Source organism: Tachysurus vachellii, chromosome 9 (assembly GCF_030014155.1).
Source record: "Tachysurus vachellii isolate PV-2020 chromosome 9, HZAU_Pvac_v1, whole genome shotgun sequence".
Taxonomy (NCBI): domain Eukaryota; kingdom Metazoa; phylum Chordata; class Actinopteri; order Siluriformes; family Bagridae; genus Tachysurus; species Tachysurus vachellii.
In genome coordinates, this window is record NC_083468.1 from 10874615 (window position 1) to 11018793 (window position 144179).

Consider the following 144179-nt stretch of genomic DNA (forward strand, 5'->3'; position numbering starts at 1 on the left):
CAATAGGGACATAAGGGTGTGAGTTTACAGAAACTAGAGAATCCAGCTCCACTCTTATGAAAGAGACTGCTTTCCTAATAAGCTTGTTGAGTCTTTTGGCATCAGCTGTCTTCACTCTGAAATCCCAACACACTACAGGGAAGATGATCATGCTGGCTACCACTGAGTGGGAGAACGTCTGGAGCATGGTTTTGCAGACATTAAAGGACCCAAGTCTCCTGAGGAAGAACAGGTGACCCTGACCTTTCATATACAGCATGCTGAAAATGTCAAAAACCTGTATGAAATGTTTTTCTTTTGAACAGAGAGTTAATGTTGAGTATATAGGGAATACTACATGAACAGCTGCCACACAAGTTTGGATAAATTTGCATATAACTGCATGGTTTGGAGTGTGCTATTCTGTTCATATCACTGTGACCTGCTCAGGACTACAATGTTTCATTTAATGAGCAGTTTTTTTTTTTTTTTTTTTTTTTATAAAAAAGGTCAAGAAGGTGCAGGAGGTTAGGTATTTGGGGCCACAAGGATGGGGAGTGTGGACATTAGAGAGACAGATCAGGTTGGCTGTTCTGGGGAAAAGGTCAGAAAGGCTAGATTGAGATGGTTTTGACATGTACAGAGGAGGGAGATGGTTATATTGGTAGAAGGATGTTGGAGATGGAGCTGCCAGGTAAGAGGTCAAGAGGTAGGCCAAAGAGGAGATATACGGATGTGTTGGAAGAGGACATGAAGGTAACTGGTGTGAGAGTAGAGGATACCGAGGCTAGTTAGGTGGAAACCGATGATTTGCTGTCACGACTCCTAACAGGAAAAGCCGAAATTAGATATAATGTTCCAGCAATATGTAGTGCAAATGCACCTACTGCACAAACTGAAGAAAGATAATTATAAAAAATAACCACAGCATGGCTGAATTCTTGAATCAGAAGGTGTTTATATTTAAAAGCACTAGACTTACATAGTCATATGCCCTATAATTTGTTACTCATAACATACTATTTTCATTAGTATGAAAAGATTACCTGGATTAATAAATTATGTTCATCTCTATCAACTAAAAACGGAATTACTAAATTACTAAACTAAAAACATACTGGAATTGATTATCCTGCATGTGTCACAATAAAGTCTGTAAATAATAAATCAATAAATGATATGATTTTAGGAAATAATAAAAACCATACTTATGCTATATTTTTAGATGATCAAATATACTGCAGTTTCACCAGAAGTGAGATGACAAGAATCAGGAGACTAAGAACCAGAGTACTGTGAAAGACAATGCTAAGACAAGGTAAAAAGCATAAAAAAAACAATAGCAAAGGCAAATGAATTGTGACCAGTAAAAAACAGATACATGTATGAAAGCAAAATCAAACTGAATTAATATTTCAATTATTACATTGTATATCATCATCACTAATACAATAATATATAATGCAGTCAGACAAAAATGCTAATGTACTTAAATTTAACTGAACATTTTTAAAATTAATATATATAAAAATAAATAAATAACACATAGCTCAAAAAATTAAAGGGAACACATACTAGATCTGAATGAACGAAATAGTCTTAAATACTTTGTTCTTTACATAGTTGAATGTGCTGACAACAAAATCACACAAAAATTATCAATGAAAATCAAATTTATTAACCCATGGAGGTCTGTATTTGGAGTGGCACTCAAAATTGAAGTGGAAAAACACACTACAGGCTGATCCAACTTTGATGTAATGTCCTTAAAACAAGATGATGAGGTGGCGGATGGTCTCCTGAAGGATCTCCTCCCAGACCTGGACTAAAGCATCCGCCAACTCCTGGACAGTCTGTGGTGCAACGTGGCTTTGGTGTATGTAGCGAGACATGATGTCCCAGATGTGCTCAATTGGATTCAGGTCTGGGGAACGGGCGGGCCAGTCCATAGCATCAATGCCTTCGTCTTGCAGGAACTGCTGACACACTCCAGCCACATGAGGTCTAGCATTGTCTTGCATTAGGAGCAACCCAGGGCCACCCGCACCGGCATATGGTCTCACAAGGGGTCTCAGGATCTCATCTTGGTACCTAATGGCAGTCAGGCTACCTCTGGCGAGCACGTGGAGGGCTGTGCGGCCCTCCAAAGAAATGCCACCCCACATCATTACTGATTCACTTCCAAACCGTCATGCTGGAGGATGTTGCAGGCACCAGAACGTTCTCCACGGCATCTCCAGACTCTGTCACGTCTGTCACATGTGCTCAGTGTGAACCTGCTTTCATCTGTGAAGAGCACAGGGTGCCATTGGCTAATTTGGCAATCTTGGTGTTCTCTGGCAAATGCCAAACGTGCTGCCCAGTGTTGGGCTGTAAGCACAACCCCCACTTGTGGATGTCAGGCCCTCATACCACCCTCATGGAGTCTGTTTCTGACCGTTTGAGCAGACACATGCACATTTGTGGCCTGCTGGAGGTAATTTTGCAGGGCTCTGGCAGTGCTCCTCCTGTTCCTCCTTGCACAAAGGCAGAGGTACCGGTCCTGCTGCTGAGTTGTTGCCCTCCTACGGCCTCCTCCACGTCTCCTGATGTACTGGCCTGTCTCCTGGTAGTGCCTCTATGCTCTGGACACTACGCTGACAGACATAGCAAACCTTCTTGCCAAAGCTTTGATGTGCCATCCTGGATGAGCTGCACTACCTGAGCCACTTGTGTGGGTTGTAGACTCCGTCTCATGCAACCACTAGAGTGAAAGCACCGCCAGCATTCAAAAGTGACAAAACGTCAGGCAGAAAGCATAGGAACTGAGAAGTGGTCTGTGGTCACCACCTGCAGAACCACTCCTTTATTGGGGGTGTCTTGATAATTGCCTATAATTTCCACCTGTTGTCTATTTGCACAACAGCATGTGAAATTGATTTTCAATCAGTGTTGCTTCCTAAGTGGGCAGTTTGTTTTCACATATGTGTGATTGACTTGAAGTTACATTGTGTTGTTTAAGTGTTCCCTTAATTTTTTTGAGCAGTGTATATAATAACTATTATTATTGTTGTTGTTGTTGTTGTTATTATCTCTATTTTCAAGTGGATTCACCAATCTGGTTTGTTTGACTGACAGGGGCCAGAATAAAAGTAATAATATTTTCGAATACATTACAATATTTAGAAAATAAATTTGCAAGATTTAAAGTTAGAATACTTCAAAATAAAATCATAATTAAATTAAAGCTCATAGTATTATGACAGTATTGCACATAAAAGAGCAATAAAAAGAACTACTTTTACAAATAAATAAATAAATCCTCAGTACAACTTCCCTTAATGTGCAACAACATACCATTACCTTCGTTTTATTTTTATTTTTGTATATATTAGCTTAGTGTATATGTCTTATTCTCTCTTTTTATATAGACACACACAGACACACACACACAACCAGGGATTATTAGTGTTTCTGTTTCTGAAAATATACTTCATCATCTGGCAATCAGCACGGTATTGTTAAAACTTTGAAATGAATGTGAAATAAACAGAGTGACTGTAGGCATCATCTGTAGGCCATGCATGGTTTTCCCTTGTGAAGCGCGAGCCAACTCCACACTCTACACGGCTCCCAACACGTGCGTTTGAGGTAGCCACGCCCCCCAGCCTTCGTATTCACGTGTATACACGCACATTCGTTTCTCATTGGCAGAAGCCACTCTACCTGGAGAGTAGCACGGGGAAAATGTCTATGCAACGATGCTCGCTGCTATGTCTCTATATGATACAGAAGATGATCATCTTGATTATCTGATACCAGCACAGTAATTAAGCTTGCACTAAATAACACTAGCCAACGTGCGTCATCACACACTCAAACACGTGGTACTGCTTAATGAGCACACACACACGGTTGTCTGTAACTGCGTGCTAGATATCATTAATTCTTCTGAGAGCTGTCAGCTGTCTCGCGCCTGTCCCTTTCCTCCACTCCACGTGCCCTGTTACGCAGCAATATCCTTGCGTCACTCACGTCGGAGATTGCTGCATGGTTATTGGCCGCTCAGGATGTCACTCAGCAACAGAGCTGTCCAACATTCAGCTGAAACGAACGGCTGCGTTAACGGGAATGTAAGTTCAGCACAGGCGCGCGCGCAACAAACCAGGATGAAACACCGCGCAAAGCACAAGAAGACACAAGAACAGCGCGAGCGCAAGGTAATTGGGGACCCTGAATTATTATTATATATAATATTAATATATAATAATAATTATTATGTCATTTGTAATATTCGATTATTTATTTATTTATTTATTTAAATATGTGTTGCAGGTCCTGGTGTTTTGTGTCTCTAGTTGATTAAATCTATATATTTTTTGGAACAGGGTATATGGATATGTCACTGTGTGAATCTGTCCCTTTCAGGCCAAGCTGTAGTATTACATAAGCAGAGAAGTGGATTCAGTCATTGTTCAGCCAGCTTGAATGATGATGATGATGCATGGGCTAATACAAACCTGCAGAATGAAGTGAAGAAGTGATAAACGAATAATTATCTTCAGGACTAAGTAAGTTTATATATAACTCCGATGGAACCCCCATCTTACATTAGTAATGTTTCGGTGCTTAAACGATGCACTGATGCTTCCTAGATTACTGGCAAGGCAAATGGAACATGGTTTAAGTTCATCGTTATGCAATAAAATCTATCAAAGTAGATAATATTATACATAATAATCAGTTCTGTATTGTTTATTTATTGACATATTGACACCAAACTGAGATATTTACCAAACTGTTTAAAAATACTCTACATTTTCCAGCATCTTGTTTTCCAGCTAATTAAATCTAATAACAAAGGCAAAATATAAGTGCACACAATATGTCTGTGATGCACTGAACCATTCCTTCTGTAACAATAATGAAATGATTTGGAGAATGAAAGAGAAGGTTATGGTGGGAATCTTGTGGCATGTATAATGTCCATACATTGTAAACCATGTGTACTTCAGTTTCCTATTCAGTGTCTGAGGAAAAAAGTCTCCTTTTTCCAATGGCCAAATGTCTTGGGCTAGTTTCAGATCTTTAGAGTGGTTTTGGAAATAAAACCTGGCAACCCTGGATTATAGTCTTGGCACTTCTGTATGTGCCTTAAACAAAGTTATGTCACTCAAGTGGCTGGACAGTATATTAGATGACTAATGTTATCCTGGAGCAATTAAATAGATTACTTGCATGCTTTGTATTATGCATGACTTTTAAGTAATCATGTGATTGGTAGTTGTAGAAGAGAGGTGGAGAAGGGCAGAGAGTCGCTTAGTTTGACTGAAGGTTCCTGTATTTAATTACGTGTGTAGAAGCTGAGCTCACTTTCCTTTTTATAAGTTTCTTCCCACATTTTCTTTGTTGTTTGTCAGTTTCCTCCCTATCCTGTTTTCTCCTGTCTAAAAAAGGCTTGAACATTCTGTATTGAAACCAGCCAGTTGCATCTCATTCTATTGCTCATGCTGCACCATGGGGCAGTGTAACACACTATGAGGAAAGTGCAATTCGACCTATTTGATGTTTATGAGTTCAGAGACATCCAACACTGATTGGTTGGTGTCATTGTGACTGACAAGGGAGTCTCCTACAGGAAGAGCATAGACAATTTTGCTCTAGGATTATCAAGACTCGCAGTCTCGAGGCAATAGGGCGAATGAGATTCTTTTGTGCCATTCAGGAGCGTCTGCCACTTAATCTTATAGATTTTAGGACGACTCACCTGATGATCATATTACTAACCTGTTTCGAGGTTATTTTCGATAGCAAAATTCTAAATCTTCTTAGATTACAGACGTCGTCCTTTCTGTTTTCAGTACCCACAATGCCCCAGGACATGAGTTGTGTGGGGAGGTGTGCTGCCCTTCCTGGCAGTAAAAATGCTAAGGACAAAAGCAACATTTCTTCTCTGATGTCCAGAAAAAACGTTCACACACAGCAGATGATGAATGGAAGACACTCCCGCTGCAGTTCTGAGAAAGACTCAGGTTACTCAGGTGAGACAAACTTGATATACATATATTTTTGAAATATCATACTAGTTGATTTTTGGGAGCCGTGTGGAGTGTGGTGAGGGCTCACGCTTCACAAGGGAAAACCATGCACGGCCTACAGATGATGTCTACAGTCACTAGTTGAAATTCAATGAGAAACAGGCTATGATCTAAAATATGAAATGTATTTAAAATGACTATACACCAGAATTAAGGATAGATTTGACTAGATAGACTTGATAGGAACAAAAGTAGTGGGCACTCAGTGGTTAAATTATTGTTAAACTGTGACTAAGACCAAAATATATTCTAGAAAAAATCAATCAGGAATTGGTTATGAATGTATCACACAACCAAACAATGGAGAACAATTTAAATGCAGTAGCTGGGTTGGTTATTGGTAGCCAACCAATAGGCAATGAGTAACTCTGAGATTTCCGGAGTGATCCACATCTTAGTTAGAGAAGCTGTTTAAATGACAGCTATAGTACAGACACAAATCTGTCCTTTATGGTAATGTAGTGAGAAAAATGTTAGAATTAGGGAAAACTTGCAATTTGCAAGTTTGCCACTTGCAATTATATTTGGAGACTCAGTAAACATGTGGGAAAAGGTTCCTTGGGCAAATGTGACCTAAATTAACCTCAGCACAAAGCACAACATTTGGTGGAAACCCAACTTTTCCTGTTACCTTAATAATACAATTCCTACAGCAAAGCTAAGTGGTGGTAGTACCATGTTGTGCAAATGCTTTTGATCAGTAGGAACTGAGAAACTGTTCAGGGATTTTAAACAAAGATGGTTGGTGTCAAATACAGTCATCATCACCTGGCAATCTTAGAAGAAAGCCTGTTCCTTTCTGCGAGAGACTTCAGACTTGGGCAGAGAGTCAACTTCTAACAGAACAATGTTAAAAATTCTGTTTGAAATCAAATTGTAAATATCCCAAAATAGTTCAATTGAGTCAAGATGCTGAAAATTTCCTGTGCTTTAATTATTATTAACTCTTGACTCTTATTTATACATCTATGAAAGTTTCCTGGAGCATATATGGGTGTTGAATTAATGGGGTCTACATGCTATCATCTATCATCCTTTTTAAATTGCCTGTACTCTACTTTTGAATATGTATGTGCACTTTTCAAGCAGCAGTTTTTATGTAATTTGTATTATTATATTTCTTTAGTTCATTGCTTCTATTATGTTGTTCCTGTCAGAGCAGAAAAATCCATCAAGGACATTTTTCTATGCACTGAATTTGTGTTTGAGATCAAAAGATGAATATGAGATGATAGATAAGAACTTCAGATTTCATTTCTAGATATTTAAATCCAGAGGTATTAAAAAATTTGGAACATGGCACCTTTTGTTTGAACCCACCCATTTTTCAGAAATATTGGAACCTGAGACTGAAAAATAACTAGCATAAAGACCACAAAGCTGTCTATTGGAGAAAAGCCAGCCATTTTGAAACTGAGAAAAGAGAAAGCTGGGAAAATGAATCAGCCATTGCAGAAACATTGAGCATAGCCAGTACAATTTGAAACATCCTGAAAAAGAAAGAAACCACTGTTGTACTATAAAGTAGTTTTTTCACTAACAGCCTTAACAGGGTTAGGGGTGACGGTAGCCCAATATAGCCTAGTCCTTTTAAGTTATTAATTTTGGGTTCTTTTTCTGTCTTTTGTTTGTTTTAGTATGTTTTATTATTAAGGACTCTCTGCAATTGCATTAAAATCTTTGGTTTTGTGACGAGAGGTACTCCTTGAAAATCGAATGCGGTGAGACTCCAGACATCACATAAATGGGTTCATGAATTTTCTATCATTCAGAAGAACTAAAGAAGAACTTTAAATGAAAAAATATTGTTCACCACAAGCATGTCTCGACCCACAACATTGACAATTTCAGAATGAGTTGGGTGACTGAAAGCATTTAAAGACATAATACTTGTCATTATTTCCTCTACAGATGCTGGATCTGACTATCAGCAAACAGATGTAGATGATCAACACGGTACTGTGACTGAGCTGAAGGGCTGTAAACCTCAGAGTACGGGAGATCAGCGGAAGCACATCCTGGTATCGGGACAAGCAGAGTTCACTCCAATGTTTATCATAAAAAATGTAGTTTTAAAACAGGTGAGGTCAATGGAAAGGATCAATCTAGACAGGAAAGTGTTAGTGATAAGTTTTCACTTATCATAAAGCTAAACTAAGCTTATGAGAAATAGTTTTGCGAGTTATAATGTTCTCTGTTTTCTGTGTTTATTTGTCTGAAGTCGGGACAAACAGGACAGGATCAGGTTCTCCAGTCTTTGTGGGGATCGGAGAACACTAATGCTCAAAGTAATCTTCTTTTGCTGCAGCAGCCTAGTATCACTGTCTCTCCAATTCATGTTCTTACACCACAAATACGAAGAGCTGAGAGCAAGAACAAAAAGAGCAAAAATGCCCACCTCCCCATCCTCAACTCATATCCCAAAATTGCTCCCAATCTGAACAAAAAGAAAACAGAGAAACCCCTAGCCAGCAGGGAGGGCAGTTCAGAGGAGCACAGCCTGAGTAAGAGAGTGTGCACTGAGGAAACTAAAGAGGAAGTATCTGTATCTACACAAGTGTCTGAAAAGCATCCAAACAAGCAGCCTGAGAGCCACATCCAATCTGACTCTTATTCTTTCTTACTTCCAAGCAGTGATTTAGAACAGACGAGTTCATGCTTCCCACCTCCAGAACTAAAAATCACAGGAACACCAGCCTCCATGAGCTGGTCCTCTGTTTCCAGTTCAAAGACTTCCTCATCGTCCTTTTCAGCTTCTTGTTCTGAACCTGCTGCACTTTTGCTCCCCACCAGTAAGATGAACCTTTCAGGAGGCTTGGTCCCAGACTCTACCATTGGCTTGACTCGGCACCGCCGCTTCCTCAACACAGTGGAGATATTGAGCCAGTCAGGGTTGCTGGACATTACACTAAGAACACAGGAGCTGCTCCGCCAGAGTGCTACCACAGAGCAAAACATTGCTCAGCTTAGTCAACATACACATCTGCTATGCCAGGCTATCCACGCAGGTTCCAACATGCCTGCTTTAGAGCAAATACACAGAATTATGGTTGAGTCAGGTTGCTATCCAAATCTCAGGAGCTTGCTTTTTATGGCCAGTGATGGAGCGTTTGAGGCTGACAGCGGTTCCAGAATCAATGCCTATAGACATGAGTTTAATGGACAGCAAGGAGTTGCACCTCCCTCCCCCTTTCTCACCACTGAGCCAGTCAGGGATTTTATATCAGCAAATCAGCAGGACTCAACATTTGGCATTGATTGGTCGATGGCCCATGGGAAGCACCAGCTTCACAAACAGGTTCATATACCTCCAGACAGCTCAAATCGTGAGGCGGCTGCTGTAGAAACGTATACAGAGTAATACTCTGAGTGACCGAAATAAATACAGTAATTCAAAAACACACAAATCCATTGACCTCCACATCCTTCAAGTCAGTGAGTACTGGCCTTCACTGTGGAGAAATACTTTAGGTGGCACGTTTCAGACATGGATTCATTTATGAACTAAACCACTTCATGATAAGGCCAGTTTTTGTGTTTTAACAATTTATGGTATCTCAGGGTTGCTAAAAACTGAACACTTTCAACAGGTCTGTAACTATGTAGCTAGCAGTTAATATTTTGTTAGTGAGTGACTGCTTTTTAGCATTTTGCTAGATGTGTCAGGTCTACACATTATGATCAGCCACAAACAAGTAGCATTATTACAGGCACATGGCAGACAGAAAAGAAATAAATAAGGACTTGGTTTGTATTGTACGGAAGCGTATTGCATTCACTTGAGGAAAAAAAATCTACTGTTTTTCTGAATTAACGAGTTAATTATCTCAGAATTATGAGAGAATTTTTCATGAATAAAAAGTTTTTTGCTCTGTTTTTCTGAATTAACAACTTAATGTGGATTGCATGGAAGTAAACATGTCCCGCCTTTCAAGTTTAATCCGGTTTTATTTTACTTTGGGTTTGAGACATTGGGAGATCAAATAATTAGGAAGCCCTTTTTAAACAGGGTGAAACTGTCCATTCTGAGTCCTTTCTGCATCTTCTCAACCGTGTATATTTTAGTTACTGGAGACTTTCTTGTCAGTTTAAACCAGTTTGCCATTATCTCTTATTATCAGTGTTTTTCTACTTACACAGGTACTGCTTGCTGGGTGTTTTTGGGCATCATTCTGCATATATTTATATCTAGTGACATGTTTGGGGATTTTTAATAGATTGGTCAGTGAGCATAAATTACAGTGGACTCAAAATTCGTTGTTGGAGTATGGGCTTATTTGTTTGATAGCTTGTTTGATATATTGTTGAATTTGTTCAAATATAATAGAAAAACTACAAGAGAAAAAACTGCACTGTCTTTGGTATGTCTCTTTCATCAGAAAAATCCATTATATTATGTGAAATACTGTATAGTTTCTGCTTTTGGCATTCATAGTACTTTAGTCATTGCACTGTGGTCTACCATCACTATTACATGTGACTACAAATAGGTTTCGTGCCTGTTGGTGCTACATGACATCCTGTACAGTAAGTACTGATAAATGTCTCTTCATAAATGGATGTTAGAGTAACAATAAAAACTTTTTTGTAATAGATCTAAGTTTGATATTTTCTATGCTGTCTATTTTACTTTTGTTTTATGTCTTGTTCTGTGCTATAAACTGATAATTATCTAATAATTAATGTTAAGGAGTAATGACTTGCTGTGTATCTAAATGTTAAATAATGATTCTTCTTTCTAAACTGTTCATTTCTTCAGTCGTGAGTCATGTAATAATTATATATGTATAATTATAAATGTCTTTGATTTATAAATGTTATAAATTATATGAAGTACTATTTTTTTAACTAAAATATCAAACAGACACAAAGGTCTACTTGATTGAAAAATAAAAAAGCAGTTCTTGGTGGATCCATAACACCCTCTGAGAGCAGTATTTGTCTCTGTTTTAGACCATTTTAGGCTTGTGTCTGTTTTAGTGGTGGTTAAGCAGAATTTAATACAGATATTTTAAATAAATATAGAAAACATTTGTCATTCCCAGCTAATATACTCAACGTTACTGATCAAGTGAGTGCTTACAATCATCTTATCATTACACTCTAGATAATATAAACACTTATAAATAGGATTAATACACTAGAACCTGCTATAATGTTCACACTTACAGCTTAAAGCAAATGTGCAATTTGTATTTAGCACAATAAAAAAGTTATCTAAGAGTACCACAAGACCACAGAAGTACAAATATCATCAGCATGTAGTTTCAATGGCTTTATTAATTATTTTTATGACAAATTTGAAAATGCTTACAATTTTTTTAAAACTAGCAGTTATCAAACCACTGGATCTAGACCATTATCAGTTGTCAAACTGTAAACTTTAAACACACTTTTTTTCACTAAGAGTCTAGAATTGTTTGTAGCCCAGCAACTGAGCAGCTCATATGTCCACAGGAATCACATGTACATTGTCTTTAACTATTACATGATCACAAGAATACTTAATAACAACCCCACTCCTTTTTTTAACTGTGTCACTCAGTCGTACTTAATGCTGCTGGAGATGGCTCCGTGTGGACTTCCTGGAGACCCATTGGACTGCCATGGTTAGAATCACTTGGAGACTATGACTGACTTTGAACTGCTGTTTTTAGTGGTTGGTTTTGCTCTTGGTTACCTATCATTGAACAAATTGATGATGATCTATGAAATTATGCTGACCTATAAGTTGCTCAACAGTTTTTGTTTCCCCAACTCTATTGACTATATACAGCTGTAGAAATTTATATTCTCACTCTCTGGTGTCACCCAAATGAGGATGGCTTCCCTTTTGAATCTGGTTTCTCTCAAGATTTCTTCCTTATATCATCTCAGGAAGTTTTTCTTTGCCACCATTGCCTCATTCTTGCTCACTGGGGATGAATATAAAAGTAATTTTCAATTTTGTCAGTTTTATTTGATAAATAATTTACTTTGGAGAATCGGGAATGGAGAATGTCCATTGTCCAAAAGCACCATACAAATAAAATTGGAATTTAAATAAATATATACTTTCTCAGTCTTAGTGGGGGGATGTCGATAAATAAAATTGGAATTTCAATAAATATATACTTTCTCAGACTTAGTGGGGGGATGTCGATTCCCAACTCCACCTTGTGTATGTGGAGTTTGCATGTTCTCCCCGTGCCTCAGGAGTTTCCTCCCCTGGTACAAAGACATGCATGGTAGGTTGATTGGCATCTCTGGAAAATTGTCCGTAGGGTGTGATTGCGTGAGTGAATGAGAGTGTGTGTGTGTTGGCACTCTGTCCAGGGTGTATCCTGCCTTGATGCCCGATGACGCCTGAGGTAGTTAGGATAAGCGGTAGAAAATGAGTGAGTGAGAGTGAGTGAGTCTTATTGCAACTTTTGGTACTCCCGAGACAGGTACTTTTTTCTGATTTAGCTCTTCACTGATCAGTATCAGTTTGTATTTATTAACAGTGATTTCTCTAAGTGCATAAAAGTAAAGTTTGGTGGTAACAGAGCTCTACTCTGGTGTGCTTCCTCCTCTTCACTTCCACCTCTTCTTTTGCCTTTGTGATTTTATGCAAAAAATATGTATTCAAGCATTTGGATTCCACAAATGAACAGGGTTATGTGTTCAGAAATGTAGAACCTTTTTTCTTATGTCTAGAACTTTCTGCAACATTCCTCTTTATCATGTCAATGAAGGCAGAAAACGGCATGACAATAGGATGCAAGGACCAATTTTCACAAATTTAAATCTAGGCTGCTAAGGAATATGATTTCAGAAAGTAAAAACCTGAAAAATATATCAGTAAATGTTTTTTTTATTGTTTTTAGTTAATTCTGTAATAATAATAATAACTGTAACGGTAATAATTCTGATTATTGTGAATATTAAAATATTTATTAGCAAAGTTCTGAATGTGAAACACTGCAAACAATGCACTGTTTTGTGGAGACCTCTAGTGGCTAATGTAAAGTACAATTTAGATGTTACAAAAAGAAACAAACATGTACAATGTCCTGATAACCAAATGACCTTTATTACATCTCTTACAAGAGAGATAAGCTTACATTTAAATACACTTTGTGGGGTCTGTCACGCCATCTCTACTGTTTTTCTGGCACCTTTGGGTTGCGTAGATTGCCGATGACTTCAGAAAGCATGCGGTTGCATAGAGCTGCATACGGATTCAGAATTATAGCCTGCTGTTTAGCAAACATGCTACCCAATGCTGCTGCCCGCTCAAAGTCGGCCCTGGCATCATCATCCCTGTGTGCCAGTCTGAATAATAGGCCGCGCTGTACAAGAGCCTGGCAGGCTGTGCGGCCTCTGCCCTTACTCAGTACAATGGCATGTTCCAAGTCCTCAATTGCACCTTAAAACGGTCATACAAATGTATACAGGTTAGACAAACTTGGATGAGTATGACAAAAGTACATATATAATAAGCTATCTATTTATCTATCTATCTATCTATCTATCTATCTATATCTCTCTCTCTCATATATATATATATAGATAGATAGATAGATAGATAGATAGAGAGAGAGAGAGAGAGAGCGAGAGAGAGCGAGAGAGAGCCAGTTAAGAAAATGATATTTAAATGCATACAACAAAATCTATGAAAGCTAATTATTGATGGGAGGTAGTTAAACTAGGAGTAAATTAGATAGATAGATAGATTTAAATATATATATGGAATTTAAATCCATGTGGAAGTGTAAATCATATTTGTAAGTTAGTATTTTGAGTTATTTATTACTTTTATTTAGAATAATATTACTAGGAATAAAATTTACTCCTAGTTTAGCTACCTCCCAACTCTTATTTGCTTTTAATAGTCAATAGGACATCCACTGATAAGTTCTTTGTTCAAACCTGCTGGTAGGTCATACATTGACATTCTGATTAAGGAAATTTAGAAAAGTGTAATGTTTGACTTTTTTTGACAAAAACAGTTTGAAAGATTGTTCAGCTAAAAAGATGCAACCTACTTTCAGTGTCTCCCAGTAGACGTTTGACCTGGGCACGGTTGTTGTAGGCTGAGGCTCTCTTTGGAAGTATCTGGATGGCCTGATCAAAATGAATCAAGGCTGTCTTCAAATCTCCAGACTCAGCAGCAGAAACTCCCCTTATCTCCAGATTCTTCACCTTCTCTAGCAGATTAGGGTCAAAGAAAGAGTCTGGAGAGAGAAAATCAGTCATATATACAATTAACCAGAGAGATTGAAAAAAAAATTACTCAAAGAAAATATTGAATACTGTTTATCCATGCATTCAGTACAGAATACTGTTGGTAAATGCTACAAATAAGCACATACCATCATCTGTAAGCTCTTTCTCCTCATTTAAACCAGGAATGTCTCCAAATGGGGCTGTAGGATTGAAGATCGACCAAAGAACTGCTTTATCATGTTCTGAAGCCATTGTATAAGTGCATAGATTGAAGGGAACTCATACAGTTCAAAGAAATGTAGTTTTAAAGTACTCTATGCCATTTCATATGCAGGAGAGGAGTGTTCTTTTCCAAATGCTTTCCAGACCTCCACTGTAGCCAATCAGAGCAGGGGGTGGAGGCAGGACTTTGAAATCATGCACATCTGTATTTAATTAACTGGAGAGTACAGTATTAGAAGCCTATATGTTTTTAAAGTATTTATTCATTTGGCTTGCATGAGATAGAACATGCAAGCTTTAATCAAATATTGCAGAATTATATGATAAACGTCACATTTCAAATATGAAACAACAATTAAACCCAAAAATTAATTACAATGTGAGACTCTCTCTCTCTCTCTCTCTCTCTCTCTCTCTCTCTCTCTCGTTAAGAGCAAAAAGAATGTGTCTGTTATGTGTCATTTGCTACTGCATACCACTATGTGGCGCAAAAATCATAAGGTGGAACTTGAGCGCTCAAAGGTCCTTTTGTGAGTGGCAGTTTGAGATAAAGAGGTTATTTACTTTAATGTCAGAAAATGCCTCCTGTAAGCTTCCAGCAAACTCTGATGTTCCACAAAAGTTTTTTTTTGAGGAAAAGAAATCCCTAATGATACTGGGATTTACTTTAACCATGAACTGTAGGTTCATTTGACAGCTTAATAAGAACTATAAAGATATAAGAACACTATGACATCAATGTAAAGTGTAAGGTTTACCTGAAGTGATTTCCAATTCCCCGGCTAAAGCATGAGAACCAGCACCATTGCAATAGAAAACAGTTGTTGGCTACTGCAAATACAGACACTTGCTGTAGCTCTGATCAGTTATTCTAATCAGCTTGAGTAAAAGCATTAAATGAGTTATGTATTTTATTAAATTTGCAATTTTTTCAAACTTTTCTGGCTCATCTTTGTATTTCTTTCTGAATTCCAGTCTTGCCTTCCTATTCTTACTGCTGAAAATTTGTTTGCATCTGAATGGTAGATTGTGATAACTATATCCCAATGTGTTCAGTATCTGTTCACTAAACCAGTGGTTACTTTTCTTTTTAAAGTCATTCCAAATTTACATGTCTATGCAAAACAGTTGTGCAAATCCTCTGATTGATTTCATTATTTTCTCAGCTTCAAAATGGCTATAGGGTCTTCATGTTGGTTTATCCTGTTTAGCAACAAATCAAGGCTGCGTCACAAAGGTTCTAGGGTTTGCAGTCATCAGCTCTTGGTGTATAGTCTCTAATTGAACCCAACTGTCAATTTGGCTAATTAGTTGATTGAATAAGTTTTCCTCAAATTGCCAGTTTGTGTGGGAAATCTTTTTTCTTTTAAACAATGAAATCATTATTTAAAACTCTATTTTATGTCTGAAGATCTGAAGAAACAATTAAGGTAAACATGAACAAATTGAATACTATATGTTTTACATGCCACTGTATGTTTAGTACAAAATAAACCCCCATGCTCAGCTTCCAAATACACTAATAAAGACAAATGAACGGAAAACTGGAATCACCTCCCTTTGCTCCAATGAGGTCCCAGATATCTGCATATTATTCAGGTAGTGTATTACCATATATTTGCATTGCAAAACATATTAAATTCAATTACTTATTTAAAGTAGGCCAGTGCCTTTCCATTACTATGCCAGACTGTCAGCAATCTTTCTAGGTCACACTTGAAACTCATATGACAGCTTATTAGGAATACTTACCTTGTATGCACACTCATTAATCAGAGAACTGTACTGGGTATTTTGAGCACATGGGTTGAGAGTAGTAGGCCAACCAAACATACATATACAGCTCACACAGTCCTGTGATGATTGCTAGAATTCCTAGAGGATGAAACAAATTACACATATGAAAAAAGAAATCTTTTGCTAATCAAGAAACAGTTGACAACAAGGGCCCTCTAATTATATTGTATCAGATTTATTTAGTTTTTGTGATAGTAGTTCAGAAAAGTTCAGAAAACACTATCACACTTATGCATTTATGAGTGCTTTGCGTCAAAATCAAAATGTATTCTTATAAGAGGTATTTCAAAATAATGCCCCTATGATTTTTTAAGTAATTCTGATTAATTCCAAATAGATATCAGACTGTTTAGTTTAAGATGAATGACTGCTGAAGCTATGGTCTGCAGAGAGCTTATAAATAGTGTACTCATTCAAACCACTTCATGGACGATGTCATTGCCACAACCCTCCATTTGGCCCTCTCCCACTTGGACAACAAAGACACATACAAATGCTGTTCATAGACTTCAGTTCAGCATTCAACATAATCATCCCTCAGCACCTGATAGACAAGCTGAGCCTGAACATCTCTCTCTGCAACTAGATCCTGGACTTCCTGACTGGGAAACTTATGCTGGCTCATGACTGTGTAGTAATGCACAGCTCATATCACATCATCAAGTTTGCCGATGACATGACCAGTGTGGGTCTTATCAGCAAGAACAATTAGTCAGCATACAGAGAGGAGGTGCAACAGCTAACTGCTGGTAAAGATCCAAAAACCTGTCTCTGAACGTTGATAAAACTAAAGAGATGGTTGTTTACTTCAGGAGAGCACAGAGTGACCACTCTCCACTAAAAATGTACAGATTCTCTGTGGAGATTGTCAAAAGCAATCAATGTTTGTGATCATCTGGTGGAGCTCTTCATCTGGTCACTTAACACCAGCTCCAACACCAAATCTTTGTTTTGTGAAGGTGGATGATGGCACATCTCCCTTCATCCATCCTGACCACATTTTACAGAGTGACCTTCAAGAGCATCATGAGCAGCTGCATCATTATCGTCTCGAATCGCAAGACCCTTTTGAGGATAGCTGAGATCATCGACAAATTACACCACATGCTGGTACTCCATAAGTGGATATATGTTTATTAGAACCCTCTATGTACAGATTTCAATTTTATGTATTGTCCTGTAGTGTTTTGTTTGTCTGTTTGCACTAGGTTGCACACGATGCACTTTATGAGGCTAGGACTGATAACTGACTGACTTTCATTCCTCTTCTTTCCAGAGCAGATCTCCACATTTCCAGGTGCTTTCCTCCTGTTTTTTGTTAACTCGGGCCTTGACTAAGCCAGTATGGAATTCCCACTTATGATTTGCATGTTTAGCATGTTTTAAACCTAATGTCCTTCCAGATGCATCACTCTATTTATCCAGGCTTGGGACTTACACAGAAGTCAGTGGCTTGAAACCCTTGTGGCTATATTGTCTTTATTAGTGACATCCTTGGTTGTATTCCAAGACACTTGAGACCCAAGTACACACTCAACTGACCAGGATTCTACAGCATGAACTTTAGGTCAAGGTCAAAAAGTGTGCATTTCACGGGACATCTCATTCCTGGGATATATTATTATCCATCACCATTCTCCTTGAGGCAAACCAAAAAAGCTAGAATGGACTGATTCTGTGCAAGCTGCCTTTGAATGGCTGAAACACAGCTTCATTCCAATTCCTGATTCAAGTCTCCCATTCATCATGGAATTCGATGCCTTCAGAATAGCAGCTGTCCCAGCAACAGGGGAACCACAGTTAACCTTTTCCATGAGGTCTTGGATTCTTACAGAAGAAAAGGCCATCTCCAGTATTTTGAGGACTGGAGGGATACAGCAAGAAAGATCCTGGGTCAATGCCTTCAACATACTGCACCTCTTCCTTACAGCAGACTTCCCGATTTCACCCCGAACATCCAGTGACGAGACCCAGGGAACAACCTGGAATAACACCATTTTTTTTTGGAATAACACCATTATTTTTGTCCCATTAAACTCTGTGAATTGATTCTATTGATTCTACCTCTGTCCTCATTACAAATAGCTAGATTTAGATATAGATATGTAGATACATACAGTATATATACAAGTAACAAGTAGAAGATATTTGTGTTCAATTTTCAGAGAAAAAAAAGACTATAAATGCAATCTACAGACAGAGACAGACAGACAGACAGACAGACAGACAGAAGAAAGATAGATAGATAGATAGATAACTATTCAAAAAAGCAGCTCATAAATTACTGTAGCACAGGACTATTAGAGTGCAATTCTGTAAAGGAGTAACTAAGCATATCTCATGCTGAATCATTCTGAATTATGTAAGGAAATTTGAGGGTAATGATATTTGGGGAAACACCATTTGTCACAGTTAAAATGGCTTTAGTTGAAATAACACACTCATTATTCAAACTTACTTGAAATGTTCAAAAAATTTAAATATGCAAATAGACACCAGCTTTAATAGGCGATCCTGTAGTATACAAGGGATCATGCCGGGACCAAAAAAATTGCTAGAAACTTTTTAAAAAGGATGAATCACCTTCAGTGCAACATATTATTTTGCCTTGGGCCTGTCATAGTTTTGTAATATTTTTTAGCCAATTTTATAAATAGTCATTTGATTATTGCAAACATTTGCAAAAAAATCATGTTGAATTATATTACTATTATATTATATTATTATATACTAGAAATATATTTTTAACATATTTTTAAAGATATCTCTATGCAGAGGGAGCACAAACAATGTCAAACACCCATTTCATAAAAAAATATTTTAAATGTTTGCATACAAGGTTAAACGTTAAAGACTGGAAAAAATATCAGCATGCTTCCTGATACGGATATTGCTATTTCATTATGTTTTCTTTCTAAAGTAAATTTTCATGATGAAATGACTGCCATAATGCAGTAACAAAATAGAATGAAAAACATCATTATTTAATTCCATTATTTAACCATTGAGGTCATACTACTAGTTTGTAGCATGATGCAGGAGAACCTATTAGGAAATAATTTAATAAATAATATTAAAATGCAAAGCACCTTGGAGTCAGAAAAGCATGTAATAGAAAGGAAAACCGTGGATCTTTTAATCTGAAGAAAACCTTCCTGTGAAGCATGTAACAAAATGGCTTAAAGACAGCAAAAAAGTTTAAGTATTGGAGAGGTCATCATGAAACCCTGACCTGAATGCCGAAGGAGATTTGTGAAGTTAACTGAAAAGGCATGTCTATGCAGGGAGGCCCAGAAACCTGGCTCAGATGCACCACTTCTGCCACCAAATAATAAAAAAGTATATGTAAAATTTTGACCTGCTCAAAATGGTAAATCTGTCTTCTAGATGTTATTTTGAAATGACCTCTTATAGAAATAAATACCCTAATTTGATTTAACAAATGAATAGATGGAAACCTGAAAAAATAAGATTCAATTTCTTTAGCTTATTTGTATGTGGTTTTGATTGTGCATCCTTATCATACCATACAAAGCATTTAAGTGCACCCTGTATGTATACATTTTGAAAAGGGCACACATGTTGGGGTGGGGTGGAGGGTTTCTATAGCCTCTATGGCCACGTTCACACTGCAGGTAAAAGTGGCCCAAATCCGATTTGGGCCACTTTTGGCCCTTGTGGCCAAACTTTTGGCACTTGTGGCCGCAGTGTGAACAGCCAAGGCGGATTTGATGTGACTTTTACGTCAATCTACATCGACATTCGTCACAATTATGCGCCGGCGAAACCCTTTTTTTTTTTTTTTTTTGCGCTGGCGAAAACGTGACACAAACGTGACTGGTAACGTGTGTGCTAAGAGTGTAATATAAAGTGCTTACGTGAACCAGCTCATAATGATTGCATTGAATACATCACATTATAGCATTACATATGTTTGCTTGCAACAGATGATACAATACTTCCTCCATAACCTCGGCAACTTTTTAGCACAACGGCGTGCTGCGTGTGACGTCATTGTTATTGTTCATTTGCGCATGCGGGTCAGTTTGAAACAGCAAACAGTTCACACTGGTATCTGATATAGGCCACATTTTAAAAGGTAATGTGAACAGACAAACAAAAAAATCAGATCTGAGCAAAATATCCGAATTGAGCATTAAGACTTGCAGTGTGAACGCGGCCTAAGACTTGCAGTGTGAACGTGGCCTATGTTGGCCAAGCCCAGTAGCGAATGTATGGCTGGATACAGAAGGGGGAACAAATGTCAGCTTCAGGCTTGGAATTGGCTGGAACAAGTTGGCTTCTCAAGCCAAACCCAAGCATGAGGCTACAAGACAACCTTTCAAGTCAAGCCCAAGCCTAAGGCAGAAGAATCCAAATCCAAGACAAGTCCAAGCAGACATATGTATGTGTCAGTATAATAAACTGTTAGACTATGAAGTTAAAAATAATTGAGCCATGATTTATAAAATTTAGCAGAATGATTTATTAGCAAATATAACTTATGGTGATTAAATAGATCATCAAAATTATTTTTATTTTCTCTGCACCAAAAAAGCTACATTTATTTGATTCTTGAGAGATAATTGAATGTCTAAAAAAAAAAAAAAAAAAAGAAAGAGTGGATAATATTAAAGCGTGATAGTCTCCTCTAAATGAAGAATGTAAACTATAAATTAGACCTTTATAAATGTAAAATGTATACACAAAGATTCTATATCTCTGTAAAGCTGATGTGACAAGGTCCATTGTTAAACGTGCCAAACAAGTAAAATTTAATGGAATTGAAGAAAAAGCGGAAAAAGTGAGCAGTGTCTGTAGGCTAGACCATTTGCAGTAGCAAATTAGACCCAATTGCAGGATTCCAGTACATACACCATTTTATTTACGAAACGAGAAACAAAACAAAACTTACCTTTAACACAAAATCAAAACCTAAACATGACTATGACATGGAATCCCTGGGTTATAAACAAAACTTAAACTGGACATGGCAACATCTTATGGCTCACACATAACTCCGTTAACAGCTATGAACAACAATGACTCATGAAAACAAAGAGAACAAGACAGACATATATAAGGCAACCAATCAAGGTAAACAAAGAACAGGTGAGGTGGCAAGAACATGGGACAGGAAAGGGCGTAAACAATCCGCCCACATAGAAACAATAGGGTGGGCGATGAGGAAACACCTACTACCCCCCCCTGGCAAGGAACTGTCCAAGCTCCTGATAGTACTATTTTTCTTTGACCTTACTGTACCTTACATCAAATTAGATAAGAATAAGATATTTTTCTGCTTATTTACACTCTTCAGAAATAAAATAGTATAAATTATTAAGATGTCTTCAGAATGATAAAGAAATGTCTAAAATTGCATAATTGTTAAATATTCACCGCCATCTTTCTTTTGGTAAGTGAGTAACCCAGTGCAGTCAGCCAATTTAGGGTAAAATAAATGTTCCAAGAGGTCAATGAGCCAAATCACAAATAAATGGCTTGGGGAAAAGGTTTTTGTTTTAGAATGGCTGGTTATGTGTATGCCAACTCAAGTTGTTCAAGTTTAGCTGATTACTGATCACAGTCACCTGGACTCAGTAAACTGCAAACTACACAGTATATCATCACTGTTTCATGCCTGTAATTACCAAGCCTTTCATTCTGTCAGCATCTACCTTCTACCTGGTTTATGATCTTGTTTTTCATTCCAAGATTATAGTCTTTCCTTATTTTTTTGTTTTGTTTTGTTTACTGGCCTGACCCTAGCACTGCTTATGATTTTGCCTGAAGGACTGGTTTGTTGTCTTACCCTGCACTTATCTGTCATCATGGTGCCTGGGCTGGGGGTGTTGGTGGTGTTGGTGGTGTTGGTTGTGCACATTGCTGCAGCCATTTTTATAAATTAATAAATGAGATTTATTATAATTAATTATAAATAACTATTATTATAAATAAATAAATATAACAGTATAAAATATATTTAAATTAGATTTATTGAACAGAGATTTAATTAAACACAGATTCATATTCAAATATAAAAGGAAATCATGAATCTTTTCATAGGCAATAATTACGATTTCATGACTAATGGCAGTTGAAAGGTGTAGCATTGCATAAAATACTGTTTGCATTTACTATTATCCATCATCAAGCAGGGAAATAAAATAAATGATTTGAAATATTTGAATTTGAATGTAATAGCATTTTACTTTTTAATCATGAAAAAAGGTTTCATGGAAAAAGTTTTTTCCTTTAGTGTATCAGTGCTATTCTAGCAGTATAGTGGTCATAATCCTAGTTTTATATTTTAACTTCTCAGCCTTTATCGGTTTGTATAATAGATGTAACAGATAATGATTACAAGACCAAACACTTTTTTTTCTTAAGGTTTTATTTAGGGCCAGGTATTTTTTTTTACTCCTCCTGTTTACTGTCTCAGAAAAACATTACCTTGCAGTGTGATTTAGGTGTCCCAACCCCATCACAAATCCCATATTTTAGTGTCCATCCTACAGTTTTTAGGCCTAATTTAAATGACCCACTTGAACTGCTACAAATATGTCTTCGGGATTGTTTAGATTTAGTTTAGTGTTTATTTCCTATATTAGATTTTCAGTGGGTTAAAAGTTTACAAATCCTTTATTAGTATTTGTTTTAATTGTCGTTTAATTAATTGACTCATAAATCATTTGGGGTAGCCTTCCAAAAACTTCTTACAAAATTCAGACATGCTTTTACATCCATTTTGTTACTTAGAGGTATGCTTAGCATTTTTGTCATGCTGGAAGACCCAGTTGTGACCGACTTTTAACTTTGTGGCTGATGTCTTGAGGTTGTGATATTATATGTAGTATTTGTAGGTATTCCTCCTTCTTTATAAGGACATCTGTTTTCTGAAGTTCATCAGTTCCATGCTCTTCCAGCAAACCAAACAACATGCTTTTTCTAGCCCCATGCTTGACAGTTGGGATGTTGCTCCTTTGATTAAAAGCCTCACTTTGTAACCTCCATACATGCACTGGTCAGTGTGGCCAATAGTACTTACAGAAGCAACCTGACCTATTCTCCTTCAATAATCTCTCTTACTGTCAAATGGAATAAATAATTCCTGAAAGGACTCCCCTGCTGCTGGACACTAATATATACTAATATGTCATACAGGGTGTGTCTCTGTTCTGACAGGACAGCTCATATGGTAGGGGTAATGAGCTGCATGCATGTTGTTTGTTAATGCAGAGGTTCTCTTCAACACCCACTGATTTCCACCTTCTTAGAAAGCACAGTATGCAGGGGATATAAAAATCTACATACTCCTGTTGAAATGGCAGCTTTTTGTGTTGTAAAAAAAGTAAACCAAGATCTTGTCCAGTGAAGAACAAATAGCTAACAAAAATGGATGTGTAAGGTTGCACAACTTACAGTAATAGGACATGTGACTGTACTTAAAATAATCCAAACACATGCAATTACCTGTCATCAGTGAATTTACTGTGATTCAACCCAAATAAAATTCTGTAGGATTTGCCTCTGATTGCTGAAGCCATGTTCTGCAAAAAAGCTTACAAAGCATCTACATGATCTTCTTGTTGTAAGGTATCTCACAGGGGATACAAAGAACTTCAAGAACATTTGATTGTCATGGTGTCATTGTCACCAGTGGTCCTCATTCTCCCATGCTCCCAAAAGCTTGGGAAGTTGAGGATCTCTCCCCCTTTCTGCTGGTGAAATGGTCTTTCTCTTTCTCTCTCTCTCTTTTGCTCCCAAATGCTCTGATCCATGCAAATGTAGGTGGCCCCTCAATCTCTCTCTGCTCAAGTTCATCCAAGTTCTGTTCTGTTTCTTTTTCTTACTGTCAGTTGTAGAAAGCTGTGAGTAGTTGCGAACAAAAATAAAAAATAAGGAAATAAAAAGCCATGAGAGACAAAGTACACCAAGAGGAAATCTAATGTACACACGCAATGGGTAAAAACACAAAATACTAGAAAAAAACAATATGGTTCAAAAATCCAGGTAACATACAACATAGTCCTCCAAAACATACTGCAAACCTGGGAAAAATCCAATTTGTGCTCTTTTAGTCTATGTATTTAATCTGTTGTATTGTGCATGCTTGATTGATCTATTTATAGAATACCTTCTAGTCTTTCTATTGTATGTTCAAGTTTACACACACTTAGGAGATCATATAGGATACATACATTTTCTGCCTTTATAGAACTTTTAAGAATACCAAATTTCTTGTATGATTGCAAGTACGAACAATTTATAAATAAATCCATCCATATCCAGCTTGATAAATGAGGCCTAATGAATGAAAGTTATTGGATAGCTGTCAGTATATCAAACTATTCCTCAATTGCATTCTTTCATAGTTAGTTGCACAAGCATTTTGCTATAGGTTCTATGCATTTCCCTCTAATGTACTGCACACAACTACATAGACTGCAACTTGAAGCAATGATACAATCTAAAACTACATTAACTGATTATATGATGTAATCTATGATTACTCTGATTTTCCTTGATGTTAAGTCCATGGCCAATTTTATATAATTTTATGCAGTTTATCTCTTTAATGAGGGCCTGTTTTAATCATGAAGGTATACAATAAGACCACAACTTATCTGCGCATGGACAAATTTGGAACAGCACCCTTGGCTTATGGCAGTCATTAATGAAACATTTTTAAACACCCAATATCCCAGTAAGCAACCTGTAATTTGTGATGTCAGTGGGGGCATTAGAGCGGGGATTATCTATTTCAAGTCATGGAAAAAACTGTTGAGGATACTGGGTTGTCTGCCCAAACAAGAGCATGTGCTAACACCACTTCTCCAACATCCTCTTTACAAAACAAATTTAGTTAATCGATTTCAGTCATTAATGCACATTGCTTTCATATATATTTTTCCCCATTTATTCCCAGAAAAATATCCTATTATGAATGATAAATAGAGGCTAAAATGTAGGTTTATTTGTTGAAACACTAACCATACAGTAGGAACAATTTTAAGATTTAATGACTATCTTCTAGAATTTCTAAGTTGAAACATACATAGTACTCATTGGGCAATCAACTGATTTCATACCACAGCTTATTTTATTACTATTATTCAAAACATTTTGAGTTGAAGAGCTTCAGTTAATGTTCGTATTACATATCAGAATAGGATAGAATTTGACCACACTGACTTTGACATTGCTGTTGGTGCCAGGCAGGCTGGTTTGTGTATTTAAGAAAATGCTGATGTCCTGGGATTTCCATGCATAACAGTTTCCAGTGAATGGCAGTTCCCTGGGCATAAACTGAACGTTGATGATAGAGATGAGAGGAAAATTTCAAGATAAATTTCAGTGAAATCAGAGTCAGAAGAACCTGAACCTGAACTGGTTCTAAATTCAACTGAAATTCAGTTATTGAAAATTTATGTAAAATATTAATGAAAAAATCCAAGCTGTCAAAAATGTAGGTTAAAATCTTCAGTTGAAAAAATTAAAGCAGTTTAAATATTCATTCAGTTGCTGTGTAGTAATGGAAGAGAAAAATGAGCGATTCAGAGCAAACACCTGGGTTACTTGGAAAGAACAAGTGAGCCAACCTGTAATCAAACTCAATCGTAGCCACTCACTCACTAAGGGGGGCTTCATTTCTTAGTCACATTTTATGCTATTGCATGGTCTGTAAATGTCAGTGTTACTTATTTAAGCAGTCACTGTTCTGTTTTCTTTGTAATAGGCTCTTGTAAACTCTAAGCTTTGATAATTATCATGTTGGCATCGCTAGTTACAAGGCCATGCAACTCTTTGAAAACCAAGTTACAGCTCTATAAGCAAGCAACATTCTATTCACAGTGGTTTCTGAGAACATTATCAAGTACATTTGCTGTTATTTCTTTTTTTTTTTAGGACAAATAACATATCTACTGATTTTTAAAGCCAGGTAGTCAACAATTCAGCAATTCTTACAGATTTTTGCATTTACTGAACTGTCATGGCAGGTAGTGGCATGGCTACACTTAACTTCCTTAACGAAGAAAATTAAATTGCTAAAAAGATATTCCAACTCCAAGCCTTTCAGTCCAGGCAGTAGCAGTGTAATAGATGTAGTAAAAATTGAGTGAAGTACACAATATATTCCCAGAGAAACTAAAAGTTAAGGACAGATGTTCTTCATCAGCTGTGCAAGTTTCTGCAAGTAGTTTTGAGGCTGTAGAAAACAAGAGATATTTAAAATAGTTGATAGTGTAACAGCTACAATAGTAACACAGATTATGAAAACATTCGTACCCCTGCAGTTTTTCACAGATATCAGCTATGGGATTTCCTGGGATTTTCACATACAGCAGTCTCTAGAGTCTAATTTTAATGTTCACTGGATGTTTTCATTTTGTGCAGCATTCTCTGTAAACTCTTTAGACTGTTATGCATGAAAATCCCTGCAGATCAGTAGTGAAATATACAAACCAGCCCATGACAACGTAAGCATGCCATGATCAAAGAGATACCCCACATTTTCTGGTCAGTGTAATATTTCTATTGCCTTTTTATAGAATAGGCTGTACAGTACTTTCACAGTCAGTATAACTTTCCCCTGTGGGGAAGACCACTGTGCTTGGCAATGACTTACTGTGAAACTGCATAAAATATTCGGCAGACTAATTGCTGATTAATCAATGCTGTTATTAAGCTCCAAAGCAATAGTTTCAGTGTTCTGAACCATCCCACTATCAGTCATATGACTTTAGAACCAACATTGGATTCTCCTGGTATTTTCAAAGAATTTTTATTTTGGGTTCCTGCAGTTATTGAAATAATAAATTCAGAATAAGTTGCTTATTACAAACAGGTCTAAGTTATGTGGATAAACATCACAATATAGTTTGGATGTATGTATGTATTTTAATTACATGGATATTTTCAACAATTAATAGAATCTCATTACTGATAAATGAGGTATTACTGTGTTGTTCTTAAATCTAATGTAATGTACCGAGCACAATACACACACATGCACAATCAACAGTATGGGCTGCACTTACTTACACCACATACAAACTCTTCCAATATACATCCATGTATACAGCACCACAAATATCAAACTGTTTACATACTATTTTACACACTGTTTTATGCTCTTTGCACATGATATCTTGCACATTTCAGTCGATTGCTGTTTTGCCCAATAAATTACTATACCCCATTCCAGTATTTCTGCACATGTACTATAGAAGATTCAGCATGTACACTGGTTGGCGCTGCTTTTGTGTATTGTCTTTTGTGTACACAGATTCACTTTATGTGGCTAGGAGTAACGTACTTATGTCCTTAGCTCTGTCTTTTTTAAAAACAACACACAGACAGAAACTCTAAAGTGATATATAATAACTCATTCATTGAGTTACTGCAAGTCCATATAAGTGCATCTACATCACATTACTCCAGCTTCTTTGTTTTCAAGAAGCGCTCTGTGTATGTTTGTGTCGATTGTCTGTCCTGTCTGTCTAGTTCAGGGAAAAAAGAATATTTTGAAGCACAAGAGAGAAAAAGTATGATGTTGCAGAGCAAGCATTTTAAAAGGAGCATGCATCCATGCCCCTGTTATGTTACAGAGGATGACATGCACTTTCTTTACATTGTTCGTTTGGTAGAGGAACATGCCTGGTCAGTTCTCGAGGGAGCCAGTTGAGTGCATTGTGAGAGGTTTCCTCCGCACAAGCAGCGATCCCGTTTGGCTGGATTTTGCAGGCAGGCATTTGTCCATGGTGGTTCAGGTCCCGTGTCCACTGAGGCAAGTTGAGTTGAGTTGAGTTCGCTTGACCCAAGATCTCTGCCAGGCGGGCTAAGAAGGAATCCTGACGCTCGAATTTTAGGGGTCCTAGGAAAAGCTTTCCCTACTTCCTGCCCTGCCACCTTTGGCATTTCAGGGAGCAGTGGGGTCTGTGCCTGCTCCTTTTTCTTGCAGAGATCTGTACACTGGGTCAGCACCTAAAAGTGTGCTATTTCAGGGTGCCAGGGAGATCAGCACAAGGCTAACACCACTTTCAGACAACCATGCAGCATAGGAACTTCTCAGCGTGGGAACTCAGGTTCGCTTTTAGGGGCAAAGCTTACCAGTTTTGTGTTCTTCCTTTTGGCCTAGCCCTTTCACCATGCACATCCTTGTACTGAATTACCTGGATGAGATGCTTTGCTTGCCCATATGAGGTCTCTAGGCCTTAGTTTGAACCCAGAAAAGTGTGTGCTCCACACTTTTTTCACTCCACCAAGCTTCAGGGATATCTATCTCCCACACGGGTGGCTTAAATTTTGTCAGCAGTGAAAGCTATTTGGCTAGGCTAATTCCTCTCTGTCGCTGAGACCCAGAGTGTGCTCAGCCTCATGGCAGCAGCAGCCAGTGTTATCCCTTTGGGTCTGCTTCACATGAGGCCATTCCAGCTCTGGCTCAGGGGTGCAGGCTTTCAGCCCCACAACCATCCCCTCAGGTTCCAAAGGGTTACCCACCATGGGCTGCCATGAGTTAGTGCACACAGACAGCACTGTGGTGATTTCCTATATCAACCATGAGAACGGTCTGCGTTCGTGCCCCTTGTTCAGGTTGGTACAGCAGATTTTGCTCTCGGCAGAGACCAGGTTTCTTTCGCTGAGAGTGATTTTCCTCCCAGGGCAAGTAAATGGGGATGCAGACTTCCTGTGATGGCAGGTACTGAGGCTCGGGGAGTGCTGTCTACACCTCCTGGTGGTGGAGCGCATTTGGCAGATTTTTGGCCAGGCGGAAGTTGATCTGTTCACCTCTGAGGAGTCGACCAACTGTCCACTGAGGCTGCATCTGTACACACTCCATGGGAGGTTCACTTAAGAAAGGATCTCAAAATTACAATGGAAGATGTGGAAGTGTGGAATGGACCCAGATGTGGAAGTTCTGGGTCTGGACCTACAGGGAGACCAGTTTCTAGAGGCAGGCCTCTCACCTGTATGCTCTGAAGTGGAGGCTTTTTTGCCTCTGGTGCGATTAATGCTGTCAGGATCCAGTCCACTGTCTGGCTGGTACAGTGCTGGAGTTTTGCCTTTCTTGGGGCCTGTCCCCATCTACTTTAAATGTGTATGTGGTCACCATTGCTGTGAATCATGAACCTGTCCTCCATTGCTGCGAACCACAAACCTGTCCAGCCTCTGGTCCAGTGGTCTTCACTATTTTTCTCATGTGAGCCACACTGATAGGACAAAGTCAATAGGAGAGCCACTTTCACCGCAAAGTATGCCAAGTTATTCAGTGTTAGCTTATCTGCTTAAATACAATGTACAATATTGCGATACAATAATTACTTAAAAATCATTCTTTATTATGCATTATTTATTACCTCTTTTGGCACTGTCACATTGCTTAGTTGCTGTTCATTTTGTGCGCTGGATTTTTGGATAAGAAATCGATCCATTTTTTAGTCCGTGTGTACAGTAAACACAAGTTTTTAACTAGCATGAAGCACAAACTAGCTTCTGGCAGGCTGCCAAAAACTGGCTATTGCGCAGAACGCAGTGAGTCAGTGACGAGTCAAATAATATATATACTCACTCACTCACTCACTCACTCACTCACTCATTTTCTACCGCTTATCTGAACTATCTCGGGTCACGGGGAACCTGTGCCTATCTCAGGCATCATCGGGCATCAAGGCAGGATACACCCTGGACGGAGTGCCAACCCATCGCAGGGCACACACACACTCATTCACTCACGCAATCACACACTACGGACAATTTTCCAGAGATGCCAATCAACCTACCATGCATGTCTTTGGACCGGGGGAGGAAACCGGAGTACCCGGAGGAAACCCCCGAGGCACGGGGAGAACATGCAAACTCCAAACACAAGGCAGAGGCGTACCCCCAACCCTGGAGGTGTGAGGCGAACGTGCTAACCACTAAGCCACCGTGCCCCCATAATATATATATATATATATAAATATATATATATATATATATATATATATATATATATATATAAATATATATTATTATTTGTAATAGAGCACATTCGTTTTTCTATGCTTCCCTGATTGTTTTTAATGTTATTTAGATGAAAAATAAATTTTAACTACATGATCATATCATCGTATTATTTATTGCCATGCGAGCCACATATTAAAGCTTGGCGAGCCGCAGGAGGCTTTCGAGCCACGCAATGAGTAACATTGCTCTGGTCTCTCACTTTCTGTGAAGTGCCAGGTGGCTGAGTCCTTCCTGCAGACCCTGCCTTCCTTCCTGCAGACCGTCCTGGAGGGGCTGCTGAACCCTTTTGAGCCCATGGAGTCAGCCTCTGAGAAATTTCTGTCCCTGATGGTGGCTCTGCTAGCCTTGGCCTTCCTCAAAAGAGTGAGAGATTTGCAGGTCCGTTGGTCACCTCTCCCTGCCTAGAACTGGCCCCTGCATGTCCAAGGCTATCCTGCACCCCAGGGTGGGATCTGTCCCCAAGGTGACCAGGATGGCCGGTTGTGCTGTGCCCTACTGCAAGGCCATTGATATTCTTTTACCAGACCGCTCATGCTCTCTCATTGGAAATGTCATTGACTGGTGCATGGTGGCATGGGTAGTGATGTGCCCATATCATCAGCCCTGATGCAGCATCACTTGCCGCACCCCAGGTGTCCACTTGCTTTTCTTTCAGACAAGTAGAAGCTGGAGTAATGTAACTTAGATGTCCTTATATGGACTTGCTGGCACATAATCACTTGGTCACATGTCCTTTCTGAGCCATAATATTGGTGTGTGTGCACAAAGAGCTTCAGACACAATTTCCTCAAAGAAGCGTTCCTATAGCCTCAGCCCTGATGCAGAGTCTCGTTCCCTTCTCAGGGAATCGGGTTACATACCTAAACTGGTGTAGTTATTACAAAAATAGTTAGAAGTAAACAAAAAATTTATATGATATTGATACCAACAAATTTCAACTGAGAAACAATCATTTGGGGAATGAAAACCTGTACCTGTAATGTGAGCAGTCACAAGGCCTAATGCAAAAAGGTGTGCACATTTTTGACGTAATTTCTATTTTCCTCCTCAATTGGATTTGCTATATCATGTTAAAAAAACAAGAAAATATCTGGTATGATTTTCATGGTTTCTTTTTTTTTACATCTCAAAATCTTTTTAATTTACAATTTAAACAGTGGTGTGTCCACTTTTTATAAACAATGTATATTCAATGGCATAGTGTAGCAGCAGTGCGATGGTCAAGCATAACAAGTAATGTGATGATTCTTATCTGTGTGTTAATAGACTAAGTTTACTCAAGTTTTCAAGTGTGATTCCCAGCACTGCCCCCACCAGAATTTGTCCCCCCCACTTTCTGGTTTTCTGGACTTGGGTCTGGCTGCGGTGTGTGCTCGGCCCTTCTGCTTGGCTGTGGACATCGCTCTGCCGTTCTGCTTGGCTGTGGATGTCGCTCTGCCCTATTGCTGGCCTGTGGACGTCGCTCGGCCCTATTCAAGTCAAGTCAAGTCACATTTATTGTCACATCACCACAGCACATGTGCCTTGGTGAGTGAAATTCTTGGGAGCGAACTCCAGAAATTGCAGAACAGTTTACATACAGTAATTAAAACAAAATTAAGAACAGTTACATATGGGTGAAAAATGTGCATGTATAAGTTCATTCATTCATTCATTTTCTACCGCTTATCCGAACTACCTCGGGTCACGGGGAGCCTGTGCCTATAAGCAGAGAGAGCAGTCTGTGGGACGGGTGGCTGGAGACACTGATGATCCTCCTGGCTTTTCTTATACACCGCCTGGTATAGATATCCTGGAGGGAGGGAAGCTCACCTCCAACAATGTGGCTGGCAGTTCGCATGACCCTTTTCAGAGTTTTACGGTTGCCAGCGGTGCTGTTTCCAAACCGTGATGCAGCCTGTCAGGATGCTCTCTATAGTGCAGGTGTAGAATGTTCTGAGGATGCTGGGGCTCATTCCAAACTTCCTCAGCCATCTCCGGAAGAAGATGTGTTGATGTGCCTTCTTCAGCACTGCGTTGGTGTGTATAGACCAGGTGAGATCCTCACTAATGTTAACACCCAGAAACTTGAAGCTGCTCACCCGCTCCACACGTGTCTTGTCGATGGTGATGGGTTTGTGTTCTCTGCTCTGTCTCCTGAAATCCACCACCAGCTCCTTGGTCTTGTCAATGTTGAGTGTGAGGTGGTTCTCCTGGCACCATTTAGTCAGGGTGCTCACCTCTTCTCTGTAGGCCGTCTCATCGTTGTCGGTGATCAGGCCTATCACCATTGTATCGTCAATGAATTTGACGATGACGTTGGAGCTGTGTGTAGCTGTACAGTCGTGTGTGTACAGGGAGTACAGGAGTGGGTTGAAGACACAGCCCTGAGGAGCACCAGTGTTGAGGATCAGTGGGGATGAAGTATTACTGCCCATTCTTACCACTTGACTTCTGCCTGTCAGGAAGTCCAGCATCCAGTTGCACAGAGAACTGTTTAGTCCCAGAGTCTGGAGCTTCGCAACAAGTGTGGCAGGCACTATGGTGTTAAATGCTGAGATGTAGTCCACAAACAGCATTCTCACATAGGTGTTCTTATTTTCCAGGTGGGAGAGAGCAGTGTGTAGGGTGAAAGCGATAGCATCGTCTGTGGAATGGTTACTGCGGTATGCAAACTGTAGTGGATCTAGTGAGGCAGGCAGCACAGAGCAGATGTAATCTCTGATGAGTCTCTCAAAACACTTGCTGAAGATGGGTGTGAGAGCTACTGGCCTCCAGTCATTTAGGCATGTGATTCTGTTTTTCTTGGGTAGCATGATGGAACCACAGACAGACAGAAATGTCTGTGAAAACACCAGCTAGTTGGGATGTACATGCTCGGCGCACACGGCCTGGGATGCCATCAGGACCCGCAACCTTGCGGATGTTTACCCGTCGGAAGGATCGAGAATGGTCGACACAGAAGCATAAGAAATTCCAGATCAGGGGAGCAGAAGGATTTAATAGAGTGTAGGTTCCTTTCATCACACCATGAGTTGTTGATAAAGAAACAAATGCCCCCACCTTTGCTTTTCCCCGTGTGCTCTTTCGCCCTGTCCGAGCAGTACACGGAGAACCCCGTGAGCTCGATGGCTGAGTCTGGAACCTCTGTAGACATCCAGGATTCTGTGAGGCAAATAATGCAGCAGCCTCTTGTTTCTCGTTGGTATGAGATACGTGCCCGCAGTTCACAGAGTTTGTTGTCCAGTGACTGAAAATTAGCCAGCAAAATGGTTGGGAGAGGAGGTCGGAGGGGACAACGTCTGAGTCTGACAAGGACGCCGGCTCTCTTCCCTCTTTTCTGGCAGCGTTTCCTCGATCGCATCCGTGCGGCCCAGACAAAGGGCTCTGATGCGTTGTTTGTAAACAAATCGCCAGCGTTCAAGAACTCAAAGTCCGGTTTGCGTTTCGCAACGGAGGAACCTATATTTAGAATCGTGTGTCGTAAACAGTTAGGCAAACAACATCCAACACACAGAACAGCAGAACAACTAGTAAAATAAACGAAAAACTGCAAAGTTTCCTCTGAGCTTGCAACACGGCTGCCATGCTCGGCGGCACCTTTTGAGTTATTGCTCGCCTGTGGACATTGCTTTGCCCTTCTGCTCGGCTGTGGACGTCGCTCGGCCATTCAGCTTGGCTGTGGAGGCCGCTTGGCCTTTCTGCATGGCTGTGGATGTCGCTCTGCCCTTCTGCTCACCTGTGGACATCACTCGGCCCTCTCAGGCTGCACCACCGTGTGCCTTGCAATCCCCCACCTGCCCCTCCGTGTGCCTTGCTCCATCCACCTGCCTTTACGTGTGCCTTGCTCTCCCCACCTGCCTCACCATGTTCCTCGCTCCACCTCCTTCATCGGGATCGTGGTTCCCTCGGATATGGTTTGATACGGGATTGGCACATTGGGAGCCACGCTTTGAGGGTGGGGTACTGTCAGGATCCAGCCCCGGTTTTGGCCACGTGCTTTTGTTTATGTTATGTGTTCACGTGTCTGCCCCGCCCTTGTTTCTTCCTCCCCGCCTCTGCACACCTATTCCTGATGTGTTAATTGTCTTGTGTATTTAACCGTGCCACTTTGCTTATTGTTTTGTGTCTTTTATTTAATAAACCTGTTTATTGTACGCTATCCTGCATTTGGGTCTCCTGCATTTGCAAGTGGGTCTTAAGCTGTGCGTGAAGCAGGAGCAGCACTTCCAGGCACAAGTCCAAGCTCAGGTTGAGGACCAATGGGCTGTTCAAATACTGCTGCTATTGTCAAGGGAAGCCCAGTTTGAACCCCATCAGCTTCCAGTTGCTAACATTCTGGTGTACCCAGACCTAAATCGAGCTATATACCAACCCCTGAACACCACAGTCACCCTTTTGCTCACTGGCACACTAACCTATTTGCATTTATATAAAAGCTTCAATCCAAAACTGTCAAAAGATAGCAGAGGAGCATACAGCTGAGAATGTTATTGATCTGCTTATGTGGGAGCAGTTCATTGCCTGACTACCCAAGAGGACAGTTGATTGAACGTTTTGGTATCCTGGCATAGGCATGCCCCACTCTTCTCCCCCCACTTCTTGTTCCCAGTCTTATTTTGTGTGCACAAACACCCACATGCACACACATGTTTCTATGATAGTTTGCTAATAGATCTTGGACACAATTTGGTGCTCTTGTCGATCTCTACAGATGATCTGTGGATATTCAGAGTGGTCGCTCCTGAAGTCAACAATCATCTCTTTAGTTTTATATATATATATATATATATATTTTCTCCTATTATATATTAAAGAAACAGGGGGGCACGGTGGCTTAGTGGTTAGCACGTTTGCCTCACACCTACAGGGTTGTGGGTTCAATTCCCGCCTCCGCCTTGTGTGTGTGGAGTTTGCATGTTCTCCCCGTGCCTCGGGGGTTTCCTCCAGGTACTCCGGTTTCCTTCCCCGGTCCAAAGACATGCATGGTATGTTGATTGGCATCTCTGGAAAATTGTCCGTAGTGTGTGATTGCGTGAGTGAATGAGAGTGTGTGTGCGCCCTGCGATGGGTTGGCACTCCATCCAGGGTGTATTCTGCCTTGATGCCCGATGACGCCTGAGACAGACACAGGCTCCCCGTGACCCAAGGTAGTTCGGATAAGCGGTAGAAGTTGAATGAATGAATATTAAAGAAACACTTTTTTTGAACAGTGCATTGATCATTCAATAATGCTTGCACTAAAGTCACTGACAATCACCAATATATATTTTGCAGAATATTTATTTTTTATTTCATTAACAACAACCTCAATTCCGAAACTAAACTCTGAAACCGAACTGAAATTCTGCATCAGAGATGACAACAGTTAACCTCACTGCAGCTGAAAACAATTCAGGCACCTAAGCAGAGACTAAAACCAGTGCTTTGTAGTTAGTGTTTATTTATTAGTCGCCTACAATAATTACCAAGTAGTTAATGGCCTTCTTGGTAACACTGCTGCAATGCTTGAGTTTAATTTGGCTATTTGCTTAAGTCTGTGTTTGTGTATATTGAATAGCTCTATGCTTTATTACTTTTAGTCAGCAGGAAATAAATTGTTTTCCCCAATTACATCACAGGATAATTAAAGATAATTACCTGCAATCCAGATGGTAGGAAATGTCAGAACGCTGCATGCACTTCCAGTTTCAGCGATGTCACTTCCAGTTTGTTGGCCATCTTGGAGGTAGCACTTCCACGGTACCTGACATTAAAAGCTTTTTCTGTGCTATTTAAGCACGCCGCCTACAATCTACTGTATACCTTGACAGATGGTCTTTTCAGTTTTCCTAGCGCTCAATGTCAATGTTAAGCACAGTTCACATCTCATATCTAGAATAGAATCATTTGAAAGCAGGGAGTGGCATAAATCCTCAGCTCTGGCTATCACCCACAAGCTAGTAGGATGACAAAGACTGCAGATACCTCCAGTCAATAGATTTTAAACAGGACCCACTGTCTGAAAGCAAACAAGCCAGGGAGTTCCAGAACCTCACAATAAACAAATTAATGATTCAGATACCTCTTCCTTTCCAAATTACTTGCTGGTTTCATAACCCACTTTGTCATGTATTTTGCAACTAATGATCTATAGCAGCATAATTAATTTAGAACTCTACAGCAGCATGCTTGCCAGTTTAAAGGCATTGAATCCAATTGGGCAAAACTACAAACTGCAGCAAGATAATGGCCAAAAAACACTGCCAATACAACAAATGATTCCATTAAGTTTTAATAAGGGAAGATTTTAGGTTGACCAAATTTTAGACTAACCCAACATAGCATGTATTTCACCCCCTGATCAGGAAACCGAAGGGAGAAATGCCCTAAAACTGAAAGAAACTGCAGAACAAGTCTGGAAAAAGTGGAATGTATAGTCAAAATAAAAGTAAAAGTACAAGAAAAGTTCAGAGTAGTACAAATGTTTCCAGTGAATCAGAACATTTAGGACAAAACTCCTTCATCTGCTGAGAAACCAGAGAGTTTTTTTATTGCCTGTATTTAAACAAACAAATATTCAAAATGCCTGATGAGTTAGGTCCATCATTCCATTTGAGGTTTTTAATTGTGGATAAGCTCATTCTCCTCATTATGTTTACTTATTTTATTGCTTACATAAAACAACTGTACACAGCAACGTCATTATTGAAATGTCTAGCACTGTAGAATTATCTTAACACTGAAAACCAGAAAACCTGATTTTGATGGTTTTTTTTACGGTACCCAACAAAATGGCCACTGGTATAGGTCTCACTCGCTCTAAAAATACAAAAATTACCTTGAAATGTACCATTCTTTAAAAAATGGTACATTTCAAGGTAATTTTTGTATTTTTAGCTATGCCTACAAATAGTATACTTCAGCCAGGGGGGCAGGTCTCATGCAAATGTGCAGTTATTAACATGTATTGTTTATTGCTATCTATCTACACATACCAAAATTCAGTATGGCCTAAAACATGGCCAATGAGGACTATACTCAAATTATCTCTCTTTCATGTTCACCAGATTACTGATTACACACACCTGGACTCAATCATCTTCACAGCACTGTCTCACAGTATATAATGACTCTGAACAGACACATGCAGTACAAAGTATATGCTCTGTGTCTCTTTCTAGCGTTTTCACTCACTGATTGTTTCTCTGGTTTTTACCTTGTTTTGCTATTCAAATGTTTGACCTTGTCTGTCCCTGTTTATGCTGTTTGCTCATTGCATGACCTTGCTTGCTGTTTGACCATGTTTTTGGATTACATTTTTTTACATTTCCCAACACAATGTCAAAGATGTCATCTATACTAACAAACTGTAATAACTAATAAAATATGTGCATATAAAAAAAAAAAAATCAGGGATAAAATGTTAATAATCAGGGATAAAATGCTTCTTAAAGGTGCATATGTGAATAGTTCCAAATACTGCACTGATGTCCACTAGTACTGATTTTTTTTTAGCATAAAAAAAACAGAAAAATGTGTTAGATATGTATTATATAGATACAGTTGTATGCAAATGTTTAGGAACCCCTGACAATTTCCAAGACTTTCATTTATAAATATTTGTGTGTTTGGATCAGCAGTTTCATTTTGATCTATCAAATAACTGAAGGACACAGTAATATTTCAGTAGTGAAATGAGGTTTATTGGATTAACAGAAAATGCGCAATATGCATCAAAACAAAATTAGACAGGTGCATAAATTTGGGCACCCTTGCCATTTTGTTGATTTGAATACCTGTAACTACTTACCACTGATTAATTGGAACACACAATTGGTTTGATGAGCTCATTAAGCCTTGAACTTCATAGACAGGCACATCCAATCATGAGAAAAGGTATTTAAGGTGGCCAATGGCAAGTTGTTCTCTTTGACGCTCCTCTGAAGAGTGGCAACATGGAGGAATCAAATCAACTCTTAAATGACTTAAAAAAAAAAAGATTGTTCAACATTAAGGTTTAGGGGAGGGCTACAAAAAGTTATCGCAAAGATATAAGCTGTCAGTGTCCACTGTGAGGAACATAGTGAGGAAATGGAAGACCACAGGCACAGTTATTGTTAAGGCCAGAAGTGGCAGGCCACGTAAAATATTGGAGAGGCAAAGGCGAAGGATGGTGAGAACGGTCAAAAACAGCCCACAGACCACCTCCAAAGACCTACAACATCAGCTTGCTGCAGATGGTGTCACTGTGCATCATTCAACAATTCAGCACACTTTGCACAAGGTGAAGCTGTACGAGAGAGTGATGCAAAAGAAGCCTTTTCTGCATACACACCACAAACGGAGTCGCTTGAGGTATGCAAACGCATTCAATCATCTTGTGGGGTGATTTGAAGCGGGCTGTCCATGCTCGGCAACCATCAAACCTAACTGAACTGGAGATGTTTTGTAAGGAGGAATGGTCCAAAATACATTCAACCAGAATCCAGACACTCATTACAGGCTATAGGAAGTGTCTAGAGGCTGTTATTTCTGCTAAAGGAGGTTCTACTAAATGTTGATGTCATTTTTCTGTGGGGGTGCCCAAATGTATGCACCTGTTATGACTGTGTCCTTCATTTATTTGATAGATCAAAATGAATTGCTGATCCAAACACCCAAATATTTATAAATGAAAATCATGGAAATTGTCCGGGGTACCTAAACTTTTGCATACGACTGTACATATACTAAAATAAAAAAACGTATAGCCCAAACTGCTGGACTTCAGAATTTATAATAATGAATCTAATAATTTATAACAAATCTAGAATTTTAATAAGTAGTATACTTAGCTTAATAGTTTAAATAGCACACACAATTAAAGCTTGTAAATTAGGCTGCTTTACAGAAACAGACACGTCTAAAACATGACCGAAAATTGGTCGCAGCCTAAGAAATGGTTTAGTGTTTATTCTATCTGTGATCTATCAGTTATGACGTAATAAAGTACTTTTTAAGAGCACGATTGGCTGCTACATCCCTACAAACTGTCCTCTCTGTAGAGGGCGTGGTCTCATTTGGATCCCCGGCCTACTTTATTACGTCACCAGATTCGGTTCTCAGTCAGCTCGCGCTGTCCGCTACATCAGTTCAGGTGATCGAGTTTCATTTGAATCACACGACCCCGCTTTTTTTTTTTTACTTTGTAAAACCTTCTAGGTGAAAGCGCACGACTCGGTTTTTGTGCTGACATTCGCGAACAACCTCAGAATAATCTCATAATCCCCGTTTGCACACACAAGGGTGAAAACTGGGAACATTAGAACTTCACGCGGATCCTACTATTGAGTAAGAAAGACAAGAGACAAAAAAGGCCTGTTTCTGTGGCGGAAAACAGGGACCTGGGGTTCAGAGGCACTGACGCACCTAAAGCGCATTGTTAAACCGGACTGTATCCGTACTGGCACGGTGGAAAGAGAGGAAAAGCAAAGTGTCAGTTGTGTAGCCGGATCTCTTGAGCTAACAGTAACGACCATCCGCAGTTTTTATTCTGTATCACCATTTGACTTGACAAGTCCGCGATCCAGGATCAGCCTACATCTGTTTTAGATCACAGGGGCTTTGTGTCGGGTCGAGCGCATAAGAACAAGTCGTACCGGAGTCTCTGCAAAGGCGCTTCAAAGTGTATGGGGCTGAACTTATTATTCTGAAGTGCTCGCGCGTTTCTACAGGATTTTCGGTTCACGGCTTGCACCATGGCAAAGCAAGCCAGTTCATGGATACTCTTAGTGGTTCTTATGAACACACCAGGTACGTACCGTTGCGCTCTAGGGGTCAGAATGTGTTAATAAAAGAAATCAATACCGACTTTTATTTTGCGCGTAACGCAATATGACAGGGTCACTTACACCCAGCTCCCATTATGCATGTTTGGCATGAACCCGAGTAGGAGGATACTACAAAATGAAATGTAAAATTTAAGAGACAGTCTGAACGCAAGCACCCTGGTTTGGCATTCAGTGCAGGAGGAAGATGGCGACAGGGATGCGATGCGATGCGGCAAGACTCCATAAAATGTTCCAGCCAGTTAAGAGATAGTCATCTTAAGAAAGAAGGATAAAGATCACTAATACGAAGTTAACCATTTAAAAGATTTCGCTAGATGTCTTTCCTATGATGAATTCTTCCATGTTCGTGTATTCTATCATTTATCATTTAAAGCAATTACTTTTTTCAGAGTAATTCAACAGAACACTATATACTGTACATATATATTAAACACGATTTTCAAGCCATTCGTTGTTCACACACTTTTCTTTAGATAGTTAGTGTTCTACATTAAACTGTCTCTGACACTTTTATTTTAAGGATTTTCCTAGAAGGAAAAACTAAAAAAAAAACTCAGTAGGGTGTTCAACAAAACTAATTTTCCAAATTAACTTGCGTTATAAAAAAAAGTCTCCAAACTTATGTTTTATTATTATTATTATTATTATTATTATTATTATTATTATTATTATTATTATTATAGATAGTCTGTGTAAAGTGTTTTTGTGACCGATTAAGGTGCCAAATGACATTCATTAAACCTACTAATATAACATGTCATCAGGCTTGAATCTTATCTTCTCAATAGCCTCTGTTGGCCTTGCTTCATGTGAAAATGAGAAAACAGCACATAAAACACTGAATGTAACTCTGAAGGTGTAGAATTTGAAAGAGATGAAGATGTACATGCCGTTGTCCAGCTGTCATTTTCCTCTGAGACTTAAACAACAAACCCATTTTTCTCAATAAAGCCACAGTTAAATAAACTACTATTTAGAAAAACCTTCACACTGCTCTCTCTAACTGCTAGTGCTGTAAACAGAGTGAGGTCAAGAAAACTCCTTGCTCTTGAGCGAGCTTGCCTTCAGCTTCTTTGGCTTCTTTGTCAAATTCAGCTTAGATTCCCATATCATTTAACCTTGGGTAGATAATTTCTTTGTACAGACAGACCTGAAACAATGGATAGAGTATGTGTCAAACTTATTAAAGATTGCACCCAGTTTTTCTTCTCATGCAGTCATTTCCAGAGATTACTATTGAAATGAATTACATTTTACAAACCAGTCCTTATCGGCTTTTTCTGCATTGTTTCAAAATGTCTGTAATTCTTTGCTGAGCCACAGCCTTCCTTCTCCCATGATTAGTACAAGTCTTTCTCTTTACAGGCAATTTGTTTGCAAGCTGCGACTTGTGATTTCAAGCTGTAGAAATGTAAATCCACACACAGACACAGCTGGGTGAGGCTGTGAGCTTGCACAAAGAGGCAATGTCTGAGATCTGTACAGCTTGATCTCAGAATACACAAACATAGCCAATCCCCATTGTCAAATCCAGCACATTTAGGATAGTCTACAATATTAATTGTGTACAAAACATGTATTTAAATTATCAGGATGAAAATTGCCTCCTGTAATTAGCAGCTGCGGAGGCTGAGCTTTTAGGCATATATTCGTTATTTGTCTCAGAACCAGACATTTGTATCAGAGTACAGAAATTTCACAACAAAGTGTGTTCACATAAGTAACAGAGTTAGGAGTATTTTGTAGCCCAGGATTAAAGCAGACTCATGAATTATGTGAACATGCTGCATCTTGTTTTACCCATCATGGCAAGCTACAGCACATTGGGGAAATATGATTACAGGATCATTCTGTTAACTCTTTGTTAACAGATAGATTTCACACATTCCACATTAAGTTCATGGTTCAGTCTTATCAAGTTTGAACGTATTATCAGGATAATATACTTATGATTTGTTCATGTAATTAGGACTGGGGATTGCACTTGGCATGCTTGACTGTTGACAGAAGGGTAGGAGTCAGGCCAGATTATTTATGAACTAGATATGGTCTGTTTGGCAGATTTTTTTTTTTTGATTCAGTCTGTTTCCATTTATAGTTATTCTTTAAAACAGAAATACCACATGAATATATTTATAGATCCTTTCATAAACCTAACACTGTGAACGACTAATCATATAGGATAAGTAATGTAAGTTATTTTCCCTGATTTGTCACATCAGATGAAAATATCTGTAAAGCTTTTCTAGGGGTTTGCGTTATTGGCTTTCTACTCTGGCAGAAATAAAGACTGCTTTTGTTAACATTTTTTAGGTCACTATTTTTTGTCATTAAGTTATATATAAAATGTATCAGTTCAAAGATGACATTTCAAGGTTTATCTGTGTGGGAGTGATCAGGTTAATCCTCTGAGTACACTGTGGTCTGACGCCTTAAAAACAGTACAATAAATAAAAGAACACATATATTAATGCACACTGATACACCTGTTTTTAGAACAGATGAATAACCTTGCTTCATTTGAACAAAATCCTCGTTAGTTTATAAGCCCTTTCTCCGAAAAAAGGTTACAACCATTTACCTTAATTAACCTCATTACAATTTAAAGATTGAATTTTTAAAATGGAAACATTTTGGAATTCAATTTTGGAACGGATGTGGATGCAAAAATGTATGCTGATGTTTGGGTTTTGCCTAAAAGTCGTATGTGAATATTTTGTTTTGGTCCATGGTAGAGATCGGGATTAGTTGCTGGCCAAGGCAATCACATTTTCGGTCTTTTGAAGCTGTTCAGTCAGAGAGCTTGGGAAAAGAAGACAGGAGTGCTCTTTTAAATATTCACCACTTTTATAAGCCTTCTGATTGCAAAGAACAAGACTTGTTTTTACATTACATGTCATGATGAACATTATCATTGTCATTACCAGATAATAGAGTCTTCACATGCTGTTCTGGAAGGACAGGAAATTGACCGTTATAGCCACCTCTGATTGACAATTTTGTATGGTACTAATATTATATGGCATTTGTGGTAACTGCTCTTTACTCACAAACACAGGAATTTTGGAAACTTGCTGGTTTAATTAAGGCTAGGAAATTGTGAAAGTAATCATGGTCTAGGTCTTTTGAAGATTTTAATTTAGAGAGATGTAAAGGAAAAAAAATCATTCTTCGATTACTAGTTGACCACATTATTTATGTTTGAGTGGCATTTGCAGCTGTTTACATTCATCTGATGAGCAGTAGATAGCCTGAACACCTAGGCAATAGACAGATACAGGATAGGAAATGGGAAAAATTCAGGGGGCTTGTTGTGTGGCACTTGTGTTTACTCTTCTTTAGAAGCAAACATAACGATACAGTCATTCACCTTTAGGATAGTCAATGAGGTTGAGGTCAAAGATCTGGCCTATTAAAGTCAAGCTCTTTTGAAGTGCTAAGTGATATACATCCTGTTGTGACCTTTACAATAGAATCCAGACCAGCAGTGTCTGATGTGTAGGAATGTATTCAAACAAGGGTGATTGGTCACATCTTCAACATTGCCTTTGTAAAACTGATTTAAAGAGAAAGTGGCATGTGGTACAGATATTCACACAACTGGTATTTCCATTGCTTGCTTTCAGACACTTTGAAATTTTTACTGAATAAAGCCTGCTGTTGATGATGGTAGAAAGTCACTCTCATCGCATCATCTCATATTGAAATCAGTTCCCAGTGAACACTCCAATCAGAATGATCTGTGCTTACAATAGCTCTGATTATGTGTGTCTTATTCCTGTATATAATTGAAAACAGCACTTCAAAAAACAACAAGTGGAAACATCACAGAAATGATCACTAATGAGGTTGTTTCTAGAAATATATATTTGCTTTTTTTTTTTAGGATAGTTTGTAATTCCTTTTTCCCAAGGTATAAGCCACTTTCCTAATTCACATAATGTAGCAGATATATATTTCCCAATATTTTGGAAATGTGTCATCCCTGGGAAATGTGTGTCTGAGAGAGAGACAGAGAGCGCGCGCGCGAGAGTGAGAGAGAGAGAGAGAGAGAGAGAACAGAAATCTAAAGAACAGAACATACAAATCTAACGTACAATATTAATTTCCATTTCTTATTATACAGAGGTTCAATCTTAAAGAGGCTCTTCTACGTTACCCGTAATGTATCAAATCGGTTATATGTCTTTAAAGACAAAATGGTCTGTTCTTCACTAGCAGAACACTTGATGTATGCTGGATACGGCAAAGTGGATGCCTTCTTCACACAGGAATGTCTTTGAGGTCTGCCAGACCTTTCACCAAGGTGAAAGTTGAAAGTCTTTCACCAGGGTTAGGAGGATCATCTCAACCAAATTTTTAATGGAAATTATCTACATATTAGTAGCTAGGATGGCAAACAACCCAGATAATAGTCCAGAAATTATAATTTTCTAATCTAATAAAGATCTAATAGTCCAATTTATACAAAATGCAATAGCTTTTTTAATTAAAAATGGGAATTACAATTACATAATTGCAATTACAAATGGGAATCTGTCTAGCTTGGAAGTGTAATCCAAGTAAAAATTTGGCAACATGCAAATTTAACAAATGTCAGCCTCTGCTCAGATTAGACACCATACGGGCCACCTGTTTGGTGCCCAGAGTGTGAACGATGCTGCTTGTAAACTACAGACTGAAAATTAATTGCAATTAGCCACCCAGGTATTCCTCAGTATGATATTTACAACAAACAGCAGTTCACTGTTTATTCTAGATACAAATATCTTTCTACTATTCCAACCAGCCATTCTATGTTGGCTATATAAGGATTTTCTCTGGGTGAAGATGTATGTGTTACAAAGTATGATGCCTCTCGATTTAGTTTTTGAATCGATTTCCATGTCTTCTTGGCACTAATATAGGTATAATTGCTGAACAGAAACATCTGTTTTGCTCTGAAAGCTAATGAACAGATACAGGGGGAAGAGCATGAAAACTGTTGACCAGAAACAGGTGTGTTTTCGGAAGGTCATTGAGCCTGCAAATGAGTGAAAATCTGTTCTGCTCATCAGCCATATCTCAGTGAGTGTTTTCTTAACTGCAAGGGTTGCTGTAAGGAAGAGGTAATTTTTTCTCACCGTTTTTCTTGGTCTGTTTATCTGTCCTTGAGAGAAAGCCTGTGTGAAAAGGATATGTGTATTTGCTAGACATTGACACATGGCGTGGCATTTGGCAGATGTACTGTGTGTAATTCTCAGATGTGTGTTAAGTAATTATACAGACATTCAGATGGGTTGAAGGAGAGAGGGGGTGACTGACCTGTCTTTTATGATATGACTGGGTTAATTTCTTGCCGAGCTGTTAGAATGGTTTTGCTCTTGGGCAGGGAAGAACATTGAAGATTAAGGCTAAAAATATTTTAACAGAGCCAGCATGTAAAATACTTTATCATTTGATTTTTATGTTTTTCTTCTTTTGTCATGGATGTGGACATTTGGTTTAGAGGTGAACTCTTCTGTTCCTGAGAAAAAGCTGCATGAATAAACACACAGGAGCACCACACATATAGAGCACAAATAAATGATTAAGTACAAGTATACATTAAATATTCATTTCCTAAGGCTGCGGAGTGTGTAATGATGCAGAAGTAATGGACTTCGTAAGCATGAAGTAGCCCTGAAGGTGAAGTTCACCTCTTATTATGGTGCCTGTGTGCGTGAATTTGTGTGCACTTTCTTAGTGGCTGCATGACTTTACTTCTACTATGGCTTTAGTCTTAAGACCGCAGCTGCAATTTTTTGCTTTAAACTTTGAAGCCATAGAAAATCAGTGACCAAGAACCAGTATTGCTTGCCCTGTTTTAGAGTGATTTAATGATTCTTATCTTGATTCAGAGATTAGATGTTTAAGTCCTTCACCCTTAGCTCTGGCCTGTATAGACAGATCAGCTGGAATGATGTCCTGGTGTATTTAACTTAATTGCAGATATGGGCTGGACATTCATTGTTAAAATTAATTTCAGGCTTTTGTAAATAGACACAACTCATTTATTCTCTTATGATTCTATTACTTTCTTGTCTTGCCTTTCTGTTTCTTCTCTCACTTCCTGCTCTTCTGTCTCTCTCTGCACTAGGTTTGCTTAAGCCTCTGCAGCCTCTCTCTGCACTAGGTTTGCTTAAACATAATGCCTTCAGGATAATAAACCTTATGCTGTAAACCATATTAACTGAGTTTTAATGTAAGGAATTTACAATCTATTTCATATTATATTTCTGGCAGACATATAATATTTATTACCAGTACTTACAGATTAAAATTGACTTTTTAAACCTATTAAAAACAAATGGTTCACCAGTTGGCTCATTCCAGCTGTTCTTGAGCTCCCATATAAGGGAAAGGCAACCTATGGTTGGCAAGCAGTACTCAAGTCCAAAATATTTTCAGGGTAACAGCAGTTAGTTAGATAATTGGACATTAACCTTTAAGAAACTGGATCATTCCTGGCCAAAACTTGCGCATTATTTTAGACTAAACCAACATAACCACGCTTCAGAAAGAAACAGGTTTATTTATTGTAATGTTACTACATTCATATGCTTTCATTGGGTAAAACTTGCCCTGTGATCACTTAACTACATAAAAGCTTGTCAAGGGAATATAGAAAATGGATGAATATACCTGCCATTTCATTTGAAATGTGTTAATGGAGGTGGGTGGGGGTAGATGAGAGGAGATATAGATAGAGAGAGAAAGTAAGAGGTGAGTGAATAGACTGTGATCTGCTATGAGGTGCTGTTGTTATCTGGAGGCATGTGCTGTTTTATGATCATCGCAGTCTTTGAATCTACCTTTCTATTTCTGTCTCTGTATCTTTTAGAAATATACAATTGAAGCCAAATGTTTGCATAAACCTAGGCTCATTTATTCATGGGATCCTGCCACTGAACCACCAGGAAGCCGTTACATCACTTTATGCTATATTATATATATATATATATCACACTGGGTCAACTGTTTACATACACCAAACCTGCATTGAAGAAGCATGCTGCTACAGGCAGTTTAGAGACAGTTGGTTGGAAGAAACCCAAAATACAACTTTTGTATCCTCTGTAGCTGTGTGTCTCTGAACCATTGTTGAATCTTACCAAGTTTCAGAACATGGACTTGAGCTAGATCTGTTCATGCCTACACTATTTCCTCCAACAAAGCTGTAATCACAATGCAACAACAACAAACGGATTGGATTTGGACTAGCTAAGGTATTAGAATAAATATTAAAATGACACAGGTTTGGGTAAAGATACAGGGCATGGAACACGCAGGGTTGAGAGCCTGCAGTTTGGCATTGATCCTTCTGTGGCCCAGTAGAAGGGATAATGCTAAAGTAACCATTGCCATCAGCTATTGATTTTCCCATTTCAGGCTGAGTGGTTGTGCACCGCTACCTTGTAGAAGAAAAATAAAAAATTTGCCTTAATATTTTCTCAGATATTCTCTAATAGCTTTATTTCATGGGTGGACAAATGGGAGGGAAAGCTGTACAGTTGAAAATTTTCATTTGTTTATTGACGTCTTGGAGAGGAGAGAAAGAATGGAGGATGAGAAACAACGCATGAAAAATGTCTGTGTCAGTTGGATTGGTAATATGAAAGGAAATAGCTTGGGTCAGTGGGACATTTATTATTAAGTGATTAACAGAACATGAGGGTTAAGAGAGGGGTTAAGGGAGTAAATCAGCCTGTGCTAGAGGGTGTGGCTCTCATTCATCACAATAGAGCTGTGTCACAAGTAGTCTCTGTTTTATCTGTGACAAACATTTGCACTGACATTTAAAAGGCTTGTAATATGATCCAGTGGGTCATATAATCTATGGCCAGGTTGTGAGGGGTTAAAAGGGAAAAAGGGGAAACGGTTTCAAGAATACGTGGCACAAAAATAATTGCTTATGGTCTCAATTTGTTTTACCCGTTCTGTATAGAATCTATTTCTAAGTACCCACAATACACCATCCATTTGAATGAAGAGTGAAGTCAGGCATTAATCCTACACTGATAATGAATTGACTTTATCCAAGCTCTCAGACACAGTTCCTCTCCCTAAGGGGACGCCAGAGCCATAAGTACTCATTTTATCCTAGCAATCAATCTGTCTCCACCCGTCTGTCAACGATACTTAAAATACCCCTAACCTTTTATACCTAATTTTAACTATGTTCTGTTTATTGTCTTTCTAACAGTCAAATTTTTCTTGTGAACACAAAAATTTTTTTAAATCATATTTACATTGTGTTTAAAATGCTTGTAATTTAAGTACGACAACAAGATATTTTTTCTGAGCTTGTTAGCATTATAACCATAATTTCTATGTTCACTTTCTGTGTTTTTAAATATATTTCAAGCTTACACTGTTTAAAAATCTAAAGAGAACCTGAGGCAATAGGTAATTTACTGCTAAGCAGTGATCAGGAGATGAGGGTTTAAGTAGACCCCACCCTGAAGCCGTCAAACTGTACTCATTGTAGATTTCTCCTGTAATTAGTGTAGACCCCTCCTTGATTGCTAACAGCCTAAAAAGTGGTTTTGTGCCAGAAGAGCGACTCAGGAGGTTAGAATCTGGCATGGCACTGGAAGGCTTGGCATAACTATGGCATTAACCAGTAAGAGAGCTAGAAGTAGCTTAAGTACTGCTGTGTTGTTAGTGGTATGAGCCAAATCTGGTGATCCATAGACTGCCAAAGTTATATCTGGATGGTGAGATGGAGGGTAACTTAGTTGTGCAGATAAAAATCCCACACAATGTCATGTATGCTTAGCTAAAATCAATTTTGAACCATACTATGCCAACATAACCTTGACCTCCTCCTCCTACACCAATGCTAGGCTAGCAGAATAATTACATTTTCCACCCAGAAATTCTCTTTCTGAAGAAATCCTTGGCTTTCTGTTGGTGCATCCATCAGACACTCAAAGCAGAAACTCAGATCTCAGCAGACTAGGTTGGCCTGACTTGTGGATCCTGTTTTTGCCATTAGGAATCTGTGTAGTTTCTCTGTTAACAAAAAGCAAAGCTGTGTGTTTCAATGACCAAACCTTAACTAGGATTATTTAAAAAAGAAAGAAAGAAATGAGATTTATGAGCTCATAATTTTTATTCCACATCCAGACCTTTTACAAGATAATATTGAACCACTTGGCCAACCCTGTTTATGCTTGTCTTATAAACAATGACATATATGACTTAATGGAGTTTCCTTTTTAATTAATGGAAGAAACATAAAAAACAGTTGGCTTTGTGTATGTTTGTGTGTGTGTGGGGGGGGACGACGACGACTGATTTACGCATTGGCTCAGTGGGGGAGGGAGGCCAGAGTGCTTTGGGATTGCTGCAGCTCTGAATGAGCCATGTTGGAAGCGTGACATAGGTTCACTATAACAGCGTTTTTTTTTGGCATTCCTTTTCTTTTAGTTTCATTAGACTGTGGTGCATTATCAAATGCTTCCAGGTCCTAAAATCCACTGAATTATCTTTGTTGGCCAGCATTCAGATATAGCTCTCAGTTATGCCAAAATACCTCAAATGCATTTCTGCATTAAATATGGTCAATAAAAGCTCATTTGAAACAGGTATATACCTAACACTTCTTGAGTACTATTTTGTTTCAGAATATCTTGTGCATCATTTTTAGTACCTTTAGTAATTTTAGTGATTTTTAGGAATTTTCCTGTAAGTGACCTAGGCATACATAGTACATTTTTGTTTTCCATTTTTTTGTTTTTCATTTACTTGTAAATTAAATTAAATATACTTTCAAGTGTGATTTATTCTAAAGGTTGCTCAACAACTCTTCAACACATTTACACAAACCTGTAATATAAAATGTCATCTCATTTATAACCAAATAAATGCCAAGTGACAGACTTCAGAACCAGTAAAATAAATATTGCCTATTTATTTTCAAATACAATTGTGAATTCTTTAAAAGTTATGTTTAAACTACACAATTTCAGCATTTGATAACATTTAATGGTGTGCATGCGAATAAAGGGTATGTCATATGTATATTTAGTTTAAGAACACACTGAATAAACACTGAAAAATATTTATTGGTAACCCCTGTTTTAGTGAGTTAATTCCCCTGGGAGGACTGCATGGATTTTTCTTCTTCTAGCCTTTATTAATATATTATTCTGTTTTATTGTCAGAGCTATATATTTTTTCCCTTAATGCCCTTAGCTTCTGGATGGGAAGAGGTGGGATTGCGGGAAATGTTTTTTGAGTGTGTGTTTGTGTGCGAGAGTCTGTGTGTGTGTGAGAGAGAGAGAGAGAGAGAGCAATGGAAATTGTATGCACAAATGTATATATACACATGGCTGTGCCCTTGTGAGTACATTTGAGGAAGAGTATATTGTGGCTCTGCAACAGAGTAAGCTTCATTTTCCCTGCCCCACTCCCCCTGATCCTGACCCACATTTTCTCTTACATCTCTCTTGCACTATACCTCTCTCTCTCTCTCTCTCTCTTTCTTTCTCTCTCTCTCTCTCTCGCTCTCTCTCTCGCTCTTTTTTTTTTGTCAGCTTCCTTTCCCCTGTGTCTCTATCCCCTCACTCACTGCTCACACTTTCTCCATTTTTAATTGCAGCACTAAGGCCATCTGTTTGGCCAGGGTTTGTCACCATGGAGATGCTGGGAAGCTTTTCGGATTTGTAGTGCGCTGACCGGCAGGGCCAGAGGGGTCAATCATATATGGAGTGGGTGGCAGTTATAGGGGCACCAGAACTGTACCAATAAACATAGATGGACATTGTCTTCTATACATATCTTAGAAATGATGTTAATACCTGCTTGCATTAATGCAGGTCAGGCCAAATGGAACAAAGCTCAAACACAGTGGACTGTAAATTGCTTTATTCGTGATAAATATGTTTAACTGGTTAAAACTGACACATTTTGCTAAAACTTACAGTGTAATTTAAAAAGCTGCTAAATGTGACACCTTACTAGTCATTGTTGACTTGTTTATTGTTCTCAAAGGAATATGTGCTGCTTGTCAGGAAGTAGATTAATTAGGTGCCTTTTGAAAAACCGCAGAAATGGTTTGTACATTTTCAAAAATTTCTGCACTTGTTTTCAAACCCTATACTGTAATTTATTAAATTATAAGAACAAAAAGAAAAGGGAAAAGGTAAGGGTATGGTTCAAACTGATTTATTCAAGTTATCTCTATTGTCTTCATGTGCTGTTAGTTTTAAATTGCTTTGCCATTTTTTAATGAACCTTTTAGTAGCTAGTAAGATTGTTTGAAATGTTATCCTGTGTGACATGTGAGTAAGACTAATTGGCTGGACTTTCTTTATCGGTTTTCTTTGCTCAGAAACAATTTGTAATTGAATATTGATCATCTATATTCAGGATTTTACTAACTGTGGCACAATTGAGAGAGTTTGCGCCATGCAATTCTTCTGATTAGATTGATTAATGTGACTGCCAATAAAGCCTAGTACCACGTACATGATTTAGCCCTGATTTCCCAGTCTTTGACTAATTTTGGTGCTGAACGGCCATAACGGGTATACTACTCGCTTATGTAATGTTCACAATATAGCAATGCAATAAAAAACATGTAATGTGGAATAGTGAGTGAATTCAGAGATTATGAAAGTCGTAGTAGTGTAATATGCACTCAGCCTTAAACATTCCTATTACTGACACTCCACCGCTGAACAGGGAGATGGAAGACAGATTTTTGTTCTAGATGAAGGCTACTGCTCATAACCACACACTTTCTGGCCAGCGTCCACAGTGTGGCTAATGCTCAATTTTGGGAACTCAAAATGGAGACATTCAGAATGAGGGAGCCAGTGCTATGGAGGAGGATTGTTGTATAAATCATGAGTTTCTTAAGGCATACGAGCCACCTGAATGACTTCACTTGCAGTAGTTTGGATATGAGATCTTGCCATATATTCAACTCTCTTCTCTGCTTTTGCTATGTCTTCAGGTTGTCCTGATATATCCAGTGAGCTGTATTTTTGTGTTGTAATTCTCTCCCACATCTCTTTCTAAACAGCATGCTTAAGTGCAGCTTTCGACTGAACGGATTTTCATGATTGGGTTTGCCAGATTTTGTCAGTTGAGTATACAAACATCAAAATTAAGCAATTCTGGAAAAGTTTTAGTTACATTCATGTAGTACCTTTGCCATTTAATGGATGAAAACTATATGATCAAATGCCCTAAAATTTCGTGTGTCTGCTGTAGCTTATAGAATTCAATTAACACCAGGTATCTTTTTAAGTTTTATGATAATTAGGTTCTTGTTTTTCGTCATCTGTGCCGTTCCAATTCAAATGATCTCTGTGTGTATGTGTGTCTGTGTGTGTAAGTTTGCTTGGACAATCAATGTAATCTTTGTTGTAATCTTTCATATAAACTCCTCCTGGCAGAATGTCAAAGCTGGAAAATTGAGTGTTATGCTTTGCTTTATAAGATGAATGTGCACCAATATCAGTGTGAATATGACCGACAGCCATACAGAAACACACATACCCACACAAACAGATGATGGTATTTTATCTATTGGAAATACACTGATTTCACAGAAATTCACAGATTACTCTTCCTGCCTTTCAATATACCTGCTGCTTTGATCTTTATGTGTTATATTCAAGGATCTTGTACTCCATTGAGGTATTAGGAGGGCCCCCGATTATGCCATGCTCAGCATTTGCTATTTCCTGGTGCTGTGTGACAGTATGTCAACTCCAGTCTATCATGAACAAAACTGTTAAGAGCTTTTCTGCTGCCTGCATATGTTTGTTCACACTGAATATTTGAGTCATAAAAATCTGCTTTTACAAAGTTCTTTTTAGCTTCCTGTGGTATCTATCAAAGCTTCTTTTTATGCTAGTATGCTTTCAGGTAAAGATGGCTTAGTACCAGCCAGCTCTCTTTTTACTGGCTAACAAAGCAGGCACACAGCTATGCTTGTCTGAAAAATGTCGCTGCTGTCATTTTTTTTCTCATGCCATTTGATGTCCTTCAGTAATTGGGAGGTTTCTTGATTTTGGCAATGCTAAAGCAGCTGTGTGGCTGTTGGAATCAGTAAAACTATCTAGTGTGTAGACCTTGCATGTTTGACAAGACACATCCAGATGTTTCTATTTGGAGTTAGCAGCAGGAGGGAGGGTGCTTACTGCATTATGAGAACGAATTGGGATTAAGATTCTCTCTTTGTGGAATTAATTATGGAGGAGTATAAAACTGCGTTGTGGGAAGCAAGTTGAGGCATCCAATCAGACTGTTGACTGTTATTAATACTGGAACTCTCCACTGCTACCCACGTGTGGTTTTGGTTCTTGTCATAGAAGTGTGTATGTCTGTGTATGCCTGTTTGTGGATTTCTGGCCTATTTTGTCTGGAATCTGGAGTTGGGACTTACATTTTAATCACAGTACAGATGCCATATATAAGCTTTATTAGCCAGTGTTGTTTAATGCAGCTGCCACCACAAATTTTCCTGGCTATGTTTGTTAAGACTTTTCCAGAGACTTAGACACACACCCTCTCTCTTTCTTTCTGCCTCTGTCTATCTCTGTCACTCTGTCTCTTGCTGTCTGTTTCTTTGTCTCTTGCCAGGTTTGAAAACTCTTTTAGGAGCAAGATAATGATACATTAGGCCACTTGGTGCCAGATGGGAAATTGATCATTAGTGAGTAGGCATCAGGGGAAAGTTGACATCCAAAGCTGCTTTTTACACATCTAGAAAATCCATCACCGCTGAGACCCTTGTTTTGCCCTTGACAGTCTACTCATAGCATAGCAATTCATCAGATCTCACTGTGCGATGTGGGACAAACACAGCCACAATTTTTTTTATGTCCTCTTGATGAGCTACTGTTTTGGTGGCATTATCAATAAATGACTGCATTAATTAGTGCTTGTTTGTGTGTGCTACTGGTGGTCTTTAGTTTCCAAGGAACACCATTGTTCTTTTGTATAGGTGTTAAGGTAATGTACAGATTAAGTATAAAAATTAATTCTAAAGTGACCCCCCCCCCACCCCCACCCCACCCCCACCCATATTAGATTAGCTGCCATATAAAGCAATATAAAGCCATATTGGAGTAGCTGCCAATCCTATGCTCAATAACCATTATTCTGTTCTAGTTGCCAGGTGCTAAAAACACTGCCTCACATCTGGACTTTCATTGTCTGTGCTTGTTTTGTAACTTATAAAAATAAAAGATCTCTATTTTAAATGTATACCCCGATTGTGATGTAGAACAGGAGTTTACTGTTCATTGTTGGAATTATGACTAAATTTCTACTTTAGAACAAGTCTTCCAGTTTTCATTTCCACATCTCATTGTTGTGTTTATTTTGAACTACACTGTGAGGTTTGCCATCCACATCTCCACATCCACATCTGACAGGTCTATTGAAACCGAGTAATCTTAGACAAATGGTACAGGAAAGCCATTAAGTGACACATATACACATATACATATACATTCTCTGACCAATTTACTGTATAAAGAAAGTAGGACCATATGTACTACCCTCTTTTTACCCTCAGAACAGCTTCAGCTGAACAACCTGTGCCTGTATGTATTATTTTATAGTAGTTGGTCATTGTCTCCACATATGGATGAATGGTTTGAGTTCAAATGTACGTCAGTCAGATATAGTGAGTGTACCATGGTGAATCATTGCACAGTGATGTGCTCTGTGCACTCCCATTGCTGGAGGGGGTCAAGTGTTAACCCCATTATGTGCACAAGTAAGTGCATTATGCAGAACGAGCACTCAATGAGCACCTCTTTCTCTCCCTGTCTCTCTCTTTTTTCACACCAATCCTTTCCCTAACAGAAGTACAGAAATGCTTGTGCACCTTCAGCTAAAATTATATCGATTTCTCTGGAAGGTAATGTCATGTGTAAGTCCTCAGTGGAGAGTGAGATGAGAAAAGAAACCAAAATGAGAGAAAGAGAGAGACAGAGAAAGAGATGTCCCCCCCATCCGCTACATTGAAGATTTAATATTTTCATCCCTGGGAAGTAGCTGTCAGAATTCATTACTATACTTCAGTGTTCATGCCCCCTCTTACTGTCTCTTTTTTTAGGGTTGCATCATTATAGCATTTGAAGGGGGAAATGAGAAATGGGAGTGAAAGCAATGAAAACGAGTGAGACTTTTACCATCACTGGTAAAAATAAAACAAGAAAAAAGAAAGAAAAAAAACAAGTAAACAAAAATTACTTTGAGCTTTAGATTCATCTGTGAGCACTTCCCCAGTGTTTAGGTAATGTAATGTAAATGAATCCAGCCCCTCTCTTTAACCTCTTCCATTCTTTCAGTCAGAGGTGTTTCCACTCCATTTTACCCTCTTCGTACCTCTGTCCTTCTATTGTGGCTTTTCAGTGGTTAAGCTGTGCCACATGTACTTAGATCATTTCCCTGGCAGTCAAATTGAATTGGAAATCAGTTGTATGGTCACTGAAGCTAACATACCTCTCTGAGCTGCCGAATGTGACTAAATAGAAGCCTTTATTTTTCACTTATACATTACAGCACAATGAAATTCTTTCTTTGCCTATCCTATCTTTGGACCTTGGGTCAGACACCATACAGCACCCCTGGAGCAGTGAAGGTTTAGGGCCTTGCTTAAGGGTCCAACAGTGGAAACTTGAGCCCTAATCCTATAGTACATTTAACAACCCAGAGCCTTAACCACTTGAGCCAACACTGCCCCTAAATCCACCAGGCATTTAATAACATTTCTATTTAAATGAATACTTATTTGCAGCCTCACTGTGCAGCATGACTAAACTGAATGAACATGAAGTTACATGTTACATGTTTTTAGACAGGCAGTAAGTAGAACTGTGTTCTGTATCTTCTCTAAACTTCAGAATCTTTGCTGTTACAATCACCTTCACTCGTCTGTGAAAGCTTTTTACTAGATTTTGGGGCATGGCTTTGGGGATTTGTCCACAAGAGTGTTAGTGAGGTATGGCAGTACCTAGGGTGCACTCTGTATTATTATTTATTCCAAAGGTATTCAGTGGGGTTGAGGTCAGGGTTCTGTGTAAGCCACTCATTCTTCCACTTCAGCCTTGGCAAACCATGAACTTTATGAATCTTGCATTGTGCACAGGGGCATCATCACCCTGGAACATGTTTGAGCCTACTGTTTCCAATCAAGGGATATTTTAATGTGTGATATTGACCTTCACAAAAGTACACCATGTGATAGAGTGTGACATGGTGTACTTTTGTGAAGGTCAATATCACACTTTAGTTACATTTAATTTAGTCTATTTCCTTTCGACTTGCTTTTTGTATCAGTTAATGTTTCGATTTTGCTATACATAATTTGGAATTAGACTAAATAGTAGTGTCCTGTTCAGAGCAACACTTCTTGTCACAATTTTTCTTGACTAAATACATGAAAGCTTATTTAGATTTTGAAAAAATAAGATTTAAAGATGTAAAATTGTTAATCAGATGAGGTTTATATGTGCATTGAAGCCATATTCTATTTTCTCCATGGCTTCATTGGTATTGTTCTGTGTATGCATGTGCTGGGAATGAGGATGGTTAAGGTCATGTGTAGTGAAGCAGAATTGCATTGTAGAGGTAGACACTTTTACTGTGGTGCCATCTTCTACCCATGGGACTGACATGTCTTTCTCTCCTCCTTTACTTAAGTTGTTTTTCATGTACCTTCTGACTAAGCACTAGACTGATATTTTTGAGAATTTTTGATTGCTACCACAAATGATTCAGATTTGATCATCATGTACATGTATTACGATAGTTTACACAGATGTTTGGTCTTTTGACAATGTTTGCATTATTTGTTACATGACTAATTACATGCATCTTTTAATTTGAACACTGCTGTGAAGTTGTCTTTTTTTAGCCCCTTCTGCATGGTTTTGTTATCTCTAGCCTCCGTCTTTAGCAGATGACTGTGTCATGGAAGAATGAAAGCATGCCATTCTTTTGGTCTTATCTAAAATGGTTTGTCTGGAAGCACCCTGCTTTGCCCACTAATGCAGTCTCACTGATCTGATGCCATTTATCATGCAGCTGTCCTTTGTGGACCAGAAGAGTGCACCGTAGAGAATGATACCATCTGACAGCGAAAGACATGGATGCTAAACGAGTGTGGCACAAAGAGTGGGCAGAGCCCAGTACAGCCATCCAGTGCACTATACCGAGCAGAGGCAGACAGTATAGGCAGACATTTTGTTTCAAATAGCACCGACTCAGTGAGCACTGACGTGTCAGGACGGGTGAGCCATGATGTTGCAACGAGTGTGAAATTTGTGATTTGGGGGTTGGGTGGCAAAAACAAGTGAACGTGTTTAATTTTTTTTTTTTAATCTCAGGGGGTTCTTGCGGGTATGGTGTGATGATTAGAGGAAGAAATGCTTAGATGTGCAATGAAGAAAAAAAAATTAAAGAATGAAAAATATATTGAGGTGCACGACTGAAAATTTTAAATGGCTGGTTTGAGATTCTAGTATCTGACTAGTGAAACACTATTTGTGTGTTCCGTATTCCACATGAAGAAAATAGTACAAAAAAATGTCAGGAATATGTCAGGAAATATTTTGATGCAAAGAACAGCACTTTTCTAGTGTCTAAGTTTAGGATGTCAAAAAAAAACAAAACGTTGCAGGACAGATGGTTTTTTAACACACGCAGCTGGGAGTGGGCAATAAGGTTTTAAAAGTTTATTTGGACAGACAATACACATTGGAAACTACATCCATTTTAAGTGAAGAATGCACTGCAAAAAATGAGAGGTTACAATATCTTGAATCTACACAAATTTCTCTACTGTTTCTTATTAAATGATTACAATGAACAGATATTAATTTATTAAGCCTATTTCTAGACACTAGACATTGATATTTTTGAGTTTTCTTATTCTATTTGCAGTTCTATTATTTTGCAAATTGTAAGCAGTTGTAAGCAATTGCATGGTAAGATGCCTACAGGATCACAAAGCACAGCAGGTATGATTCCAAGAAAGTGTTTTCCTGTTATTCGCAAACACGTTAATTTTCATTATATACAGGTCTGCTCTGATTCCTTTTGTATACCAATTTTTGTTGCGTCGTTAGGTTTAGTCACGGACAATGGTAACTTTCCATGGGGAGTAAGATGGTTGTAGTGTATGTATGATTGAACCTCATTGTTTGGACTTAGGTATTGCATTTTTAGTGATACAAGGACAACAATGTTGGTGTAATTCTGATTGTCATTCAACAACCCTACAGTGTAGACCTGAGGTAGACACTGACAATAGTAGTAAAAGATAAGATGGTATAGTAACATTTCAGGGATTGTCTCTCTTCTTCCCCACCTACACTTTTACTCTCTTTTTCTCTCAGTCTGTCCCTGCCTGTAAGAAAAACAAAGCCTCTTCCAAATATTTTCATTTCACAATCCATCTATTCCACTATTTCTGCCCACAGGTTAAATAAAATTCTGGAATGTATACATTGGAGTCTGCTATGCAAATACTGGGCAAATCAGTAACATTTTACCATGGCTGTAGTTTGCAGGAAAGAAAATGAGACTGGATTTGCATCACCTGCTGTTCTCCCACACACCATTTAAAATGGATTGCTACCCCTTGCCATACACTGACTTAGACATATAATAAGAACCTACAGTGATTGTTGTAGTATTTCCACCCCATCCCCTGCCCCATTTCTTTGCTTTAGTAGACAATTACTGACTGGGCTCTATTTTGTTAGACTTTCAATTTTGTAGTGTTTTCCCATTACTGGCCAAACAAGCATCTCATTATTCTGCCATGTCAGATATAATATATTTAAAGAGCTTGCTGTGGCAAGGTTTATCTGGACAGCTGCCAGCCTGTGAGTGATGTAGCATAATGGATGGGCAGCATAATGAAGAGAAAGAGGAAATGAAGATCTAACATGGCATAATTCAGAAAAGGTGAGAGTCCCAAACCTTCACCATTAATCATGAATGCTAACAAAAACAGACATGGGCTTTGACATTACAAAACATTCAGGTCTTCTTTACTTACAGATACTTTCTTGGTTTTGAGCCAGGCCAGTATAGCTTTGGCAGTTGCTTAGGAAAGTGAACCTTTGTCCCGGTTTGTTGCAGATTGAAAAAGTTTTTTCTAGGATTGCCCTATATTTGACTCTAAATCAAATACAGTAAATCGCCTGTAATTTATAATTAAAATAGTAATTTCTCTATGTCATCAAAATTCAAGAATTAACAGTAAGCTTATTCCATATTCAGAACAAAGATATTGGCTATCAGCATTAGGCTATTATGTTATTGTATTGTTGCTGATTCATAATAACATTTTCATGTATTTATTTGTTTATTTATTTATTAATATGATATTATTTTAAGAACTGAAATTGCATTGCATCAAGTGGAAGCCTGAGGTTTATACTCCAAATTACGGGTCAAGGGGGGTGAATACTTTTGTAAGACAGGAGATGCCTTTTTTTGTTTCTCCTGAGCATTTGACTTGGAATAAGAGCTTTCTGATTCTCCTTATTTCTACTCTCAAGTATTCTAGTACTCATTAATCAATTGAATGATGCCCTCTTGCATCCCCACAAATTTCAGAATCCCTGGTTGGGCATAAATAATGGCAGCATGGCAGTCTCTCTAGGCCTGCTGGAGCATCATAACAAAACTTGCCATGTGAAAGAGGCCAGGGGGAGAAGTAAACACTGGGGGCAAAGGATTCTGGTCTGCGGGAACAGTGAGGCAAATAAAATGGAGCCAGTGGAAAGAATATGATGTCTGTTGATAGAGAGTGGGACTGCACTTCTGGGAAATAGCATTGCTTAGATGAAAATGATAAACAATAAGGAGGCGATGCAAAAGGCACAGATCTACAGGGAAAACAGTAGTGAATGGATAACTGTTTGATCGTTAAACACTAATTTAGCCCATGTTTGAATGTGCTTCATTCATTTTTTTTGTCAGAGATGGAAAGCTAAATAAATCAATTTCTACAGCTAAATAACATTTGTTTAGGTAGAGAGGAAGTTCTGAACCTGACATACCATTTTTTCTTAGTACTATGGGCTGCATAAGAGTTTTATGTTTAAAGATATTATCCTCTTCCTTATGGCTAGGTCAGCAAATAACAGTAAATACCTATAGCCATGTGTCAGGTACATTGAAACTGACACAATAATGTAAGAATGACATTATGTATTATGTCAAGCAATTTATAGCCCTAAAAGACAAACTAAGTATTTTAAAACTTAAAACAGGACATTCTTAAAAGGAAAATGCCAAACAAAATATCTGTTAAAAGTCAATGTAACTGAGAGGGATTTTTAACTTGTTAATGAGAGACCATTAACTTGTTAATGTTGATCACACAATTTTGGCTTTCTAACTCACTATTTTTTAGATTATGCAAAATTATATCAGATCTTTTGTGTTATTCAAAGAAGAAAATCACAGAAGTTAATGCAAGAATGTAATTTTATTGAGACAGGTTTAGGAGTAGAATGATTTAAGCATAATTCATCATCACATGCTTACTCTGAGCCTTGTTCTGGTTATTGTTCATTTCTACTAAGACAGCAAAGATGTCCAGTCAGGAAATATTAATTTTGCTCAATCACATGTACATTCACATCATTAGGCTGAATTAAGTCACCAGTCATGTGTTTGAGGTACAGCTTTTTATCTAGAGATTATACATGCTCTCTAGAGATGAAAGAGAATATTATCTAGATATTCTGGCTGGAAAAGCTTATTGTAATCTTAATTTTCTTTTATGCAATGACTGTGATATTTGATCATGTTTGCTGATTTGCTTGGTTTGTAATGCCCCATATGCCCCCAGAAATCTGTTACGCTTACAATGAAGAGGCCTAAGCAAATAAAATAAATATCAGGTTTTTGGACTTTTTGGTGGGAGGAAGAATAGAAATGATTTCTTCTTTTCTTTTTTGTCAAAACACAGGTTCAAATAAGTGGTCATGGCTGACAGAAGTCTTTAAATCACCCTGTTGTGTCATAAGATCTTTGCAAATTATTATTGCCTTCAAAACTAAATATATTGCACAAACACATAAAAGGGAGGAAAAATATAAATGTGTAAATAAACATGCAAACATGATACTTTAGGAATATAAGATGGAAAGAGATCTGAATGTTTATAAAAAGACAGAAGATAACTCGCAGTACATCACCAGCACGCTTTTGTGTGTTGGAGGGCTTAAATAAATAACAGCGTGTCCTTATCGTATGACGTTCATGCATTCACATTCTCCAATTTCGGTAGCTCTTTCCTGTCCTGTGTCTTCACGAAGTGCTATGACCAAAAGCACAAGTCCATTCTTGCCTGCTCAGCGTTACCAAAATGCACCTCTGGTCTAAACTGAAACTCACAATACTCATTCATTAATACGTTACACATGATGAATAGAGATATTGTGTGGAGAGTATTCTGTAATCATCCGGGTATGTGTTATGAGTCACAATTGAATGTGCAACTTCTGTTTCCTAGTAAGCTTACAGCATGAGAGACAAACACAAGTAGCTGTTTCTTTTAATGGGTGCTGAGCCATCTGCATGTAATAAAACAGAGCACAGTAAAAAGTAAGAAAGGAAAAAGTTAAATGCTTACAAATGCCTTTCCAATTTTCTATTCTGTAGTAACATTTGGTCACCACTGAGTTCACTCTTGTGTGTCTGGACTCTTCCCAATATAGACACAGATACTCTTACTGTATCTGTCTGTGCTTTGGCTATATTTGAGTACTATAATTTTGTTATTTTAAAATACTATAATTTTTTGGTTCTAGTTAATATACATATTATTGTTTATCTTCTATCTTCATCCTTAAAAAAATGCTTTCTTATGGTTATTGTTGCTCTGTGTTTTTACTTTGTATTGTATATGGCATGTAAGTGTGTAGAAGGTGCATTTTTTTTTTCAGTTGGTTCTCTTGAGGTTTCAACCCTCTCATATTGGTGATGTTGTGGTCTGAGCGATATGTCAAAATTACAGGGAAGGCTACTGTAGCAGAAACTCTGTGGTGATTGGTCACTCGTTTCGTGACACAGCTGTGGAGAGCGAGAGAGAGAGAGAGAGAGAGAGAGAGAGAGAGAGAGAGAGAGAGAGAGAGAGAGAGAGAGAGAGAAATGGAGATAAGATAAAGAATGAAAAGGAAAACAAAAAGGTACCACAGGCGACAGCCGTTGGTTCTCCTAGTGGAAACAATAAACTGGGGAGGGCAGTTTAGCTGGTGCTGAGGTGTATTAATTCCAGCCTGAGCTGGTTTTGCAAGATGTGATAATGTGCCTGAGTCTACAACTGTCAGTGGGTGTAAATAATGCAAACTGCAGACTCAGTGAATCAGCATAGGTCTTAAATAAAAGGCACCTCCCCTTCTTCCTTTTTGGGCCTTAGGGTCCAAGAACTCTCCTCTCTATTCTTCTGCCAAATACAGCAACACCCTTCACCATCAATAAATGTAATATCTTTTGAAAGAAAGTTGTTAAATCTCTCTTGTGCAGATTTGTAAAAGGCACACTGTAGATGTCTTGACATCTTGTGGTGGCTCATTTGTGTTCTTTCTATGTCAGTGGCTTAACATTTTAACATTTACAGACAATAACATGAAGTTTTCAAGGCAAAATTTAAAGCATGGCTCTGTATCGTCCCTCAATCATTGGCATTAGCAAGAAAATTTTATATAAAATGAAACAGTATAAAAACATACCAAAATCAGTTGACTGAATAACCTTGGATCCTAGACTCTTTGTTTCTACTTTTTTTATCAAGAAGCATGCCAGTGAAGAAATTTTCCTTCGTCCTTGGCTCAGTTTTACTCCCATGTGTTTAAAAGTTGCCCTGGATCTTCAGAGTTTTATGTGGCACTCCCAGGCTTATCCTCCCCCAATTCTTATTCCTCTCCATGTCCCCAGTTCTCTTAAGCAGCACAGAGCTACCTATTTTCTGATTCCTGTTGCTTGAATCCTGTTCAGTTTAGCCTAACCTTTAGCACTGGCTAAATAAAGAGAATGGAAAAGTACCTTTGGATTAGCAGACACGTATTATCCCTACTATTTTTTTTTTTTTTAGAGTAATAATGTGATAAAAAAAGGAAGGTAAATCATTTCTAAGCACACAGCTACAGTAAAAAAGAAAAAGAGTTAATGCTACTGTTAGCTAGGTGCTCACATATACTGGTGTTTATTTTTCTGTAGAACGCTTACAGTATGTGACTTAAAGTGTTCTCATTTTTTACTCCATGTAATAAACTCCTTCTTGTTCTGCTGCATTATGGATCAAATTTGCCTTTGCTTACATGGAAGTAGGTCAGCTTTTCCAATGCCTTTTTTTTTGTTCAGGCTCGTTTCACAGCACTCTGTATTAAATAAGACACAGTGGTGCTCATGCCAGGGTGAAACAGTTAGTGTTAGTTTGTCAGTTAGTTTGTTATCCATGTCAAGGTCACTATTCTGGCCCACCTTATTTCTCTTAGCATACACTTGTGAGCATATTGTAAGATTCTGGTTTGCATTTATTTTATTCTATATTGAAAGAACACAGGATTGTTACCCAGAATGAGGGAAATCAATAGAGTGAATTCTAAGCCTGCCATTTTCTGTGCATTTATGAGATGTGCATTTGTGTGACCATGCATTAAAATTAAATCATTCTGGCCAGTGCCCAGCACATTCCATAAATAAAACACACATTTAATCATAGCACTGATGTTGCTTACCGAGATGCTCAGAAGCAAATTTGATTTACTGCATTACAGTGTATGCACTTCCTGCTTGCCATGGCTTGTTCATTTCCTCATTCTTTTGCCATGGATGTTCTCTTCCTCTCTCACACACAAATGCATGCATAGACACTCTTTTTCACACTCATTGTCATGTTTGGGTGCAGGGCTTAATACCATTCAGAACAAATTGAAAGAGGTGTTAAAAAATGTGGCAAATGGGCTTCAAAACATACTCAAATAATCTATAAAGCACATGCTTCTCTCTCACATGTCTAAAATGTGTAAGATAGCATAAACTCTCATATTGCTTTCATTACCAAGGATTTTTTTATGTTGCTATTTGCCATGTTTGTTATATTTCATGCCCCATTCTGCTGAGCCTCTATAGATTTGCCATAGGTTCCAATCTTGTAAATTGACCTCAGATAGAATTATAAGGTTCTGTCATTATTTTTAGCCAGTTTATTGACTTGTATATTCTCTAGAATTGATTCAGTTTGCTGAATAACTAAGCAGGTCTTTGTGTGTAGCAACTATTCTGTAATTTTCATCCTTACACAACTCTTATATGCTGAATGCTCCTCACAGTACCACATGCCAAACAAACATGACATTGTGGTTCTTTAACAGTAACTCTGTAAAATTCTGTAAAAGAGTTGTATATCCTTGCATTGTTCTTTTACACTTAAATTGATTTAGTGGTGTTTTGAAATTTCCGTGGCTTCAAGTGTGAAAACTGCTGTGTTTGGGCATCCCATTGTATTTGCATACATTTGTTATACATACCTTACCTTAATGTATTTTGTTCTCTTTTTCTTGCTGTTTTATTGTTACTCTCTGAATGTTTTTGTGTGTGACTAGGTGGTGGTGGGGTGGGGGTAGGGGTGGGGTGGATGTTATGGGTCATGGAAATATCAGAAGAGCCAGAGAGTAAATTGAATCCCATGTACTGTGCAATGGACTGGACTTCAGCATTATCTTTTAACAGAAGGCGCATAGATAGATAACATAAAAATCTGAATGCATGAACAGTATCGTGGAAATTCCGGTGTCAACATTTCTGGAGGTCGCCTTATGGCTTTGCTAGTAAAATCATATGGAAATTGTGTCACTAAATGTAAATCTAGCCAAATTTAAGAGCTGTACTTTTTCTTTCCCTGTATTGAATCTTATGCAGTACCCGAAATAATCACAAAAGACTACAGTTATTTTCTTATAGTACTGTTTATATATGTAACTAACAAGCTCTGATTGCTCCAGTATTGCTCCAATTTCAATATTTTTAGCATTGGTCAGTTATGATGAAGTATGTGATTTCTGTGCGGTTTTCTGCAGCCAGTTCCACTGATTTTGTCCAAACTCACGAGCTGTCCTTAAAAATATAATCACAGTACAATAGACTCATTGATCTGCTGTTGCTACTGCCTCTAAGTGAAGTAGATGAACCACTTGCCTAGAGATTCTAGTCATTCAAGAGTGAATCATACAGAATAAAGCTGCTACAATATATTTCCAATTTAGTATATATAAAATCAAGTGTGTGATCAAGAGCAGTGTGTGTGTGTGTGCATGGGTGTGTGTTTGTAAATCAGACATACTCACACACCATGTTCTAATACATACAAGTCATGTATCAATAAATACTAATAATAGATGATATTTAATTCTGTTGCTACACTAAAATGGAGGCTTCTGACAGCATACATATTTCTGATTGGACAGCAGTCAGAACTACACATTTTTTAAACAGTTTAAACTGTTATCAATACTGACTTACAATAGTTACACCATTGTTCGGTTAAGGAGTGGCTTCTGTTGAAGTGTATTATACTTTCTAATACTTTGGGCTGGTTAGACCACATTTTATTAATTTATATTTGTACTTAATATAAACACCTGGATGTACTGACACTCTTTTGTCACTGTAGTGAACACTTTGACCTGCTAGTGCCACTGAAATATAACAACTGATATTTTTCTTTAGAATATAGCAACAGTGTCTAACCATTTTCACCTTACTTTAAACATTCTAACCAGAATACTGCACTGGGTCAAAAAGTCTGTGATCACATTAAAAAGCAAATCATGGACTTTTTTACACCTAAATCTGGACTAACTTTCTTTGAGCTTTATTTCTTTAATCTTCTTTAATCGAAGATTATGATTATGTATTAAGATTAAGATTAAGATTATGTTTGTGATAGAGTTGCTATATGGATAATTATATAGATCATTAGGTTTTACACAAAATTGTGGCGTTCGTCATACCAGCTCCATGTGCACCAAAGAAAAAGTACTAAATACTACTATGAAATTCTGAAATTAATATAAATATTTTATGCTCAGCTTTGTCGCTTAAGTTGTTGTTGATAAAATAATCTATTATAAATATTGCAAAATAGAAGCATTTCCACTAGTGGTATTAGACATTTGGATCCCACTGCACAGCTCTTGTGCATTTATAATGACTCCTCACTCACCACAAGATTGCCATCTTGAGTGTGCTTGTAGTGGCAGTAGAAAGATAGCATATTAAATTCTAGCATGCTTCTGCTATGCAAATGTCTCAAAATGAGCATTCGTTGACATGGCAAATCCTTACTGAATATACACAACACCATGGCAACATAGCATTCGTCTTGACTGTTAAAGCTGTGATAATGAGTAAATAATTATTATCTAAAGCAGTCTGCATCCCTCAAACCAACATAATGTTGTGCTTGGATGTAATATCATTAGCATCCTTAGATGTAGACATAATACAGTCTGCAAATTAGTGAAAAAACACTTTTCTACAATGGGCCAGATGTTTCATTTACCATTCACTCGTCATTGTTACTTAATCAATTGGTATTTGAACAGTTTGAAGGTGTGTGATGTAATGACTGACGTGCTGCTTCTTTTACAGCCTGTACTTAAAAAAAACTTATAATTGTAGATATGTACCAGATTAAAACAGCTATTCGCATTGTAAAGACGCTATCAGTGTTCAACTTATGCAATTTATATTCTACACTGTTTAAAGGAATATCAGTCTTTTGTATTATTTGAGACCATTACTTTAAACCTGTCAGCTTTAAATGGCAATATTAAGGATATCCTATCATATTCTAATACTTAGAGCTCAGTACTCAATATTTTTGTTTCATTTTTCATAATGAGTTATCTTACTCATTTTCAAAGTTTGAAATAAAAAAAAATTCAACGTTTGAAATAAAGCAATGGTACTACAATAGGTCTCTGTTTATGTGAAATGACTCACATCAAGTCAGACAGGTTATGCCACTGTTCTGGGTGAGAAAGTATATAGGAACTTGCAAAACAGGCTGAAGTCATTGAGATTGCACTAACGGGCAGATCAGGACATGCTCAACGTCTGGTGGAGTATCTAAAACAGCACACAGTATTGCTTGGGAACAGGAACATAAATCATTCAAACAAAGCACAAGATAAAAATAAGAAGATAAATTTACTACATTTACTGTAAACAAAGACTTAGATTAGGAGGGGGTAATGTTTTGATATCATTAAGAGGCAAAAAGGGTTGGCTTTGTATGACAATACAAATTGATTTTGTTGGTAAGACATGAGAATGTAGCTCAACAATATTCAAAAGTCTAGAAATACAATTGAGATGTCTGTTTTGGTCATGGCCCAGAAACGCTCATAGGTTCCATCAGGCATGGCATCAGGCATGGCAGAATAGTCTCACTTGTATCTCTTTATAAGACAAATTCAACAGGGGATTAAAAGAAACGTATTACATGCTGTCTTACATAAACTGTGATCCGAGTCAGATGTACTGGACCAGTATCATCTTGAGCTTTTCTGAAAACAGTGATTAAATTTGATTTTAGCTCTTGTGTGTACTGATTTTTCCCACCTTTTGGGCATTCTGTGTAACCATGCCCAAAACATTACAGCTTTTATGTGTTAAATAATAATTAAACAAACACACACATGAAAAAATCTACTGCCATATGCACTCATGCATTTTGTAAGTAACAAACTGGATACACAGTAGATAGAAGCAAACACAAGACAGACGTGTTGTAGCTTGTTTAGTAGAAAATCCTTGGGGGATGGAGCAGTTCTCTGGAAATTTCAAAGTATGTCACAATAAACTTGCTATGACAGAACAGTTGTTACACCTCTAACCTGCTCATGCTTTTATATCTATCTGAGTTTAAGAACATTTTCAGTGGTACATTTATATTATTCATGCCTATCAATTTCTCTTGTGATTTTATAGCAACATAAGCAGCACTGAAAACTATACTTGGGTTTGGATCAATAACTGCTTTGTGGAGTCCATTTGTGGCTGTTTCTAAGAATGTACCTACCTGACAGCAGTACAGTTATACATTATACAGTCTGCAAATGTATTCCTCTGTCATGTTCCCTTTGAATACCGGGATGACTTAAACAACCTCCATATTAGGGAGATTGCTGTATTAGAAATACAGTACATAGACACAGTGCAGGTTGGAGGCATTTGGTAGGTAACAGTAGGTCTGTTTTTCTTTGAAAATGTCTGCCTTTTGCTGTGAACAGAATTTATCTTGACAGGTGTATTGAAGTTTAATGTAGACATTTATCTAGCTCAGATGGAAGCCACACCTAGTGGTAGCTATCTAGTTGGCTGACTGAGAGGTGAGGCAGGTGTTGGCTCAATACTCAATAAAACTGTCTTCCTGCTTCCCTGATTTTAAAGATTTTCATCAGCTCTACCTGGGAGCTTGTCAATCCAGTCAGCTTTGTACAACCAAAAGTCAGAGGAAGTGAGGGACTGGAAGAAGGAGAGAGACTTTACTCTTGCAATGAACTAAACAGTTACAGTAATAAAAGGCAATAAAACTTCCTGTGAACTGGTAAATGCTTAGAATAAATGGCTAAAAGCATTATTTAATCATTGTTTTGGACTATGCTATTTTTATTCCCAACATATTCTTGGAGAATCTATACAGGTCAAAAAAAAATCAGACACAGGTCTTCTTGGATCACACGTTCGGAGTTAAATTAGCTTTGCAGAAAGGCGTCTAATTATTTCCCTGTTATTTGACTACATGAAGAAGAAGAAGCGGCCTTCATTTGTCACATATACATTACAGCACAGTGAAATTCTTTTCTTCACATGTCCCAGCTTAGGAAGTTGCGGTTAGAGAGCAGGTTCAGCCATTATATAGCACCCCTTGAACAGAGAGGTTTTGCTCAAGGGCCCAACACTATCAGCTTAGTCATCCTAGGGCTTGAGAAACACAAATTTTTAAATAACTTTTCATTTTAGTTTTGCCTTGTTTTTGTTTTTCATATTGACTAATCATTAAATTTATGCAAGTAATTGAAATTCAGATGTGATATCCTAGATCAATATTCCTTTTTTTGATAGAACCATAAAAAAATCTATTTTGTAACTGTAAATAATTAAAAGCTTTATAAATGAAAAATAATTTAAACTTGACAGCATAATTTGTATATGATTGTGCAGATTAAGCACATTATTTGATTTGATGCCGATTAAGCAAGGTTTATTTAGTTAGTTTTGCTATTTCTTTACATTTTGAAGCACAAGCAGGATATGAACATTTCTTCTTAAATTATGGGCATTTTACAAACATGAAACTTATTGTGTAAATGTTTTTATGAACATTTTATAAAGAAATATTTGTGTATCCACCATGATGAATGAGGCCCATTTTCTGTAATTACTTAAATTACAGTACCTGCCAAGGTAACAAGATAAATGTAGAATGCTTTGAGTTCATTAAAACAAAATCATTTGTACTTTCAGCATTATACCATTAAAAAGATTAAACAGTTAAAAGTTAAACAGTCAGTTAAACATATTTATAAAGTATTTCACCAAGGCGTTCTTCCCACAATGTTAAAAAACAAACAAACAAACAAAAAAAAAAGATGATAATTCAGAAAAAAAACAAACAGAAAAAAGTAGATATGCAGATGCTGCATATTTATTCAATGTTACTTTTCTACAATGAAAAGTAAAGAATGCTTGCTCTGTAAAGAACCTGCGTGCCTGGTTCAGGATGATTAAATTGTTTATTGTGATTTCTTTAAATGGTCAACTGTAAGTAGGAAAATATCAGCTTTGTAGAAATCTATACCAACGTAAATCTAATCCATCTTAAACACAGTTAGTGTCTGTGTTCGATGCTGCTTTGATTTTGGGTGGTAAAACATACTTAAATCCAAAAGTAGAACTTTATTTATCATTTTTACTGTGCAAATTATCCTCCAAGATATTCATTGTTTAACCTCTCAACCTCATGGAAACATGGTTATTTTTTTGGTGTCCTTGACTAGTGCCAACTTTAAACCAGCACCATTTTGCCAATTGAAAGTTTAGTGAGTGACAGTAATTTAAATCTGAGATAATAGAGCTGCTGAAGCACCATTCAACTCTTTTCCCTGCGCTCTGATCAGTAGTAAAGCTGTCTTAGTGGTTTAACTTTATACACATTTTTAATTCTGTACTGGCCCCTCTTTGTTGTTTTCATTTCTTCTGTGAGGTAGATCTGACATTGTAAAATGGCTTGCATTTAGTTAAGGCAGTGTACTCATTGTCACACTGCTTCGTGTCGCTCTCTGAACACTATGTTTGGTATATTTAAGATTTTCATCACAGTTACTGAATCCAACAAAGACATTTCACCCTTTCTTTTTCCCTTGTCATCAGCCATTCCAGCATACTATTTACAGCAAAGCGATACCTTAGGGCCTGCTGTAAGATGAAATGCTCAGGAAGTCATGACTTCTTACCACACTATTTCCAGATCTTTCATCAGGCCTATACCTGAACTCAGACATCTTTTTAGCTAGCTTTTGGATATTATACATTATTTATGAGACTGAAGTCTTGCATATGTGCAAATGCACTTTAGCATTTTAACTCATACATTTTTCACTTAATTTAAAGGCCTTGTGACTTGCATACATCTGTATCATGCTTGTTAATAAATTCAATCAGAGAAGCTCTTAAGCTGTCAGACAGCTTTGGTACACATTAAATGTATAACTTGCTGCTTTTATTCAAGTAATTTAATTGGTGTTTCTTTCAATCATTGACTCTTAGAGTGTCTTAGAGTGGTTCTGTACAGTTGGATAATGACATTGAAGTTTAGTGAGATTCACTGCAGACTGCCGTGCCAGTTGGAGTGTAAAGTTCCTGACAGAACGACATGCATTATACTGTTATTTAGACTGAGCCTTTCTCTGGCCTTTCGTGTGACTGACATTAATAGTATGCAGGCTGAATAAGATAAACTGGATGGATGGATCTGGACACAGGCACATTTATACTTTTTTTTGTCAAACCTAAATGATGAACTAAATTTGTTTATACTTTTTTATTTGTGTAGTTGGGGTTAAGGGCCTTTACAGTTGTGTGTGTGTGTGTGTGTGTGTGTGTGTGTGGGAAAGAATGAGTTGGAGTGAATGACTCACGCATTGTGGCTTTTTTGTGTGTGTGTGTGTGGTTAAGTGAATAGGAGGAGAGGTTTGGTACACAGCTGGGTAGCACAGCACATGCATTAGTGAGTGAAATGTAGTTGAGTTGTGGTGAGCATACCAAAGGTTGTGTGTGGAACCTGGATTGCTTCCCAAAACCCAGTGGCAGGATCAGTTGTGGTCATGGTTATGGAAATGGTGCAGTCTTGTTGTCTTACAGATGTGCACTAAAACATGAAGTGATTTTTTGCTTTCTTTCTCTTGCTTTCCCTCCCAGGAATCACATGATGTGTTTGCAATAAGAGTCAAAGCTTCTGGGTAGCCAATAAAATGTTTTCTCAAATCATATTTGAAGAGCCTTCCAAAATGCTAATCGGATGCATCACTTATCCCACATCTTCAACTTCACCTAAGTAGTCTTTAGTGTTCTCAATATGCTTGATATATGTTATTAAGTGTAGCAATCTGCCTTATTTAAAAAAAATGCATGACCATATGCCCTGCATAAGACATGTTCCAAACGGATACAGAGATTTTTGTTACTGTTTTGTCACTGATTTAAGAGGAGGATTTAAGCTAGGTTTCAGAGAAACTCATCAGAGCATTAGCATTCACAGTGTAATTTTTCTTTGTAAAAGTATTATTTGTTAACCTTGTTAAATATGTGTTAAATGTGTAAATAGCAACAACAGCAGAACTTTTACTTTCAGCTTGTGAAGCTGAGGGTATGTGCTAATTGAATTTTTTCTCTTACTGTTCCCATTCTAGATGCTGTGTTAATTCTCACATGAATGTTAGTAATTTGCATTTGTGTGAGGCTTTACATTATGAATGCATCTTTGACACACACTTACACACTGTGACATCACAGCAGCCGCTCTGCTTTCTGTCTTCACTACAATTAGCCATGCTCTTTGATGAAAGAGGACAACTTTTATATGTTCCTCTCCCATTACTCTACAGAGGCCTCCTCTAATAGAAGGAGTGAGAGATTTTAAATGGCTCTAAAAGGATTTTTGGGGATGGGTAGTTTTGTTTTGTCCTCAGCTGCTGTAAAGTTGTATAATGGGTGAAGTAGTAAGACTACTGCACACAAAGCTTTCAGATTTGATTTTACAAGCTAGCTTGCAGAGATTGGTTTGCTTTGCTGAAAGAAAAAATTAACTACATTGTTTTTGTTTCTTCAGGTTTGTTCTTAACAATACTGTCAATTTCAACAAAGCTTTAAATGTTACTGCACAAAATTCCATCATCCAGATGCACTGATGATTTCAAATTAAATATAATCTCCTTGGATTTACTACTTTGTTTGGTATTCTTATTTGTAGTGAGTCTGCATTTTCTCATGTTGACGCAGTTTTAGATGACTACTTCAAAAAAAAAACCTTGTCTGGAATTTTGACTGTGGAAGCAGATGGGTCAAATTTGTTATGCTTGACCATTCCTCATGCTTTGCAGGCTTTTCTGAGCTGAGGCTACAGCCTGCAGTATACTGAGGACTCCACCTCTCCAGCACACACACACACACACACACACACACACATACACACACATACACACACACACATTAAGCCACATGTTTTAAATTATCACTCGACAAAATGCAGCAAAGAGATCTAAAACATTCACACTGCATTATAATATGTGATTTTACTTAAAAGTAGGAGAATATACCAAGCCTAATTTGCCCCATACATCCGCAACTGGAACATACACACTGTTTTCAATGCTTTTGTAAACGGGCTTAGTGCTGTGTTTTACAGTTTCTCTGGGTCTCATTAATAAGAGACGTGGTCATACAGTGAAGAGAACAGATGTCCATATGTGTATATGCATCATCAGTCAAGCAATTTTCAGTATCAACAACCTTATAATTACTGTCCTTGTATCTTGAATCTGTGTCACTCAAACACAACAGCACACACACACACACACACACACACACACACATACACACACACAAACACACAAATCTGTTAAGCCATGTCTTGTCATCTTCCCTTGGGGCACTGGCTGTCCTAGGCTAGTAATCCATCAGTTACCATTAACCATTAAGTCTCATCACTAATTAATTATATATTGATGAGCTACTTTGTGAATTAAGACAACAATGAGTTATTACAGGCTGGAGACGGAGCTGGATCATTGAAAAACGATTTATTCTATTTACAAATGCCTAGAAATGATTTTCTATAGTAAGGCACATGGTAACTGACATCATGATGAGATTTTACAGCCTCCTTTAATTATTCAAATTCAGGGAGTCAATTATGCTTGGGATTAGTAGTAAAAATACAGTTTGTAGTCATGAAAGACCATTTGTAAGCTTTGTAAGATAAACTATCGCTGTTCCCAGTAATAATAATAACCCCACCTTACACAAACACACTGACTGTTTGTACACACACACACACACACACACACACACACACCACACACCTCACACAAACAAACAAACAATTTATATGAGGGCCTTTCACTGGTCTAATATTTAATGGTGCATTAATTAATAAATCAGTCGACATTCACTTAAAACTTCACCATAGTAACCAAAAGGACCATTTGGGTCCTTTTATTTATTTTAGTTTTTTTTGTTTTCTCATTATCACCAGCCAAATGTCCCCACTATTCTTGTCCCTCTGTCTGCACTTACTCCCAAACACATAAACATACACACATAAACATCTATCTTGCCCTATTCAATAGGGCCCACAGCTGTTGTATTTATGTGTTTTAATTATTTAGTAGAATATTGGGTCAGATGAGCACATGTTTATGCATGCATGTGTTTGTAATACCAGTAGACACAGCAGTCTTTTGCCCTTGTCTCCTCTCTCATCATCTCCTCATGTAAATTTTCTCTTTCCTGTTCCTTTTGCAAATAACTAGTTTCTGTTTCCGAGTGTAATCATTAACCACACATGATAGGTGGCATATTATCTAGTATCAGCGATGAGGTCAGTGGCTAATGGGGCAGGTGGTGACTGACTCGTGTTTGCTTTTCTTCTCAGTGCAACCGAAACCATGACAGTGCCCTTGTTTTTTTTTTTTTTTGTGTGTGTGTGTGTGTGTGTGTGTGTGTGTGTGTGCGCGTTTTTGATGTGCTTGGTTTATTGTTGTTATGCACTGTTGACCTCCCATTGCTTTATTTTGGGCCAGAAACTGGCAGGTTTCTCCTTTAACAAAGGTCACATATGGAGAAAAGTTATGCCATTGAAAAACACAAAAAAGGTTTGCTTCCCTTAACCCTTTCTCTGCCTGCTTTTTTCATGCTTAACAGTTGAAAAGAAAACCTCTTAAATGAAGCATGTGTGATATAAACTCTAAAATATTTGCTTTGTTAGGCAAGAAAAATAGTCACTGTTTATGTTTAAGTCATGGAGGTATGATGAGGAGATATGTTAGGCTGCGTGAAACATCCCATTGCCAGTATTCAAAATGCTTCTTAGTCATACAGAGGCTTAGTTCAGGGCTTGCAAAAGTTTTTGAACAAAGTATGGTAAATGTAGATTATGAATTTTCTATGAGCCCAAGCCAAACAAAAAGCTCCTTTTGCTAGTAATCACTCAGTCTACATTTATGGCAATTTTATTTTACTCTCTTAACTCTTCTTTCTTCAAAATGTATTAAATAGTGAGGGGATCACTTGTGCACAACCTTTACTTTACATCCCACATGTTATGGATAGGATCTAGATCTGGTTCTGCCTGGGCTATTTCAAAACATTGATCAGTGTAGTTTTTTGACAGTGAGATCCCATATCTCCTTTGTAAGCTCTTTGTGGATCATAGCTTTTGCAGTCAGTTATGAAGAAGATGTATAGAAAATCCTACATAAACAGACAATATTTATTTGAGGTTACGTACTTTATCAACTTTATTGATGACAGGTGCATGATAATTACTTTTGGACATAGGCTCAAAAGATAATTAAGACGGTGATATGCTAATTTTGCACATTTACATGACCAGGTTTCTTCTTTTGATTTTGTTTTTTCCTAAAATGTTTCTATTTGTATTTGGTTGGTTGCTGTATCATATTAAAGGTGGAAAAAAGATGGTTATTTTGTACGTCACAAAACTTGCGAATTTAACAGGGGTGTGTAGATTTTATAGCCACAATATATTTTGAGGATCTGTAATAAGCAAGCTAGTGCTCTTGTAACATGCATAAGTCTCAGGTAAGCAGATGGCAGGTAGACTGATAAGATGGTACTAATGGTAAATAACGAAGCATATAAGGAAAGCAGTGATACTTGCCATCTGTTACATCTCTATCCACTAAATAAATATTTGTGGAAGGGGAAGCAGCACATACAGGTCAGCCTGTAAAACAGAAAATAGGAAGTGCAACAGAGAACAGAGCTAGTCTTGAAAACCCATAAAATATTCTTCTAAATATGTGGGATGTGCTTTGTGTATAAGTGATAAGAATCAGATTTTGCAGTTGAAAAAACAGAAAAAGCTTATTTTTTTGCACACCATTTTTTACTGATGTTCACTGTGGTATTAAACTGAAATCAAACAGGAGTTAGTAGTGTAGACAGCAAAACACAAGGCTCGAAATCCCACAATGCAAAGCAGATATACAAAACCATTACACTAAATAGCAGCAGAGACCTGGCTCGGCTAGTTGGTACTAGATGAAGACACAATGGCATTGACAGTGGTATTAGCATGAAAGCTATGCATGAGTGTTCAGAGCAGTAGAGGAGAGACAAACTAAAAGACTAAAGCACCACTGCATCACTCTATTTAGATGTATAAATCAAATAAACCAAGTCACCACTTAAAGCATTAAGGTTACTATACAGAACACAAATCTTGGATGCTTCTGAAGTTCATATAATAATTCTAAACCTTAACATGCAAATCATTCAGATTGATTTTTTTCATGTTGAAACCTGTGTATGTCACAGAAGCAAGAGTAAAGTATTGCTTGTTTTCTTCATTGACTGTGTCTGTGCCCTCACTGTCTTATGCTACTCTAAAAATGTTTGTTAAAACTTGATACTTCTATTCAAACAATATATTCTTGACATATGGTGGAGAGAATAAATGGCAGTTTAACATATCTCTCTGGAACATGACTTGAAAATTGACTTTTCACCAAGTTTTTTTTTTAGCCAACCAGAATCAATTTCATGGAGCTCACAGATTTGCCAGATTGAGACAACTCTTTTTGACCTAATTTTTAGCAACAGAGGCATATTTGAAATTATAAATTGGCTTGCTGGTACAGATATGGGGGAAACCATTACCATTACACGTTTTTAAGGTTGTGATCCCTGCTGTCTACTTAAATGTGCTACATGACTTTTTGACCCTTACTTGTATTAGGAAGTTAGTAAGCAACGAGTAAAGTCCTTTCTCTTTTGTCTCTTGCTGTCTTCCCAATTAGTCACCAAAGTCATTATCAAATTGCACATCCATGCTTGCACAATAAAATGGCTTAATATACTGTATGCTTCAGGAACTATGCTGTTCATCCTAAATAAGCAGAATGTAGTAAATGGCTGGATGCCCTTTTATTTAAAAAATATCCTGTGTTGAAATAATAGTTTGTATACATGTAAATTGTTAGGGATCCAGAAAAAATCTTAAAGAGACAGAGGCAGATAACAGGAAATGAAATAAAGTACCAGATTTTTGCTTATCTCATTTTACTAACTCTGTTAATATCTATTGAGAATTTTGATGCCTCATTTACCAGTTAAGATGATAACGTTACAATAATGAAAATTGGGGCGCCGACATGGCCCAATAAAAAAATATTTACCCTATCATCCAGAGATAATAAGTTTGAATCCTGAACACGACACAACCATACGTAGCTGGAAGACCAACAGAACGAAATGGCACGGCTCTTCCCTTTATCAATACAGCAACACTAATCAATCATGGGCATCTGTGAGCTCATGTATGAAGAAGAGGCCAAATTGCATTTTCCTCTGAGTGTGTTACGCCTCCTCCCCTGATATTTCATGAGCAGCTGTTTGAAAAGCTGTGGTCAGCTGACTTCACATGTCTCAGGGGAAGAACATGATAACCTTCACTATCCCTGGATGATGTGTAATGGGTATAGAGGAATGATAGGTGGGAACTGGACATGACTATATTAGGTAGGACAATATGATAATCAAAAGCAGGTATTTGTTGATTTTAATGAGTTAATTAAAAAAATTCCTTTTTTTTTTTTTTTTTTTTTTTTTTACAAATTTATATCATTGATTGCATTTTTAACCATTTTGGAATTCATTTTCCTTTCTGGAGTGTACAAAATTTACATTGAGAAACCTACCAAAGTTTATCAACGTAGGCTTGCATGTTCATTTTTGGATCTTGGTATGTTTTATTTTCTCTGGTCAAATAAGCTGCACAAAGAAAGGTTATTTATCAGTTGTAGAAGGATAATATTGCTTGACAATATTGCGTGATTGCAAGGACAGCAGCTTTTATGAAGAGAACTACTTGCAGTTGATTCTGATGACTGTTATAATGCTAGACATTAAGTTGTTGGTACTTGCATGATGCTTAAGGTTCAATCTGATGCAGCTTTGTACGTAGTCTAACATGTGCTGGGTGAGGCCATATGGACAAATGGAACAGCAAATGTTGCTCATTGTAGAGTAGGCGAAGTAAATGGGGACCATGACAGAACAGCCTTCTTAGGATTGTGTGCAGAATTTCATTTAGTGATCAGGGAGATGATATTGTGATGAACACTATTAAGGCCATAGACTAATAGTGGTGCAAAAAAGCAGCATGTACAGTTGCATTCACCAATTAATATATTTGTGAATGATTAGGCTATGGTTTCCTAATGAGTACTCCAGTGGAAAAAATCTCTAATATCTTTTTCTCTTTATTTGCTTTCCTACTGCGCACCGCATCTCCAGTGTGCACACTGTAATTACAGTCTCTTTCCTTCTGTTTTGCAAGGGCCTTATCCACCCCTAAATGAGCCTCTGGAGGCCCTGGTTTACATAGACTGGGGGGTCTGTAGATGTGTAATTATACCTTCTCTGGAACCTTGTATGCCAGGGCTGCTGTTGATTTGCTGCATTGCGCATGGAGACTGAAGCAGGAAGGCAGTGTAGGAGTAAATCTGTCTGTTTTCCCCTTTCTGGCATTGTTTCAGTGCCTCACTCTCATGGGATATTGCGAATAGACATTACATCTTTCTGCCACAGAGCTGACATTGACAGTTGAGTTATATTAGATATTGTAAAGCATGCATTTCTCTTGATGTTTTCTTGTATATTGAATGCAAGTTGTATTGGGCAAAAATGCTGGCTGAGTTAGACATGGACACAGGTGTTCCTCTGGATGGGTGATTTAGGATCAACAGCAATGTCAGACATTGTTAATCTGTTAGTCTTTCCTGTGTACTCCCACTTGACAGGAGACTTGAACATATCTCAGTTGCACAAGGATATAGAAATGTAGGAAGGTCTAATTTTTTCAATAATCAAAGGTCAACATTCTTTTAAATGCCACTTCAAACCTAATTGCAAACCTGCTTAATAACAGCAACCAGCTTTTGGGAATAATAGAAATAATAGCAATGCTTTCACATGAAATGCCTTTGGGTTTTTCCTTTACTGAAAATGTCCTGCTTTGCGTCACTCAAAGCTATAGCCTCCCAACTGAATTTATGATTAAAGTTCCATACCACAGGTTACAGTGTAAAACAAATGTCACCTACAATGAATTTGGTAGAATTTAGATATAGAACAATGGCAAACCAAATTGTCATTCTACTCATGCCATGTTGTTACAATGTGCTGCTAATTTGTTCCTAAATTGCTTCATTCTTGGCACAAATGAAAAAGAGCTTCTTTTTTAATTGCTTCAGTGGTAGGACATGGTGGCTGTTCTTCTACAATCCCTTTAGTTTTTGCTTCTGTTGCCACTTTTTCAATCCTCTTCCTCAAAATGCATTGTTGTCAGAAGAGAGTCCAGACTTTTAGACGTTATGTATAATGTATTTGCTTGTTCACACACATACTCTGTATATACTTTTTTCAGAAATCTTACTACAGCTTGTTCTGGTTTATTGTGTCATCAGTATTTGCACTACACTACAGGTAGTAATTACAGTTTTGGCATTCTCAGTTATTTTAATTATTACTTATTTTGAGTTTTCGCTAAATTGTAACCAGCACATGCTTTCTCTTACTCTGTAGTAATATAAATGTCAAAGCTCAACATAACCATGTTTTTTTTTTTAAAGATGGAAATGTATGCATATTTAATTAGACAAAGTCTCTTTTACACAAATGTGTGTAACATTGTTGTGTGTTCCAATTCAATAAATATTTAAAAAGAATTTATGTTTTAAATTTAAAAACAACCATATTTTCTTTAGAATAATGGAGGCAGAAACATTACAGAAGTACACTCTATTGAAAAAACAGTAGCACTCACCACGTTTCTCCAGGATTAGTTGAGTAGGTCTCAGTCTTACTTCCTTTGTGGTTTTTGTTTTTCATTTAAATAAATATTTATTCATGTGGGAACACATATTCCAATGAAATGCTTTGGGATATTCGTGCTGCATGAAAAGCAAGTTTCACTCTTGCCAGGAAAGACCTATACCATGAATTCAGATTAATTCACAGTCAGTTTTTGTAGATTTCCAACTGAATAACACTCTTCCCACTGGTGACTACAACTAAAAGCTTTTAACATGTTGCTAGAGGGTGAAACTAGAGTTTCTCTAAAGGTTTGTTCCTCAGCCAATTTCTTTTCTTTGCAGAAAATGGTTTATAGTAGCCTTATATTAAGTTGAGTTTAAACAGATGTCTTAAGAGGGTTCTTGTATGAATTATATTGTATTAAAGTATGAATATCTCTGTATCTTATGTATATTATGGCAGTTAGATTGTTATTTAAGAGAGAGTGTGTGTGTGTGTGTTTGTGTGTATGCACACATGTGTTTTGGGATGATTCCGTTCAGGAAGCACTTATACAGCATCTGAAGGCATAATGAACTCCATAAGAGATGAAGCTCACCTGGGCCTCTTAACCCAAATCTCTTATACAAGGAAGCAAGAGCTCACTGGAGACACATCTGTCCACTGCCACACATTCTTACACACAAACACACACATACACACACACACACACACACACACACACACACACACACACACACACACACACAAAGGCCAAGACAGTATGTATGTGTATGTGTGTGTATGTGTGAGTGTTTGACACCAAGGAGAATAGCACAGTAACCCTGCATCACCCTTCATCACGCTTCGCTTGTGTTGCTTTTAGTTTGTCTCTTGTGTGAGTGGAAAAAGCACTACTGTTGTACTTACTGCAGGGGTGGGGAATTCATTTTTATAAGGGGCCACATGAGAAACCTGAGCTGTGCTGGAGGGCCAAAACAACAATAACTTGAACTTAATTCTGCTAAATATAAATTTTCTACTATTGCAAAATAACAAAATGTAATATTTTGATTAGCTAGTATTCAGACGAATAAAGATAATTGAATAAAGAATAAAGATTCTGTTAATATTTATTTTAATATATGTACTTATGGTAAATAAAACAGAAAAATACACCTAAAGAAGCAATAAACACCAAACAATAAACTTGTAGCTGTTTAGCTACGCATGTACAGCCTTACATTAATTAAAAAACAGGCACGATTTTCAAAATAAAAGCAACATAGGTGTATTGCGCCCACATCAAAAATTATTTTTTATTTATGTTCTAATTTATGATTGACCTCGTGGGGCGGAGAGAGATGCCTAAATTGCCGGATGAGGCCCGTGGGCCATAAAAAGCCCAGGTCTGGTGAAAGTAAAAAAGGTTGCTTTCTAGTGTGATCCCACCATAAAAATTGAGGAGAAACAAGTAGTGAGGAAAGAGTGGCCAATGATAAAAAAAAAAAAAAAAGTTTTTCAGTAAGATGCACAAGCATAAAATCTCTGCATTAATGCACAAAAGTGTTAGTGTTTCCATGCAAATAAAAAAACATGTAGAAGCAAGCAGGCCGACAAACCTGACACCAGTTATACCAGTATTGTGGAAGGTACCCCATGCAATTAATTCAAATTAAGCAATTAAATATAATATACTAATATAGAACCTGAAATAAATCTGTCTTTGCGCTATTATATTGAAATGACCTCTTAAGGAGAATTAAGAAGATACCCTAACTTTGCTCATGACTGTAATGTACAGTATATTGTAATTGATGTGACAGAAAATAATAGAAGACATTTTTTAAGTACCTTTAAGTTGTGTGGATATTTGGCAAGTGTATAGTTTCACATGAGACATTTGGATATTCCAGTTACAATCACTTTAAACAGGACAAAAAGAAATTCTGAAGTTGAATGAATGAATGTATTGCTTTTTTTTGTATTCTCATATGCTAAACATAATCTTGCAAATATACATATCACTTGCCTAATATTGTGTAGGTGCCCTGTGTACCACCAAAACAACTCTGACCCATTCACTCCTCCTTTCACTCCTCAAGATCTCTGAAAATGTGCTGTGGTACCTTGCATCAAGATGTTAGCAGCAGATCCTTTCAGCCTTGTCTTGTGAGACAGTCTGACTAGTTTGCAGCTATGTAGTCCTCTGTGCAGTAATTAATGCACTGTGTGTCCTGACACCTTTCTTTCATAACCAGCATTAATTTTTTCAGCAGTTTGTGCTACAGTAGTTCTTCTGTGGGAACAGACCAGATGGGCTAGCTTTCACTCCCCAAGCATATCAAGGAGGCTTGAGCACCCATGACTCTGTTGCTGGTTCATCAATTGTTCTTCCTTGAATCACTTTTGTTAGGTACTAACCACTGCACACCAGGAACACCCCACAATACCTGCCATTTTTGAAGATGCTGTGACCCTGCCATCTAACCATACCAATTTGTCCCTTGTTGCTCAGAACACTTGCTCATTTCATCAAGATCTGACTGTTCACTTGCTTCAATGGTGGCCCAAAGGTTGAGGCTCTTGGTTATGAATTAGAAGGTGAGGGGTTTAAGCCCCTCTCTCTCAAGCTGACACTATTGAGCAAGCTCCTTAACCCTCTCTGTTCCAGGGTACTCTTATCATAGCTGACCCTGCACTCTCACCCTAACTTCTGAAAAAGCTAGGATATGCAAAGAAAAGATTGTACAGTGTATATGGGACACATAAAATATTCTTCTTTTTTTAATATATCCCATTCCATGGAACATGGTGTTGTAATGTGATAATTGATGTTATTCCTTATGTCAGTGATTTTAATGATATGGCTGATCTGTGTATATCACATTATTATTATAAAAAGTAATCAAAGCACATGTTAGAGTGACTCCTGTTTAAAATACAGTAGCTTTCGGTTTTATATAGTGTGATGCACATGTTTTGGGTGAGCACACTTACACAGGAGTGAGCAAAGTTTTGTTTAATAGGTATTTTGTGCTGCCACAAGACAGTTTAGAAGTGGAGTAATTAAAGTTGGTGAACTTTGGGGGGTTTGCTCAGAATTTCTGCGTTAAGGGCTTTTTACAGGGGTGCTGGGTGGGCTGCCTCCAAGCCTTCCTCATCAGGAAGACAATAATTGCGTAGTCCCAGCGGTCTTACTCGTAAAAATACCTCTATTAAAATATTGATAGAGTGTAGCCACCACTGGAAGAGGCTTTGTAACCACCTACAGTAAGAAAGGAAGTGTTTGGATGCAAAGCAGGAAGTATTTGTTTGCAAAACATATGGAAACTCCACTTACTGGAGTTTATTTTCCAACTACTGAATTGCACCGACAAGGTTAGTTCAGGTATTTTTTTGCTACAGTATATGCTAAGGACAACTGAGTTTTCAAATGATGATAGATCAGAATTTTGTTTAAAATCCAATTTTGTTACCTAGATCATTTAGAATATGGCACCTTTAGTGGCAGATCACCTGATTTTTAGGTGATATAAAAAAGCATAAGAAACAGTTTTAAGGTTTAAAAGTCTTGGTTTGCATATATCATGTTTGCAGTAATTCCAAGAAGCAACATTTTGACCTCACCAAACTGTTAGATTTTTTAGGCTTGTACCATAGCTTCTTTCAGTTTCAGGGTTCTCCCTTCAGTCTCCTCTTCAGGAGGCGAAATATTAGCTCAAGGACTGATTGATTTGGCCAACCTAAAACCTTCAACTTTTTTCCCCAGTTAAGTTTTTTTTTGTTTTACTCTTTCAGGTCAGTGTCTTTTTTCATGATGAAGTTCCTCCCAATTAGATTGGATGCATTTCTCTGTGAATTCATTCTGCTGTTCATGAGTTACATCATATATAATGATTGGCTGATCAATTTCAAAAGCCGCCATTAAAGCCCAAACCATGTCACCATGTCCATTTTTTGCATCCTGTGATCTTATATGTTTTGGATCACAAGCAGATTTCTTCTTTTCCCAAACGTTGCACTTTCCATGACTTTGTTGTAGGCTAGTCCTGGTTCCAGAGCTTTGGCTTGTGGCTCATCTCTCTATTTATTTGCAAATTCTAATTTGGACTTTAGATTCTAACTGCTGATAAATAGATTGCATTTTGTATGGACTCTACATTTCTGCTCTCTTCTATGAAGGGTTGATTGTGATAACTTCACCCCTGGCCTGTGGTGGTTGTCGGTCACAGAGTTTAGTTTTTGGGTTCTTCACAGCTTTTATCATTACTGTTGTTTTTCTTGGTTGAACTGCTCGATGTCTGTTAGATAGACAAAGAGTTTCTTTCTTGTCGCAACTTCTAAATGACATTCAGAACTATTTCTTAGCAGTCAGTCTAAGATGTAACAACAATGTTCCAGTTGTTTTTATCACACGTATAATAAGTGAGAATAAGATGTTTTACATAACATAGTAGATTAAATTCTTATCTAGAATTTCATATTAACCTTTTGAGCTCTAGTCTATTTGTCTTCAGTGTATATGCAATTAAGCTGTTTTTCTAATTGGATGTTAAAATTATTTTGGATAATATTGTTTTATTATAATTAACGATTAATTACATGATTGTCTTCTTTTACAGTGGGGAATGGGCAGTCTGTGCAGATGGACCCAGAAATATCTGGCTTTGTGGGTTCAACAGTGGAGCTGAGCTGCCGATTCATCAACAGCAAGCCCCCAGTGAAGATCTCACAGGTCACTTGGCAGAAGTCCTTCAATGGTACCAAGCAGAATGTGGCCATCGCCAACCCGGCTCTAGGTGTCTCTGTGCTGCCTGCTTTTAAAGACCGTGTTACCTTCAAGCACATGGCCATGCCACAGGCAAATCCTTCACTTGAGGACACCACGATTGTTCTCAGCAACCTGCGCCTTTCAGATGAGGCTGCCTACATCTGCGAGTATACCACCTTCCCAGCAGGAAACAGGGAAAATATGGTCAATCTCACTGTCTATGGTAATGCATACGCAACTCTGGCTCTTATTGCAAGAACGTATACTTTTTGATTTATATGTATGTGAGCATATAATTAATTATTGAAATGAATTACTTAAAATATACAATATATTCAACATTATACAATTAGCCCAATAATTTTTCGCACCTTGGGTAAAAATAGTAAAGATTAAAGAAAATTTTCTTAAAGAAAATAAAATACCTAAACAAACCATAGGTTACATTTATTAGCATTCAGAACATAGTGGCCTCCACATAAAAGTCATTTGTATCATTGATTTTTTTTTTTTAGTTTTTTAGCACAAATTTAATATTTGTTAATGTGTATTTTTTTTTTTTTGTAACTAAACTACTACAGAAGACATCAAAAAGGTATCAGACATCAGTCATAAAGATGCCTAATATTTATTCTCTGTACTATATATATTCTACAATTAATCATTTGTTATTAATTTACAATGTACTTTATTATATAACTGCTGTAAATGTTATAAATGCATGGATGGGATATACTATGCAGGAAGTATTATTTGCATTTGTCTCTTATTGTATAAATAGATATGTTTATGATTCAGAGGTTCTTGACTGATCTCAATGCTTCTATGTAATGTGTGCAAAAGTATGTTGTGCCTGACGTGGGACTGTATTGTATAAGAAGAAGCCATGGACTAAGTTATGTTTCTTCCAGTCAGCTTGTACATTTTGCATAATTTCACACACACACACACACACACACACACACACACACACACACACACACAATTTAATTAAAAACACATAACAAAAAACTTAAATAACAAGAGATAAATAAAGAGAGGGGAGAGAGTAAACATCTGAAAGAAAAAGTAATTAGAAGTGAAATGCTTGTGTTTTTTTTTTTTTTTATCAAGCTTTATCACAGGTAAACTTTTGTGTAGTACTTCCCCTTTGCCAGCATTGTTTTTCCGTTACAACCTAATTTGAGGAAATAGCCTATAAAATTGCCAGAGCCCTACCTTACCTTGTTTTGATATCTTTGCATGTATGGTTGTATGCACATGCAAAGAAGGGGTTAGATGGCCTTCATGCACCTCTTGCAGTTAGAAGGAATGAAATGGAAACAGCTTCTAGTGCAAACTCATTTTGATCTATTTAATTGGATTAGATTATTGTGTGTGTTTTGATACCCTAGTACCACCTTCATCTCCTTTGAACTTAGAAATGTTAGGAACTGGATTTGTTTGGAATTGAGCAAATATAGCTTTTATAAAGATGATATAAAAATGGTTCTAAAATCTTTATGGTGTATGCAAATTGAACTTTACACAATCACAAATTTTTATGTTTTTTTTTTTACCTAGCACGTCCCATGACACATATGATGCTTACAACTCCAATCATCATCGCACGGGCCCAGAAGCACGTGATGACCGTTGCCACATGTCTGTCAGCAAATGGAAAGCCACCTAGTGTTATTAAGTGGGATACCAAGCTAAAGGGCAAAGCATCATTCCAGGAGACACGCAACCCCAATGGCACAGTCACCATACGCAGCAACTATGAGATTGTGCCAAGTCGTGAGAGTCACCGCCAGAAACTCACATGCATTGTCACTTACAATTCTGAGCACTTCAGCGATAGCGTCATCCTCAATGTTCAGTGTAAGACAAACACCCTTTAAAAACCTCTTCACAAGACAAATAAATTGTATATAAACTATATTTGTCCAAAGTATGGGGACTGGTTTGAAGTCATGTTTTTCATGTTTTTTTAAGTAATTTTTTTTCTACCCCAAACATACATCAGAGGTATGCATGAGATATTTCAAGAGGAAGGAAGTTTAATGACATGGCTTGTCCAGAGTGTGTTTAAGGAATACTGGAAGGGAAGGGAAGACCTTTCTGTTTATGAAGCTGTTTAAGAGAATAGCCATAGTGTATAGTACTGTCACATTCCTCAGTATATACACTGAAATAGTATATAAGTGCAGTATTTATACACAGTGGGGTACATTTGATACCACTAATGAAAATGCTTCTGTTTTTCTTTATTTTTCAATTTAAAAAGTTTTTTCTTTGAGGACAACATCTTCCTAATAAATACACAATTGTCAGACTGTATATGACTGTAGAAAGGATATTATTTATAATAACACTCTCTGATGTTTCTAAAAATTTATAATCACACCCTCCAGTTTCACCCAAATGAGGATGGGTTCCCTTTTGAGTCTGGTTCCTCTCAAGGTTTCTTCCTAGGCACAGTCACCTGTCACCTCAAATGCGCAAAAGCACATTTAAATATAAGTCTAATGTTAATCTTGAACTTTTGTCTAATATTAATCTTCACCTTTTTTTAAATATATTTCTTAAGTTCTGTAAAGCTGCTTTGTGATGATTTTTTCATTACAAATTATATTAGCAACAACCTGACAAAAGAAGAATCTTAAAAAATAAAAATAATCATTTATGTCCCTTTGTTGCTTTAATAACATGTCACACTGGTTGACTCCACAGGTCCTTTTTTGTATAGTGATTGTTCTTTCATAAGTAACTATCTTAAAGTAGTTCAAATTAAAGTAAAAAAGGGAATGAATAAAGTTTAATCGAAATTTATTTATTTATTTATTTTTTTTAACAGATGAACCTGAGGTAAAGATTGAAGGTTTTGATGGGAATTGGTACTTGAACCGTCAGGACGTTAAACTCACCTGTGAAGCAGATGCAAATCCAGCTGTCACTAGCTACCATTGGAAATCGTGAGTCTAAATCACCTTAATTTCTCACATTGCCAGGTGGTTAGGACTGCTTGGTCTTGCCTAAAATAACGATTGCATTTTCTCTCTCTTCATGTATTTCTGTATTTACACATAGATATACAGTATATGCATACAGATACATTGTTCTTTTGTACATAAAAAAGACAGTAAGCCTTTTATGCAAGTAGTGAGTATGTGAGTGAGAGAAAGAAAAAATAGTGTTGTTGAATCAGCATTCAAGTCCTGATGAATCAGCATGACAGTTTGTAGTACATTTTTTATTGTGCACACGTATTTTGCCTTAGATGTTATCATGGCTGCTTTGAATAACGAATGAGCTATGTAAATATACCCTCTTGTTGCTGATTTATGCATAATGCAAATATTAAAGTTCAGTGTTTGCTAAGCACAGCAGCTGGCTTGTGAGGCAGTATTCTGTTACATTAGGGAGATGAGAGGGTTGAGAGCTTGAGTTAGATGGACACAGAAAGGGAGTAGAGATGTGGACTGGTGGGGATAAAATACAGAGACAGAGATGACAGAAAGAATAAGGAAAATATAGGTGGGATATAGGGTTGAGTAGAAAGGAACTGTAACGAAAGATAAAGATGAAAGAGAGGGAGATTTTAATAGGAAGAGAGACAGCACCGTGGTACTGATTGATTGGAGAGGACAGCCACTGTAGCAATGTACAGCCCACACCAAATGTGTTGTGAAGCTTCCCTGGAGCTGCTTTATGGAGGTCAACTGTGGTTTGCTGTGAGGCATGTACACATATGTGCATACATGTAAAAACATGCATGTACAACCACTGCACACATTCTCAGGGTAACATATGGACATACTTATGCCTAAATAATTGATGAGGAAGATAATAATAATATATCTTGTTTTAAGCAATGTGTAATTCTATCCTGGACCAAAATGATGAAGGTTGCAGTGCCAGTTCCTGGTATCTGGTGTCCAGAATAATTTTGTCTTGGCAGCTAGTGTAGCTCATGCTCTGCCCAAATCTCATTGTGTTTATTAAATGAAAGTGATTAATAATTACAAAGTGCACAGTAGAAGCACTGCAGATATTCAATAATTTGTCCAGAGCCTAAAGTTCTCTCATCAGCTTTACCACTTCACAGCTTGGAGTGAATGCTAGCATTTAAAATGGGAAGACTGTTTGGCATCTGGGAGGATCTTGGTTTAAAAAAAAAACCTTAAGGAAGATGTTTTTATTATATGTTTTAGGAATCATAGGGTCATCTGGTATTCTTCAGTATATCTAGATCAAAGACATGCACGTTTTTTAAATTATTAATGACCAAATGGAGGCAGCCAATTTATTTATTTTTTTTTTTTATTTTTTATTTTTTTTTTAAGTTTTTGTAATGTTGTGTGAATTAGAAAGTTTAACATAGTGTTTTTCTCCACTACCAAGTAATTAAAATTGTTTGACAAGTTTGTTGGTTAACAGATGATAGATGAAATAGACTAGATGAAACTAATTTTGTAGCAATTGATCTACAAAGAATAACTATGTGAATTATGTCAAGTATACCTGTATGACAAGTAGGGGTAGAAAAGGAAATTAGGAGGTGTATGTTCTTCATTGTCCTGGCAAGTTTATGTACCTGAGACTACTGAAAGAGTCAAAGTAACAGCAGACCCAAAGAAAATAATCTAAACATATCCACAATTTGAGTACAGACAATGTGATGCATTGAAAACCTGTAAAAAATGCAATATAAAAGCTGTGTAAGAGTTTTTGTGTTCACTAGGTAAGATGAAGGCAAACCTATTCATAGTATCTAATTAAGGTGCAAATGTTTGGGATATATGCAAAGTGAAACCAGCTCAGCCTGACATCCTATGCTGCTCAGGTTGGATCATGTAGGAAGGAAGCAATATTTTAGTGGATTTGTGTGTTTGGTGGGTTTCTAGTATTTAATCTAGGTTTCTAGTATTCTAATTAACCTGAAAGAAATTTCACTCCTGTGTGTCTTTTGACCGACAGATTGAACGGATCCCTGCCCAAAAATGTGGAAATCAGAAACAACACTCTATTCTTCAGGGGGCCTGTGACAAGTGACTTCTCTGGCACATACATATGTGATGCCACCAACAGCATCGGCACTCGGACTGGCCTAGTAGAGGTCAATGTGACAGGTATGTTGATGCTGCTAAGAACCTGTATGGATGTGGTGATTGGGGTGGAGGGTGGAGGCTGATTTACCATCAGCAAGGTGGAGGGCTGATAGTGAATTAAGTGAATACGTAGTGAGCACCTGCAAACACAGATGTGAAAGGCAGAATTAAGTGTTCATATAACATCACATTTCAATTCAATCAATTCAAGTCAATTCTTGTTGCCCTTGCTGTTAAAATATTTTTCTCTTAGAGCTTAAAAAAAATTAAAAAGAACATAGAACAATGCTAGGTTAATTTCTCTGCCTCTTTTTTATCCAAATGCTATTGGGAATCTTCAGTAAATTACCAAATTATTATTATATTATATTGTATAATTAAAGGTACTGCTTTCACTCTGTGCTGCCTCCAGATGTGCTTATCTTTATTTATTATTTTTTTGCTTTTTAGAGCATATAGACATAAAGGCATGCTGAGGATTTCTCAGTTGCTTTTCTCTTTCTCTCTGCATGACTTTTGGTATTGGGATGTTTTCTCTATGCATGCATTGTCAAGTTTTATCCTTGAATCTTGCTTGCCATGTGAAAGTGATGGCTACAATGTTTTACTTGCATTGCAAATGAGTGTATGCAGGCTTTCTGTCTTTCTTGTCATTCTATTCAAGGCCTTAGCATTGGGATATGTGATATTATCTGTTACACTGGCTATTTCTTATGCTTTGCTCTTTCAAAATGTTCATAGTATTAATGAAGTTTTGAAAAATTGTCAGTGACAAAATGGAAACTGCATATCTGAAAATGCTAAGTGCATTGAGTAGATTTGCTCAGCAAGAGGTGATGTTTGGCTGTTAATTTATCCTACATACAGCTGATGAATTAAGCAAATAGCTTTCATGGCTAATACTTTATGGCTTTAAAAGTTCCCAAGAGTAAGCCTGCATGAGAGATTGTGTCCTGAGAGAATGTGAGTAGTCAGATTTTAAATATTGACTAGTACCCGGAATGTGAAAAGACATTTTGGTATGGATTGTCTCAAAGATACACCCTCATAAAGGTAAGTCATTTTTTCTTTAGCTCTATGTCATCCTAGTTATCCAAACAGGGCAAATTTATTATTTTTTTTCTTACCAGCCTCGATTTGACAGTATCATGGGTCAATCCACTTAGTTTGCATCTGTCTAATATACTGCCTGTTTTTGCCAATATTTTACACACCATGGATCATTCCACTGAGAGGTCACTGAGTTTTATGTCTTCATCAGTAAGATTCTGAGGTAAAAGCGGAGTCACAGATGTGTTTCTAACCATTCATATGTATATGTACCATTCATATAAACACATGCATGGTTTCAATTATATACAGCATATGCCCAAAAATGTGTGGACACCTGACCATCACATCCATATGTCCTTTTGAACATCTTATTTAGTCTTCTCTTTGGTTTCTACTAGATTTTGGAGCATGGATGTGGTGATTTCTGCAAGCCTATTAGTGAGGTTGGGAACTAATGTTGCACTAATCTTTGAGGTCTGGCATGCAGTGATTCAGTTCCTCCCTAGCATGACATAGCCTATACAATCTAACTTCCAATTTTCCAGCCTATAGCCATATAGTGTACATTTTAAAAATTTCAAAAAGTATTGTTTTTTCTTTTGGCTGCTCCCTGTTCGGGGTCGCCACAGTGGATCAAGCGGTCCTCATATTAGATTTGGCACAGGTTTTACACCAGATGCCCTTCCTGACGCAACGCTCCCATTTTATCCGGGCTTGGGACTGGTTAAAAGAAAGTTAACGAACCCAGGGCCAGGTATTACTGTTTGATAGTTCATCTTAAACCCAGACGTCTAATCTCAGTTCTGACAACAGGATGATATAATGTATGAGTAGTATAGTACATGCTAGCTATATTACAGTAGATTCTAACAGGATTAAAAGTAACGCCTCACTCCACCTCAAAAAAATGCCCCTTTGAATTTTCACACATCTGATTATTCTTGACTTAAAAAGTCTTCAAAGTCTTTAAATATCCCAAAGATGTCATAGAATATAGGGCACAGAGAAGATTCTTTATGCCTTTTATTTATTTTATTTTCAATTTAGCTGCTGCAGTTCTGCCTAATCGAATATGATAAGTCAAGAGATTTTTGGTTTTAGACCAGCAGCATTCTGGTACTGGGATGGAAAATGGAAATAGGTTAATCACTTACTCCAGAACTAACACCAGTTTCTTTATTGAGGAAAAAGACAAAACATTCTTTTTAAATGCTTCTTCAGCCTAAAAGCCAGAAAAATAGTTTCTATACATAGTATATATAGTATAGTACTTATAGTGATCTGTGTATTAATTAGTCCCCTAATAAATATACCAGATTAACTAAATATTAATGTCTTGAGAAAGCAGTGTTGCTCATTGACAGTAGCATCTGTGGGATATATTCTTTCTTTAATCGTTTTATGCTTTGTTAGAAATATGTTCTTCAGTAAAACAAGAGTTTTAATTGCTTCTAACCAGAGTTTAATCAACTTACTGTACTTAAAGATATAGGTTATCTTAGAGCATAGACACAATTACAGTGCACAATGTAATTATATATTTTTACTTTTCATTCTTATGGCTCACATACTACATTTCTGGAGCAAGATTTACAGAAATGATGTAAGCTCATGGCATCTCAATATGGTTAAAACTCGAAGTAAATTCCTTCATCAGCAAGACCAAAAACTGTAATTAGAGAAATGAAGAGAGAAATGTATGTGCTGGGTTTCTTAAAAGTCCACACTCCATTTCACTGCAGAAAAGCCAACGATCTACAGGCATCTAGCAACAAAATACAAAGGATTTACTTGAATAACTCAATTATATCTTTAAAGCCATGAGAAAGTTCCAGTGTACTGCTAGACTGTTATCTTACATCAGCACTGGCAAACATTAATTATATCCTTTTTCTTTACTATGGCTTTTGGTATGAGACAAATGAATGTTAAAATATAAAACATGCAATGAAAATGTTACCAGTAGATAATATGAATAATACTTTTTTCTTTTCCCCTCCTAGAGGGTGGTTAGGTATGATTCTGGCACAGTGAATCAACTACTTTTATGTACATCAAAATGTAACTCAGCATATAGACACATACTGTACTGTTCTCTGTTTCACACAGCTGCAATACTGCTTGTGTGCTTTGTGTATCTGATGAGTTTTGATTTAACATGGAACCATGGACTTTGCCACCCTCAATTTGTCAAGGAAAAGGGGGAAGGTGGGAGCTAGGGGTGGTGGAGGGATAGAACGGACAAGCTGCTTGCCTCTGGGAGGGCTGGCTAAGGTGGCAGACATCTGTTAATGCTTTCTTGAATGAGCAATTGCTCATTCCACCACATGTAGAAATGAAGTTGAGAGAGTGAGACTGACTGAGAGTGAAAATGAGAGAGAGAGAGAGAGAGAGAGAGAGAGAGAGAGAGAGAGAGAGAGAGAATGTCAACCACAAAATGAAAATAAGATTTATAAAAGATAGCATCACAAATATAAATAACAGAATCTGTGTAACTCAAGGCAATTTCTGAGTGGCCCTGATACTGGAAATCTCTCTCAGAGAGAGGGAGGGAGGGAGGGAGAGGAGAGGAGAGGAGAGAGAGAGAGAGAGAGAGAGAGAGAAGGGTGGGTCCGAGAAAAAGGCATTGGATAGATGGAAAAGTAGATGGAAACATATGGAGAAAGTTCTCTCTGTAATAGGAACTAAATTTAATTTGCACCAAAACACTGACAATATATTAGTTATGCTCTGTCTGTCCCTTTCTGTCATTTCAAACAGACTTCTAGAGTGGCAGAGCCAAATAAAACACCTACTGTGCTATTACTGGGAACTGGAGTAATAAAAACCATAAAAAGTGAAGTTAAAGTAGAATAGCAATCCATTCTGATTAATCCTTTTAACCATCTGTGGTTCAGACAGGTTTTTGTTAATGAGCACCCAAATCTAAAATTAAAATACAATGAATCAAATTTTTCAGTCTGTTATTTACAGAGGATCAGTTTAATCTTTTTGCGAGATCATAAGAAATGCTTTGCTATCGTATTTTGAGTTGTGTGACACATTACACTGCAACCATATCCAGACTAAGTCATGCCTAATGCACTATTTTTGACCCTGTCAGGCACACAGGCATGGTATAACTCTCTTTGTGCACCTCCTGCATTATAAAAGTTACATGCCATGTGGTCTGAACCTTGGAACACAATAGTATCCCATTAGGCTCCGCAAAGACAGCACCTGGGCAACATTTAGGTATGCAGCATTTATGGGCCGATAGGAAAGATGATAAGGTATTAGCTTGGGCATTTTATTTTCTCATTGTTTTTCTCCACCTCTCTCTCTCTCCTTCTTTCTCTGCCTATTCATTAAGCCAATGCCTCTGGGGAGAAATAAAGGGTATGGTGGCCCAATGAGCAGAGAAATAAAGTGACAGTGTGTTTGTTAAACTTGTGGAAAAAACACATCCTGCAAGTAAGACTGTGCAAACGACATTAGTGTATTACAGCAATTCTTGTCTCTATAGGACAGAATGAAATGGACAAATATAGGGTTTCCCTTAAGAGTATGAGGTAGACAATCTTTCTAGCCCATTTGCCCTAGAGGGCTACCGATTGGGCTACCAATCAGAAGGTTAAGAGTTCAATCCCAGGTCCACCAGGATGCCACAGTTGGACCCTGAGCAAGGCCCTTAACCGTCAATTGCTTAGTTGTATAAAAAAATTAGATAATGTAAGTTGCTCTGGATAAGGGCATCTGCTCAAAATGTAAATATATATTTAAGTAGGTCAGTCTATATCCCCTGCATCACTGTAGCAATAATGATTCATTCATCAACATGCTAGGGTGAAAATAATCTTCTCTCATTTTTTCTTCTCTCTTTTCTCCTTCATTCCTCTTTTATCATTCTTCTGTCTTTCTCTATTTTCTCTGCTCTATAACTATTTCTTATTTGCTATTATTTATTCATTTCAGTCAAGCAGGAGGCACATCTGAGTTCACCTGTTTAATCAGTTAATCTTGGCTTTCAATAGATTCAGGTGTGGCTTACTCTACAAATACGATTGTTATTGACTTTAATATGTCTACCTCCTTGAGAATTTTCTCGACTTGGCTAAATGTTCTGAAGGGGTTTTTATTCACCAAGGAAAGAATTTTATGATTATCCAATATTTGGTGTTTTTTTTTGGACTAGCACCACAGATTCTCAACACATCTGTTTTGAATTTTATGTGGGTAGAATAAAAACAGATTTCTTTGTTCATTCATATTTATTTGACTGTCAGCATTTCTAAAATAAGTGACAGTTTGCTAATCAAAACAGAGACAATTAATACATGTAAAAAAAAAACAATCTGAAAAAATTATAAACTGGATGTGATAAAGAAGGATTTAGTTGGGAAAAAAAGTTGCCTGTGAAAGATGTGTGAACAGTGTCTGATTAAATCCCATAGGTAAATTCATGTAATTAAAGAAATCACTCAAGTTTCTACAACATTTTTTTACCCAAGATATTGATTAAGTCTGCTGAAATACCCTGCTGGGTTCATAGTTAACTGTGGTCAACAAGTGACAAGAAGACAATTTGTGCTGTGTCAGTCAGTGTGAAGCATACTAACAGCATACATAAACTGCTTAAAACCAGCTTATTTTCTGTCAGGACCTGAATAAAAAAAACAGTGGTGCTCAGATGGGGCACAGTGGCTTAGTGGTTAGCATGTTCGCCTCACACCTCCAGGGTTGGGGGTTCGATTCCCGCCTCTGCCTTGTGTGTGTGTGGAGTTTGCATGTTCTCCCCATGCCTCGGGGGTTTCCTCCGGGTACCCCGGTTTCCTCCCCCGGTCCAAAGACATGCATGGTAGGTTGATTGGCATCTCTGGAAAATTGTGTGAGTGAATGAGAGAGTGTGTGCCCTGTGAAGGGTGTATCCTGCCTTGATGCCCAATGACGCCTGAGATAGGCATCAAAGTGGCGTGTTTACCTGTCACCACTAAGGCAGACTCAGTATTGGCATTTTAGCAGGCACTTGCTAAATAGCTATATATTTGTTTTCTCATATAAAACTGACGAAGTTGACAAGGAGCTTTTAGGGGAGTTTTATCTGCATGCATACAGGCAGGCCCTTCCTCTTCCCCCTCTTGCCCTTCTCCCACCTTCACTTACCTTTGCCTTGTATCTATCTGCTACTGTAAATACTAAGCTCCGCCACCACATTTGTGACATAATAAAATCAATCAAGACCAGTACTGTGCATTCCTAGGAAGGCAGTAGTGTGAATTTCCTTAAGACAGTTTAGAATTTCAAGCATTCACATCCATCTAATTTCTATTTATGCCCAAGGACAAATTTGAACTGCAGTTTTCATCTAGCATTTAAAATATGACAGCAACCATAGAACATCAAGGCAAGCTAAGCTGGGCAGGATAGCACTTGCACAGTGGCTGCAGCAAGCAAAAACAGCAGTAGAGAAGCAATCATAAAAAAGGTGCCTTGAAATTAAATACCTTTTTTTTTTTTGCAGGAACCATATTTTAAGTCTATATTTTCCCATATGTCATATTTTAACTAGAATTATTTTGTCATAGAACCCTATGAATTATTCATTTAATACAAAGATATATGTAAATGAACTTGGATTGAGAGGTAGAGAAGGCTTCTATGTTTTGCTATGGGTTACAGGTGCTTGCAGAAGAGCCAATATACACAACATCAAAACTTCAGGTCTACTCCATACAAATTTGGTTTGGGATCCAAAAATGGTTTGGGATCCAAACAATTCTTAAACCAAAACTAGCACAAATTCTAAATGAAGCAGGTAAATAACTTTGTAGTCTTTTTACAAAATGTTTAAATGTTTATATCTTAAAAAATACACAGTCAAGTTAAAATACATTTTCGCAGGAACACAGCAGAACTCTTGGATGGACAGAAATAAAGTAGATAAATACATTTATACATAAGGCCATCAAAAATATTCTTGTTTGCCGTAACCCGACCGACACTGTCAATTTAGGACTCAATTTTTTTTTATTTTTTGCTTTAAGTCCGACCGACTTGCCGGTTGTAAATTTGCGTTAAGACCGATCTTTTTTTTTTTTACTCTTCAAACAACTAATACAAAAGCAATAAAATAATATTAACGGGTTCGGGCACCATAATACATCTAAAAAATTCATTAAAACAGCTCGACACCACTTTAACTTGGCACGAAGTTCTGGAAAAACTGTGTCCAGCATCAAAATAAGGTTTGCAATGATGCGCCCGAAGGCACGGGTTGAAGGCCCAGTCAGTGACGTCACGGTATGCTAATTTGTTTAAAGTCATACCTACGTAATCACCAGCACCAAAATTTAACTTTTTTTTTTTACATTGAAACTTGAAAAAAAAATATATAGACCTACCTACCGACCTTTTTTTTTTTTTTTACTGCAAACCAAAATATTTTTAAGGATGGCCTAATGGAGAATTTGTTCCACCCGTTTATGATATGATTAATAAATGCATGAAACTTCAGTTCACACATCTTTCACAAGCAACTTTTTTCCTAACAAAATCTTTCTTTGTCACATCCAGTCATTTACTTTTTCTATAGTCTCTGTACCACTGTGAAATAAAAGATGCTGTATATTTCGTTGTTGGTACATGCAACACTGCCCCCTAGTGCACAGGCTTACATTATATTAAAAGCATATTGACAGAAAATATGTTCAAACATCAATATACAATTAAAATAATTATCTGGCTTAATGCAGACACATTGTTTAAATATACAATATATTAGACTTGAAGCTGTAATAGAGATCCTTGATCTTTTCCCTGCTTCCATAATAAAAGATTGTACTGTATTCTTTGAAATAAGATGAAAAGTAGAATGAACATATAAAATAAAATAAATATTTTAAAAGTGGCAAAGAATATTTTAAGGCATAATGGATGGGTTCTACGAATAAAGAAACAAATGATTAAAGGAGATATAAAGGAGATGTTCTTTCAATTGGTTGGTTTGTTGATTGACTGACTGACCTACTGACTGACTCACTCACTGACTTAATGACTGACTAACCAGAGGTGACCGCTATTTGTGTTATTTAGCATTCCACTGTTTTCTTTTTTATTTCGAAAGGAGAAATTTGCTGGAAAAATATCATTAATTAGCAGAATAAGACAAGTACAAAACAACACGTCTTCTCTGCTGCTTACTACTAAATTAAACTCATCTGTTGCTCATTACTTCACTACTGTCCCTTATAAATGTTACACAGTTTGTAACTCACATTTCTATATGGGATTATATAATAGGATATAAGTACATTATGAGGAAACCTGTGCCAGATGCCGCCAAATTACATATAGATTGCACCAATGCAACAGACATGGGGTAAAAATACAAAAGCCAAAAAAAAAAAGGGAAGTTTAATCTGTTTGCTCTGTTCATTTAGCACATAGCTATGTAATGTCTAAAAACATGATGAAAAAGGGACAACAAATAAACAGTATGTTTGAGTTAATTACTTCAACTGTTGGTGTAAAATGAGTAACATGGCATTCAAACACTGCTATGCAGTTACCGGTTGCACAATCATGAAAGCTTTGTAGATTAGTAAATACCGAGTACAACGTATAGAAAGTGTAGGTTTGAATTGTGAGTGAATTTGACATGCTTACATACTCTATGCAAGCCAACATGTGCAGTTACAAAAGTGTCTCAGAAAGGGGCATTCCTGGCCTATTCACAAATGTGTATGCATCCACAATTTGTTCCGTACATTACTGATAGAAGTACTATAAACATTGAACCAGGAATAAGTGCATTTCTGGAAATAGTAGCCATTTCCAGGCTTCATTCCACTGCCACCTTTACTTTGCTTCCCATGTTTGCGTACTTCTGTAAAATATGTTACAGACCTATAGTCATTTGTTCTAACATGACCTGTATAATGTGTGCTATTCTAGTGAATGTTTATATTCAAAGACTTCATTTTACGTAAAATGTTTCTTATTGTTGTGGGCTGAGAGTCTGGGGCCTGGGAAAAGGTGGTAGGGGTGGTGGTGTGGGCAGAGACCCCTTATTGTTTTCCTCCCTTGACTTACCCTTTCCCATGTCCCTTTCCTCAAAAAAAGAGCACATGCACTCCTTCCCACCTGAGCACTGACACACTCCCTTCCATCTGTCTTTTCCTACCCAGAAATCCCCAAAAATGAGAATAACAGAGACGGCAATAACCAGAAGTCATCCATTTCCAATGCTGCCATATGGGGTGGTGTGGGTGGCCTGGTTGTGCTGATCATTGGCGTTGCGTTGCTCATCTACTTTCTTCGGCGTCGACAGCGGACCTTCAAAGGCGACTACTCTACCAAGAAGCATGTTTTTGGTAATGGATACAGTAAGGCAGGCTCTGTGTCTGCACATCCCACTGTACCCAAGAACCTGCAATACCCAGATGACTCAGACGATGAGAAGAAGGCCACACAGCTTGGGGGACCAGGGGCCTTTGAGAGCACAGAGCGTGATTTTGATGGTAACTCTGAAGACCTAAAGAGACCTTATTTCCCTGTGGATGAAGGTGAGAGCCGTGACTATGATGAGCGGACTCTAGCTTTCCAATATGAGCCAGAGTCTGAGATTGCAGATGACATGGTATCCCAAACTGATGGCTCTGTCATTTCAAAGAAAGAGTGGTATGTGTAGTGTAGCAACAAAAAATTTTCACCACACCACATTCTACCCTTCATTTCCATCATTAGAAGCCTTCTACCCATCCTCGTCTTCATTCCATCCCTCACACCTTCATGTGAGCAACCTCTGCCCTCATCAGAACACATTTAATTGAACATGAACCTGAAAAAATGCTTTGACAAATCAACTTCACAATATTTCCACACATTAGTAGTTTAACGTGGTATAGTGAAAAGAGGTGTGATCTTCCATTCATCAATAGCCATTGACTCCTAAAGCTGTACAGGCCAGTTGCTTGAAACTTTCATGGTGCATTATTATTAATATAATTTGTCTTATTTTGTTGTTGTTACAATCAATGTATTAAATGTATTAAAATGATACTTTGGTAATGAATGAGCTCTCAACCATCTTGTGAAAGTCCAACACTGGATGTATTATAATTTGTTATTTGTTTTTATCTCAGTACCATTGTGTTCATATATGATCTTTTTTTTAATTGTCTTTCTTTTTTCTGGGCGTTGGTTTTCTGAAACCGATAAGGTTATCTATAAATGCATAGTTAATGTAGATAGATAATGTGGTCAGTTGTTTCAGACTGATATTAAATGATACGGATGATAATGATAAGGAATACGTTCACATTTCTGATGAAATTCCAAAGACAATTTAAATTGAATTTCTAAGCCTTTTCTCTGCCTTCTCAGAGAGATAATCAATAAGTAATGGTGATTAACTGGCTTCTCACCTTGTGCTTCTGCATCTGCATTGTTCTCCAATTACTTATCTCTGGTGATATTATTGGGTATTAAAGTATTTTAATACTTTGACAATGTACATTTCACTACATTACACTAGATGATTTAAAATGTACTATGGACTTTATGGAGTATAATTTTTTTGTCTTTGTTTTTGGTGGATCTTTAGTGACATGGGGTAATCATTTGTAGAGATGGAACATGTTTGACACTGTACATATTAAAATAGGGCTTAATATGTTATGCTAACATTTTGTGACATGCATTTATATGATTGTACTCATGACTACACATAACTTCTGCTTGGTGGCCACAGTGACATGGAATGGGAAAGATGAAATTTTGCAAATTCAGTTTGAAAAAAGGAGCATATCTGGACATGAACTTAAATTATGTGCTTTGAAGTTTGTCCATCCCTGTTGTTTTTGGTATTTTCACCATTTTTATTTAGGCTCACAGCAAATAGGGGCAAAGGCAACTGTGTCCTGACAAAAACACTGACACTACAGACTGATCTAAACCTGCAGCGCAACATACCTCTTGATTATCTAAACCATTGACTGTGTTTTGCAGTGTTTTTGTTCTACTACCTTTCATACACATAGGGAGAATTATTGTTGGTAAAAAATAAAAATGCTGAAAAAAAATATTGAGAAAGTCAAAAAGAAAATCAACATAACTAGCTATCAGAAAAGATGCATATTTGTCTTGTTTTAATGTATTTTTTCTCCTACAGGTGTGTACAGGTGTTTGTGCATGCAATTTTATTTACATTTTTAGCACAAGATACATACTTTAATATTCTTTTGTGTTTAGTTTGTTGACTATGGTGGTAGAACACTTTTCAGTGTGATAAGACATTGGGTTTTTGTATACGAGGTCATGTTATTGCATTTTTATTTTCTGAGGGAAATAGTCTTTTTAGTCACCCAATATTAATTTAAATCACAACCTGTCAATGAAATACCCAACTCCTCTTAAAATCATATTAAGTAAAATTCATACAACCTTTACACGTGACTTTTTTGTATGTATATATTGGAACCAATTTAGTGCCACTTATTTGTATCACTGTATCAATCTAAACATTTTGGCAAAACTCCAAAATAAACCATGTTTTGTCTGTGAGATGTAAGAGTTATCCAGAATTCAGGGACCTCAAGTTCCAGGATAACGTTATTAATGTTTACACATGCTGCATAGTGTGGAGGGGAATATTTTGTGTTCCTTTTTATTCGGGTGTTAGTGTGCTGAATTTACAAATCATATAAACTATATAAAATATCCCTCTTTTGAAAATCCCAGAGATCCATGAAACCTTAGTTCATAGCATTTATTTAACTATAACTAGTTTATAATGTTTCACTTATATCCCATATATACTTAGACAAATTACCACAGAACTTTTGAAACTTTACTTTTCTGATGAAGTTATTTAAACCACAGTGAACTAACTGACAAAAGCCCAATTTATAACAGACTAGGTATTAGAATTATATGAGCACTCTGTTGCTTCCAGTTTGTTCCCATATTAAACAGCATTACCATTCATTCTCCCTTGATCTTATCTGACTTCTAACTCCCAACCTAATGACATGTGAGTAAAAACCAACTGCTTTCACAACTTTCTAGGGTAACTTTCTGGGACATATCCCAGTTCAAGTGCACATCTTAGGCACTACTCTTGAAGCATTAAATATTGTTATAAAGACTATTATTGTTCAAATTTCTAATGATATTTAACTCCTTATCTAAAGCCCTTAAGTGTAATTCTTCTTTTTTTCCCAATTGACTTTAGAGTTTTACTTTTAAACTTCATATCATCTTAAATGTCCAATCCAAGGTCTGATTTTACATTGTAAATACAATATATAACATATGTGAATCATACTCCACAAATCATCACAAGAAAGAAATGGCTCATACTTAAAAATATTAGTAAAGTTATTTCGGGCGATTCTACTTTTAATGTTAATGGGATCTATGTAAGGATATAACACTTAGATATATAACAATTTGTAAATAACTGCCAAAAAAGATTACAAAAAAAGGTTTATAGTCCCCATGCAGTCATGTGAATATATGTATGTTTGCTGAGGTTGGTTATTGTTCACCCAGTGAAGTAACCTGTATTTGCTTAAAAACATTAAATGATTTCAATGTTCAGTGATATTTTGTTTGAAATGTCTGACTGCATGACTAAACCTTTTCTGCCATATAGAGCATTTAACTGAATAATCAACTAGAGTTTTTAATAATATTATTAAATAATATAATTTACATCAATCATAATCAACATCAATATAAACCATTTATTCCACACATAGTTTCTGTTTGTTACTGTAAAAGTTACAAACAATTCAGAATAACTACTTTCTGCAGTATTACCAAACTTTTACCAAAACGTTTTAGTATTGTAAGAGCTTAGGGGCTGCTGTTCAAGTAGGTGCTTGTGCATAAAGAGTATTAAATACTTGCTTTAGAGAGTAGAGAAGGAAAAGGCCTTGTTTTGGAAATGCACTTAAATGGAAATGAGCCATTCTGTGGGGCTTTCCCACCCCAATACACACATTAAGCATGAACAAAACAATACGGTTTTGCAAACAACACACAAATTGTCTCTGCAGTTATTATATCTACATTTAGTCAACAGAAAACCCATTCTTTTTTTAATGTAGAAACTATAGGAACATTATTGCTCTCAGTCTGGATATAATAAGCATGCAGTGGAGGTTTCAAGGCCATTTCTCAACAAGAACAACTCCCTTTATCATTTAGTAATCATCTGAACCTTCACTAGACCTTGTTTCTCCATAGCAGATTTCACTCTTCTTTTTATGTTTTTATGTACCTCTTGTCTTATCATACCAGCTGTTAAAGACATATATAATTATCTAAAATTAGACTAAATGTTTTAGAACATGCTTCATTTTCCACTGAATCAGGTGCCTTATTCTGTGTGATTCTATACTAAGGGCAAAGTGGTGAAACTGTATTTACTGGATGAGGTGAGGGTCAGTCTAATTGAAAAAGTGAATGTATTGTGGATTCCAGAAAAAACTGTTCTGTGGCTTATGATACAATTAAATTTAAATGATTTTCTTAAATTTAAGTATGCACAGAAATTTCAGTCAAAAATAGGCAAAAACAGAACATTTCACATTATATGTGTTATTTTTTTTATCAGTGTTCATGCAAAGTATCAAGAGGGGTACACCACATGAGAATATCCTGATTAATATTTCAGAATACAGCAAAAAAAAAAAAGGTAAGTTGAAACTGGTACACCAATACCATCTGTACCTAGATTTTTCAAGAAGATGAAAAAATGACCAACAGTAAAACAAGAATCCAGGTTCTTTTTCACATTACAAATGCTAGGTGCTGAGGAAGAAAAACCTGTAATGGCTGCAGGTAAGGAGATCATTTTAGTTTACTCACTTTATTATATATTATTATATATTATTATTTATTATATAATATTTATTATTAACCACTAAAAATGTGCACTGTGAGTGAGTGTCCGGTGCAATACGTGAGTGCCCAGTGCAATACGATGTCTGGTGACCGAGAATGGAAGTGTGGGTGTGATTTGGGAGATGGAGTCCAGTGTGGCCATGTTTGTATGCAGAGATGTGTGATGGGAAATAGAGACCTGAGTTTGGGTAAACAAAAATGAGCTGCCCCAACACCAAAGGGAAGGGCTCAGGACCTGCATATTCTGGGTAGTTTGTGTGGAACAACCTGTTCATAAAGTAGTGAACCGGTTGTTCACTCCTGGTGATAAGGCTGTTTTTGCAGATTATTAGAGCAAAGGGGCGATCTGCCAGTTTCTCTTGGTTAAATGCAGTATTGAATAAAAATGAGCTGCACCTAACCAGTATGCCTAAAATTTTCACACCATTTTGACTTTTCTGAAGTCTCCACTGTACTGGACCGACCCATCAGCCCTGGGAATCAAAACCATCAGCCTGTTGACTCCTCAATTGCCTCCATATCAAGTACGGACATGCGTTACTCATTAACAAGCTTTTTTTTTGTGTTTGTGCAAACAGTCGAGTCAGCTGCATACCAAGACCCCTTGGGGTGTCTAAAGGTAATATTCTATGAAGTTAGTGTGAAGAGGGAGAGGGTAGAACATGCCGAAAAAATCCTTCAGAGGGGTTTGGTCAACCTCAGTAAGCTGGGATGGTTAGAGCTTGTCTCTACAGGGGAGTGGATGAATCTTCATCTTAGGAAAACCCACTGTCAATGCCATATAGATCACCTCGATCTACGGTTTTAGGAGATTGAGGTATAAAACTTGTCTTATCCTACTTCTATCCATTAGCCTGACCTTTGCGAGTACACACCTAACACCGTGCATATTTTTTCAACAGGCCATATCCACAAACATTCTGCTTAATAATAATGCAAATTTTAGCCTATTGATTTTCAAAAATAGTGCATAGGTGAGGAGGGAACTAAAGTCTATGTCAATACTATGCTTTTGCCCCTGAATGTAATAGTAATGTCCACTAAGAGGTATTCATGAATATCCCTGTGCACACACTTCACCTTCACCCTAGGTGAAGATGCCTCACATTGAACCAAACTTTGGTGAATTGAAATCTGATTACATCCTGAATCCAACAAAGTGTGGTATGAACCTCCTGTTGCATGTCAGAGATCTAAATTGGTGTCTCCACCACATGGCACTGATCCTGGAAGAGAGAGAGAGAAGGGCATGCCTGGCCCCAGATACACAGACAAATGGTTCTTTGACAGCTGGATTGCTTCTCCTAACTATGCTTTCCACTGTCCCCTCTGGCAGTCAAGAGATCAACTGCTCCAGTGCCACAAGGTTGGCAACGACATCAATGCCATGTACCTTTGCCAGCAACCACCTCTGTTGATGCTGCTGTTCTGGGGTGCAGACAGATAATCTGTGTACTAGAAAACTTTTGGGCAGTGAGCTGGGAATCCCCTGATAACAGCAGCATTAGGCAGATGCCCGCTCTGGTTCTGGCAAAACCCATGAGTCAGCTGCAAATTCAAAAAGATCTACAAACACTTCTGCATCATTGCACGGCTCCATCTTGCATCTTCCCTCTTGGTGGAACAGGCTCCAGAGCAGCTGCCTGTTTTCTGCCTGGGCTTGGAAGAAGGCCTGGAAGTGGTTATCCTGTCTGTTTGCAACTGCAGGAGCACTTGGTGTTGGGTGTGGTGGATGCCAGTAAGCGTTATAAGTTCTTCTAATGGCATGGACTATTCTCTCCTCAATTCTCTCTGAATGTTCGGGAGAAGAAGAAATTGAAGGCAGTCTTTCAAACACAAAATAAATTTATTTTAGTGTTTTAGGGATCTAGTATGCTATGTTAATGATTTTGAAGAAGAAATAAATGAAAATGGCCAAAAAATATTCTAAATGCTGATCTGATACAGAAATATTGTCATCTACAATGATGTTTGATATCAAATTGTCAGATTTAAAATAATTCATGAAGTCATTTCTGATTCATTATGATGCTCCAGCACCACTACAAGATTTCTGTACCTTGAGAGGTTCTCCTTCTATGCTATTTGAACAACTCCCAATTTTTATTGATGCGGATTACTTTCTCATTTTCTAGTGATCTATTTTGAGGTGCATGTGTGATTCTTATACCAGGGTGAATATTTAATGTAATTATTCAATTATATTCAATTTGTTGTTCTAAGTGGAGCTACATTATCTAGAGTGTAGAGTCATTATTTAGTCACTTGATTAAACTGAGTGAATAAGTGCATATATTATAAACAAGACATTTTAAATGAGAGAAGATAGTGCTTAAAAAGCTTCAGACTGTGAAAATGTAACTTTATTTTCTACAGTATATTTAACACAAATGTGAGTATTAGAACAAGAGTATGGCCACCATTATGAGTGGGCCCTACTGCATTCTGATTAACCCCTACTTAATATATGACTGCTTTTCTCAGAGTGCCTTCTGTATTATCAGAATGAATATTAAGGTCAGCAGCATTCAACGCTTTTTTACAGAAGTAACTAGGTTTGAGATGAAATCTGCAAAGTAACCCTCCTATTGTCCTCCTATACAAATTAGGAGTGCTGAGTCAACTTGACCTTGTCTGTTTTGACTGCGTATAAAAAATGAAGTATATATGATAGCCTTTTTTTTTTTTTCTTGACCTTTTTAGTCAAACTTGTTTCCAACATTCATTCATTCATTCATTCATCTTCTACCGCTTATCCGAACTACCTCGGGTCACGGGGAGCCTGTGCCTATCTCAGGCGTCATCGGGCATCAAGGCAGGATACACCCTGGACGGAGTGCCAACCCATCGCAGGGCACACACACACACTCTCATTCACTCATGCAATCACACACTAGGGACAATTTTCCAGAGATGCCAATCAACCTACCATGCATGTCTTTAGACCGGGGGAGGAAACCGGAGTACCCGGAGGAACCATGACGACTCTCTTGTCCACCCTCAGGAGTCTTGGGATTTGCGGATCAGCTTGGGAATGATTTGCTTCCTACCTGGAAGCACGTTCATATCAGGTAACATGGAGGGGAGTGACATCTGCTCCACGCAGACTCTCCACTGGTGTCCCACAGGGCTCAGTACTTGGTCCTCTTCTTTTCTCCCTGTATACTCACTCGCTTGGTGAAGTTATTTCCTCACATGGGTTCTCTTACCACTGCTATGCTGATGATACACAATTTATCTTCTCTTTCCCACCCACAGATACCACAGCTTCTGTTCGGATCTCAGCAGGTCTGGCAGAAATTTCATCATGGATGACTGCTCATCAGTTAAAGCTCAATCCTAGCAAAACTGAACTGCTGTTCATCCCAGGTGATTCATCCCCAGGTCATGATCTTGCTATATCCTTTCACAATGATCTGATCTCCCCTTCAGCCACAGCTCGCAACCTTGGGGTAACCATGGACATTCAACTGTCCTTTTCCTCTCATGTTGCTAATGTGACTCGCTCATGTCGGTTTCTTCTCTACAACATTAGAAGGATTCGGCCATTTTTGTCCACACAGGCTGCTCAGGTACTTGTTCAATCTCTAGACTGGATTACTGCAACGCACTGCTGGCAGGTCTACCTATGAACGCAATCCGTCCTCTGCAAATGATCCAAAATGCAGCTACCCAGCTTGTTTTCAACCTGCCAAAGTTCTCGCATACCACCCTGCTGCTGCAATCCTTCCACTGGCTTCCGGTAGCTGCACGCATCAGATTCAAAACACTGATGTTGGCCTACAAAGCCAAAAATGGACCAGCTCCCTCTTACCTAAAAGCCCTCATCACTCATCGCACTGCACCCCGCACCCTCCGATCTACCAGCACTGCTCGACAGGTTCCACCATCTCTCAGGGTAAGAGGCAAGTATACTACAAGACTTTTCTGTTCTGGCACCAAGGTGGTGGAATGAACTTCCCCTAGAGGTCCAGACAGCTGAGTCACTGGCTATTTTCATGCGGCGGTTGAAGACCTACTTATTCAGGAAACACTTCAACTAGCACTTCTTTCCCTATCTTTTGCATTTAAAAAACAAAACAAAACAAAAAAAAAAAAAACTTTGACACTTTTTCATTGTAACTTTGAACAAATTTTTTAAACTCATGGTATCTTAAGTATATAACCTAATGAGAGAGCATTAATGTATTCAATGCTAGAGATTTAAGCACTTATGTACGTCGCTCTGTATAAGGGTGTCTTCCAAATGCTGTAAATGTAAATGTACATAGCTTCCAAATAAAAATCCCACACAGTGACGATACAAAGTCTTACTTTTGTTAAAATAAACAATCACAACAAAATTAGATACAATTAAACAAATATTAAATCACTGCCAAAGTAATTAAGAAAAAGAAATGCACAGTGTGAGAGAGAAACATCTCAGTGGACATTTTTTTTTGTGGCTACATATGTTGGTATCAGAGGTGGAAAGAGTAATAAATTATTCTACCCAAGTAAAAGTAGTTAATTCAATGAAATTTTACTTAAGTACAAGTAAAGTTACCGGACTAAAAATCTACTCAAGTAAAAGAAAAAAGTAACTCATTTAAAATTTACACAGAATAAAATTTACAGAGTAACTTTTTTTTTATAAGTGGGGGTTAAGTGGCTGGGGGATTCTAATGTAGTTAAAAAAATAAATAAATCTCAAACTGGTTGTTTTTAAATAAAATTACAAATTTTAATTTTTAAACACGCAACACTTAACAAATTTCATGCTGGAATAGGTATGGAATTTGCAGCCAAGTATGAAAATGTATTTTGCCAATTTCACAGAAGTATGAAAAGAGAAAGAAATAAGAGAGTAACATCAAACACTGCTTTTCATTAGTGACATACATACATTTTAATTCTTTACAAACTTTTCTGATAGCTTCCTCGCCCTGCTATTGTATGATCCATATGATTCTATCCTAAGTCGAATTCAACATAGTCTGATTTAGCCGGATGAGCTGGAGCTTGCATTTATCTTTAACAATTTCTTCTGCTATGTATGACCGACCGGACTTGTCCCACGTTCCTTGACATTTCCCAAAGGCTGCACGTGATAGCCGTTTGTATGTATCATTGTTCTTTTCTGCCATGGCAGCATCTGTTGTGGTGACTAAATGTAACAGGTGGCATGCACACCTTTGATGTGGCAGAAGCTGGTTCTCTAAACCTCTGTCTTGTTCCAGGATGACTAATGTGTCCAGGTAGACAGCTTTTGACTCTTGAGAAGAGGCTTTATCTGATTCTGACTCTGCCTCCTCAGTCTAGCTTTGTTCACCAAATACACTGAATGCTTTGAAGAAGTTTGAGACAAAAAAAAGCAAAATCTGGTTATAATTTGCCATTTACAATAAAGATATTACAAATCACAAATGCAAATTCAGCTCACACAATGAACAAATTTTCCACAGTGACGAATCAAAATGTTTTGATAGGACACTGCATTCTCAACAAAAGTGAGTGATTGGTTATACAGTAATGCCCAATTCTAATGCGACATCAGCAGATCTACTCTAAAACATAATTATTTTCATAAATTTGATATGACACTAAATTGTGACACTGGTGATATAGGTAGCTTAATTGTGCATTGACAATTTTGCTCTGAGTCCCCGTTAATTTCCAACCCTGGTGCTAACCAACATTAGCAATGTCACACACGCAACGCAACAATACAACAATTACATAGACTAAAGATATATAAGTATTATTAACTTTCCTCAACATGGTGGCACATTTTTTATGTTGAGCTTTTGTAAGTTGGCAGTTCAGTCATCTTGGGCAAACACAGTTTAAATTTCATAATAAAGCTGTTGCCTTTCTTGCACTAAAGTCAAAGTGGATTTCAGAAGTGCATTTAGTATGATCCAATTTTATACTAATCAGGTTACTAAAACAAACTTAAAGTGTTTCTACATTTTTGTTTAGGGAACAGACACAGTCTCAATATTGTAAAACCTACACATTTCATCACAAGTCTCATTTTCGTCTCAGGCAACCAGGTATAAAGCAGGAAACTGTGTATGATTGTGCATTTGACAAATAAAATCTGAATGTGAATTTGCATTTCTCCTTTACAGCATTTCTTAAAACTTTGCTCAGTACTGTACATGTATTGTATTATCATTTGCCTGATTGTGTTGTATAAGTTCAGTAATTATCCAGCATAGAAGGATTTCAAAGTAAACTAGAACGTACATTTCCTGAATAAAATGTGAATGATGCTTGCTCGTGGCAAATCCCGGAGGCTAGTGCAGACGAGCATGTGACGCCATCTGAATACTCTCGAGGAAGTTCCCCTCATTGTGCTGAGTGTTTTGATATGTCACATGTCCATGTTGTGCAAATCTTTTATTTTCACGTGAAATCACATGACGTCACGTGACTTCATCAAATTACACGTGAGGAAGTTCCCCTCATTGTTCTGAGTGTTTTGATATGTCACATGTCCATGTTGTAAAAGGTTTTTTGATTTTGCATATGTTGGGGGCGGGTCTGCTGCACAACCGGAAGGCCAGTCGGTACACCAATTTAAAAGTTTGTTCAGAGTATCACCCTAAAGGAGCTGGCCGAGTTTGGTGTAGATAGTTCAAAAGCTTGCCGAGTTATAAACATCCAAAGTTTATAATGGGAGTCTATGGGGAAAAAAGGCCACTTTGAGACCCGGTACCGGAAGTACCGGTACTCGGATCGCTTATAAAAGTCATAGCACACCTCTCCTCAATGAGCCTTAAGTCAGCAATACACAGGCATTTTTAATCATTCACATCTTTATAGAAAATATCTCATTAAACATTTACAGTGCTGTGGTAAAAGAAAACAATCGGATTTTATAAGTGGTTCATCCTTCTTTGGCAGCAATAACCTCAACCTCAAGTGTGGATTAGGACTGCATAACATTCAGGACAAATTTTTGAACACTCTTTCTGACAGAACTGCTTCAGCTCAGCCATATTCTTAGGGTGTCTGGTGTGAACCGTGTTCTTTAGGTCATTCCACAGCATCTCTATAGGGTTCAGGTATGAGCTCTGACTGGACGACTCTAAAATGTAGATTTATTAATCCATTTCCGTTGTGGATGTTTTTCAATGTTTAGGCTCATTGATCTGCTTCATCACCCAACTTCTAATGAGCTCCAGATGCAACAGAATATCTTGTTAAACTTGGGATTTAATTTTTCCTTCCATGATGGCAAGTTTTAAAGGCCCTGAAACAGCATTGCAACCCAAGATCAGGATGCTCCCTCCACCATAACTGTTAGGATGATGTTTTCATGCTGAGATGTGGTGCCCTTTTTACATCAGACATAGTGGTGTGTTGTTTCGAAAATGCATCAGTCATTAGCAGATACCTATTGTGAATAGCACACTCAAAATATTTTAGTGCTCAAAGTAGCTATAAACCACACCTCCAATTTTATTTCATTAGCTGGATGCCAGGTGTGCCAATTTCCAACTTTAATTATTCAAATTCAATTTTATTTGTCACATACATAAACATACACGGTATGACATTGTCACAATCAGGAAGGAGGGAGACAGACCTGTACACAGGATAGCTTCAAATGAATGAGGTTTAATAAATAATAAAGACAAAACAGTAAAAAAGACGATAACTAAAACAATACAGCGGACGAGGAAGTAATAAGGTAACAGAGACGACACTTAACTAGACATTCAACATTCAATGATTCTAATCAGTTATCTCAGTTAAATACACATGACAATAATTGACTATAATGAACAGGTGTGTGGAGACAGGGAGGAGCGAACGAAGGCGGGGCACACATGTGACACGGAAAAACAAACAACAACTGCACATGGCCAAAAGTCCGGGCTGATTCCTGACAGACATTTAGCGAAATGTGTTTTATGACTGTTCCTTGTAGCAATCAAAAGATAAATAAAGAGAGAAAATAAACAATAAACATAGATCTACGAATCGTAAAAATGAGGATAAATACAAAAAGTACGAATAAAAACAGACCTGTACAATGTGCAGTGAATGGGATGGAATGCGATTAAGTATGCTATATATCATTTAGATGTGTTATATACATGTTAATGTGCAAAGTATGTAAAGTGACCAGTGCAAAGAGAGTTCCAAAGTGATGTGTGCAGTGTGCAATGTATGGTGTGCAAAAAGGTCTGTCAGAGGTAGTAGTGTCCACTGTCTAATATGTGAGTATAAGTCCATAGAGACCTGGTTCTAGGTGTACTGTTGGTTGAGGGCTCGGATGGCCTGTGGGAAGAAGCTTCTCCTCATTCTCTTTATGAACTGTAACAGAGAAAAGAGTCCATTGTTGGGATGGCTGAGGTCCTTCTGGATCTATCTGGCTTTGGTCCAGCACTGCTTGCTGTAGATCGACTCCAGGTCAGGGAGCTCAGTGCGGATGGAACATTCAGCTGACCGCACCCCTTGCTGGAGAGCTCATCTGTCCTGCTTGGTGCTGTTCCCAAACCAGGCTGTGATGCTTCCCATCATGATGCTCTCAATAGTGCAAATGTAGGATGTTTTTAGCACCTTACGGTTTGTAGTCTCTTAAGCATCTGAGGTGGAAGAGATGCTGCCGAATCTTCTTTACCAGAGTGTTGATGTGACAGGACCATGACAGATCCTGCGAGATGCTGGTACCGGAAACTGTTCACTTTTTCCACTGGGGTCCCTTTGATTGTTAGCAGATGGTATTTCCTGCCCTGCTTCATGCTGAAGTCCACTATGGGCTACTTCATTTTGCTGGCATTGAGAAGGAGATTTTTTGTCTGGCACCATGTCTCCTGGCTCTTAATCTCCTGTAGGTAGGCCATCTCATGAGAGATTGAGAGATGAGGCCCACCACAACAGTGTTGTCAGCAAACTTGAAGATGTTGGTGGAGCTGATAGTGGCCACACAGTCATGAGTGTACAGTGAGTACAGCAGGGGGCTCAAAGGACTACAGGGTGATAGTCATTTAGGCAGGATGAGGTTTCAGGAATGATGTTGGATTGTTTGAAGCATGTAGGGATTACAGACTACTCCAGGGAGAGGTTGAACATCTCGGTGAACACTCTGGTGCTAGCTGGTCAGTGCAGGCCTTCAGGACCCAGCCTGTAATGCTGTCTGGTACTGCTGCCTTCCTGGTGGTCACTCTCCTGAACGCCTTTTTCAAGTCGTGGACTGAAATTGTGAATGCGTTTGCCTTTCCGGCTCTCTCAGCATACGCACTGCTAGCACCGTTAGTGCTGTTAGCACCATTAGCACCATTAGCTGCGACCTCAAAATGAGCATAGAAGGTGTTCAGCTCGTCTGCCAGAGAAGTGTCCGCATTCACTGCTCTGGAGGATGGTGCTTTGTAGTCCGTGATCTTTCTTAGTACCACAGGCTCCTGGAGTTGACTACAGTTTCTTCCTGTAGCACCGCTTCGCCACTTTCACCACTTTTTTTTATTTAATTTTTTTAATTACCTTTTTTTGAAGTCAGTAGTCTAAGGTTTTACATATTTTTTTAACCTATACTAAAAAAATTCATGATATATTCAACATGCACAAAAAGAATACAATTTTACTTGGGCCCCATGGGCCCCTTTTATGACCCCATGTACTGTGCATATACTATGTAAGTTTCAAATGGGTAATCTCATGTCCTTAACCTTTCAAAAACATGCAAGTAGGTTCAATACATTTAAATTTTTTGTATAGCGATTATTTGTAAACATTGTAAGCTTCCATAAGCTTCCACTGAAGACATTTTGAGACAATGTCCATTGTCAATTGACATTGTCTCAAAATGTCTTCAGTGGAAGCTTATGGATGCTTACCATGTTTACAAATAATTGCACCAAGTGGTAGTATATATAGGGAGAAAAACAATGGGCCTAAAATAGAACCTTGTGGAACACTGAAACTTAGTATGTTTAGAGTAGTCATCATGTGAATCTGTGAACTGATAACAATCAGTCAAATAAGATCTGAGCCAGGAAAGGGCTGTCCCTTTAACACCAACAACATTTTCTAGTCTATCAAGTAAAATAGCATAGTCAGTGGTGTCAAAAGCTGCACTAAGATCAAGTAAAACCTGCAAGGAGAGACAACCATGATCAGAGGCCAGTCAACTTTAACCAGTGCTGTCTCTGTGCTATGATGAGGCCTAAATCCTGACTGATACATATCATGAATGTCATAGCTGCTGTGCTACAACCTTTTCTAGGATCTTGGAGATAAAGGGGAGGTTTGATATTAGCCTAAACTTGGACTGCTGTCTTGGGTTGAGATGGGGTTTTTAAGTCATAAAAGAGGTTTAATAATCACTAGATTCATTTCAACACATAGCCAGTGCTAAAGGAAGAATTTATTATTTATAGAAGGGGTTTGGCAGCTACTGGCATTATTTGTTTAAAGAAATGTGGGTAAGAGATCTGATATGCAGGTTGATAGAAATCAGTGAAATCAGTGGAATTCAGAGGAAGCTCTGTAATTAACACTTAAAGGAATTGACTCAGTAGACTTGTTTTTTGTGGCTACTTATGTTATGTTAGTATGAAGAATTTTGCATGAGTTGAACATGTCTAAATTTTTTTCAACAACTTTTTATTGTGACTCTTCCTCCCCTGCCCGTTAGGTGTGGCTGATGTATAAAACTATAACCGGGTGAACAAGCTTCAATTAGTGTGACAAACTATTTGGTTTAATTCATGTTTCTGTTAAGCATAGAAGACTAAACTTCTGATCAGTAATCATTTCATTAAGAAAATATATGCATTAAATGCATAACTCTTAGCTTTAGATCTAATTTAACGTGTTTACAGTTTTTTTTAGCTCAGGAAACAGATACAGTCCCTATATTGGGAACCCTGGGTGTTGACATATTGCAGATTAGCCTGATTGTCTGCTCCCTGGCCTTGGCTCTGGATTGCTAACAATTAACTAAGCCTGTTCTTAAACAGGCCAGACTTGCCCTCAATGCTCCAATTACCTATGAAGCCCATGTTGTTTTCGGAGCACCACTTGGACAATCAGCAGTTCAGCAACCATAACCTGCTGTAAGCTACATAGCCATGTTGCATTGAAGAATGTGTACAGGACATTAGACATTGGATGCTTACTACCTTCCTACTTCTTAACTTTGACAAGATATTTTGCTAAGATAAGAAATATGATGTCAATACATTAAACAGAAACACTAGTTCATGCGTTTTTATCTCTAGGTTGGATTGTTGTAATGGTTTATTGTCTGGATGTTCCTAGCTCCAGTTAGTCCAGAACGCAGCAGCTAATATGTTCTAATCCTAAACAGAAGATATGATCACATCTCTCCTATCTTATCCACATTGCACTGGCAATAGATTTTTATTGATTTTAAATACATACAGCATACAGACCACTCGTCAGACTCTCTAAACCGGTTCTGAAGCAGGTGAAAACCTGGCCAGCAGGAGCCACCTTTGCTCTTCAGGACTGCTTTGAGTGCACTGACTAGAACATCATCAGGGAGGTTGCAACCAACGGCGACTCCATCAACTTGGAGGAGTACACGGCATCAGTGACCAGCTACATCGGCAAGTGCATTCATGACGTTAAGAACAGCAACTTCCAGGACAGCAGAGACACCCGGCACATGTGGCAGGGCATACAGGCGATCACAATCTACAAGACAGCTTCACCTGCCTGTGATAGAGATGCCTCCCTCCCAGATGCGCTGAACGACTTCTACGCTCGTTTTGAGGTGCAGAAAAATGTAATGGCGAGGAAGACCATCCCTCCCCCGACAACCAGGTACTCTGTCTACCCACGGCCGACATGAGGAGAGCTCTATGCAGAGTTAACCCACGGAAGGCTGCTGGACCAGACAACATTCCTGGCAGAGTGCTCAGGGAATGCGCAGAACAGCTAGTGGATGTCTTCACTGACATCTTCAACATTTCCCTGAGCAACGCTGTTGTTCCTACATGCCTCAAGACAACCACCATTGTCCCCATACCAAAGATATCTACAGTGTCCTGCCTCAATGACTATCATGAGTACCAAACCGCTCCACGGACGATGCCATTGCCACGGCCCTTCATTTAGCACTCACCCACCTGGACAATAAAGACATGTACGTGTGAATGCTGTTCATAGACTTTAGTTCAGCATTCAATACTATCATCCCTCAGTACCTGATTGGTGAAGCTGAGCCTGCTGGGACTGAACACCTGCCTCTGCAACTGGATCCTGGACTTCCTGACTGGGAGACCTCAGTCAGTCCGGAATGGGAACACCATCTTCCAAGATGAAACCCGCTGCTGAGCAAAAAGAACATAAAGGCTCGTCTCAGATTTGCTAGAAAACATCTTGATGATGCACAAGCCTTTTGGGAAAATACTCTGTGGACTGACAAGACAAAAGTTGAACTTTTTGGAAGGTGTGTCCCATTACATCTGGCATAAAAGTAACACTGCATTTCAGAAAAAGAACATCTTACCAAGAGTAAAACATGGTGGTGTTAGTGTGATGGTCTGGGGCTGTTTTGCTGCTTCCGGACCTGGAAGACTTGCTGCGATAAATGGAAACATGAATTCTGCTGTCTACCATAAAATCCTGAAGGAAAATGTGTGGCCATCTGTTCGTGACGATGATCCAAAAAACACCAGCAAGTCCACCTCTGAATGGCTGAAGAAAAACAAAATGGGCCTAGTCAAGGTCTTGACCTGAATCTTATTGAGTTGCTGTGGCATGACATCCAATGTGGCTGAATTACAACGATTCTGCAAAGATGAGTGGAAATTCCTCTACAGCACTGTAACAGACTCAGGCAAGTCAGGCATAGTTATATTAACACCTTTCTAACCTTTCTAACACAATATGTTCTTGCCTCTACCCATGACAGCCAGCAAGTGGGTGGCCTTGATCTAATAATATCTGTTGCAGTGAGTCTTCACACTCTATTTGGACCATGCCCTCCTCTGGTGGTTCCACTGCATGAAGGATGTCAACATGTAAATCACTTGTTTAGAAGTGACTGGGATGCACTAGGGGGAGTCAGCAGCAGGGCAGAGGTCTGAGTTAGTTGGTCAGCGTATATGGAGGCACTAGGTCAAGCATTGGTTTGTGAGCAGGGTTGCAAAGGTAAATTCCCTGTAAAAATCCTGTAAATTTCCAGAGTCTTTCAATGGGAACTTTAGCTGGGGAATTTTGGAAATATTCCAAGTTGGAAAGTTAAATTCTCCCCAAGATGGACATTATTTAGTGTGCAGGGTTCAAGAAATTGTCTGTGTTATGTTATGGAGTAATTCACAGTGCATTAGGGGGTATAGCCTCAATAGCCCTGCAGTAGGCAAAGTGCTGGGTAGAAATTGCAGTAAATCTGGTCAATTTTGTAAATTCCCAGTTAATCCCATTATTTCATATATATCTTTGTTAATTGCCATGGAAAGTTTCCAATCATGAAAATTCCCAGAATTTTGCGAACTCTATTTGTGAATAGTGGGTGGAGCCAGTAAAATTGAACGTTACAGATCTACACCTGATTTTTGCTAATGTGTGTTTTGTTTCAGTGAGCATCCACTAGGATATAAGTGTGAGCGATGAGAACCAAGAAAGAGAGTGCTGAACAGCACAGTGCTGTGCGTATCAAGTCAAGAATATTTTATTGTCATAAAAGATACATAGTGAAATGAAACAGTGTTTCTCCAGGACCATGGAGCTACATAAAACAAAACAGATCTAAGGACTGAAAGTTGTCCTAGCCACATAAAGTGCATCGTGTGCAAACCAGTGCAAACAGTGTGAGATAGAAGACTACAGGACAAAGAACACAAGATAGCATTGACCAGTGTGCATTCTGTATGTTGTACAGAACATTGTAACAAAGTATATGGTCATAAACATTTTGCCAAAGAGAATTGTAAACACTGAAATGTGAATAAATGAATTATAAATAAATGAGTAATTAAATGAATGTCCAAAACAGCAAAAAAAACAAAAAAAAAAAAACACCTTTGACACTTTTTCATTGTTACTCTGAACAAATTTCAAAACTCATGGTATCTTAAGTATGTAACTTAGTGATCCAGCATTAATGTATTCAATGTTAGAGATTTAAGCACTTATGTACGTCTCTCTGGATAAGGGCGTCTGCCAAATTCTGTGAATGTAAATGTAAATGTGCAAAACATCGATTATGTGAACGTGTGTGAAGTGTGTGCGTGTTCGTTAGCAGGGTGATGAGAAGCCTGATGGCTTGAGGGAGGAAACTGTTGTACAATCTGGTTGTGAGGGCTCAAATGCTATGGTATTTCTCCAAGATGGCAAGAGAGTGAAGAGTTTGTGTAAGGGTCATGTGGGGTCATCCATATTGCTGTTGGCTTTGTGAATGTAGAATGTGGTGTAAAAGTTAATGGTAGAGAGGAGAGAGACTCAAATGATCTTCTCAGCTGTCCTCACTATCCCCTGTAGGGTCTTGCGATCCAAGATGGTGCAATTACCAAACCAGACAGTGATGCAGCTGCTTAGAATGCTCTCAATGGTCAGTCTGTAGAACATGGTCAGGATGGATGTTGTGAGATGGGCTTTCCTCAGCCTTTGCAGGACGTAGAGATGCTGCTGGGTTTTCTTGGTGATGGAGCTGGTGAAGTGACCAGGTGAAGTTCTCCACCAGATGTACACCATGGAAGTCTCAAGTCAAGAAGCTTTTTTTTGTCATTTCAACCATATATAGTGAAGCAGTACATAGTAAAATAAGACAATGTTTCTCCAGGACCATGGTGCTTTCTAGAACATAAACAGAGCTACATGGAACAACACAAAGCTAAGCCACATGAAGTGCATCTGTGCAACCTCATGCAAACAGTGCAAGACAATTGACATTGCAAACGAACAATACAAAATACTACAAGACAATACACAAAAGACAATACACAAAAGCAGCACTGACCAGAGTACATAATAATTCTGCAGTACATATGCAAAAATACAGGAATGAACACATAATATAATATCAGCAGTTATATGAGTTGTTCAAAAAAGCATGTCCAAAGACAGCAGAAACTGTGCAAAAACATGATATGGGTGTTGCTGTAGACATGACCGTATATTGGATGAGTTTGTATTTGGTGCAGATCAGTGCAGTCCAGAAAGTGTGTGTGTGTGTGTGTGTGTGTGTGTGTGTGTGTGTGTGTGTGTGTGTGTGTGTGTATGTGTGTTGTTAAGGAGTCTAATCGCTTGTGGACCTTTTTCCAGATGGCAGGAGGGTGAATAGCATATGTGATAGGTGTGAAGTCAACAACCATCTCTTAAGTTTTATCAGCAAAAAGCCCTGAGCCCTGAGAGGCCCAAGTGCTCAGTATGGTGGTGCTGGAGATGCTGGTCCAGATCCCAGTCAGGAAGTCCAGGATCCAATTGCAGAGGGAGGTATTGAGGCCCAGCCCGCACAGCTTCTCAATCAGGTGCTGAGGGAAGATTGTGTTGAATGCTGAACTGAAGTCTATGAACAGCATTCATACGTAAGCTTCTTTATTGTCAAGGTGGGTGAGGGCCAGGTGGAGGGTTGTAGCAATGTCGCCATCCATGGACCAGTTTGGATGATACGCAAACTGTAGGGGGTCCAGTGAGGGTGGTAGGCTGTGTTTTGATGTGCCTCATGACGAGCCTCTCGAAGCACTTCATCACAATGGGTGATGATATAATGGGATGATAGTCACTAATGTAAACACTGTAAAAACATTAGAATAAGTACACTAGCTGTTCGGTGCATTCATTGAGCACTCTGCCAATGTTGTCTGGTCCAGCAGACTTCTGTGGGTTAACTCTACATAGAGTTCTCCTCACATCAGCCATGGTTAGACAGAGTACTTAGTCCTTGGAAGGAGAGATGTTATTCATTGTGGCTACATTGTTCCACACCTTAAACCAAGCATAAAAGTTGTTCACCGCATCTGGGAGGGAGGCATCACTGTCACAGACAGGTGAAGTTGTCTTGTAGTTTGTGATTGCCTGGATGCCCTACCACATATTCTGGATGCCTCCACTGCACTGTCCAGGAAGTGGCTGTGGATTCTCTGGAAATGTGCTTAGCATCTCTGATGTCTTGGGACAGTTTGGCCCTTGCTTTTCTTAAAGCCATCTTGTCCCCTACTCTGAAGGCTAAGTCTCTAATTTTCAGTAGAGCACGCAACTCAAGTCATTCAAGGCGTCACTTCATTAGTGAACTTTGCGGTGTAGATGGACACTCATGTTGTGTACTCCCCCAAATTAATGGAATTGCAATTGGTTATAGTCTCCGTGAACATGTTCCAGTCAGTGCAGTCAAAACAGTCCTGAAGATCAGAGGTGACTCCAGCTGGCCAGGTTTTAACATGCTTCAGAACCGGTTTAGACCGTCTGACGAGCATGGTCTGCATGCTAGAATTAGCATTACAAAGATGTGGTCTAAGTAGCCAAGGAGGGGGCAGGGTGCCACATAGTACACGCCAGGGATGTTTGTGAAAATGTGATCCAGCGTGTTCGCCCCTCTCACTGTCCACATGCTGAAAGACTGTAGGTAGCACTGATGTGAGATTTGCATGATTGAAATCTCCAGCAACAATAAACAGTCCATTGGGGTGAGCATTCTGCAGATCGCCAATAACCCCATAGAACTCACATAGAACCTTCTTAACATTAGCACTGGGGGAATATACACTCTGACAATGAAAACTGTGGTGAATTCCCTTGGTAAATAAAATGGTTTGCATCTAACCCTCACAAGCTCCACTTACGATAAGCAGTAACTAGAAACAAGGACAGCGCTCTTGTACCATTCCATGTTGATATAAACACACACCACCTCTGTAAGCCTTAGCACACAGAGTTGCATTACTTTTGCCAGGAAGCAAGGTGATCTCATATAGCTGAATGGGGCATCTGGAAATCTGTTGCTATGTGGTCTGCTCGAGTTGATCTTGGTCCAATTTATTGTCCAGGGAGCAAACATTTGAAAGTAGGATGGACGGGAGAGCTGGCTGGCTAGGGTTTGTTTTTAGCCTAGCACGGACACCCACCCGCTTGCTGGGCTACCACTTCCTCAAGCACCATTTTTGCCGTCCCGTCTCTAGGTCACCGGCATCAGGCGACTCCGAGGATTGGAGGCTCATGCTTTGCAGTAAGGCGAGGTCATGAAGCTTCTCCAGCACATCACCCCGCAGGCCAGTTGTTGCATGATTACTGTACTGTAATGACATCTACAGGTTGTATACAAGAACACCACTGTCCCTGGTGTCCATGGACTTTGAAAAGTCAGGCTAAACACATGCATAGCACCATTTTGGATCTGGAGTGGCCGCTGCATGCTGCTGCTGTGCCATCATCTTGGAATCAGAATCATGTGTATGTATTAAGATAAAATCATTGAAAACTGAAAGAAATAAAGCAAAATAAAGTGACCGTTTGAATTTTCTCACACCTGCCTCCCCTCTCTTCATTTCTGACCAAAGCTGTTAAAGTGTTATGGGGTAATTAAAGATTCTCCTTTTTATTTGTTGTGTATTATTTGACTGCCAGTGTAATACAGAATGTTCTTCCCAACTGCTAAACTTCCAGCACTATTGATTCGGGCAGTAGGTCATGATTATGAGTAGCCAGATTGCCAACTCTCCTGTACATATGGCCCAGTTAGTGTTATACAAGTTACCCTTAGTTAACTAAATATGTTGCCCTTTTCATCTATTTTGAGATTTATATCAAGTCCCACCCCGCCATCTTATAAATTCTTATCTTGATTATTAAGATGTGGTGATGCATATTTTAGTTTAATTCCTTTCAGCAATATATACAAGGGCTTCACCCTTACAAATCATTCATTGTTCTACAACAACAACAGCAACAATAATAATGACAATAGATGCTATTCAGAGAATTATGAAAGTGATGTGTAAATAGTGCAAAGTTAGGATTAGAGTCTTTTTTTTTTTTAGCAATCATAGTATGCCACGTTAATGTTTATATTTTGTGGGCTGTAAGTACACACAAAAACTATGCAATATTTTTAAATATTTTAAAAACCTAAATATGATAATATTAATGATTTAGTAATGTTTCTGGAGTATTTTTTAAATCTCTCTCTCTTTCTCACTCTATCTCAGACACACACACGCACACACACATGCTCTCTCTCACACATGTGCACACACATGCTCATGAAAATACATATTGTAGTCCCAGGAAAACTTTATACATTCTACCTTGTATGGTATATTGGTGGAGCAAGCAAATAAAAAGGCAAGGTTGGGACTTATTATTTTCTGTTCTCTGTGTCTTCTGTGCTTATTTCTGTATTTAGTTGCTTTTTTGAAATGAACATTCTTGCTTCAGAAAAACGTAAGCGTTAATGACACACCTACATCTAGTTCAGAAAGCTCAGGTAATTCATAAAAATAGAAAAGAAAATTTACGCAGGAATAAAGATGTAATATCACGACCTGCTACACCCCCTCTAAACCGGCAGAGGGAACCCTCGCCCGAGTTTTGACCCACTTCCGGGCCGAGATTGTTTTGGCTCCCATGGACATTTAAGCAGCATGCACATTTAAGCAACATGACTGTTTTTCCGACTTTGATTTCTTGCTTTGACTGTTTTTTGGATTAGTTAGTGTGTTTAGCTTTGTTTACCATTGTTGCCTGTTTTTTTTATTGTGCCTTTGGATAAGAATTTGGATTTTTTGTCTGTGATTTTTTTTTTTCATTAAATCTGCACATATTTCCCACACAATCTGCTTCTGGGGCTTCATTACAAGATTTGTTTTATTTGGCTTATTTTTTAAAATTATAATTATCATTTTCACCATTCAATCATTGGGATCACAGTAATCCCAAACAACGAGAAAGTGCAGCAAATCTCAACAGGACACAAGTAAAGCAGATCAGTGATCAATCAGCTTAACATTCAAACCCAAGCCATGGGCTTACTTTCTTTCTTACTTTACTTACTTTTGTTTGTGAACGTAATGATCATTAAGCTTATTTGGAGAATATGATGCAAGATAAAAATTACCATTCACATTTTTGATTTGGATTGTTATATTTAGATTAATATGTGAACAGTTGTCCTTGGATCTCAAATACATTCACTAAGCAATTGCGACTCGATCAAATGATCTATATTATCAAGAAGTCCACATTTTATTGCCAATCATAAGACACTTCTCCCCCACATCACTTACATTTACATTTACAACATTTGGCAGATGCCCTTATACAGATTGACGTACAAAATTACTTTGAAGTCTCTATCAATGAATACGTTAACCCTGGGTCACTAGGTTACAGACTTAGGATACAATCAACCTAAAAGTGTATTCAAGGCTTTTCAAACAGGGAAAATATGTGATAGTTTAAGGAAAAGGATAGTTTCAGGAAAATGTAGGTTTCATTTTCATTTTCATCTTCACTTGTCTTTTGAAGTTGGCCAGTGACACAGCTGTTCGGACATTGAGGGGAAGTTCATTTCACCACCTTGGTGCCAGAACAGAAGAGTTGCACTGAGAGATGGTAGGACCAGTCAAGCTAGAGTGGAGAGAGCATGACAGATAGTAAGAGCTTTGAGGTAAGAGAGTGCTGCTCCATTTTTTGGCTTTGTAGGCAAGCGTCAGTGCTTTGAATCTGATGCATCCAGCTACTGGAAGCCTGTGGAGAGAGCGTTGCAGTGGGGTGGTATGTAAGATCTCTGGCAGGTTGAAAACAATTCAGTCAGCTGTATATTGGAGCATTTTCAGAGAACGAATTGCGTTCATAGGTAGTCCTGCCAGCAGTGAGTTGCAGTAGTCTATCTTCGAAATGACAAGAGACTGAACAAGCACCTGAGCAGCCTGTGTGGATGAAATTGGCCGAACCCTTCAGATGTTGTAAAATACACTTCTGCTAAAATAGTTTACTCTACAAGGTTTCACACTTCAGGATTACATGATAAAACTGTCATTGATCTTAATTCCTCGCTCTGACAGATGGTAGTTGAGAAGTGAACTATATACTGTACAGTGCATCCGGAAATTATTTGCAGCGCTTCACTTGTGAATGCTTTCCAGATGCACTGTACAATGTGTAAACTGAGCACTGCACCAGACAGCAAGGCCAACGAACTATTTCACTGCAAGCAAAGTCAGATTGAAACACTACCTAGTAAAGGATTTATTTAAAGGTAGTAAAGGAAAATGTCTAGATTTAATATGACCAATTGTATCTTTCTGACAAACGTGCTCTTAAGTTTACCAACAAATGTGTTGTTTTGCTCTAACCTGCCTAAGAAAACATGCATTTGAATACATTCCTATCACAGCAGTATCTTCGTTCTGTGCTTTCATTCTTTTCTATTTCTTCATTTCACCACAGTTAGCACTCTTTGTCTATAGTATACAGTTACAGAATAATACTTCAGACACTAGAATACCAATATCTACTTCTACCCAGAAGAAAATGGGTTCCCTTTAGAGTCAGGTTCCTCTCAAGGTTGTTTCTTTTCTACAGAAGTTTTCTTGCACCTGTGAATTTTGCCTTACTCGTTAGGAATCTAAGTCTACAGTATATACAAATTTTGGTAAAGCTGCTTTGTTACAATGCAGGGCTGTCAAGTGTCACACATTGAGTGACAATCACGCATTTCGGTCTTTTGTCATGCTCTCCCGCCACACATTGTATTTCTCACGCAGAAAAACTTTTTGACTTTATATATATTTAATATGCTGCAGCACCCAAAATGTATCAGTCTGTACCGCTGTCTCTATGGAACCGGGCAGGAATCAAGTGCCTCTCCCCTGTAGTTCTTAGTCGAGCCTGATACTTAGAGATGGATACTTGGAGATGTCACGCTTGCCTGTCTTCAAAACTTGAGAGCCCTGCAATGTCTATTGCTAGAAGCACTACACAAGTAAAAGTTAATTGAACTATTATGTTGGTATGATTGTGGGCAATTAGGTTTCATTTATTTATTTATTTATTTATTTATTTATTTATTTATTTATTTATTTATTTATTTTTTATTAACCCCTACTTTTATTGTCCTCTGTTGATCATTTTGCTTGGATTTTCCTTATTTGCTTTAAATAACGGCAGCAGCTAAATGAATAAATGTAAATGTATTGTTGCTATTATTTCTTTCATTTACAGGTTTTAAAGCAGATTTCAAATTAAGGTCACAATAGAACTAAATATAAGGTGAAATTCAGCATTTGGTTGATAAGTTCAGCAACTTCTTGATACCATGTGTTTACCATGATGGTCGTCAGAATTGAGTGGCAATGCATGCTTTTGAGGCTGATTGATATATTGGAGAGTCAAAGATCTGTGACATTAATGAAGAACAAACGGAAAGGTGTGGCCTTTTTGTGAAACCAGTGTTTGTATTATATTGTTCTCAAAATGTTGCCTGGGCATTTCTTGACTACCAGTCATTTCTAGTTTTCCATTATAAAATTATTTTTATCCAAATTTTGTGGCATGGGATGTATTTATGTATTTATCTGTAATAGCAACAGATGCATGTTGGCACATGATCAGATTTTTTAGTTAATGATTCTGTGATCATTTTCTGTGATCATCTACAATGACATGAAACAAAAATCTGCATATTCCAACAACTCGGTAAAATCCCAATAGATGATTGTTGGAGTGGACTAGGATTCTTGAACCATGTGCAAAATGTATAGTGTAATTTAAATGTACTATACCCCATGGTTTAGATATGCTTTCACAAGAACATGTAATCTATTTATGTAGTCTAAAATATATGTAGTTTTAAAATATATTCCCTGCCCTCCTCCCTTTACTCCCTCTCTCTCTTTCTGCAGAAAAGCCACTGGCTCAGGGTCCACCAGGAGGTATTCTTGGAATTCTGGGAATAGTGGTTGTTTTTGGCTTGATTGTAGGTGTCATGGTCACCATCTTCATGGTGTATAAGCGTGGACAGAAGACCAGCAGTGAGACTGACAACGCTTTGTAAGTATGGAAGAACAAATGTAAAACAACTTGGAAAGAGTGACAATGGGTAAAAAGATAGAAAAATTGGATTAATGACATCTCTATTTGTTTATAAATATGTGCATATTTTAGACAATTAATTCTTTATGCATTCATGACTCATTCCTGTGCAAAGTTTTGAAATGCAACAATAAAAACTATTTTTGGCAAATATATAGTAGTCTGCAACCTTGGATTTGGTGAACTCAATAGAACAGGAAAAATCTCTATATGCCTCAGAATGGGCAGAAAAAGAGAAGCAAGTGAAGAGAAATTGGCATAGCTGCTGTTCATAATATCAGAAAGCACTAGATGTTAATGTGCATTAGATCAGATGTACTGGAGCATAAGGTTATATGAAGTATTATAAGTATGCCTGGCTAAAGAGATATGTATTTATTGTACATTTAATAATTGTTATTCCAAAGTTTGGGAGAATAAATAAGAAAACACTCTACCACCTTTAACTTCTAAACAGGTAGCCAGGGATGCTAAAATCGTGGTTATATGATCTGGAGGCTTCATTTTGGACTAACTGTAGCTTATTTATTGAAGATGAAGGACAGCCACCTAGTAATGCATTACAATATTCTTTTCTGGAAGTCATGAATGCATGACTTCAGCTTTTCTGCATCATGCACAGATAAGATGTTTTTTTAGTTTGGCAAAATTTCAAAGGTGGAAGAAAGCTGTTTTTGTAATATGGGTGATATGATTTTTAAAAGACAATCTGCTATCTAATATAACACCCAGGTCTTTCACTGTGGAGCTAGTAGTGACCGTACATCCCTGTGTACTGGTTTTTGGACCAATAAATGTCTGTATCTATTTCAACAATGTTCTGTGATGCAACAAGGACATTTGTTTGCCTAATTATAATTGAGAATTTGCATGAACAGAAAATGTAAACTCTAGGAATATATTATGATCATATGATATGATATAATGATGATAGCTTTTAAAATCTTTTGAAAATTAAATCTATGATTACTACTGAAAAATTGAAAGAAGTAAATGGATATTCAAGCATGATTCATCTGTATTTCTGTTTCCAGGTTGAGGCCAGAAGTATGAAAGTGGGTATAACTCTGCTTTCTCTTCTCTCTTAAATAGAACAGAGATGCCACATGTGCACAAACCTGTCCCTCCACCACCAAAGAAGAAAAGTGATATGAAAGGAGGTCTGATATCTGAGGACATACAGGTAGGACGGCTTTATGTGTTCCACCCACAATGCAGAACATAATTCACACACATTCATAGATCTGCCATAACATTAAAATTCTGGCAGGTCAGTTCTCAAAGTTAACCTGTTGGATTATAAATGGTCAAGCACCAGGATCTGAGTGACTCTGACAAAGGACAAGGAATGAAGCCTAGCCCATCTGGTCCAATCTAACAGAAGAGCTACTATAGCACAAATTGCTGAAAAGTTAATGTATGTTATCATAGAAAGGTCTCAGAACACACAGTGCATTGCAGCTGTGTATAGGGCTGCAGAGCTGATGACTGGACAAAATGCCCCTGTCCATTGCACCTACTGTGGGCAACAGGGTATTACCTACAATTGAGAATTTGTAGCATGACATTAAATTTGCTGTACAATCTTGCTGTACAAGATCAATCTAATCTAACCTGAAGGAACTGGAGCAGTTTTGCTATGAAGAATTGGCAATAATCCAAATGGCAAGATGCGTTAGTGTGCTGGGGGTTCATTTTGTTTGTTATACTATCAGATAAGCAAAATCAAAGTCAAGAACCAAACTGAGTGCAAAAATAGGAAATCAGAGGAGAGATTAACAGGCTTAGTAACATCATAAATAATTCAATTATAAATTATAAATACAAGGGAACAGAGCACATTCTTTGCTAAGCTAATCTGAAACAAAAGCTTATACAGTAAAGGGTGCAAACCAACATACATTATTAAACACAGGTGGGTATATCCAGATGCCTGATGACTGTGAGTATGGGTGTGCTGGTGGTTGCTGGGAGTTGGCATCTGTGCTGGCCATGTTTGTTGGCCCCAGTGTAACAAAATTTGTGATATGTGATATGAAACATAATTATTGTTTTTGCCTCCAAAATTCTTTTTGCCCCTTCAAACTGGTAGGAATGTGTACATCTAAGAGTACAAAGAAACAATGATGACATCTATAGCAGAAATAGTGTGGCTATTTAGCATAGCCAGTGCACCTGGCAGTGTGGGCAAATTGGGCGGAAACCAGTGATCCTATAGGACATCCACAATGGCATGGAGAGAAACTCGTATTTAGAGATAACACAGGATATATTAAATTTTCAATATGACCCTTTATTATATTTAATTGTTCTTTTCCATTTAGATCCTTGCAAGATTCCAGACATTGTTTGGATATTAATTTTTTTTTACCCAGTTGGCTAATCTCAAACAAACAAATGTTTGTTTGTCTGATGAAGTGAATAGCTGCTGGGGTGTTCTGGACAGAGCAGGGGAAACTTGTGCAGATTGTGGTGTGGCTGAAACACCTGAATTCAATCATTAGAAGGCACCTCTGCACTTTTGGACATATGATGTGGACAATCCTCATTCTTCTCCTTATTCTTCATGATGATATATATTTTCTGATGTACACCAGTCCCTGTTCCAGTAAACCAACAACAAAAAATGCTACCCCATGTTTTAAAGTTGGAATACTATCTTAGTTCCTGAGTTCAGAGTTCAAAGTTAAGGCATACACTTCTTACACAATATTTTGTACATGTACTTTGAACAATGACAATAAAGTTGAATCTAATCTATTATAAGCTAATCTAAAAACTCTAAAACCTTTTGCAAACATAGTACTTAAAATATATATCATTTAGTATCATTCAGCATTTAATATATATCATGAGAGTTTTTTATTTCATGTAAAGGAAAATCACCAGCATCAATTTAGTGATATGTATAGTAGCAATGCTAGAGAGTTCTTTTTTTATTTGCATATTTGTTTTTGACATTGACATCCACTTTTTAAAGGTGGTTCTTTTGGACAAGGAGGATGAGATGCTGAAAATTCCAATGCATCCACCTTACAATGATATGGTGCTGTCTGAGACAACTACTTTCACTGATAAACCAGTAAGTAGTGTTTTCTGCCTTCTATTTCTCCTTTTTGGTCTTCTTGATATACACCATATGGCCAAATATATGAGGACACCTGACCATCACATCCATATGTGGGCCCACCCCAAACATTTGAAAGTGAAAGTGAAAGTGAAGTGACATATGGCTAAGTATGGTGACCCATACTCAGAATTTGTTCTCTGTTTGTTTCCTTTTTGCCTGCTATCATTATTATTTTAATTTGCTGCATATCACTGTGTGTTATTTTACAGGCTGGCAGCTAATCAATTGTGTGTGGGAAAACAACTAACACCAGAAACTATGAAAGTGTCAATAATTAACTATAATGAATCAACAATAATGAATTTCATCTAAGCCATCTGTTACATTCAAATAAATAATTTCTTTCATTCAAGATCAATTTTACTAACAAACAGAAAACAAAAGTCAAAGTTAACCCAAACAAAGTGTGCATCATGTGGTCTTAATGCTAGTGCTGATGAGTACACTCTGTATATAAAGCATGCAGTCTCTGGCTGGATGAAGGTGTAGGACAGCAAAATGCAGCTGCATAACTTGTTTTCATCCTGCCTGTGTTCTCACATACCACCCCACTGCTGTGCTCCCTCCACTTTCGTCTGGTAGCTGCACACATAAGATTCATTCATTCATTCATTCATTCATCTTCTACCGCTTATCCGCACTACCTCGGGTCACGGGGAGCCTGTGCCTATCTCAGGCGTCAAGAAACATCAAGGCAGGATACTGGACGGAGTGCCAACCCATCGCAGGGCACGCACACACTCATTCACTCAGGCAATCACACACTAGGGACAATTTTCCAGAGATGCCAATCAACCTACCATGCATGTCTTTGGACCGGGGGAGGAAACCGGAGTACCCGGAGGAAACCCCCGAGGCACGGGGAGAACATGCACACAAGGTGGAGGCGGGAATTGAACCCCGACCCTGGAGGTGTGAGGCGAACATGCTAACCACTAAGCCACCGTGCCCCCCACTTAAGATTCAAAACACTTATTCTTGCCTACAAAGACAAAAATGTACCAGCAACCTCTTACCTCAAATCTCTTGTTACTCCTCATACTGTCCCACGCTTCCTCCGATCTACTAGCACTGCTCGACTGGTCCCACCATCTCTCAGGATAAGCGATTGGTATACAGTAAGACTCTTTTCTGTTATGGCAAAAAGGTGGTGGAATAAACTTATAGATGTCCAAACAGCTGCTTGAAGACCTACCTGAAACACTTAAACTAGTGCTTATTTTCCCTGTTTGTTTTATGTGTGTATTTAAAAAAAAACCTGAACAGAGTTTTAGGTTGATAGTATCCTAAGTCCTAGTGAACCTAGTGGATCAATGTGAAAGTGATAATGTATTCATTGATACAGACCTCAAAGCACTTTTGTACGGCACTCTGGATAAGCACATCTGTCAAATGCCATAACTATAAGTGTAAGCTGAACATTAATTTATCTTGAATCATTTTTATGGCTCTATCTTGCACTTTCTACACTTCCATCAACTGCACAGGTGAGCAGTTCACTGTTGCATGTGAGTTTCATAAGAATCTTGGACAATAAGTCTTGTCAACATACTGCATTGCATGCCATATTATTCCAGTCACTCCCTGTGATTATTGCACAGAGCCAGAGGTATGGCTTTATGGCTACAATTCTTCCATGAAGACCACTTCTTGGTCCCACTAGTTTCTCAAGTCAAGTCAAGTCAAGAAGCTTTTATTGTCATTTCAACCATATATAGCTGGTCCAGTACACAGTGAAATGAGACAACGTTTCTCCAGGACCATGGTGCTAAATAAAACAAAGATAGAGCTAAGGACTTAGTAAGTAGTCCTAGCCACATAAAGTGCAACTGTGTAACCTGGTGCAAACAGTGCAGGACAAGACAAACAAGACAGACAAGACAGTACAGGACAAAAGACAGTACAAACAAAAAATTACAAGACAATACACAAAAGACAATACACAAAAGACAATAAACAGAAACAGCGATGACCAGTGTAAATACTGTATGTTCAAACAATATTGCAAGTGCAGAAATACTGGAATGAACACAGTGTTATAGCAGCAGTTACCTGAGATATTGTGAAGGATTGTGCAAAACAGCAAACGACTGAAATGTGGGACAGCATGTGCAAAGAGCAAAAAATGTGTGCAGAAAACAGCATGTAAACAGTTCGATGGATATACAGTATGTTGGAAGTGTGTGTATTTAGTGTAGGTCTGTGCAGTCCATACAGTTGATGTGCATCTGTGTGTTGTGCTCAGTACAGTTCAGTTATTAAGGAGTCTGATGGCTTGTGGAAAGAAACTGTTACACAGTCTGGTTGTGAGGCCTGAATGCTACGGTACCTTTTTCCAGATGGCAGGAGGGTGAAGAATGTGTGTGAGGGGTATACTGTTGCGGATGCAGCGTGTGGTGTAAGTGTCCATGACAGAGAAAAGAGAGACTCCAATGATCTTAGCTGTCCTCACTATCCGCTGCAGGATCTTGAGACCCAAGATGGTGCAGTTCCCAAACCAGACAGTGATGCAGCTACTCAGAATGCTCTCAATGGTCCCTCTGTAAAAGGTATTCAGGATGGGGGGAGGGAGATGTGCTTTCTCAGCCTTCGTAAGAAGTAGAGAAGCTGCTGCATTTTCTTGGTGATGGAGCTGGAGTTGAGTGACCCGGTATTCAGCTTTGTTGTGGTTGGGGCATGGTCAAGTGTCAGTTTGTGAATGGAGGGCAGAGCTGGGAAAAGTGCATGGTAAGAATCACCTGTGTGGGAATTATCTAACATGTGTTCTGTGTATCAGTAATTGGCTACAAAGTGGGGAGAGACAACCACCACAATAGAGACCTGATCTGCACAGAGCATTTGTGTATGTGTGGCTATATGTGGAGAGAAATAAAATTGCTGAGAATTGACCAAAGTAGTAATGGCCAATAAAAGAGCCTTTTGAGTTGTCCCAAGCCTGTCTTCTATATCCTTATCTCCTTCCAAATCCCAGGAGAAATGGGACACGTGCTGAATCCCAGGAATCCACTGTTATGGAGTCCTTGCAGGTATCCACTAAACTCAACAGCAGGCCTCCTTGAACTGTGTACAAAGAAAGAGCAGCATTTCCAGCTTTGGATCCTGGTGGCCCAGCCCATGGGTACTCTACATTCAGGGGCAAATTGGTCAGCATTTTGGATATTGATAATGGGACTGTGTGTGGGTCCTGAAGCAATGTAGCACAGTGTGGGAGGTGCACAGTATTGGCTGTGGTTGCATTGCAATTGAAGTTAGCTCCCCATCAGGAAGACATGCAGGGAAGGGCAATGCCCTGTTAGGTATTTCCCTTTTGCACAGACACAGGACAAACCCTCAGGCATGCCTTCAAGCAACTGAAAGTGAATGATGGTCATCGAATTCAGCAAAACTTTTGTTCTCTATCTAATTTTTAAAACAAGGTTATACTGAGTGATGCAGTACAATTAGACACTTATAAGAGCTGATCCATTTATTGGTCCAAAAAGTGCAGATGTGGAAGCAATCATCAGCAGGTTGGACATATAAAAACTCAAAACCAACTCATGGCTTATTAACTGGAAACTCTCACTGACGTTTACAGATAGTGTGACGCATGTCATGAGTGTCAGCAAGTGAATATCAGCATGAACTGTTGTGGACACACTCTTCTATGTTGTATCTCAAGTTGAGATCCTGAAGGAGCTCCTGACTGACCAGAATCATGTTGTTTATGTCACACACTCATCTTAAACTGTATATATATTTGGGGATTAAAGCAATTAGCACCTGTGTTTACCATTCACAGAAAGATGGACTGGTCAAACAGTTTAATCAAACACTTTTTGATTTATAAATTTGTTCATGATGATGCTTGGAATTAGGAAAAGTGCCCTGAGCACCTGTTATTTGCAGTTTAAGAGGCCCCACCAGACTCCACTGAAAAATTAAATTAGATCTGAGCACAAAACTCCGCACCTAGAGTCACTTAACATAGGAGAATTTTTTTATCATGCTTAAGAAAATCAATGTGTGGTTCTACTCAGCTATATGAATTTTAACAGGGAATGCTTGTTTTATTACCAACATACGGTTTCAAAATAATTGCCAAGTAGCAAGGGCCTCTTGAGGTGAGTCAGGGATGCTGGAGGTGTGTGGCAGATTTACCACCTCAATCTCAAGTTGTCCAGGACTACCTCATGACCATGCTTATTAATATTAATCAAGGAGTCCTACAGTGCCTGATTCAGTCTGATGTGAACTTTAGAACAGTCAACATGGTGTCGAAATTTGTTGTGTACCCAATAACACACATTGATGAACTGCTCAATAGATTATCAGTTTGCCTTTATTTGATGCTGGTTTGACAAAGGGATTTTGATAGATCACATTGGTTTAAATTTTTAATGAGAAAATAGCCTTTTCTTCTCATTAGTGACCCTTTCTTTGAGTTGTTTGAAGCTCTCTGCCCCCTTTGTTTTGCAGACTAATCACTGGACAGGGAGCTGGGAGAGTAAGCACTGCATGATTAAGAATGTGTGTCTGGCCATCAAGAGGAAGATCCTCACTCACCTATAATATCTGTTGGAACAGGCCTTCATTCTCTGTTTGGACAATGCCCAACTCCAGTGCCTCATCCACCTGAAGTATGCCAACACATGGATTGTTGGTATCTGGAATGTCAGCTGTTTACATTTGTGCTGGCTAATAGGCCAGGGACACAGATGGATGTGGCACATTTCCTTTCTTGGCATGGAGAGGCATTTCCCATTTCATCCTTGACATTTCCCAGCCTGAGTTAGGTGGTGATGGTACGAGGCAGGGGCATGTTCAAGCATGGGTTTGTGACTTTAGGGCTGAGCTGGAAAAAGTAAGGATGAACTCCTGTGTGGGATTGCTCTGAAGTTTTCTGTATTTCACTGAATGGCATCAATGATAATTTGAGAAGAGATGAGTACCACGATAGAGAAAGAGAGCTGATCTGAATAGTTCTGTGTGTGTTGTTTAAAATGTTTAATTAATGCTTATGATTTGCAATTTACATGATGCTCTGGAGATTACTGACTATTGACTGACAAATGAAGTATTCAAATGAAGTATACTGACTAATATATCTTTAACTGTGTTAGTCAAAGTTTTATGTTCCTGTCAGTTTATTTTTTGCTGCTCAGTTCTTCGTTTTTCTGTACACATTACTCTTTTTTCTGTGGTGGTCATGATGGCCATGACCATCACATAACAACAAGAACTTTATCCTTGTCATGCTTTTTATAATCACTACTCATCCCAGTTGCACTTATTCAGTCTTATTTTTTATGTAACCTGAGTTTCCTGTCAAACTGTGTATATATAAAAAAATTCCTGAATTCAAAGACAGTTCCTATGAAATAGCAGGACTGTCTTATACGGTTGGACTGCATTGCTAACATAAATAAACTGATTACAAGCAAAATGTGTATTGCCAAGTGTTTACATTTTTATTTTATGGTGTCCCTGCCAGAACACTCCATTAAAGGGATTATTTATATGCCTTAATTTCTGAATTTATCCTCAATACTTTGTTTCTTTATGAGCATCAGTCCTTACACACCTCTCCACCTCTCTTATTTCCAGAGCTTTGCCGACAAGGACTGTGATGTTCAGTATGCGGTGCTGGATACTGCAGCTTTGGCTTCCTCTCCCCGGAGCTCAGTGCATTCTTGTGGAGACCTTGTTGAGTATGCAACCATCCAGACTAGCTCTCACTAGTGCATGCCCTTATTGGCCCTTTCACTATTCTTCTGGCTACAAGGTACACAGATTAATGCCTGGCCTCTCTTATGTGTTTTCTTTGCTTTGTTGTAGTTCTTGGTATCTGCTATGGTATTTCCTCCCACTGTTGAGATTAGTTGAAAGAATACAGTGTGAAAAAAACATTAGAGGTAACTGGCTAACAATAAGCATGTTGTACCAATTTTCAGCACAAGCTGTTTTTATTTTAAAAGTACATCTTTGCAGGAGAGCAAATGGTTTTGTAACAGTTTTTTCACAATGAGCAGCTGATTCTCAAAAAAAGAGAATATATCATTCTATTATTGTAATACCTCATTTTTGAACAGGATGTATCCTCCTAAAGTCTAATGGACAAAGCTGTTCTAAGGTGCACAAATGAATCATACCAAATTGGAACTCGCACCAGGGTTGGATTCTAATAGACTAAGCATTGCATATGTGAAAACATGCTTAATTATCATGCATTTGAACTGCAAACTGCAGTTAAATTGTTACATTATTTAGTGTACTTTATACATTGATTACCCTGTTTGCTATTTAGCTTCCTCTTTATCGAGTATGGAGCCTGCCAAAATTCAAATAGAATCACAATTCCCTTTGAATTTGCAATTCCATTGTCACAGAATCCTGTCAAGAAGTGCTAGGGTGGGTCCTAAGTAACACAAAAGATTACTTTGTTTTTGTGAAATATGTATGTAACAGCAACTGTCCAGGATTCATGAATGACTTTTTTATTTCCATTCTAAAATATTTTTTAACATTTTCTGTTAAATTATTCTGGCTTTATTTTCCCCTAAAAATGTCATTAGAGTTTGTGATGGGATGTAAGCAAGTGAAAAACGGTCTAAATCGCTGCATGCCATTAATGGATAAAGGATATATATATATCACTGCTTTCTCCTTTTTAATTTGTTTTTGCAGATATATGGAACCCAGTAATCTCAAAACCCAGTACTGTACGTGAACTACCATCCACTGAGCAAACAGAAACACTGTTTTGAGCTTCAGCATGACTCTAAATACCCTTCTGTTAATTTATTACTGCCAATGACATTAAGATGGGTTTTTTTTATTCGTAATTCTTTGCAAAATAGCTCAGTAAACACAGCACCAATTCAGCACAAATTTCACAAATTCCTCTAAACACATTTCTGAAACAACAAAAAAATCCTGTTGCTGTTGTAAATTCATTAAAAAATTCTTTAAATTAAAAAGAAATTGTGTTTGTGTAAAATGTGTATGGTGGCCTAGGAAAATGGTTTTCCTAGTTTTCTGGGAGTTCTGAAAGCACAATGTAATGTATGTGACTGTAGTTCTACAGTTAAGTGACATGTTTTAGTAACTGGCATTCTGAAAAAAAAAAACAAAGTTATTTATGTAATTGTTGTTATACAACTGTGTATGGTTTTGTGGTTTACAATGCTGTTCAAAAACATGGAATAAATAAGTAGTTCTTCCTTAATACTTACATTATTCATATTAATTATTAAGAACTACTGTTTAATTACTTGTTCAATTTTAACTAAAATGTAATCACCAAGTCTTACAGCTTACAGAACAACTAGCTAACTGTAGATCTTTTAAAATAACTAAATAATCACTGACAATGACATTGATTTCAATTTGCTAATCTTTATCTTTCTCCTGAAGGTTTACTGCCTAATATACCTTAACCTATTAAAATACCTCATTGTCTAAAATGTAAATGAGTTATTATATCTCTCCTCAGAGGAGCGGAGACTGTGAGTGTTGTTTTAACAGAAAGAAATGTACAACAAAGAAGAATAGCCTACACAAAGGTTAAAATGCACATTTACATTTATGGCATGTAGCAATGAGTAACAAATATTCTTCACTTGGATATTTTCAAGTGTTGTAATTTACTTTTAAATAACAAAACACCAACACTTCAGAGGTTAGTCATTATTTAGCATGTACAATACTGCCCTACATCATCATTAACAGTATCACTTCAGGCATCAGTAAGGATTTTCCCTTTTTGTTTAATCCAGATATTTCATATAGAAAGATCATTCATAACTGATTCATAGAACATGGAGCTATTATTATGGTAAAAAAAGGCAGGGCTGTCAAAATAATTTTATTTCCATAAATAACTTCATAGGGTATGTTTTAAAGGCATTGTAGAACTCCAGTAGTGCACTAGGATGTACTTTGAGTGAGTCTACTCAGAATTCACATCACAATTCTTGTATAAAATAATTTTTTGTATGTGTAATATTTTATATTTAATTACACTATTGTAATATATATTTACATTAGAGAACTATTCTGGCATTTTGGGTTTGCTTTCAAATCACCACAACACTTCAAATACATCTTTTTCTTTTATTTTTACCTTCTATAGTATTTATTTATATATTTAAAAACTCTCTAGCCTTGTAGAATATTTACTTTCTTGAACTATTTTTCTGGCTTTTCTTTCCAAATATACATCATGGTAGTGACTTAGTTATAAAAAATTGCAAATTATTTAATATATTGTAGTGAACATTTGTGTTTAATGAACCAATGGTTTTGTCTAAATAATGGATTGATAAAATTCTGAAATTATAACAGGGCAATATATTATATAATATTAAACTATAATTATCTGGCTAATTTGGCCTGTGGCCTTGTGTCTACTGCTTAATCATAGCCATGCTGATATTCAGTAAAATGGCACATGTATGAGAGTGATATTGCTTGTATACAACATTTCTATTAAAAAGAAATAGTTCTGGCATAAATGTCATTTCAGACACATCCTCAGCAAAAAATAATTCGTCACAGCCTGCACATTGTGCAAACTGACTGATAGCCCAAAGTAAGTGTAGTAACAGTTACATTACTGGAATTGGAAATGTATGTAATGAACACAGACAAGCAGAGTGATGCACATAGTGAAATATACCACTGCTGTTGTACTAAATTTCAGCACTGTTGGAAATATATTTAGTCCAATACCATTAATGGACCTTAACTAACTACTGTATGAAACTAAATATATTGTTTATCTATATGTGTTCATGCTAACCTGCAATTGTCAATGATTATATGTGCAATATAATGTAAATGCAAAATATTTATGTGCAACTGCTAATCAAATGGTACCTTATTTTAGTTTTGTTACCCTTGGGATTCATAATTCATAATTGCCCATTCTGCTTTAAATGGTTCTGCTTTAAATTGTCTGTGAGTTGATAACATGCCAGTCAGTCAGATGAATGGATTGGTGGCAGTTCTGAATGACCCCTAAAGGAACCCTGGCAGTTATGCACTGTTCATACAGGCAGATTTACATATATAACTAGTGTTCTATTCCAACTCACCAAAATGTCACAAGGAACTGATTAAGCACTGACATAATAGCACAGAATTATATTAGTGAGTGTGTGTATATGTAGGAGGATGTTAATATCAAGAGGATTGTTTTCTTTTCATAATTCTTGTACATGTAATATTTTATATTTATATCTATCTTTTGTGCATAGATTTTTTTTCTGTTTGGATACAAGTTCTAGAGTCTTGGACTCCAACAGACATTACACAGAACAGATGCCCTGTTTTGCTTTTTGAGTTTTCACCATCCTCTTCATCCAGAGGTATACACTGTCCATAAATTTAAGTTTGCTGGATTTTGTATTTCATCAACATTATGAGTTTCGATGTTTGATGCACACATGTATGGACTCTTTAGGAAGTGCTTAAAATGCATGTCAAATATGACTGATTATGCATTTCCATTTGTTTAAGAATATTGAAGAGTGTACTGAATTGTTATGTTTGATGTGATAATATTTTGATTCACCCTCTAATCCACAGCCAGTTTGGCAACCTACAAGAACCATTTCCTTATGTGGTTCTTACTCAGACTTGGTGTTACATCATGTATAAGACCTCCTGAAGTTGCAAATTTCTCAGTAGTGAGAAACATAATAGCAGGAATGGGCCCAAGTCCGTTCAGATATAATGATAACCTGTTAACCAGTGGTCCATCTCTGTTAATAAGACAGATAAATTACAGGTCCAATTAATAATTAACTAGTACAAATAGTACAATAAATTAATTAATGAATAAATCCCATACATGAACATAGGGAAAACATGCAAAACTCCACACACACAGAAAGCTGAGCTCAGGATCAGCACAAGGAACCACTGGTCACTTTGACGTCATTTAAGATGGTCTAAACTATTAATTTGTCTCTTATGTAAATTACAAAATTTCCATTGTCTAATAAATTGTATCAAATTTGCCAAAGATTTTGAAATAAAGATAAAAGCAACACCCACTGCCATCTCAATAAAAAAATGATGTAGTGTACAATAGTTACTAGGATACTAACTGATCCAAATATATTCAATATTCTGTAACATATTTAAAAACCAATTCATTCAGAATACATTGACAGTACTCCCATTTCTCGGCCCATAATTCAATTAACTCATTAGAGTTTTTCTATATTTCTACACAAGAATTATATAAGCTTGTCTGCTGTCTGAATCCCTTTATCTTTACACCAATCAGCCATAACAGCAAAACCACTGACAGGTGAAGTGAATAACAATAATTATCTCTTTACAGCAGCATCTAACAGGTAGAAAGTAAAGAGTTGGTTAGGGAAGTTTATATGTTAGAACCAGGAAATGAAAAAGCTCAAGGATCTGAGCAACTTAACAAGGGTCAGATTGCGATGGCTAAACCAGTGGGTCAAAGCATATCCAAAAAATATCCGATAGGTCTTGTGGGGCTTTCTTAGTATGCAGGCATTCCTGCAGGGGTTAGTTCCTACCATAAGTGGTCAAAGAAATGACAATCATGGTGACACAGCGACAGCTTCATGGGCACATTAAGGCACATTGATGTGTGTTGGGAGCGAGATATCTATATAGTGTATTATGTATATTACGTATGTTATATATTGTACTCAGTAGATAAATGCATGTGATGTATTTTTGTAGATACTTCTTATTTTTTCTTTTTCTTTTGAAGTTTTGAATCTACGATAAGAAAATCAAAATCAACTTATGTAACCTTTAATAGTGTTTACATTATTGTGCCATCAAACAAACAAACAAATAAATGAATGAATAAATATATGTGAAATAACCCTGTTATGTGTTTGTGTGCATTGTGGAGTAATTAAAAAGGTTTAATTAAAGAGATCTTAACAGTTGTTTTTAACAAAGCTTTGCAGTGCTGATATTTACATAGCTGATATTTAGCCATTCTCACATATCTAAATACAGTATATATCATAATTAATCATAGTTACTTTCTCCTATTAATGATAAGTATGATTATTAATATCCTATTAATGATAAGTATGACTATTGCTAAAACAATAATAATAATAATAATAATAATAATAATAATAATAATAATAATAATAACTAGATTTTAAAAGTTTGTCACAACAAACTTTTTTAATAATTGTTTGATTAAGCAATAGTTGTAATTTTCGATGCTTTTTGGTGGCGGGTGAATAGATAGGGTTGATGTTCCCTTCTGAGACTGGTTCCTCGCAAGGTATTTTTCTCATATTATCACAGCGAGGTTTTCCTTGCCATCATCACCTCAGTCTTGATCATTAGGGATATATGTTAGAGATAAAAAGTAACTTAAAAGTTAACTTTTATTTTGTTTTTATTCTGTTTGTATACTTCTGTAAAGCTGCTTTGAGACCATATCAGACCGCTTTACAAAATATTTAACTGAATTGAAGTGAATATTGAAGTGAAGTGAAGTGAAGTGATGTGACATACAGCTAAGTATGGTGACCCATACTCAGAATTCGTTCTCTGCATTTAACCCATCCAAAATGCACACACACAGCAGTAAACACACACACACCGTGAACACACACCCGGAGCAGTGGGCAGCCATTTATGCTGCGGCACCCAGGGAGCAGTTGGGGGTTAGGTGCCTTGCTCAAGGGCACCTCGGTCGTGGTATTGCAGGCCCGAGACTCGAACCCACAACCTTAGGGTTAGGAGTCAAACTCTCTAACCATTAGGCCAAGACTTCCCAGATAGATAGATAGATAGTTAGATAGATAGATCTAATACAATTACACAATTAAACACAACATGCAATTTTTAAATGAAGGTTTTTATTATTAAGGGAAAACAAAATCCCAACCCACACGGCCCTGTGTAAAAAAGTGCTTGCCCCCTAAACCTAATAACTGTTTGGGCCACCCTTGGCAGCAAGAACTGTAATCAAGTGCTTGCGATAACTTGCAATGAGTCTCTTAGAGCAGGGGTTTCCAAACTTTTCAGACCGCGACCCCCAATATTAGACTGCTGATGACTCGTGACCCCCCTCCCCTCTTTTCTCCTCTCTGTGTTTTCCTCCAACAGCTTGTGAGGATTTGCGATTTGGTTACAGACTGACAGAGCTAAAACAAAAAGGAACACAATCTCTAAGCCAGGCTACTTTATTAACAAATTATGGACATACTGTAACTGTGAAATGCTTACAGACAGAATACGAACAAGCTGCCTGTGACACGCGTACAGTGTTGGCTGGCACCTTGAAACAATTATATCTTCATGTATAATTGTATTGTAATTGTAAATGTATTCAGAAAAAAACGCCTAATGTGATGGATAGGCGCTGTGCGCGGAGCAAAGCAGGTCCACTCTAGGTTCAATTTTGGAGATCGCCACCCGCAGATCATCTTCATCTTCAAATGCCGTCCTCAGGGTTCGATCGGTTGAAAGTTCTATCAGCACATCTTCCATATCTGACGCCAGATGATTTGCCATGGTTACATTGAATGGTGACCTTAACTGTCGTAATTAATCGGAGCAAACAAAGTTATTTTAATTATCCTAAATTTATACTCGCATCATTACAACCTTTTTTAACATATAAAAAAATAAATAAATAAAGTTTCTGGAACTCATCTCGCGACCCCCGCCCCCCACTCCACGACCCCCACTTTGGGAACTGCTGTGTTAGAGTGCTGTGGAGAATTTTGGTCCACTCATCTTTGCAGAATTGCTGTAATTTAGCCACGTTCGAGGGTTATCGAGCATGATCTGCCTTTTTAAAGTCATGCCACAGCATCTTAATAGGATTCAGGTCAGGACTTTGACTAGGCCACTCCAAAGTTTTCATTTTGTTTTTCTTCAGCCATTCAGAGGTGAACTTGCTGGTGTGTTTTGGATCATTGTCGTGCTACAGAACCCAAGTTCAATTCAGCTTGAGGTCACGAACAGATGGCTGCACATTTTCCTTCAGAATTTTTTGGTAGACAGCAGAATTCATGTTTCTATTTATCACAATTATTCTTCCAGGTCCTGAAGCAGCAAAACAGCCCCAGACCATCACACTACTACCCCACTTCTTTGGATGTTGTTGTGGGTTCTTTTGTGAAATTTTGGATGAGTCATCCTTTTTTACGGGTAATTTTGTTCGGCCGGCCACTCCTGGGAAGGTTCACCACTGTTCCATGTTTTCGCCAGTTGTGGAAAATGGATCTCACTGGGGTTTGCTGGAGTCCCAAAGCTTTAGAAATGGCTTTATAACCTTTTCCAGATTGATAGATCTTAATTATTCCTTTGGATCTCGGCATGATGTGTAGCTTTTGAGGATCTTTTGGTCTACTTCACTTTGTCAGTCAGGTCTTATTTAAGTAATTTCTTGATTGCAAACAGGTGTAGCAATAATCAGGCCTGTGTGTGGCTAGAGAGATTGAACTCAGGTGTGATAAACCACAGCAAAAACTTTTTCCTTTGTATAAACATACTCTGGAAAGGCCAACGTGCAATATTATGGTCACTTTACTAAATAGTCACTTTATTACTATCAATGGTCACTTTACTTAATGGTCACTTTATTCAGACTGCTTAATGTGAATATCACTTGGTGTATTTATGTGTAAAAGTGTACCGTACAGTCTTATAGTCAAATTTATTGTCTGTGGTTATATGTCTGTTTTTCTTACACCAATCAGGAGCAGCGCTCCTAATTTCGTTGTATGCAGGAAAATACAATGACAATAAAGGCATTCTTATTCTTCTTCTTTCACACAAGGCCATGTGGTTTTGGATTTTGTTTTCCCTTAATAATAAAAACCTTTATTTTAAAACTGAGTGTTTACTTGTGTTATCTTTGACTAATATTAGGGGGCCAACACCTTTTCACACCACTGTAGATAGATGCTGAATGTAGATTCACCTGCATCTCTTTATTTGCCATTACACCAAATAATTATACAGATATATACAATTAATTATACATGAGTTATATGATAAACCAATGAGAAATACTTTAGTGTGTATTTGTATGTAGTATAGTTTAGTTTAATGCTGTTTTAGTTTAATGTTATTTACTTTAATGCTGTAATGTTTAATATTAACATTTATTTCAGGTTTATAATCTGACACTAATAAAGAACAAATTTAAAAACAGATTGTTATTTAACAAAGCTATTCTTATATTTTTTTATGGTTTTTAAGGAGTTGCTTATTTAATAAAATGTGGTATAAGTGGATTTACACATTCTTAAGTATTGGCTTGTTGGGTGGGTGGCAGGTGGGTTGGGTTAGAAGGTGTTTGGTGTTAAAAAAAATAATATATACATATTAACAATACATATTTGCAGTAATATACTATAGCATTACTATGCATACCCTACACATTTTATAAATAGACATATAATTAATATAAATTATACTATTGCACATGGATCCAATACAATACAATTTAACATCCAACTGTAAAAAGCCCATACATTAAACACTAACCAGATATATACAGACCCATATTTTAAAATAATTACTATAACTATTTAAATCGATTTTAGATGCTACTACATTTATATAATAGATATAGTCATAAAATGCTTTAAATTTATATAATGCTAGTGATGTACGATTTACAGTCATAAAGGACCATATGGAGTAGTTTAGCATTGATATGGGATTGTAACGGGGCATTCTCAAAGAACAACAGTACAAGTGTACATGCACCTTCTGACATGTACAAGGTGAGAAGTAGAAGAACAAGTTGTGACAAAAAAAACAACAGACCAGAAAATGTCAAGCTGATTCTCACCACCCCACATGGTTAAAAACAGTAAATACTTAGCATACAATAAATAATACAAAAAGACTAATACTGAAGCCTACTGGAGTTACTGGAGTAAAGTTTTCCTCTAAACTAAAGTTACTTTTATGTGCTGTACATTACACTGTGAGGATCCTCCTGAATATTATAAGTGTTTGTAATGTACTGATGCAGGTAATGTACTCCAATCAAGCATATAATTATGATCACTGACAGATGAAGAGAATAACACTGATTATCACTTCATCATGGCCCTTGTAAGTGAGTGGGATATATGAGGCAGCAAGTGAACATTTTGTTCTCAAAATTGATGTGTTAAAAGCAGGATAAATGGGCAAGCGTATTGGATTTGAGCGAGTTTGACAAGTGCCAGCTCCAAAACTACAGCTCTTGTGGGATGTTCCTGGTCTGCAGTGGTCAGTGTCTATCAAAAATGCTTTCAAAGTGGGGTGTCCTAATTTTTTCACGACTGTATGTTAGCGTTACAGTAGGATTTTTACAGTATCCAGTTTTGTAGAAAAATAATCTAACAAATATTGCTTCTAATATAAATTGTAAAAGAAACATGGCATACAAGCTACTACCAGCAGTAGTTTTTATGTTTTTGCTCATTGAGTACACTGAGTTTAAATGGAGTACTGTTTTATGTTACAATGAAGACATGGAAAACAACAGATGAAAGTAAAGGTGGCCAGAGGTGCTGAAGAAGCTAGTGCAAT

General features: G+C 37.7%; 3 protein-coding genes across 3 annotated transcripts; 2 read left to right on the forward strand and 1 right to left on the reverse strand.

Annotated features, from left to right (window-relative positions):
- Positions 1-4049: 4049 nt before the first annotated feature.
- si:ch211-132b12.7 (uncharacterized protein LOC564531 homolog) lies at positions 4050-10290 on the forward strand. The gene is made up of 5 exons (XM_060878579.1): positions 4050-4178; positions 4387-4529; positions 5820-5999; positions 7968-8137; positions 8278-10290. The coding sequence occupies exons 3-5, from the start codon at positions 5828-5830 to the stop codon at positions 9415-9417; spliced, it is 1482 nt and encodes a 493-aa protein (XP_060734562.1). The 5' UTR covers positions 4050-4178; positions 4387-4529; positions 5820-5827; the 3' UTR covers positions 9418-10290.
- A 2798-nt stretch (positions 10291-13088) lies between these two features.
- On the reverse strand, positions 13089-14602 carry ttc36 (tetratricopeptide repeat domain 36). Its single transcript, XM_060878580.1, has 3 exons — positions 14393-14602; positions 14066-14254; positions 13089-13446 (listed from the first exon to the last, which is right to left on the reverse strand). Exons 1-3 carry the CDS (start codon positions 14496-14498, stop codon positions 13178-13180), a joined length of 564 nt encoding a protein of 187 aa, XP_060734563.1. The 5' UTR covers positions 14499-14602; the 3' UTR covers positions 13089-13177.
- A 24732-nt stretch (positions 14603-39334) lies between these two features.
- On the forward strand, positions 39335-101582 carry nectin1b (nectin cell adhesion molecule 1b). The gene is made up of 6 exons (XM_060877648.1): positions 39335-40028; positions 84325-84696; positions 86037-86336; positions 87313-87430; positions 89436-89587; positions 98785-101582. Exons 1-6 carry the CDS (start codon positions 39974-39976, stop codon positions 99285-99287), a joined length of 1500 nt encoding a protein of 499 aa, XP_060733631.1. The 5' UTR covers positions 39335-39973; the 3' UTR covers positions 99288-101582.
- Positions 101583-144179: the final 42597 nt, after the last annotated feature.

Coding starts and splice junctions, on each gene's coding strand:
- si:ch211-132b12.7 (XM_060878579.1), top strand. CDS start 5,828: ATGCCCCAGGACATGAGTTGTGTGGGGAGGTGTGCTGCCCTTCCTGGC. Junction 6,000..7,967: donor GAAAGACTCAGGTTACTCAG/GTGAGACAAACT, acceptor TTTCCTCTACAG/ATGCTGGATCTGACTATCAG. Junction 8,138..8,277: donor AAAATGTAGTTTTAAAACAG/GTGAGGTCAATG, acceptor ATTTGTCTGAAG/TCGGGACAAACAGGACAGGA.
- nectin1b (XM_060877648.1), top strand. CDS start 39,974: ATGGCAAAGCAAGCCAGTTCATGGATACTCTTAGTGGTTCTTATGAAC. Junction 40,029..84,324: donor GGTTCTTATGAACACACCAG/GTACGTACCGTT, acceptor CTTCTTTTACAG/TGGGGAATGGGCAGTCTGTG. Junction 89,588..98,784: donor AGTAGAGGTCAATGTGACAG/GTATGTTGATGC, acceptor TTTCCTACCCAG/AAATCCCCAAAAATGAGAAT.
- ttc36 (XM_060878580.1), bottom strand. CDS start 14,498: ATGGCTTCAGAACATGATAAAGCAGTTCTTTGGTCGATCTTCAATCCT. Junction 14,255..14,392: donor GAAAGAGCTTACAGATGATG/GTATGTGCTTAT, acceptor TTCTCTCTCCAG/ACTCTTTCTTTGACCCTAAT. Junction 13,447..14,065: donor TCTACTGGGAGACACTGAAA/GTAGGTTGCATC, acceptor GACCGTTTTAAG/GTGCAATTGAGGACTTGGAA.